General features: G+C 33.9%; 2 protein-coding genes, 1 long non-coding RNA gene and 1 pseudogene across 3 annotated transcripts in view; 1 reads left to right on the top strand and 3 right to left on the bottom strand.

Annotated features, from left to right (window-relative positions):
- Window positions 1-7,892, bottom strand: part of LOC143236330 (uncharacterized) — a 9,718-nt gene extending 1,826 nt beyond the window's left edge. The window contains exons 1-3 of the mRNA XM_076474603.1: window positions 7,889-7,892; window positions 7,166-7,692; window positions 4,648-4,836 (exon numbers count right to left, since the gene is read on the bottom strand). Of these exons, the coding sequence (XP_076330718.1) occupies window positions 4,648-4,836; window positions 7,166-7,692; window positions 7,889-7,892 (720 nt within the window). The remainder of the gene's footprint in view (window positions 1-4,647; window positions 4,837-7,165; window positions 7,693-7,888) is intronic.
- LOC143236951 (uncharacterized) lies at window positions 7,687-9,030 on the bottom strand. Its single transcript, XR_013019819.1, has 2 exons — window positions 8,893-9,030; window positions 7,687-8,103 (listed from the first exon to the last, which is right to left on the bottom strand). It is a non-coding gene; the product is annotated as an uncharacterized LOC143236951 (long non-coding RNA).
- A 47,954-nt stretch (window positions 9,031-56,984) lies between these two features.
- Window positions 56,985-126,774, top strand: LOC143239562 (uncharacterized). The gene is made up of 5 exons (XM_076480749.1): window positions 56,985-57,386; window positions 113,694-113,868; window positions 116,289-116,491; window positions 116,826-117,197; window positions 124,558-126,774. Exons 1-5 carry the CDS (start codon window positions 56,996-56,998, stop codon window positions 125,130-125,132), a joined length of 1,716 nt encoding a protein of 571 aa, XP_076336864.1. The 5' UTR covers window positions 56,985-56,995; the 3' UTR covers window positions 125,133-126,774.
- A 12,504-nt stretch (window positions 126,775-139,278) lies between these two features.
- The window catches only part of LOC143236329 (putative protein-lysine deacylase ABHD14B), an 8,346-nt pseudogene continuing 3,445 nt past the window's right edge, over window positions 139,279-144,179 (bottom strand).

Raw genomic sequence — 144,179 nt, 5'->3', positions numbered from 1 at the left:
AGGCGTGCGACTCGTAATCCGAGGGTCGCGGGTTCGCGCCCGCGTCGCACTAAACATGCTCGCCCTCCCAGCTGTGGGGGTGTATAATGTGACGGTCAATCCCACTATTCGTTGGTAAAAGAATAGCCCAAGAATTGGCGGTGGGTGGTGATGACTAGCTGCCTTCCAGCTAGTCTTACACTGCTAAATTAGGGACGGCTAGCACAGATAGCCCTCGAGTAGCTTTGTGCGAAATTCCCAAACAAACATTAGAAAATAAATTAGAAATAGGTAAAGCGTAAGTGAATTTAATTATTATTTAAATAGTTTCAACTGTATGAACAAGCTATCATTTTTAGTGATTTCTAGTGATCATTAATGTCAAATCATGGGATAGCTTTATTCTTGTTCAATTTTCAACTGATGAAATTTGCATATCTCGAGTTTTCCTGCTTGTATTATATTTCCCATGGATTTTATCTGAACTGTCCCGCTAAGTGCATGAACTTCTGATAAGCTTATCTTTGAAAACTAATAAAAATGTTCTGCAATGAATCAAATGGTGATATAATGTTTGTTTGTTTGTTTGTTTTTGAATTTCGCACAAAGCTACTCGAAGGCTATCTGTGCTAGCCATCCCTAATTTAGCAGTGTAAGACTAGATGGAAGGCAGCTAGTCATCACCACCCACCGCCAACTCTTGGGCTACTCTTTTACCAACGAATAGTGGGATTGACTGTCACATTATAACGCCCCCACGGCTGGAAGGGCGAGCATGTTTGGCGCGACAGAGATGCGAACCCGCGACCCTCAGATTACGGTGATATAATGAAAGATGAATATACAATGTTGAATAAAATATGTGCGTTTAATGAAACTTATAAATGAACATTCAGTTGGTATTAAATAGAAGTAATAAGAAAATGTCAGAAGATAAAACATAACTAAAACTACCTTATAGGAATCTTAGAGATATTTGCCTCCCGCACAAATAAACCCGTTATAGAGTTCAAAGTGGCGCCCTAATTTGGTCTTCCTTAATTGCTCCTGACAGATGTAGGAGTCGATAAGTGGCAAGTGCACTTCCCTCAGGACGTTCGAATAGCTTCCGTTTTCTTTTGAAAGATAAGTCATGTTTTAATATAAGAGTACAAATTAACCATATTAAAAGAAATTCAGAGGACAATTATTTGTTTTTCGTTTCTCTTCACTGTTGAAACAGCAATCACAGCTTAACCTAACAATTCAATATATTAAGTAAGCACTCGTGCAAGCTTCGTAGTTGATGAAGTTCCTCAGTAATCTTAAGAACAAAGCAACTCTTTATGACATTGCACTAGTTTAAACAACGAACGAGGGATTACCAGACAGAAACTTTGCCAACTGAAGGTCAAACTTCAGAAAACTGGAAAAGTAATTATCCACGTTTAACACAAATTTTTGGAAAGATGTAATTTCATAGTTTGTAACTAGCTGATTATGTGACACAAAACTATCTCACTGTATCTTTCTTCTTCTGGAATAAGATACTCGATATGATACTCCACATATATATACATTAGCCTCCCAGTAACATAATTGTATGTCTCCTCTCTGACACCATTATAAACCGAGTTTCGATACGAGTGATGGGTAGAGCACAGACAGCCCATTGTGTAGCTTTGTGCTTAATTCTAAACAAACATATATATTATTTTATTTCTACTACGCAAAAGTTCGCAAATAACTTGATATTCAAATATTAATTCTTATCATCCTTAGTTATTTATTGGGTGTTTAAAAACAAAACACCCAGAAATATATAATGACCTACCTGCCACCTGTCCACCGCGGAAATCGAACTCGGGTTCTAGTGTTTCAAAACGTTAAATTTACCGTTGACCTACTTGGGTATTCTTTAGTTCTAACTACAGTTTATTATTTTCTTATTTAAAGAATTATACGGTGTTTTTTTTTTAAACAGTGTTACATCAGTCTTATAAATAAATGCAAAAAGTTTACGAAAATAAAGATTTTTTTCAGTAGTTTTGTTTTTAAAATCTTTGATATATAATTTGGTTTAAATATCAAATGCTATGCTAGAAAACCGATTTAAAGATAGTTTTTAAATGACGTTTATGTTTTTCACATTCCTCGATGAGTCAGCGCTATGTTTACAGATCTACAACAACAAAAAAGGGCTCGATTCCCTGCAATCTATAGAGCACAGATAGTCTGTTGTGTAACTTTGCCCTAAGATCTAGTAACTGTTGCAACTGAGAAAAATTTGCAGTTTTACAATAAATATGCTTTAAGTTATTCAAAATACTATTTTGACACGAACTTATTTATTACTAGGTGCTTTAAATTACTAAAAAAACTTGTGTTAGTAGAGCAAGTGGATATTTTGGACGTATTTTTGTTTGAGAGGAGATTTAACCTAAATCTCAGACAAAAATTCTGTTTTTTCAAGTAATTGTATACTTAAACAAAGAAGAAGAAACTAGAACATTTCGTTAATGTTGTATTTAGAATTATAACTTAAGGACGACCTTTGACGTATTTTATGGGCTATATATCAAGGACATGATAAAAGAATAAATTTTTCTTCTTTCACTAAACCACATTCTTAAAACGCCACAAATCTCATTCGTATTGATACTTCTTGTTAAATATTTTCTGATTTGTTCTAAGTATATTAGCAAATACTTTTCTCTCAATAAAAAAGCCCAAAAAGGGAAGTGTTGTCAACAAAATAACAAAACATTATATGAATATTAACAAGCAACTTATCTAAACTTAGAAAAATAGTAAAAATGCACTGTTAATCAAATACTATTGGAAAATAATACGCATTAACGTATCTATCGATTTGCAAGACAAATCCGCTTTCTTTGTGTGTTTGTTTGTTTTTAAATTTCGCGCAAAGCTACACGAGGGCTATCTTCGCCAGCCATTAATAATTTAGCAGCATAAGACGAAAGGGAAGGCAGCTAGTCATCACCACCCACCTCCAATTCTTGGGCTACTCTTTCATCAACAAATAGTGGGATTGAGTGTTACAACCTCATGGCTGAAAGGGCGAACATGTTTAGTGTTATGGGGTTTCGAACCCGTACCCCTCAGGCTATGAAATGAGAGCCCTAATTACCTGACCATGCTGGGAAATCCGCTCTTCTAAGTCAACTGGAGTCTTGTGTTACGATTTCAATTCCCTCTAGTGGCACAGCGGTATGTCTGCGGACTTATACTACAGATTGCCCTTTGTGTAACTTTGTGCTTAATAATAAACACTAACTACGATTTAAATTCTTCCGAATAATAGATATTTTGTTACAAGACGGCCAACCATTTTAAACGTATACTTACTGTAGGCATTCTTGCCCCAACTAGTGACAACGCAATCTTGACCTATGAACTGGTCATCATAGAAGGGTAAGCAGATAGTGTCGATGTGGGGACCAAAATAGATTTCCCTCTCTAGTTTCAAGACGGCTAAGTCATTAAAGAGGTTCTTTCTTTCATGGTTATAACCAGGATGAATAATAATTTTTTCAACACCGTAGTCCTCATGACTCACGAACTCGTTTTTAATTTGTGTATCTCATTCGCCAAGTCGAACTATTAAGGGATATTCATTTTCTGCTCTAGTGAGTGAAAATAAAATAAATTAGAATCATTCAAAGTCTTATTGATCTCATGGAACGTTTTAGATGCTATCCAATGATAACTGTAAGATGTAACTGCTTAAAACGCAATATTGCTGCGTAAAATCTGAATTTCAACAAAAGCACTTACGTTAACGTTCGTATCTGGATTTCTTTTCGCCTGTTAACGCTTTGTATGAAAAGAAAATATTATAATATAGATGTTTAAAAGTTAGGAAATTTCAAAATAGTGCTGGTTTTTGGGGTATTCGTAAGAAAGCAAATGTTGAGTTAATAATCCGTGATGACGAGAACATCTACTTGTAGAGAAAATTATATATGTAAAAACGACTGGTATGAATAGAGAAAGCACCATGTAGAGAAGCGTTTCGACCTTCTTCGGTCATCGTGAAGTCGAAACGTTGTTCGCTCCTCTACATAGTACTTTCTCTATCCATACCAGTCGTTTTTACATAAATAAATACTGAGTTTATCTTTGAACCCCGAAACTCCGTTAAGCGTGTAGTCAAGCCTATATATTCACTTAAATAATTTGTATTAGAAGAAATTAAACATTTTTGTATTTGATAACTAAAGTGAATAAGGAGCTATTTAAATGTTCAGTGAGTATTAACATACTTTACTTACACATATCGATATACGCAATGAGCAACAGTTAACATATGGAATTTATCGATTAGGACAGCTACACGAAAACGTTCAAAGTACTGTATTACAAGGAAATTAAAGACAACCGAAAAGGCGAGTGTACTTTTTTTTTTAAATTTACATTTCAATGTTGTAAGACTATCTACTGGAACCTGTACAAGAAGAAACACACACTTAACCATGTTCTTTGTTCAGATATATTTCCAAACATCCATTACCCTTTCATTACTTTAATGATTAATAACTTAACAGTCCAAATACATATTTATCTGTGCATTCAATATTTTTAGGCAATATAAAGTAGAGAACTTTTACTTACAGATCACAGAGCCAATAAAGATTACAAATGTCTACAAAATTCAGTGAAACCTACCTGCCAAGGCCATTTCCCGAATTCTGCCAAACCTTTTCCATGTGCTGTTAATATACGCTTATTTAACCCATTGACATTTCTGAAACTACATTGGTGTACATATGGCTTTTCAGTTACTGTACTAGGTGTCTTGCAACACACGTGAAAAGCTCCACATCCAAAAGCACTTTTTGGGTTCAGTCGAGCATCCTAAAACAAAATGCATATTAAAGAATACACAGTACATAGTTTCACTTAGTTAATAGCAAGGCAGTAATAGAATTCTCAGTTGGTTGAAGGAGAAGCACAACGGTATAACTGAGGATTAATTTTACATTTTTAAAAACTTTAGCCCTTATTTGTACCATTTAAATAATAGAAGGTGTCTGGAACCGTGGGGGATTCGTAGCTTTTCTTAATCTAATAATCACGCCATATATTTTTGTTGTTGTTTCTGTTTTTTCCAATTCACATCTCACACCAATCATGCTACATCCAAACTGTTTTGTTTTTTGCATTAGACACTTAGTGAATGAAGGAAGGATCTATCTAGTTCTTTTTATGTTCAGGGTGACGGTTGTAATAAACACCTTCAACTCGTTCAAGTATGTCAGATAAAACTTTAAGAATGGATATTATAAGTTATGAAGGCTGACAGGGAGCTGTTAACTCTGGATTAAGTTTTTATTGAAGTCAAAAACAAAAATCACATATTCGTGCTTATAGCCTATATACGTTTGAAATATTAAAATTATTGTGGTATGAAATTAAAAGGCAGAGGGTTATTATCGTTTGCAAGGAAGCTCTATATAATTTAATTCGCATTTTTTTCCAAAAAAAAATGTTCTTTTTAAAATATTAAATGGAGTCAAATTCACTTTTCACCCAGCCCTTAATAGCTAAAGCTGACTAATAGCACTAAAACAATCGGTTTACGTTAGCAGTGATGGGCACAGCACACATAGCTTAATGTGTTTGCGATTTACTACAAACAAACAAATATGAGAAACATTTGATAACAAAATGTCTCTATTTCTTCTGCACAGTAATGCTTTTTTTAAAGCCAAATGGAGATATCACTAGCATAAGATGAAAAAAAATTATTACTACAGAAACAAGTTTAATAATTCTGCGAAATTGATAATATTCCCAGATAGTTCTAAATCTAAATTGTCCTGTTCGTTATTCTAAAGTAATCATTATTTATTTAAAATTCATAATATCGTTTGAAATTTTATATGTTTTGAAGAAGAATTATTGTAGCTTTACATAAATTTAAATCTTATTACAGAAATAGAATTATTTGCATTCACTCTAATTGGTACTCTATACACAAAGTCGATTAAAGGGTTAGGACAATTTTGAAATACAACACAGAAGAAAGACAACCAATCTGAGAAACACGCCGCCTATAGAGACTACTTTCAATCATATGGCGTGCATTCTCAGCTGGAAGCGTAAATTGTATGGTATCTCCATGCCTCAATCCCATAATTCTCAGATATTCAATCTCATACATTAATTTCTAGCCACCGATTAGGTCTTGATAAAGAGAACCTAATGTATATTTAGTAGTGTTTGTATAGTAGATTTTTCTATGCGTCTAATTCCATTTAAATTTCTATTAAGTGATAGAAGTTGTAACTATGCTATATATCTACTTAAGGTGCAATGCTAACCAGACTTCTGAAATTTTCCAAATTAATTAGTTTCAAAAACTAACCAACAAAAGACTAATTACTATTTCACAGAGAGCATCTCGAAGTACCCAGAACAGAGTATAAACTTCTTTTAATTCTTCGAGTTGTAAAGGGCTGAACAAAATGGAAAATATGGTTTTTGGTAGTTTTAACGTTTGATTTAACCGTTTTTTCTTCTTCCACGTTTGTGTTATCCAATGACTAGTCATTCAAATGAATAACATATTCAGGTTTTGGAAATTTTCAAATTTCAAGCTAGATATGGGAAGTGAAAAGAGCTTTGAAGGCAGTCAAAACTGGACCCATGGATTTACGTGAGATTTGAAATAAATTGATTATCAAAATATATCAACTATTAAAATTTCAAATTATAATATAGGTGTTCATAAATGGGCATCATGAGAAATTTGAGGATCAAACACTTAACCAAACGGGTTTACCTGAAAATTGATAAAATTATGTACGTTATGGTTCAAAATATAGTGTACAAAATTAGATTTATAATAATTATTTTCTGTGAATTATCAGTGATAATTTATTAATTATGAGATCGGTTTGAGAAACAAAATTGTGCATGTTTATCAAAAATTAATTTAAAATATATTCTTGTATTTTAGAGAAGTTGTTTAAAAATATCTTTTTATGAATCTTCTTAATGAGAACTTACAGAATATTCGTGCATGTAACTTTGCAGAAAAAACAAATGTTCACAAATTGTGATTAGGAATGTTTGTTTTACACCAATGATTTTATTGTGAATAATATAGTTACTCTTATTTTAAACAAAAACATGCTTATCCTCAAGTCATAACACGCGAAAATGATAAATAAAAACTTACTAAAAGTGGTTCACTACTTGGCACTAGTTTTTTTCTGGAGTCAATGATGCCTGAACCATCTGTGATAACATTACCGTCTTTACACAAGTAAAAGAGAACGCAACAGTCTTCATCAAAATCACTATTTCCTCCACTTTCAAATCCACCACCGTGTGTTTCATCGCCTCCATTACCTCCAATGGTTCCAGTTCCGTGTTCTTGGCCTCCACCTGTTCCAAGTACACTACTATGATCCTGACTATCTCCAAATCCATTCCCATTATCCACAGCAGATCCATATCTACTCCCATTGCCTCCACCAGTTCCCAAACCATCCCCATTATCCCCAAAAACTCCATATCCATCTCCATTGTCTCCACCAACTCCAAATCCACCACAATCTCCAACACCTTCAATGGCTCCAATATCGTCCCCATTAACCCCACCAATTCCATATTCACCACTATTATTTTTACCAGCTCCAAACTCTCCTCCATTACCTTTACCAGCTTCTCCGGCTCCATAACCACCTCCAACATCTACACTGGCTCAAACACTGTCTCCATTAACCCCCCGACTCCATATTCACCTCTGTTACCTCCGCCAGTTCCATATCTACCCCCACCATCTTCACCAGCTCCAAACTCTCCTCCACAAACTCCACAACCGCCACCTACACCGGCACCAAATCCACCTACATACCCACCTCCGTCACCTCCTAATCCACCGCCGTTGCTTATTAACCCATCTCATTGGCCTACATGTCCTGGTTTACCACCCCATCGACGTGATATTTCACCGGGTACTTCTTCAGTTTCTCTGGTGTCTTCTGCTTTCCGCCATTCAGGACCAGTTTTGTCACTATATTCTCCTCTCCACTTAGGTGACTCGTTTTTGTCTGTAGTTGACCAGACAATCGCAGCCAGGAATACCAGAACACACAAACAGTCAGTGATGAGCTACAGAAAGTGTATTAAAAACTAACTGAATTAAAACTTCCAAGACCATTTGACCGTTTATTTTAAACTTCATTTTGTTTTCTGAAGCTGCTATGATACAGATTGTCTTTACAGAAAGTTTATAATCAATCTTACGCACAACTTTGTATAATTTAATCCAGAGCAACACTATAATTTTTATAGCATCTTCTTGGCACTAAAAGCATAGGAATAGTATTGTAATAGGTAATCTTTAGAGTTAAAATAGTCCTATTCGAGGGCTATTTGCACTAGCCGTTCCTAATTTAGCAGCGCAAGACTAGAGGGAAGGAAACTAGTCATCACCACCCACCGCCAACTCTTGGACTACTATTTTACCAACGAATAGTGGAATTGACCGTCACATTATAACGCCACCACTGCTGAAAGGTCAAACATGTTTGGTGTGACGGGGATTTGAATCCGCGACTCTCAGATTACGAGTCGAGTGGCTTAACCACCTGGCCATGCCGGGCCTCCTTAAGGGAACAGACATGTTTAGAATTTTGGCAAATATGCTGTTTCAATTATCTGTAAATTTACTTGGAGGAATGGAAAATGTATTACATTATGATTAATCACTGTAAAGTCGTAGATAAACATATCTTTCATGTTTGTGGATAAAAGAAATAAGATTACACATTATCTAAATAAATTACTTTTCAAAAATAATATTTTTATACAAATTAAACTTTTATCCAAGCTCAAACGCAGAAAAAAGAATGGAAAACAAGTTATGAAACAAAATCTAAACTTATTTATCTGTTTTACCTTTTGCATCTCAAAGTCTTGATTGCAGCGAGAAACACAAATCGTACTATAGGTTAAGAAACGGTTCGTCTTTCCGATACCATAAGTTAAGAAAAGTTGCTACCCTTACTTGCTTAACTCTTGTTTTCACTTCTATTATCAAATCTTCAACTTATAATCCTAGTTCAGCCAATATAAACTAATCTCGTTCTATCACGTGGCACCTGAATCTCAGTGTATTTTCTGCCCAATAACCTGTTTAAAACGATTAAGGTGCCCCTAGGAAAAATAAAACATGAAAGCATTCACCCATACGAAAGAGCAAGGGGGGCTGAACGGATTTTCAAGGATAACTTATACCTAGCCTTTTGAAGTTAGTTTTTTTTATTACATACTTTATTGTTAGGTATAATAAAAAAATAATTTATAAACATGATCATGTGTTTTTTTTTTATTTTGGGGAACATACTATATGTTTCAGCTGAAGTCTTCAGGTGAGAAGACAGATCAATCTTCTGTTGAAACATAATGGATCTTTCCCACTATAAAACTACTTGTTGTTGTTGTTGTTGTTGTTTTGAATTAAGCACAAAGCTACACAATGGGCTATCTGTGCTCTGCCCACCACGGGTATCGAAACCCGGATTTTAGCGTGCAAGTCCGCAGACATACCGCTGAGCCACTGGGGGGCATAAAACTACTTAAATATGCTTTTAAACCATTTACTATCATAGTAGCGCAAATTGCTTCTGTAAATTATTATTGTCGTTAGAAAATTTAAGAAAACAAAATTTTGTATCAAATAAACACAGTAAAACAACTTATTTATAATTCTATCAAAGTTTGGGTAACTATGTTAATTTATTATCGATTGTTTACTAATTAGCTCTTATTTAAATATTAGATTTTTCAGGGGGATTTTTTAAGTAATTACTTTTAAGTCGCCAGATGATTTCAAATGCCGAATCACTGAAACTAAAATGATTTAACTAAGACAGGGGTTCGTTTCCCCTCGGTGGGCTCAGCAGATAGCCCGATGTGGCTTTGCTATAAGAAAACACACACACAAACTTAACTAAGAATTGGCTAAGTATATCAAGTATGTTTTCAACCATTTTGTTTATAAAGAGTTTACTAAAAAACCAAGAAAGCTTAAGAAAAAGGGTTAGAGTAGACGAAAAAAAATAACGTTGATGAAATAAACATTTACAATAGGACGTATTTTTTCGTCTACTCTAACCCTTTTTCTTAAGCTTTCTTGAACGAAAACATTGAGTAAGATAATAAACACGTGAAAGCAATGACTTAAACTCAATAGTTTCATATGTTTATTATCTTACTCAATTTTCATTTTGCTAGTTTCCTTTGAAAGTAAATTTATTTCTAAAACCTCTCACAAGGACTTTAGCCCGAAAATTAGAACGACATTTTATAATTAAATACTAATGTACTTAATAGTTGGGTTCGCCAATGTTTTCAAATAATTCACGCACCAAAAAAACTCCATTTGGAATTCATAAGAAAAAAAACAGACCATCCAAAGTATTGGTTATGATATATTATGTGCATATACACTAATAATACGCTAAACATGTTGCTAACATTTCTTGTATAATAATTAAAAAAGGCTAAAACAACATGTCGGGCCAGATAGTTAGGGAAATCGACTCGTAACCTGAGGGTCGCGGGTTCTGAACATCGTCCCACCAAGTGTGCTCGTCCTTTAAACCGTAGAAACGTTATAATACACAGTGAATTCCACTAGTTTTTGGTAAAATGAGTAACCCAAGAGTTGGAAGTGGGCGATGATGACTAGCTACGTTCCGTCTAGTTTTACACTGCTAAATTAGGGATTGCTAGCGCAGATACTCCTCGTGTAGCTTTGTGCGAAATTTAAAACACAAACTAAGAGAGCAACTTCTTTGTCTACTATCTACCTACAACAAGATTTCTTCAATTTACTTGACTGGCATTCGCTTTTGATATTTCGATAAATGACCCGGTATGGCCAGATGGATAAGGCACTCGACTCGTAATCCGATGGTCGTGGGTTCGAATACCCGTCATACCAAATATCTTCGCTCTTTCAGCCGTGGGGGCGTTATAATGTGACAGTCAATCCCACTATTTATTGATAAAAGAGTAGTCCAAGAGTTGGCGGTTGGTGGTGATGACTAGCTGCCTTTCCTATACTCTTACACTGGTAAATTAGGGATGGTTAGTGCAGAGAGCCCTCGAGTAGCTTTGCGCGAAATTTGACGTTTGACGGACTTTAAGAAATATCTACTTTTCTATCTCTTCTGTCGTAAATTCAAAATTACTATACGCTCTATAAAATGATTTTTTCGTAATAAAATTGTATTTTAAACAAATATCACAATGAATATTTAAAATTATTTTTCATTACAGACTTCAAACATATGTATTAACTTAATAAACAGCATAAAAGGGGTCATAAGATTTATGTTCAAAATCATTTATCTACTGAAATACATTGTGTGTTTGCTATCTGTTTGCTTCTGAGAATCTAAGGGTAAAAAACAACAACAAATGTTTGCAATAAAGAGTGGGCTTTCTAATAATATTTCACATGCTTTAAACAAGTAACAGAAAGCAGTGTTGTTAAACAGGGCTCAAGGTCATTCCTCTAACTTGTATAGGTAAAATTACCTAAATATTAGTGGGTATTCCCCCTGTTAAAATTCACCAGCTTTTATTTTTCCTCCTCGTGTATTTCTTACCTGCGAGGGAATCAGTATTTCTCTCATGTGAAGTGCATTAATAGCCTATAAACAACGAAAGAAAAAAAAACAAGTAAAAACCAAAATCCATATATTTGCCACATTTCTCGTAACTAAAGCGTTGAGTCCGCCGGCGCCTTAAATATGATAATCTTCTTTAAGAAAAATTAAAAGTTTTAGTATGTTTGATCACGCATCACTACGACACCATTATTCTCGAAAGCATGTTTTGTTTGCTAAATAAAAATTGCAATTAAAGGCAGATATTTGTATCGGCTACACATTGAACAAAGCGAAAGAAAGAAATTCAAAAATTCTAAACAGAACTCGGCTAGATCAAGAACTCACCACTACTTTTGTATCGTTCGAACTGCCTTAAAGCAGAATTTCTAAAATGTAATTTATTTATTTTTTTATTTGTGAATACGCATACAAATAGAAAGAGTTTCCATAAATGGAGTTAAGTATGGTCTGTTCTATTGAAAATATAGGTTAAAAAATTGTGATGCTCATAACAAAACGACCTGGCACGGACAGGTAGTTCGGTCGTTCGACTCATAATCTGACAGTAGTGAGTTCGAATCCCCATCACTCCAAACATGTTCGCTCTGGCCCGGCATGGCCAAGCGTGTGAAGGTGTTCGCCTCGTAATACGAGGGTCGCGGGTTCGAATCCCGGTCGCACCAAAACATGCTCGCCCTTTCAGTCGGGGGGTGTTATAATGTTACAGTCAATCCTACTATTCGTTGACAAAAGAGTAGCCCAAGAGTTGGCGGTTGGCGGTGATGACTAGCTGTCTTCCCTCTAGTTTTACACTGCTAAATTAGGGACGGCTAGCACAGATAGCCCTCGAGTAGCTTTGTGCGAAATTCCAAAACAAACAAACAAACAAGCTAAATTAGGAACGGCTAGCGCAGATAGCTGTCGTGTAGCTTTGCGCGAAATTCAAAACAAACAAAATAATTTTATTACGATTTTACTTTCACTTAGAAAACGGTTTTGTGGCAAACATTAAGGCTATAGACATAGTGACATTTGTTACGATCTTTCATCTTGTGTGCTTGTTCTTTTCCTGTTTCTGGCAGAATAACACGTCACATTCCATTTGTAAATCAATTCAGTCAAGTGTTTTAATTTTCCATTTCATTTCTGACCTGTTTATTCAAGTCGACTTCACAATTCAAATACTGTTTGCTTTTTGGTAATTCGACAAATGTTATAATTGAGTTCTCATTTTACAGAATATGTTTATCAGATTGATTTATAGATTTCGTTTGAATGCTAATCAACTTATTTCAAACTCACTAATTTAAATGTGAGTTTGAAACTGCTTATATAATGTACATTTTAAATAAAAACTTATTTACAAACAATTTTTTTCTAACTCAATTTATGAAATTCTTAATATTTCTGAAATCCTTTTTTTAAATATTTACACAGAAGACCATTAAATTTCTTAAAAGACTAAATATTCCACAGGATAAAAATATATCAAAGAAGTCCGAGTTATACAGCAACTAAAATCAAAATTAAACTAATATAAAGGAACACCTTTATACCAATACTAATTAATAACCTAACATTCACCAGCAACGCTCCCTACAATCCTGTACCCATTTATACTCTCGTCCTTAAGACATGTGTCAGGCAACGGTCACTTTCAAAGTCTCTCTTTCTTGACCTGAAGATGACCTAGGAAGGTCGAAACGTTGTTCTTTCCTTATCAATAAGTGTTAATACTTATACCAGCCGTTCTGAGATACATTGTTATTTCAAGTTGGTTTCTTGTCATCAAAAATTTTACAGGATAGTTTTATCCTTTATGTCGAGATCTTATATATTCTTTTTTACTAAATTCATTCTACGAAAAACTAATAATAACCCAAAAATTCTATACGTTGTATGTGTAGCTAAAATCCATCACCATTTACTTTGCTAGAAACAAATATAAAAGCTATGGTGCATATATTAGTACACTGTAGTCAATAACGACTTGTTTTCTCAAAGGCGTGAATCTTAAGCTTGAAAAAAATGAATTTACTCCAGGCTAGTAAAGTTATTCCGAGATGCTATTCATTTAAAATAATGTTTCTAAACTTTAATATATGTTGCTGATTTTCAGGTTTAAGTATCAAATTCACTTTTTATGGGAAAACAAACATGACGTCCATTTGTCTGATGTAGATATATTTTATTGTGGTTTACTAAGAAAATGTTGCACCTTGTGTTTCCTAAATTATGGCGTATGTTTGCTGTTTTGTTCAGTTTATTACAAAACTAATTGGGATCTTGGTAAAGTTAACATTTTATCAACAAATTCGTAGTTGTAGTGGTTTAAAGTATATATAAACACACCAACAACGCATTAGAACAAGTAAGTTAAATAGACTTCCACTTTATCCAATATTTATTTCCAAGCTGTTGATTTTTGACATCTTACTTCGACTATAAAAGTAGTGCAAAGTCTCAAACACAATTTCCTCTCCTTTGTACGTGCGACTGCGAACTCACTTGCCATAACATAATAATTATGGACTAAATTTTTTGTTTTTGAAATGTCAGTTTCTCGCTGATTATAGAAAGGAAGGGAAATCATTTGTTAAATAAAAGAAACGCAAATAATTTATCTTATCATTTTACACTGTAAGAGACAGAAAATATCTGTTCCTTAGTGTGTTTTGAAATTTGAAGATATGTAATGTACACGTGTTCGAATCTAAACATCAGTGTAATAAGTTGCGTTACTGCTTGTAGGTAGGAAAGAGCAAAATCACAAACATGAAGTTTGTTTTAGTACAGAAAGTGTTATATCTTTGGACGCTGTTTTATCAGACAGCACGGTAACGATGCCTATGTCGGGATAAGTCCGGTTTTCATTTTTTTTTTCTTTTTTCTTCCTTTACGTCAGCTGTAACTTATAAACAGTGTGCTCACTTTCAGTCTGCACACCAAAACACTTCACTTCTTCTTAAAATGTGTATTTTGAGCTCGGATCCGCAAATGATCCACAATAGGCTAGTTACAGCCCAAAATATAAGAAATGATACAGACTGTTTAATATTGTCCAATATATATTACTCAATAGATGGCGATACATGTGATCTTAATCGTAACAAAAATAAGGAAATTAGCAATAGAAAATAATAATACTAATGTATATATATATATACACATACAAGTCCAGAAATTAGCAATAGAAAGAAAATATAAAATTGTTTGATTGTAAGGATGGCAAAAGATTTCCATCACTAAACTTATGTATGCATCCGTGATGATAGTGGTTGAATGCAGGAATAGGAAATGCAACTTTTCCACGCGTCCGAAATACTCTCTACTTTCTAATCTTTCACCAACCATATAAACCAATAACAGTAGAATAAAAGCTACACCCTCCAGTGGAGCTGCGGTATATCTGCGGATTTACAACGCTAGGAACCTCTGGAGAGCACAGCACAAATAGCCAATTATGTAGCTTTGTGCTCAATTCAAAAATAACAACCGCTTAGAATACAGGTTTTATTACCAACTTGCATACTAGTAGTACGCAAGACAAATTTGATTACAAAAAAGCAAATTGGCAAGAATTTCAAAAAGTATTGGACAACATACTACCAGGCAAAATTAAACATACAGCGAACAACGAATCAGAAATTGATTCTTACAGTCAAATAATCATAAAGTGCCTGCTAAAAGCAGCTACGGACACGGTACCAAAACAACAATATACAACGACAAACAATGCATGGAAACCAACCAAACAACTATTAACAATAATAAAACAACGAAGACAATTAAGAATACTATACATGGCAACAAGAGAACAAGAAATAAAAACACAAATTAACAACATTATAAGTAAAATTAGAGCAGAAATTAAACAGCTAAAACAAGAAAAATGGGACAACTTCTGCTCCCAACTGAACGAACAAACCGACCCTAGTAAGTTCTGGCTACACTTAAAAAGATTCACAAATGAACCCACGACAAGAAAATACCCAACACTGGAATATAACAACACCTTAGCACAAACCAACAAAGAAAAAGCAGAACCCTTCAAACATCAATTACAAAACATATTTAAAACACATAATGACACGGACATGAACAACTATTACTATAATAAAATAAACAACCACGTAACAAATAACATAGAATTATATAAACCACACTTTCCAGTCAACATTATAAACAGCAACACTGATAATACATATGACTACAATACCCAACTACTCACAAAAAAATCAAACTAAATGAACCTGAACAAGCAATCAAAAATTCAAAAAACAAAGCACCGGGAAGTGATAGAATACAAACAATTCTTTTCAAAAAAGGCACTCCAAAATTATTTGACCACCTAGTAGCCATATTTAACTTATCTCTATACTTTAGATACATCCCAGTTTCTTGGAAGCAAGCTAACATTTTAATGTTCCACAAAGAAGGAAAACCAGCCAATAAACCAAACAGTTATCGACCGATCAGCCTGACCAGCTGACTAGGCAAAATTCTTGAAAGAATAATAAGCAATAAACTCTCCACAATTTTGGAAATTAATTCAAAATTATCAGAAGAATAAAACGGATTTAGAAAATATAGACAAACAACAGATCACTTAATTAGATTAACTGAAACAATAATAAACAGCTTTAATAAAAAATAATGCACTGTCGCCTGCTTCCTTGATATCGAGAAAGCATTCGACACTGTATGGCACAAGGGTCTTTGTTCCGTATGTATGAAATGGGACTACCGCATGAGATTATTCGCTGGTTATCCAACTTTTTGGAAAACAGAAAATGTAGAATAAACATAGAGGGAACTTTCTTGGAGTTTTTCACTCCAGAAGCTGGCGTCCCTCAAGGAGGGGTGGTTAGTCCTATTCTCTTCATCCTGTATGTAAATAATATGCCACTCAAAGACCCAAAACATGGATACGCGTCACAGTCCGCTGATGGTGTAGCAATTTGGAAAAGTGTCCCTACACCAGAAATAGCAGCCACTAATTTACAACCACAACTAAATAGATTATGTGAATATTGTGAAAAATATAGAATTAAAATTAATACAGCGAAGACACAATTAGTAATATTTTCAAAATCAACGAAACGTCAAAAAGTTCAACACCAAATCTACATGAACAGAAAGCTTCTCCAAACTGCTACATCTGCAAAATTTTTAGTGTTGACATATAATTTAAAACTTATATGGATAAAACATGTAAATCACATAAAAAACTAAAATTTGGCGAAGAATAAACTATGCTAGGAGTCTAACTGGCAAAAACTACGGAACAACACCAGAAAACATTATTAAAATATACAAGACAAACATTAGACCTGTAATAGACTATGCAGCTCCTGCATGGATCAATGTAAGTGTAAAACAAATACAAACTAAACTCCAAACACTACAGAATACACTAATTACATCAGCATATAGAATACCTAAAACCATATCCTCAGAGTTCATGCACAAATACTCAAATACACAAACAGTACAAGGTAGACTTCTACATAGTACAATAAAATATTTTGATAAAAATTGGCGAAAAAATGAGCTGTTATGAACTAGCCAGATATTGCATATATGATGAAGAGAGACCTAAACACCTCTTCCCGTTAAATTTATACATCAGATCATTAAGATAAAATCATTTAAAATAATAATAATAATAGTAATAATAAAATAGAGCTAAAATAAAACAGGCCACCTACGTTCTAGACTTATTTTAAAAAAAAGGAAGAACAATATAAATGGACATTGCCCTGAAAAGAACCAGACTAGAGTTATGATATTACTCCAGCCATTCAGTATTTACTCGAAATATATTAATAAGGCTACTCCAACAAAGTAATGGAAGGAGGAAGAGGTCTAGTGTACCTGACCCTCCTGGGTATACAAATATATATACCCAAACACCTAGAGAAATACAGTTTTTATTGATATTAAGATATAGAAAATTACAGGTCGTTGAGCATCAGAATTAATAGAGAAAGTTATTTTGATGGCTAGTGCTAACAGAATCTACAGTATTTAGTAACTGGTATAAATACATAAAATTAGAAATAACTTATTTATTTTACTGCTACGATATCAAAATATACTGGTGCACCGATGATTTATGTTTTTTCAAGTAAAAAATACTAAAACAATATCGTACTGAAAGATATTTATATTAATTATGCTAATCTTTACAAACTGACAGAAACAGAATGTTCAAAGAATGCATGTTTCTGCAGGACTGGTCATGTTTCACCTGGCGGGCATTATTTAAAACAAAAATATTTTAAGGAATAATACGGTGGTAGTGGAAGTTGACCTTGACATTTATATGTTATTTATTTATTGTGTTATATGTTTGTAGTTGTAACCAAGCGATACGAACTAAGGTTGAAATGAAAAATGTAATGTAACTTTTCTGCAACAAATGTCATTTCTTATTTATGTCAATTGCTGAAATTATCATATTCTACTACATAGTGTGGAATGTGATCGTAGTGAATAGCAAAGTGTAATTCTTCTATCAGACATCCACTTATCTATGTCAGGGCCCGGCATGGCCAGGTGGTAAAGGCACTTGACTCGTAATCCTAGGGTCACAGGTTCGAATCCCTGTCACAACAAACATGCTCGCCCTTTCAGCCGTGGCGGCGTTATAATGTGTCGGTCAATCCCACTATTCGTTAGTGAAAGAGTAGCCCAAGAGTTGGCGGTGGGTGGTGATGACTAGCTGCTTTCCTTCTAGTCTTAGACTGTTAAATTAGGAACAAAATTAACACATTCCGTCAGATCATTCTATGGTAAGAAACATATTGAACTCTTTTGGAACAAATCTATTATCTAATTTAAATAAATTAAAGAAATTAACACTTTCAGTTAGACAGCATAAATTAATGTTATGGAAAGAAACAATGTAACCTTTCTGTAATAAATATGCTTTTATTTGATGTGTTTTTTTCCTCATTATTATTAACTTCCTTTTTGTGTTAGAACCCGATTTTCATGTTTCTCCTATTACCCAGTCGTTGAAGACGAGATATAGTTAATTTAATTATGAAGTATTTTAGAAATCAATAGAAAAGTACTCGGCAGTTTATGTTTTGATGATTTAAGTAAAGACCTTGTGTCTGACTAAGATATTGGTGATTTAAATTGTTAAGAGTGGGTTTGTGGGAAACATAATATCACAGAGTAACGTTTGTTTCTTTAGAGAGACATGTTTTTTGTAGTTTCCTCTCCTTACAAATACTTTTCAATCGATTGCCGTTCCTTCATTACTCGGCAGATTGACTTGAAACTTGGTAGAGATAGAGTTTGATCTAACTTGTTTAGAGAATTCTATTTTTCTTTTATTTAGGCCTTTTTAAGAAATTAATTAGGTCAAAAGTCAAACTATCCAAATGCATATATTTTTTTGGACTCAGTATTTACGGCAATCAATATGAAAGTTGTCACACGTATAAATGTTAATGTTCTCAACACACTAATGTTAGATGGGCTTATTATGAGTCTTTTTTTTTTTTTAGGGGCTCAGAGCTCACAAAAAGATACAATTTAGGTGATTTTGATTAATTGACCAAATTACATTGGCTATGGTAAAATATACTTTTCTACACATTTACAAACAAAAACGGCGACCGTGCATAATTTTTATTAATTATCTGGGGCCTAAGATACCACAAAACACACATAATTTTAAGGTGTTTTTTTATAACACACATATACATATGACAATGTGGGATATAGTAATTTTTGGTCATCTTAAGGAGTCAAAAGGTTGTATAAGCCTATAATTTTAGGAGTTTTGGTCAATGGCTTGATTATATATTCAACATTTTACGTGCGATTTTGCATGAAGATCATTTTTGAAGGTACCAAACAGACATAGACAATTTTCGTCTTTTGCTCCCTTTTTCAGCGAAAAAAAATCACAGTTTTGGACTTTTATGAACTAGTCGTGTATGTGTTAACCGACTTACATAATAATTGGTACAAAGATACTTTTTACAGGTCCCAAGCAGTGATATAACCAGTTTTCGATTTTTTTGGTGTCAAAATTGGCCATGTTGGGATTTTGTAGCTGAAACACGTAGCATTCGCCCAAGATGTTAGCGTCTTGAGTTAAGTACATTTTTATCCCTGAGAAAAGTCAATTTGTTTTCAGAAAAAGTTTGAATTATCAGGTTCGTTATTTTGTGCTGTGTCTAATTTTTTATTCTACCTAATTTTTCAGTATCGCAAGCTTATTTAAAGCCCGAATCAAGCAATTGAGTTTGGTATTGACTGTTTGGAGTAGAAATCAGTTCTGGATTGCTGTAACAAGATAAAACAAAACTTCGTAATTTTAAACGACTGAAACATTTCGGTAAACCTTTGTTGACATTATATATATATATATATATATATACACGTATTCTGATGTAAAAGTTGATTTCGCTTACATTTTAAAATGGTATTACCTACGGTATAATGACACTTCATCTGTGGGTTCTCTGAAATGTTTATAAATTCAACAGACGTGAGTACGATAGAGTACCTGATGGCATTTTTAAAACTTATATTAAAAACTCACTGTAGATAAGTATAAGTATACTCTTGGTAAAGAGTAGCCCAAGAGTTGGCGGTGGGTGGTGATGACTAGCTGCCTTCCCTGTAGTCTTACACTGCTAACTTAGGGACGGCTAGCGCAGATAGCCCTCGAGTAGCTTTGTGTGAAATTCAAAAACAAACAAACAAACAGTACTAAAATACGCATGTTACTTCTATTATGTTAAGATAATAGCACTACCTTAAGAACTAAATATGAATGACCTCGTGTTTTTTTACCAGATACTTTATAATAAAATATGGAAAAAATAAGCACTATAGTCAATCTTGTAAACTATAAAATGTCAAGTTATTTTATTTATTTGTTTTTAAACTGAAATATACACAATTTATTACACCCACTGTTTTAGTGCTATAAGCTCTAAAATTCACTGATAATCCAGTTGCGGACTTTTTTTGTTTAGTTTGACAAAACAATTTGAATAATTTATTTGATATTAATGTACGTTTAGAAGTATTGTATATTTTGGATTAAAATCATCTGAACCGTTTTGTTTTCACACTTAAATTTCTGAAGTAATTTTTATGGTACGAATTTTGTATTAATGATTAATATTAAGATATTCGGTGCTAAAACGATAGTCCCTGAAAAACAAAGATTTTAACAACAACAACTAGAGAATAAAAAATATATATATATATCATCGATTTTTTTCTTACTTTCCTGATTTCATCGTAACTGAAACTGTTTTCACTTGCAAGTATGTCATGCAAATGCTCCCGGTGGCACAGCGGCATGTCTGAGGTCTGACGCCGCTAAAATCCGGGTTTCGATACTTGTGGTAGCCCGAGCAAGGGAGACACCCCATTGTGTAGCTTTGTGCTTAATTCAAAACAAAAATAACCAAACTTATGCAAACCTTTAAAACATAAATCAGTATTAATGAAGTGATTTGGCAAAATATCCTCTCAATTTGAACATTTTGCTTCTTAAATCACAAAAAAAAATTAAAAAAACATCGAAAAGGCAGAACACATAGACAAAAAAATTAATGGCATATTCACAGTTTCTAAACACTTATGAGTAATACCTTTATTTTGAAAAATGATACAAAGATAAAATATGTATTAATAGTTCGATACATAACATCGTCGATGGGTGGATTTATAAATTAATAGAAGGGAAACTGTATAGACAGTAGATAAATGTAGCTATAGAAATATATTAATGAATAAACATACGCAGGTAAATCATTCAAAGAAAAGAATGAATAATAAATTATACCAAGGGTTATGTTCTGGCTCCCTGGGGCTGTTACTGAAGAACGGCAATGTGGGGACATAAACTTCTGTTTAAACATGTATGTAACAGATAGATACGGGTGAGGACTAGCAGGATGATGAGTTCAATGTGGGTTTAAATTAGATATAATACATCGCAAATCAGAAGAACAATCTATAACTACATTCTTATAGAAGGAAGGGAACTACAACTGGGTTTTTAACTACAACTAGTATTTTTCCACGTTCCCATAATCTTCTAAATTGCAGCTCAAAGTCAGAGGTGTGAATAAACAGCGTTTACAACCATATTTTGTCTCCCAAAATTTATAAGAAATGCAACTGATATATTTTATAATGAATTGAATGGTGTAATGTGGACATATTAACACTGTTAATATCGAAGAATTACTACGCTTATTTAATACTTAAAATATAATTTTTACCTTAGGATTTACGTATTTTAATTAATATAAATGTGTAAATCATATTGTGCAAAGCATTGCGCTCCAATACACTCGCCGTGTGGTATTTCACACTTCACAATATCAATATCTAATATGAAACAAGAGCATATCTGTGAATTCAAGATTAGGCCAATCCTATCTGCAACTGAGAAAGTCAGTTTTTTTGCTTTCGTGACACTCATCACATGTAACGTAAATAGTTGTCATTGTGTGTTAACAACACGCACATCTATTAGAGCTCTGTGTTTAACGTAGCGTTTCAATAAAAAAACGAAACAACTACAAACCATGTTCGGCTCTCCTCATATGAAAATCGACACAAGTCGAAACGTAATTAAGGTTTGTTTGATTGTAATTAAGCACAAAATTCTTCCAACATCCAATACCACAAAGAGATTTGTTTTATGTGTTTGATTGCATTTAACGTACATATGCATTTGAGATACACTACATTCTGTATACCATAGAGAATCGAACCCAGATTTTAGCTTTGTAACTCTACACACTTAACGATGAGTCAGAGTGGAATTTTATTTGATAAAATAAAAATTATGAGACTAAATAATAACAGTAAATATAAAGTAATCAAAACACAAATATAAGCTCACTTGTTTATTTCATTCTTGAGCATAAAGCAACACAAAGGGCTGACTGTGATTTGCCCATCGCAGATATCGAAACTCGACTTTTAGCGTGGAAAAGATTTTAGACATAGCGCTGAGCCAAAGCAAAAATAAAATAAAAGCAGAAAAAAAACAACATACAGTGCGTATAGTATCAACAAGAGAACGAAAACATTAAATCCAGACAAGCATGTTTGTTTGTAGTTAGAACCAAAGCTACACTAGAGGCTACCTGTGCTCTGCCTACCACAAGTATCGAAACCTGGTTTCTATCGTTCTAAGTCCGCTAACATTCTGCTGTGCCACTGGTGGGAAATAATAGGTGGTGCCTAACAATAACGTGTCTTAATGCGCGTTGTTCACCAGTAGATTTTGATATCGGCCGCTAACCAGGTGGTTAGGGCGCTCGACTCGTAATCCGAGTGACGCGGGCTCGAATTCTTGTCACACCAAACATGCTCGTCCTTTCAGCCGTGGGGGCGTTACAATGTGACGGTCAGTCCTACTATTGGTTGGTAAAAGAGTAGCCCAAGACTTGGCGGTGAGTGGTGATGAGTAGCTGCCTTCCCTCTAGTCTTACACTGCTAAATTAAGTACGGCTAGCGCAGATAGCTTTCGTGTAACTTTGCGTGAAATTAAAAAAATAAACAAACCTTACATAATTTGAACGACTTGTGTTTGACATGATCGTGCACTCATTTTTGATACGCTCCCTAGTGGTACAGCGGCATGTCTGCGGACTCACACCGCTAAAAACCAAGTTTGGATACCCGTGATAAGGAAAGCACAGATAGCATTGTGTAGCTTTGTGCTTAATTCTAAACAAACAAATATTTTTGCTATAATCACGATCCATGTCCAGCTTTTTGAGAAGGACAAGCACAGGGAAAGCTAGAGAAATGTTAGACAAAAAAAGGTGCACTGGGCATATTATATTACTGCGATTATATGCCAACTTCAACTTAAATGCAAGCGATATACTATAGAATTCACTTGATAAGATCGGACTGTTTGTTTGTTTTCTGAATTTCGCGCAAAGCTACACAATGGCTATTTGCGCTAACCGTCTCTACTTTAGCAGTGCACGACAACTCATCACTATCCATCGCCAACTCTTTGGCTTCTCTTTCACCAACGAATAGTGGGATTGACCGTCACATTATAACCCCATACAACCTAAAAGGTGAGCATGATTGATGTGTGTGAGATTCGAACCCATGACCTTTAGATTAGAAATCGAGCGCCCTAACCATCTGGACATGCTGGGCCATAATGATTTATACATTGCCCTTACCCACAACTAACAGATACTTTATTGGAATTAAGGAAGAAACCAAATGAATACGTTTAAAACATAATGTGAACCAATATCTTACCCGAGGTTATAACAAATTTTACCACCTGTTCTAAATACACACTTAAACGTGAAAAAGAGGAGACGTTGTAAGTGTATATGATCAGCCAATTGAAGATAAATATCAATCAAATCTTACCGTGTAAGATTTGTTATAATGATTACATTTATTTCTAAATACGTATGTTACATTCAATCACAAGATTCGCCCTTTGATAGAAAAAAGTATTCATTTCACGATTTGGGGGGATGTGAAAATAATCATATATCGACCGAAATGTTACTTCAGTGTTTGTATGACTGGTGATTCGAACCCCTGCAGCGATCCCTCCGAACTGTAATTTGTTTAAATCGGTTTACATACAAACCAAGCAGTTGCTTCAATTGTTTTTTTTTTCTATTTCTTCTTTGTTTCTTTGGTATTTTAGGCTTCGTTGTTTGAAGCAATTCATTTCGATTTTTAATTATTTGGACAAGTTCAAATCGCTAAATGAAACTTTTCAATAAACGAATGCTGAGATTGAATATATTATATTAATAATATATAAAAGTATTTCACTATGTATACAACATTTTTAATTAAGAGGTACTGTGTATTGTACACCAATGATGTTTTGAATTGTTGTAAGTTTAGTAATGTTAACATAAAGTAAACTAAACTCTTTACTTTTAAAAAATCGTAATCCAGTTTTAGCTGTTACAGTCACGACAGAAAGTGTTTGTACCTCTGTGTCGTGAGTAGTTTTTTCCTCATAACTTAAAAAGAGTCACGATTAGGATAATGAAAGTAGGGTATGTTATAAATATTATACTAACACACATCTACATAATTTTTATGTAACTTCAACGACAAATAAACTGTTTATAAACAAATAACCAAACATTGGAGGGGCAGAAAGTGTTCGTGCGTCTACTTTAATGGTCAGTTGTGTAGCCTTTTAGGTGAATTACTTGGCGCAATCTTTCCTCATAGCTCTCCATGATCGTTTGACAGCACTCGACTGGTATTTTCTTCCATTGTTCTTTACAGTAGGCCTCCAACTCTTGCAAGTTTTTCGGATGACGCTGATGAGCCCTGGTCTTCAACTCATACCAAATGTTTTCAATAGGGTTGAGATCCGATGACTGCGGTGGCCACTTCAGAACGTTTATATGGTTCCTCTGCAACCAGGATTGCACATATTTCGATGTGTGCTTAGTGTCATTGTCCCCATAGTATGATTGAGCCACCTCCGTGTTTAATTGTAGGGTCGATGTTCTTTGGAAGATTTCGTTCCCCCTTCTTACGGAAAATATTGCGAACATCAATGTGACCGTAAAGCTCGATTTTAGTCTCGTCTGACCAAAGAATACTCATCCAATAGGTAAAGGGTTTATCTACATGCTTTCTTGCATACCTCAATCGTGTTTCTAAATAAACAGGCTTTAAATATGAAGTTCTATGAGGCCGGCATACTTTGAATCCAGAAGAGCGTAACATGTTCGTAACTGTAGAGGTGCTTACTTCAACCCCAGTTTCCCTTACCAGTTTCTGTACGTTATTACGTGTTAAACGAAAGTTCATACTAACTTCTGTGAGAACCTTCCTTTTGGTTCTCTCTGGAATTTTGGTGGGGCGTCCGGAATGAGGGAGGTTAGCAGTTGATCATGTAAGCTTAAACTTGGCAATTATGTTTTGAACAGTAGATTTCGGCACATTAAGTTGTGTAGCAATACTGGAAAGAGACACACGAGATTTGTATTTTACAATAATTCAGTTTTTTAAATCACTGGACAGTTGTTTCCTGTTCGCCATAATAACCAAGCAGATAATGACGGAGACGGCGCTAAATTGCCGGAAGTAAATTTTTTGCTGGCTAAATTCCAATAATTACGAACCCAGTGTCTAGTTCTGGAATGATATAATGTAGTTTATTCGGCAAACTAACAGTGGCCCCAAAATGCCATCAATATGAAGTACAGATGGTAAATTACAATAATGTAAATACCAAGGTACATTTCAGAAAGATGTGCTATTTTGAACTGCGTTTTCAATGCAGTTTTCATTGGAAACTCATATTCTGATTAATAAGTCATTATTACAAATTAGAAATAATCTGTTTATGAAAATATGCGTATATGTAAAAGAGGAAGCTCACCTAAATTCCACCCAAGGTAATACATAATAATAAAGAAAATCAAGATTAGCTTAGATTGAACATTTAATATACCGTTAAGAGTAAAGCTACAAATGAAAAGAAATATAACATAAAGACATAGTTTACACAGCAGAAACGAATTATCCCATGTGAAGTTTATTAACTTAAGTAAGGTCACTACCAGGCTAACTATCTTTTATCATGTTGTGGTTATAGCCAATATTACTTCAAAACAATGCGCCTGTTCTGGTGATTGGCAGCAAATGTGTCTATAACAGTATCAATATCGAGTTGTTTCGTGCTCCTGTAGTTTACTGATATGACAGCAAGGTTGCTGGTGCGGTTGTTACCACTGCTGTTGCGCAAGTATGTCTTGAGAAGCTTCAGACATGAGAAACTTCTCTCACAGACAGCTGAAGTAACAGGCAGGGTCACAGTGATGCATACAAGTTTGTGGAGATCCATGAAGGCATCCTTGTATGGCTCCAGCATGGTTGTAAGCTCCAATGGTGTGGATACTTCCTGCTCCTCTTCCTGGCAATTAGCTGGTTCAACTGGTGAACCTCCACCTTAGGCACTTCTAAATAGCCCAATGACAATTTCAAAATTCATTCTAGAGTTGTTTAGAAATATTATTTGGTCAGTTAACATGTAAGGTTATTATCTAATCATAAGTATAACATTAACTGGATTGTAATTCACAATTTTAAGTGTATGCCACAATCATCAGTACAATTTTGGATGGCTGATACACAATGCAAAATGATCAGCGGACACAACACCAGCTAAATGCTTCATAGTTTTGACCTATACACAATACACTTATACATGCATGCTATGTTTTACTTTTCAATAAAAGAAAAATGAAATTAATGGGTAAATACCAAAGAAATTACTTTGGTTTATCAAGTAAAATCCCTGATGATCTGTTGTAACTTAAAATCAACCTGTTTGTTTAATTCTCGTAAAAGCTCAAGATTGAATGTCATTACACAGGAAGCAGCAATACATCGCATGAGTTTCAGTGTATTCAGTACGTTGCTATGGGACGCATGACACATACTTCCGTCTTAATGAAGACGTTGAGTTCTACAGATCTATGTCTCTTTGATGTTAATTGTTAAGCAACAACGACGATTGTGTTTTCCATATTTTATGAATATATGTAGGTAACAATATTGTGGGTTGAGAGGGGCTTGGCTCATTTTTGGGGGCTTAACCTCCCCAAGCCCCCCATTGGCGCCGCCACTGCAAACTAAACAAAATTTTTACGGGAATATCAGTTTTCTCACACGTTCTGAAATGTACGAACACTTTTTGCTCCTCCTATTTTTGGTTATTTGTTTATAAACAGTTTATTTGTCGTTTAATTTACATAAAAATTTTTTACGGCAAATTAGATCCATTAAGTAAATATTTGTGATGCTTTCTGGTGTAAGCTGTAAGAAATGGTTATATAATGCAACATTAGCTTCAGTAGCTGTAAGAAATGGTTATATAATGCAACATTAGTTTCAGTAGCTGTAAGAAATGGTTATATAATGCAACATTAGCTTCAGTAGCTGTAAGAAATGGTTATATAATGCAACATTAGCTTCAGTAGCTGTAAGAAATGGTTATATAATGCAACATTAGCTTCAGTAGCTGTAAGAAATGGTTATATAATGCAACATTAGTTTCAGTAGCTGTAAGAAATGGTTATATAATGCAACATTAGCTTCAGTAGCTGTAAGAAATGGTTATATAATGCAACATTAGCTTCAGTAGCTGTAAGAAATGGTTATATAATGCAACATTAGTTTCAGTAGCTGTAAGAAATGGTTATATAATGCAACATCAGTTTCAGTAGCTGTAAGAAATGGTTATATAATGCAACATTAGCTTCAGTAGCTGTAAGAAATGGTTATATAATGCAACATTAGCTTCAGTAGCTGTAAGAAATGGTTATATAATGCAACATTAGCTTCAGTAGCTGTAAGAAATGGTTATATAATGCAACATTAGTTTCAGTAGCTGTAAGAAATGGTTATATAATGCAACATTAGCTTCAGTAGCTGTAAGAAATGGTTATATAATGCAACATTAGCTTCAGTAGCTGTAAGAAATGGTTATATAATGCAACATTAGCTTCAGTAGCTGTAAGAAATGGTTATATAATGCAACATTAGTTTCAGTAGCTGTAAGAAATGGTTATATAATGCAACATTAGCTTCAGTAGCTGTAAGAAATGGTTATATAATGCAACATTAGCTTCAGTAGCTGTAAGAAATGGTTATATAATGCAACATTAGCTTCAGTAGCTGTAAGAAATGGTTATATAATGCAACATTAGCTTCAGTAGCTGTAAGAAATGGTTATATAATGCAACATTAGCTTCAGTAGCTGTAAGAAATTGTTATATAATGCAACATTAGCTTCAGTAGCTGTAAGAAATGGTTATATAATGCAACATTAGCTTCAGTAGCTGTAAGAAATGGTTATATAATCCAACATTAGTTTCAGTAGCTGTAAGAAATGGTTATATAATGCAACATTAGCTTCAGTATGTGTAAGAAATGGTTATATAATGCAACATTAGCTTCAGTAGCTGTAAGAAATGGTTATATAATGCAACATTAGCTTCAGTAGCTGTAAGAAATGGTTATATAATGCAACATTAGCTTCAGTAGCTGTAAGAAATGGCTATATAATGCAACATTAGCTTCAGTAGCTGTAAGAAATGGTTATATAATGCAACATTAGGTTCAGTAGCTGTAAGAAATGGTTATATAATGCAACATTAGCTTCAGTAGCTGTAAGAAATGGTTATATAATGCAACATTAGCTTCAGTAGCTGTAAGAAATTGTTATATAATGCAACATTAGCTTCAGTAGCTGTAAGAAATGGTTATATAATGCAACATTAGCTTCAGTAGCTGTAAGAAATGGTTATATAATCCAACATTAGTTTCAGTAGCTGTAAGAAATGGTTATATAATCCAACATTAGCTTCAGTATGTGTAAGAAATGGTTATATAATGCAACATTAGTTTCAGTAGCTGTAAGAAATGGTTATATAATGCAACATTAGTTTCAGTAGCTGTAAGAAATGGTTATATAATGCAACATTAGCTTCAGTATCTGTAAGAAATGGTTATATAATGCAACATTAGCTTCAGTAGCTGTAAGAAATGGTTATATAGTGCAACATTAGTTTCAGTAGCTGTAAGAAATGGTTATATTATGCAACATTAGTTTCAGTAGCCAATTTCATTGTTTAGTGACGTCAGGTACAAATTACACAAATTTGCTTTTGATATACACATTGCTCCATTTCATTAGTTTCATTGAAATATCTGATAAGATAGATACAAAAAGTTCTGATGCTAATAAGTTAATAAGCTTTTCCGTTTTCATTTACGTAACAGTATTTATTAGCAACAATAAAACTGAAATAATTAGATTGTGTGAATTTTGGTAACCAATTTATAAATAAAAAAATTAATTAAGAGTTATCCTAATGGTTGTTTCATAGTTTTTATTATGCAAAGATAACCAATCACCGAACTAAAACATGCACCCTGAAAGGCACTGACAAAATGACATTGCTTATTGACTTTCAAGCCTTTAATGTCTTTTAAAGCTTTCAGTATACGTATACTGTTATGCACCTCTCACAGGCCAAAACAAAACAAAAACAGATCAAAAATTGTTTATGATTCATACCAAAAGTGATACTCAAAAATAAGTGAACATAAAGTTTCCATTAACGAAGTGATTTATCTTTATATTTTCTACACTGCATGTATACATGTAGTGTGTGTGTAATCTGGTAAATCAACAATATCTGTAATACCCATAAAATCGAGATAATTATTCTTTTTTATGCGTTATTTTCAAATTATTTATTAAAGTTTTTATTTCTATATTAAGCTTTAAATTGATAATTAATTGTTTTAAATTCAACCCCGTGAGGTGTTGTTTATGGTGAAACACTATGAGTAATGGCGGTTATAAAAAGACGATGAATTTAGTGATTACTGTTAGGCTTAACTGAAATTGACAATTTTGACATTTTAGTATTCCCTCAATATCATTCAGATGACGCTTCTCACAATTAACAATGCTTTTAAGTTCAAGTTTTCCAATTTTATAATGGCTCAGCCTAACTTTTATTCTGAATAAAAGTTTGCATGTAACATTGTAAGTAAGCATTAATCTCTTATTATTGTTTATGAAGTAGAATATTAACGTAATTAAAATTATAAATAGAGCATTCGTTAAGTTCTTCTTGATAAGAAGTGCTTAATCAAATATTAAATTCAACATATTTTTGTTTGTTTTTCAAATTTCGCGAAAAGCTACAGGAGGACTGTCTGCGCTAGCTCCCCTTATTTAGCAGTGTAAGACTAGAGAAAAGGCAGCAGGAAGTCATCACAACCCATCGTCAACTCTTGGGTTACTCTTATACCAACTAATAGAGGGATTGTCGGTCACCTTACAACTCTTCCATGACTGAAAAGGTAAGCATATTTTGTGTGATGAGTATTCAAACCCATGACCCACAGATTAGGAGTCGAGCGCTCTAACCGTTTGGTCATGCCGGACGAAGTTCAACATATAATTTTACTTTAAATATTTCTTAAACATTTGTTTTATTCTTATATTAGGAATTTGTGTTTTAAGGAAATATCTCTCTGGACTCTAGTGTTCTTGCTACTTGATAAGAACGTAGATTTACAGGCTATTACTAACTTTGACTTAATACTTTTGCACAATAATATAAATAGAATTATGTTTTAAAAATCACCAAGTTCATCAAAAGGGCTCAGCACTGCCAGGTGGTTAAGGCACTCGACTCGTAATCCGAGGGTCGCGGGTTTGAATTCCCCTCACACCAAATACACTCGCCCTTTCAGCCGTGGAGGCATTATAATATGACGGTCAATCCCACTATTCGTTGATAAAAGAGTAATTCAAGAGTTGGCGGTGGGTGGTGATGACTAGCTGCTTTCCTTCTAGTCTTACACTGCTAAATTAGGGACGGCTAGTGAAGATACTCCTCGTGTAGCTTTGCGTGAAATGTTAAAACAAACAAACAATCCATCATAAGATTTTAGTGCTTATGATAAAATAAAACTTTTTGTACTTCATTTTTTCAAACGAAATTCCAAAAGCTCGGAAGATATTCATTCTATTATAACTTTATACAAAACGTATATATATAGATTGAGACATGCGCACGTATATATAAATATATATATATACACACACACGCACACATACACATGTATACGCACGTACACTTTTAAAGTAAAATATGTATTTATGTATTTTAATTACGATTAGGTGAAAGAAATGTTAGAAGAAATATTAGAAAAATTAATAATAGGGGTGGTACAGTCTTGGTCAAAATGTTTGCATGTTTTGTAACTGGGCTACAGTAGTAGTTAGTGTAATAGTTGGCAGTTTTCCATGTCATTTCTACCTAGCAGTTCTCAGTAGAATATTTCACAATCAGGAAACTTTTCTGGTCAAGATAATCCTGCATAAAAAGTGAACTGTCATTCTGGAGCATAAAGTTATTGCTAAAACTTGCCCTAGTACATTGAATAAATATCATCTCTATGCGATGCTTGTAGAAAGCGCCATTAAGGATATTAAGAACAGTTTTTCAAGGTAATGAATAGCTGCCCAAACATGTACTGCACCATCTCTTGTGTTTTTTTTGTGGGAAAACAGTTTTCCATTATCTTTTATCCAGATGAATGACAAACATGAGCCCATCTATCAACTTTGACCAGCTGGAAACTGGACTTATCTAGACTGTTAGATGACTTGTTGTCTTTCCCAAGTAACACGGTCACAGCACTGAATTCTGGTTAATATTAGTTTGCAGATATTCCTTCTTGCAAAATAACCTTCATAATAATTGTTCTTTTAGACGTCGTGGAATGAATGTTTTCATCCTATTCTTGTCGTAAGGTGTTGCAAGACTTTTGTCGATCTTGAAATGTTAACCTGGTTCAAGCACGACCATCACAGGCAGTAGTTTTGGAGTCCCTTCCTGGGACAACATTCCTTGTAGTCAAATGATGTTTCCGGATTTTGTGAATATCTTACATTTCTGGCAATCTTCATTTGTTTTATGCCATTTTCTGGAAAGTTGAACAATTTTATTCTATATAACTTCTGGCACATGATGAGAGATGACTCTACACCAAGTAAAGAGAAATCGCCTGAACATGAGCAGGTCTGTTTTGAGAAAAGATTACAGCCAAAGAACACCCCATTTATACAAAACGTGGGTATGTATAATTTTAACGAACAGATGTTCAAAACAACTTAAACAGACTAGGATAACAATTTGTTACTTTCGCTACTTTCTCTGTTACAACTCGTGTATTTATTCAATAATTATTCCATATATGTAGACAATAACATAATATAGAATGGTATGCAAACATTTTGGCCAACATTGTGTATGCTACCCTACTATTCTCAACTTTCGTGAATATATTGCATTGATATTCATGTTATTCGTAAAACGATAATAGCCTTCTCTGAATGTTTATGTGCTACTTCATTTGTTTTGAAAATCGAAATATTCGTAACTGACTGGTTATCACTTTACGTAAAGTGAAACACCTGAAAACAAATGCTAGAAAATGGATGTACAACTTCTGCATAAAATGTGAACTAAGCTCCTCTGTCTTAATATGCAATTTTAGGAATATTATTAATTAATATTAGGTTTATTTTTATCTATTTCTTTTAATGCTACATCTAGTATCATTATTTTTATACATTTTGTTGTTCGGAGCTGCAAGTTATAGTCTTCACTCCCATGTCAATGTGGCTTTAAAAGAAATAGCTATAGTAGATAATTAAATCATGTTTTATTGCATACATTCTTGGAAATAAACTGACGTACGTGGTTGCTAAGTAACACGTTAAGGATACAACTCAGTTTCGCCCCCCCCCCTTTCCAGTGGCACAGCGGAACGTCTGTATACTCACACCACTAAAAATCGCGTTTCGATACCCGTGGCGGGCAGAGCACTGGTAGCTCATTGTATAGCTTTGTGATTAATTCTAAACAAACAAACAACTCAGTTTCTCAAATAGGTCGTCATGTTTAACACCACTTAAGTTGTTATAATAATAAACTGCCTGTGTTTCTTTCTCCCTCCATATATGCTAAATTGTGAAAAGCATAAAAGCGTTTAAATAAACAAATAAGCAAAATTACTGAGGTATGTATGTCTACGGACTTGTTCGCTAGAAACCAGATGCCGACACCTATGAATGGGCAGAGCATAAATAGCCCATTGTGCAGCTTTGTGCTTAACTTTATTCGACAACTTCATTTCTGACCAAAAACACAGAACTTTGTACTTTTAACAACTAATAACTTATGAAAAACATAAAAGCTTTTGCATATAAAAATAAGCAATATTACGGAGATAGGATACACGTCTTTGGTTCGACAGTTTTATTTCTGACCATTAAAATGAGTTTTTGAAATATTTATTTTGTTTCTTAATCATGGCTATTTATTATAAATGTAGTTGGCTTTCCTGCCTTCGAAAATACATTATTCAGTATTTATTACACAGTTTTTATTCGTTGACTCCGAGTTGGGATCTACTGATTTATTTACCCTTTTCTGGAATATATCTCAGTTTTGTGTGATTTTGTTTGCACATCTCAAAATCCCTTTTTATTTTTTGTTCATTGTCCACTTTCACTTTTTCATGAATCTTTTATTCAAATACCGAAAGCAATTTTCTTTGTTTATCTTAGCTTTAACCTAACGTCCCAACAGTGATTACTCTGTTTCTTTTTTATGTTTTATCTTTTTCAAAAATTTTACCCACCTTATATTCTTCGCCGCTTCTTGTAGAACACTTATCATTACTTTAATTGTTTTTTTTCTGTTTTTCAATCTATAAAAACTGACACAGTTCTCCAAGACAGTTCTGGGATTCCGCTCTATTTAGCTTTTCTTTATACGTGTGTTTTATTTTTGTTTTGCATTGAGCTTGGTCTAGCTGTCTCTTTTTTTTTTTTTTTTGCTTTTTCTCATTTTAGCGGAAAGCCACACTGCATTGGGCTACCTACTGTATCAAATACGGGGGGATCGAACCCCAAATTTTAGCGAAGTCCATTATCTTATCGCTGTCCTACTGAAGGTTCTCTTAGTAGCTAGTCTGCCGAGCTGCAGATCGAAAGGTCCAATTATTGAGTTGTTATACCGCTTTATTCGTTTTTCACTCTCAGTTCTGGGTGCATTATAAAACAGTCAGCTCAGTTATTTTCTATGAAGGATCGGACAAAGTCCTTGTGACATTGAGAGCTGCTGATTGACTGCTCTCGTTCTTGCTAGTAGTTTTATAATTAGTAACAGTTATGTCTGTATCATAGAGGTTTTCGAACTGCTTGTTGTCGCATAAAGTGCGTTTCGAAATAAAAATTTATATTTTCAATTCCACTTTCATACCTTGTTATTATTGCATACCTCAGTATTTACAGAGGTTAATAACACTTTGCAAGAACGATGTTCCAGGTCCTGCTCTCCTCTTTGGACTAATTTTTCACTTGTCAAGAACAATATTATGAATGACTACTTCACACCATTGTCTTCATTGTAAGAAGTTTGTGTAAAGGAAAGAGAGAGATTAATCTTGGATCATAACATCTTAACTTACTGATCCTTTCTTACTGTTTAATCACACCAGAGACACAAAGTTCGCTGGAGCTGCATCAAGAGAATTATATTTCAAATAACATTGTTGTTTTTCTAGTTTAGTTTTCCATTTTCATGTTTAAAATAACCTTTCTTTTCGAGATGAAGAAAAAATAATTGCCCTTACCTTTTAACGTTTGTCAACTTTAATTTCCTTTATTATCATTTTAATAACACAAAGCAAACATGTGCAGCTTCAGCATTGTGGTTGTTTGAGTCACAGTGTTCTCTTTCGCTACCATTGCCCTAATTTTTCCAACACAATGTTGCTACAGGTTGACTTGAAGTGTGATTTCACGGTACTTTGGTGACGTAAATGATTTGTTGTCCGAGTGTTTTAGCGAATGTGACTCCATGTTTTTGTCGACATATTGTATCCTTTTGTGCTAAATTGTCTTTTAATTATTCTATATGAGTACCCTTTTTTGAAAAGAACTGTTACTCAACTATCACTCTTGAATTATTTGAGGTGGCTTTACACCGCTGCGTTGTTGTAGATTCACAATGCACGGCATGTTACTCTATTATTTTACAATTATTATTTACAAGAAGTGCAATTAAGCCTACGAACTCTTTATATTTTCATTGTCATGTTTTCTCCGATTTTTGCTACGATTTTACAATGACTACATTCCTCTTTTTTACTTATTTACGTCACGATTCTTTTCTTTTTAATAATGATAAACTCTCTTACTTCCTATCTTTGAACCTAGAATTATTTTGTATCCTTTAATTTCCTACTTCTTGCTCTCTGTACTTCCTTTGAAATGAATTCCTCCAACTTCTCCCACTTATTGTTCATAAAGATATAATTTTAAGTTTTCCTTTTATTTCTACAAGCCATTAAATTACAGCACGTGTCACTAACTAAAAACGCATAATAGTGAAGGATCGTTTTAGAGGTTTCTTACTTGAAGAAACACGTGCGCCATCAACACTCGTGACATACCGAGTTTTCATCTGTGTATCGCTTTACCATCAAGTACAAGCGAAACTTTTGAGGTTTCAATTTTATATTTAGTTGCAGCACGTCTCATGACGGCACGTTTATCACTTGGTCGAAGCATTCATAATTTATTGATGAAAGTTGCTCAGTTATAATTTTTCGTCAAAATGCCTAAATATTTCTATTGATTTACTATATTTCGAAGAAAAGTTGAAATGTACAAACCCTGTAGCAGCGTTAATACACTGATCACAAAAATTAAATAATAATAAGGTTTGTTTAAATGTGTATATTTTTATATTTTTTTCAAATTCAGCATTTTTTTTGTAGAAGATTGCACTAATTTCACTTAGGAGTTACAAATTTTGCACCAATAATTCCTTATGTGATAGATCTCTATAAGAAATAACCAGAATTCTGCAAAACTAATGACCAGTTTTGATTAATTATGAAAGACAATTACTGTTGAGATAAACTAGCTTAACAAATTCATTTTTAGTGGTATTGGCTTTTGCAAAGAGTGAACACGATGTTAGAAACTAATTAACTGAAACTGAAGTTTGAAGAATCATCATATTTCTACGAGAGGATCACAGGTTGCCTTTATACCAACTTCAGAGCACTGAGCAACCTGGCTGAAGTTTACCCAGAATCATTTCACCTGAACTCTGTATTGTTCACTTATAAAAGCAGTTTATAGATATCTTTATGTAGTCGAAATGTGAGGGTCTGAAGATACGAAAGAGGCCATGAGATGGGTGTACAAACTTTTATGTGGTGGATAGAGGACCCTGACAAGAAAATTTGCGTGGATGAGACCCTAATGATTATTCTTCACCATTTTCCTGATGCTAACTGAGATGGGCTCGTGTATCAGCAGGATAACGTCCATCCTCACACCACCAGAATCACCCAGCAGTTTTTGTCAGAATGAAGGAACAGAGGTACTGGACTGGTTTACATCTAGTTGATAATGCTTGGATCTTCATAGGGAGAACAGGTAGTCACAGACAACCTGCTTGGATCTTCATAGAGAGAACAGGTAGTCACAGACAACCTGCTTGGATCTTCGTAGAGACAACCTGCGACTGTCTAGGACATCAGAGATATCCTCATCCAGAAGTGGACCGTTCTGTCTCAGTAAGCTGTCCTAAGTCATCAGCACTACATGGAAACAGGAGCAGAAGTCATGAACAATAAAAGGCGACTTACCAGCGGTTAACTTTGTTCGTCTTAATAGGTTACGTTTTCTTGCATATACTTATACAAACATATATTGGTAATTTTTCGTTAATTTGTCTTTTTTGTGTTTTCTTTTTGTTATTTGTAAATGAAATACTCAATTTTCTTGGTATCATTTAGCTGAGACAGTTACAATATGCAAGTTTGGTCAATATTGAACACCTGCAGTTTTTTCTTCAAAACTTGAAGAAATAAATCAAAATCTCATCATTCATTAATTTTTGTTTTGACCAGCGTTTGGTATTTTCAATCTCAAAAGTACGTAAGGTTCAAGCAAGACTGGCTGACTAGCCTCTAGCTGCTAGTAAGCTACCAAATCTTAGGTAACGACCTATCCTTATTTAAAAAGAATAAATTTAAAAGACGTTTTGTTGTGATAGGTGGTCAATACGCTAAAATGTAAATCTCGAAAACTTTGTAGCATTTCTAGTTGTTTCGTGAGAGGTTACATTGAAATCGTGTGGAGCGCTAAACAACAACATAAAATCGTCAGATTTCTATTTACTTAAATCAAGGAGTATTTAATATTGAAAGCGAAACAGTTCTATGTAATATTAAAATCCAATAAAGATTGTGCCTAAACTACACCTATCATATACTGTTACACGACAATAACGCTAGGCGAAGTTGATGAAACTAATTTATGTTTTAAAAATTATGTAGGCAGACATATTTAAAGGAAATTATATCATTAAACTATCAGAGGACACACTATTCGCCGGATGTTATACACTATTTTTTATTCAATGATAAAAAGAATATCGAAGAATCATAAAACATTGTTTTACTTCCTTAAACACGAAGCTGCAGAATGAGCTTATATCTGCTCTGCCCACATTAGGGATCGAATCCCGTTTTAGGTTCAGAAAACAACAGGGATATTCTGAAGTACGCCTACAGGATCGAAATGCTGTTTAAACAAAAAACAGATCAGATTTTGATTAGTTTAATGTTTATTTACAGCATACTGGAATACGTCATTTGTTATTTTGCTCTTGTAACTCTTCTATAAAATAAATTTTGATCCAATTTTATTGTATATCTAGAGAACCTCTGGATAAATATTAATAGGAAAGTGATGATGAGTCGCATAGTAACCTAAATAAAATCACAACATAAAAAGTAGTACCGCTGACGCCAAAGTTTTAAAACTTTTCGTTTTAAGAAACTATTTTTATTCAACAGCTAAACCCTCAGTGAGGTTTAACGACAAAGCCATAGGGTATTCGGGAAGTAGGATTGAAAGTTCTACAGAACCAAAACTAATGGAAATTAAAATTAATTAGATAAAATATATGTTATGAAAACATATCTATGTTAAAATGAAATGGGATTTGCTTGACCAATGAATATAAACTGTTTCATAATCATTTTTGTAGTGCCACTAAAGATATATTAATATAATAGCATTAATGCTTGCTTGTTATACTTGCGCATGCCAATGGGTCACTAAAGTGCTACAGCTGATAATTATCATTCCATTAACATAAAGAGATCTTTAGACAAATTTTGTGCAATCTAGAATAACAAAGATACAATATCTTTTTAAGAACAGTCTTTTAAAAGTGCTCGCAAATGAGAAAATGAGGACGTAAGTAGTATTTGAAATAGTATTTTAGTAAGTATACCGTTTTTACATTTTTAGAGCTTGAAAGAGCTAGCTAACGCCCCCCATCCAGTAGCTCAGCGGTATGTCTGCAAACTTACAAAGCTAAAAATCGGGTTTCGATACCTGTGGTGGGTAGAGCACAGACAGCCCATTGTGTAGCTTGGTACTTATTTCAAAACAACAACAACAACAGTTAGTTAACGAACAAGAGAGCCACAAATAACAGACAGCTGTCCCCAGATTGCAATGTATTTTGAAGTATTGAACTTTAAATAAACGAAATGCACTAACACTGTGACAAAGATTTTGAAAAATAAAACAGCATGAGCATTTAAATAATTTTATAGTGTGCGTCTTAACATCCAGTATAAAAGGTATGAAATATCTTACGCAATGACAATGCATTCATAAATTTATGCGTTGTTGATAATACTGGAGAATTAAACAATTATACAGGAGAATGGTTGTTAATGGGTGGTTTGAACAAAAAAAGATGTTTAATACTGTTGTTTAAATAAAAACATATCTTCACAGGAAGAATGTATTACACAATAAGGAGATTTTATTTTACCAGTAATGTTTCGAAGACTCAAAAAGACATTTTTTGCTACTCGGTTTTTCGTGCTACTTCGATAAAGTCGCTGAATTCCCCAACATTAAAACCAATTGTTTATGTCACATGTGGTACATAATTTTGTAGTTCTCCGTCAACTAACGTTATACAGTCATTATCCTAATAGTGTATTTTATCATAGAAAATCAAAGTAAATTGACCCGGCAGGGCCAGGTGGTTAAAGCACTCGACTCGTAATTCGAGGGCCGAGGGTTCGCATCCCTGTCACACCAATCATGCTCACCTTTTCAGCCGTGGGCGCTTTATAATGTGCGGTCAATCCCATTATTCTTTGGTAAAAGAGTAGTACAAGATTTGGCGGTGGGTGGTGATGACCAGTTGCCTTTCCTCTAGTCTTACACTGCTAAATTAGAGACGGCTAGCGCAAATAGCCCTCGTGTAGCTTTGTGTGAAATTCAAACCAACGTAAATTGCTTTTTATTTGTTCCCACAGTGGTCCAGTGACAAGTTTACGGACTTGTAACTATAAAGTTCGGGGTTGTATTCTCTACGGTGGACACAGCAGTTAGCACAATGTTGGTTTTGCCCTAAAAGAAGTTAACAAAGCTAACTTTATAGTTACAGCTGAGTGAGCACATAAGCGAATAAAGATCAGAGTTTTTGAACTAACTCAAAATGCCTACCTAAACAAGGCGTGTAAATACATGGAAATACCCTTAAAGCTTAGCCGGAAAGTATGTTATGCTTTGTTCAACTACAAATAGATCTCAAGTAGTTTTAAAACCCTCTAAGAATTGTTCTCAAGAGTTTATTATAATTTTGCTTTTCCTTCTATTTTCTCCCGGGGAACTACGAGATTGAAGACTATATGTATAAATTATATTTTGTTTTAGTTGTAACGTTTCCCTAACGTTTGTTTACATAGAGTATTGACTGAAATTTGCGACGTTTACATATTTTATACAACTCGTTGTTGTCGTTCGGGGCAACTAAGATTTTGAAAGCACTGCCTTTTTCAAATACTCACTAATAATTGATGCGCTTTCGCCATTTACCAACGTTACCTACGTCACTACTTTCATAGAAGCACGCACCGCGTGCCTCGTGATATTATTTCTAATGTTTGCTTTACTTGGGAAGTGTTTGATTTGCGCCGAACTATAAGGCTTTCAAAATGAATGGCAATGGAACAGTTTATCATAGGCAATCTGCTTAACAATTAAACTTTTAAGTTTTCGAGATGGAACGTACATTATAATTGTCCCCTTTATGTCAACTATATTAGTAGTAATCCATAGTACACGAATTATGACAGGTGAAACTTACACATCAGTTTTTAACATCACATGCAACAAATTAATGACTCAGCCGATACAACACGAACACAAAAATACGATAATTTTCTTTGAGGAAATTGTGTACCTAGCTAATGTTTTCCAGTAGAGCTAACTAATAGGATCCCCCCGCTGGTACAGCGGTCAGTCTGCATTATTACAACGCTAAAATCAGAAGTTCGATTCCCTTCGGTGGATTCAGCAAATATCCCGATGTGGCTCTGCTATAAGAAAACACACATAATATTATATTATTATAATATTACTACCCTACTCAATATTATAAGTATTCATATAATTGATACTTGAAACCGTCGGTACTTGATGAAATTCAATAATTACTGTATTGAAGAACAAAACAATTGTCCGTTACACAAATACATCATTTGTTCACGACCTCCTTGATGACGAGAAACCCACTTGAAATAAAAAATGTATCTCAAAACGGCTGGTATGGGTATTAACACTTTTATCGACAAGCAGAGAACAACGTGTCGACCTTCCTAGATCGTCTTCAGGTTAACAAAGAGCAAAACCTGATAATGCCTTTACTGGAGAAACCATGGTGATGAATATATGATTTATTTGTGAAATGTGAAATTGTCATTTGTGATAGTATTCAAATGTTCTTTGACGTTTCTGATATGGAAGTAGGCGAGCAGAAATGAAAAAAAAAATATAATACCTAATTTGATATAAAAGGAGTGAATATTTAGGAAACTTCCGTTATCTTTCTACTTCTCTGGTCGGACATTGCGACAGACTATCACTTTTAAGACACGAACAAGAAACCTTAGGGCTGATAATATCTTAATTAATCAAAATTTTGGGTTTCTAATGTTTAATCAGCATTATTGTAATAATGTGAAACTCTTAACTCTAAGTTTGCACTATCCTTAAATTCCTAGATTTTATAGTAGGAAGATCTGTTTACTGTTAATAATTAGTTTTATAATTATCAATAGTCCCTGCGCTGTTGCTTTTTACTTCTGAATAAACCTAAGGTTTACTTTAGAAAGAGGTTTTACAACTTTCGATTGCCTCTTCGGGATCAAACTAATCAGAACCTATAAATAATATTTACTAACACATACGCAGTCAAATGACTCATTAGTGCTAATCTAGTATCTGCTGTAGCAGCGATCAACACCTTCAGGATCACCGTTTTAAGTATTTTATAACATCATAACGATCTCATAGTACCACTAGGACCTGATCTAACCTCTATAAAAGTCAGTGTGTGTCACGTCACGCTTGATGTTTCTTGATTTTTAGAAATCGGAGGAATCATAAAAGCCAAAATGCATTTATCTGGATAGAATAGTTCGATTTCTGTCTGCCCATTACGAATAAGGGTGCAAGGGGGGCTGTGAGAATGGGTGACATGCAACCTTATAAGAGTAGTGAGTGTTGGTATAATATGCCTAAATTAAATACGCAGTGTGGGATTACCTAACCTCGGTCCAAGCGCATAAACTTTACCATGAAAATATCAATTCAATTTTAAACTTTAATGGTTTCTGAATTAAGCTAGAAAAACAAACATATCTCTTTAATTAACGCCCTTCCCCCCCGCTAGTACAGCGGTATGTCTCCAGATTTACAACGTTAAAATCAGGGATACGATTACTCTCGGTGGGCTCAGCAGATAGCCCGATGTCGCTTTGCTGAAAGATGAAAGAAAACACACAGACACTTTAATTAGCGGAGACTCTTAAGTTAATAAATCAACAATTTTTTTTAATTGTTTAGTTGTCTAAACATTTTATTTTATACTTTCAGTACGTAAACTAACAACATTATTAGATTATACTTTTGTTGCTTAGCGACATAACATGAAAAGGCATTGTTGAAACGTAGTGTTACGAAAACGCACTGGCTTTTCTATACATTAAAAATTATTAAGTTAACTGATTTTTATCAATAATCATTCTATGAATACACCACAATTTATTTCACGAATGATATTAATTTCGATTGGCTCACAAAGGAAATTACCGACAATGGTTGGATGCTTCGACTGCACTTTTCTTATTTATATGCAAAAACGGCTCGTTTGGGATGAGAAAATATTTTACATAGAAGGTCGAAACGTTGTTCGCTCTTCTATGTAAAATATTTTCTCAACCCAAACGAGCCGTTTTTGCATATAAATTTCTCAACAAGTGGGTTTCTCGACATCACTGATGCACTTTTCTTAAATTTTTTTAGTCGAGCTTCATATCGCAAAATTTTTTATTTCAGTTATCTATGAAATGTGAGTTTACTGAATACTATGAGTTTAGGTTGGCACTACTTGCCCCATCATTTTTTGACGATTTAAGTAGCTTATAAAGTATTATTATTAGTGGGTTCAAATGGCACTATCGATGTAATAAACTAATAAAAATACAAATATAACACAAATTGCCAGTAAAAGTCACTTACTGCATTCAGTTTACTTAGATTATGACATGGAACTGAGTAGATAATTCCAATACTATCTTATTATTATTGTTAATGGAGTAGTTGGATTCATGGACTAAGGTAAGTTGTACCATGGTAATGATTAGGTAATACTAACATTACCTTATTATTATGATAAATGGAGAAGTTGGATTCATGGGCTTAGTTAACTTGTATCATGGAACTGATTAGGTAATACTAACATTATCTTATTATTATGGTCAATGGAGTAGTTGGATTAATGGAATTAGTTAACTTGTACCATGGAACAGATTGTATAATACTAGCATTATCTTATTATTATAATCAATGGAATAGTTAGATTTATGGGCTTAGTTACCTTGTACTATGGAACTGATTGGACAATACTAAAATTATCTTAGTATTATAATCAATGAAGTAGTTGGATTCATGGACATAGTTAACTTGTACCATGGAACTGATTGGATAATACTAACATTATATTATTATTATAGTCATTGGAGTATGTCGATTCCTGGACTTAGTTAACTTGTACCATGGAAGTGATTGGATAATTCTAAGATTATCTTTTTATTTCTCTTAATTCTGTTTTTGGATACATGGGGTTGGTTAACTTGTACCATGGAAGTAATGAAGTAATAATAACATTACCTTTTTATTATTATCAATGGAGTAGTTGGATTTATAAGCTGAGTTATCTTGTACTATGGAACTGATTGAAAAATACTAACATTATCTTTGTATTATGGTCAATGGCGTATTTGGATTCAGGATTTGGTTAACTTGTACCATGGAACTGTTTGGATAATACTAATCTTATATTTTTATTATAGTTATTGGAGTAGTTGGATTCATGGGCTTGGTTAACTAGTACCATGGAAATGATTAGGTAATACTAACTTAACCTTGTAATTATGGTCAATGGAGTAGTTCGATTTATGTGCTTAGTTCACTTGCATCATTGAACTGATTGGATAATACTAGCATTATCTTATTATTATGGTTAAATGAGTAGTTGGATTTATAGACTTAGTTAACTTTTATCATGGAAATGAATAGGTAATACTAACATTATCTTATTATTATAGTCATTGGAGTAGTTGGATTCATGGACTTAGTTAACTTGTACCATGAAACTGACTGGATACTACTAACATTATCTTTTTATTATATTCATTGGAGTATGTCGATTCCTGGACTTAATTAACTTATACCATGGAGCAGATTGGATGATACTAACATTATCTTATTATTACAGTTAATTGAGTAGTTGGATTCATTGGCTTGATTAACTTGCACCATAGAAATGATTAGGTAATACTAACATTACCTTATTATTATGGTCAGTAGAGTAGTTGGATTTATGGGCTGAGTTAACTTGTACCATTGAAATGATTAGGTAATACTAACATTATCTTATTATTATAGTCAATGGAGTTGTTGGATTCATGGACTTAGTTCACTTTTATCATGGAACTGATTAGGTAATACTAACATTATCTTATTATTATAGTCAATGGAGTAGTTGGATTAATGGAATTAGTTAACTTGTACCATGGAACAGATTGTATAATACTAGCATTATCTTATTATTATAATCAATGGAATAGTTGGATTTATGGGCTTAGTTACCTTGTACTATGGAACTGATTGCCTTATTGCAATAACAGTATCCAGATACCATTATAAATCGGGCCAAGTTGAAAACTAGAGATATGATTTGATTAGTGGTCTTGTAAAATTATGTTAGTTAGATGCTGAGACTCTCTATAATGTGAAACTAAAGTGAACGTTGTCCAAGAAAAGCTAAAACATCGTTTATAATACATTCAGGTATATCTCTGTGAGTTATTTACTAGTTGCGATACGGATAACATTATTATTCTAAACAGTTAATATTTCATCAAAATATTCTGACTTAATAAAACCACATTCAAAGATTCCTAAACACGTTTAAGATGGATGATAGGTGGTGGTCGTTTTTATGATCCCGCACCTACTGAAAATTTCACGATGGTTCTACCATTTCTAGAGTGCTGAAAGAAAGTCGGCGTGGCTATCAATCATATGTAGTTTCGACATGCGCTAAGAATGCTCGTGCGGGCTACACTGTAATACAGGTATTGAATAGTTGTGGTGGAGTCACCCGCGTTTATGCGGGCGCGTCCTTTGATGGCCCAGGAGGTGATCAGCGCGTGGCAGATGTTAACATGTCCGTTATCTTCGCGCCATCATTGTGAGAATTGAATGTTGAAATGTCAGAGACAAATGATTGTGGTGCGTTTTCTGTGTTTATGTTTGTTTGTCTGTTTCGCCATTCACATGCTATAGTGAGTATTGCTGTTTCACTAATTAAAGTTAAACTTACTGTTATATCGTGAAACAGTAACAGCGAGATGTCTAAACCGGCAAACGTAGCTCACGACAAAAACAAAAAAGATTTTGTGAAATGTCATGAATGCGTGTTTTGCAATATTTGTAGAGAACGTGATATGGGCGTGGCTTTGTCAGCTGCTAGATGCATGATATGAATTAAACAGGAAATAAAAATATTGTTCAATGAACGATTTGCGACGTCATTCTAAAAATAAAAAACTTCGCTCTTTCTAACAATGAAAATATAAGTCCTGCGACATGGGTCTCTGGTGCTTTCAAAATATTTGTGTGACAAGTTACAAAATATTTATAAACTGTTGAAAATATGTTTGTTTTGAATTTCACTCAAAGCCACTCAAGGGCTATCTGCGCTAGCCGTCCCTAATTTAGCAGTGTAAGACTAGAGAGAAGGCAGCTAGTTATCACCACCCACTGCCAATTCTTGGGCTACTCTTTTACCAACGAATAGTGGGATTGACCGTTACATTATAACGCCCCCACTGCTGAAAGAGCGAGCATGTTTGGTGAGACGGGGATTCGAATCGGCGACTCTCCGATTATGAGTCGAACATCTTAACCCACCTGGCCGTTGAAAATATGTGAGAATTCAAACATTTGTACAGCAGTACCAAAATTATCGTTCTTTATAACTTTTGCTTTATTCAAAATTAAAGAGATTTTTAATGAAAATAAATGAACGACCTTAAACGTTAGAAAATATTTTATTAACTAATTGTATCACAATAGATTCATGGGTGTGTTACAAGAGTTGTTTCTCGAAATAATAATGAATAAACCTATACAAAGTATTTATAGTAATGCAAAGAATCAAAGTATACAAATATTTAGAGTATTGTATAGAGTTAAAAATATACAAAGTATTTAACATAATATATAGACTCACTCATGTATTGTTTAAAGTATTATAGAAATTTAATTAAGTTTGACATTTTTGAAATTCCAGAATAAAGACTAAATCTTATTGAAGGACTGAACTTATGCGTTAACCGTAAGATACAAATGTTAATGGTCTATTAATGAAAAAATATTTACAATAATAATGCTTCAAAAAATTATGTTTGCTTTGTTCACAATGCAATAAATTAATTTGTCTTAAAGTAAGGTATATGTATGTACGTGTGTGTTTTTCGTATAGCAAAGCCACAGCGGGGTATCTGCTGAGTCCACCGAGGGGATTCAAACCACTGATTTTAGCGTTGTAAATCTGTACACTTACCGCTGTACCAGCGGGGAACAAGTAAAGTACATAATGATTGTGTATATAGAACAGTGGCTTAAAAGTTATTACACCATTTTCAATGTTGTGGAGAGAAATTATCAGTAATACAATTGTTTGTGTAAGACACAAAATGTATAAGTGTTAAATTATTCTAACATAACACAGCTCGTAGACTGGTACCAACTTGAAAGGACCTCTTCTCATCTCACGTTTTATTTTCTTTCTTCTGGCATTCCGGTAACGATAGAATATTGTAATGACATGTTGCTCGAAATGATCTCGTGAAATACGATTTAATATCAATATATATATGTATAGTCTTTGAAATGTGTATAAGTAAATGAAAACTTATGTCACTTATTAATGTATTTACGTAGCAGAAGTAGAATAAATGGGTGTCTTTATGTGGTATTTTAAAATCTATTTATCGGCTAGTATCAGAGCAAATAACAGCAATAAAGAAGAAAGGGGATTGTTCTATAATAGATAGCTTAGTTTGGTTCCTCAAATAAATATAGATTAACGGCTTTGAAGGAATATGAATAAACAAGCAAAATGTTTACTATAACAAATAAACAAAAAACACACTTGGCGTATCTAAGCACACAAAATTACATTAACTTGTCTGCTTGTAAGAAAGTGTACCTGAATTCAACAAGTAAATTCGCTTTCTTTGTCTATTGGACATTGTCACCTCGTGACATTTGTACTGTTATAGCATTGACAGACTGTTAGCTTAAATTAAGTAGATGTCACAATTTGTGATAATATTTTATTCTGAATGTTATATATTACTGCAACACCCTAGACCCAGCAACGCCAGGTGATTATATTAAGGCTGTCGTTTCCTAATCTGGAGGTCATGGGTTCGAGTCCCTCTCACATCAAACATGCTTGCCCTTTCGGTCAATCCCACTATTCGTTGGTAAAAGAGTAGCCCAAGAGTTGGCGGTGGGTAGTGATGACTAGCTTCCCTCCCTCTAGTCTTCGACTATTAAATTAGGGGCGGCTAGCGCAGATAGCCCTCGTGTTGCTTTGCGCGAAATTCGAAAACGAGCAAACAAATAAAAACATGCAACATCCTCTTCAAACAAAATATAATACACCATTTACTGTAGAGATCAACTAATTGAAACAACTAAAATAAGTTAACCCTAATGGCTTTCGAGACCATTTGTTGCCAGTATTAGATCACGGAAATGAAATACCCGACGTTTTACAACCTTCCATACCACTACGCGTGATTCCATTCCAAGGGAAATTGTAAAATTATGGCTTATTTGTGTGTGTGTGTGCGATAAGGTTGAATAACCTGCGGCCCATGAAACTTTCAACCAGGTTTCGTATCTGTTTCTCTCATATACATGTGTCAAACGTAATTAGTTGACAGCCACATTCAAAAGAACATTTTCTACATTTATTTACTTGAAATTGTTTTCTTCATACGGTATCAAGGAAAACAAAGAAAAGTATTTTAAAGTGTTTGGAGAAGGTTTACAAAAAAAATGAAACGTTTATTGTAGGAAAATTTCAGCTTAACAGTCTGTGAAACCAAGCCTCTTACTAAAACATAGCGTTTGTTCTTTATCCTGTGTTTCATCTGTATCTCTTCTGTTTACTGTATGCAGGAAAAAAATGTTTTTTTAAATGTTTGAAATGAATTAATGCACACACATACACACTCACATATAAGTATAGGCGCCTATCTGGTTAATTATTTACTGAATGTAATTTTAGCACATACTGCCTAGTAGTTTTATTAATACTAAATGCAACTGAGATCCCTGCTTCCGTCCATATGTATATGCGTATACGTGAAACACACTTGTAGGTTTAATTAGGTAACATCCAACCATAAGAAATACGCTCGCGTACCTTATTATTATGTTCTTGAATAAATCCTGAACAGACTTTCTAAACAGTTATTGCTGCTAATCAAATCGCTTTATGTGGTACAAACACCACCCGGAACGAGGATTGCATCAGAGATCGCGTCCAGAAGTATGGACGCGCAGAGAAGGTAATCTCTTTTGGATCTGAATTTACATACTATGGCATGAATATACATATTTCATTCAGCGATTGGTGCAGTATTCAACTGATAAGCTAACATTTGTTGTAAAAGACAAGTGTTAAACTCTGGAAAAAAAAAAAAACGCCACTGATTGTTACAGTGTGTTAGATCAGCGATAAGAGATTTTGTAATATAGTACAATGCGTCATAAATATTTATTTCTGTATTTCTTTGCTACAGAAAAAATTTATACTATTATTACTAAGAGATACAGCGTAACAATGACACTGCTTAACCTTTTGTTGTTTTTTTGTCGCACCTTGAGTGCAGATGTACAATAACAAATGCACTGGTTTAGAGAAGCAAGTGTCAGTGGTGAAGCTACTGTGGTGTAGGTGCATTATATTCCACACATTTATTCTGTTTTTCTGTACTGTAGAATACACATTGTGTATCCTAACATTTGATACGTGTAGATTTATTATATATATGTTTTTATTTATATTATATATACTTACAATATTCACAAAAATGAGAGGATAATGAGTGTTCTGATGTGAATTTTCAAAATTTGAGAACAATAAAATACCGAGGGAGGTTTTGTACTGACCAAACTTATTTATTACAAATATCACAGGTGAACAATTACAGGTTAGTCGAAATTTTCATTTACAAGTAATAAAAGGAAAATTACCAAAAAGTTTAATATTTGGCTGCACAACTATTCAAGAAAAAATGTATTAAGACGAATAATTTAATAACATGAGTATTTATTTAGTTGTTAGGTTATCATCTTTTGTTTATGACTTCTTTGCACTTGTTTCCCATATTTCTGATGACAGTTTAAATAACTTACTGGGGTAGCACAGTCCGTTCTTAGCTAATGGTAGCACTGAACTCTTGGACAATTGCAGTTTGTCTATTTTTAACTCCTCCCCCTAGCAATACTCAAACATTCTCAGTGGGGTTTAGCTACAGTAATTTATTAGACCAGTCCAGTTCCTTCATTCTGGAGAAACTGCTGCGTGATGTCTGAGATAGGTTCATGTATCAACAGGATAATGCCCATCCTCACATTACCAGGAAAAGGGAGAACAATGGGTGTCAGGATCTTGCTCATGTATTAAATGCGTTATATATTGACATGATTATTGAAGTTGTATGATTCTTTAACAATGTATTATATTTAATGTATTGTTCGCAGTGCATGTGAATATGTAACATCTTAGTTAAAAATTGGCGTTATACAATTTTTAATTCTCTCAGGAGGGAAGTGTAACGAGTTTAGTGTTAAGTATTTATTTTAATATCGGTGTTTGTTTTAGCTAAATTTAGCTATATGTTTAGAAATGCATGTAACTTATATTATGAACTATGTTTTGCGAAATTCACGCCTTTTTCCTCAATTCGCAAAAGATTCTCGAGTGTAAGAATCAACAACGTTCTATATCTGTATGTAAACTATTAGTGATTGACAGTATTATTGCCAATTGAGCTTTCGAGAATCTCATTTAAAGTTTATAAATCGATCGACGCGTCGAAAGACAGATATATATATATATATATATTGCTGGTTTCCTACACAGTTAGTATACTATAAATCTCAGAAGCTATAATTGTGATTAATGCTTATTAATCGAAAAACTACATATACTTGATCAGGAACGTTTATAGCTTTCGAATGTTATAAACCATTTAACTTCGGACGTTAGTATTTAGCGCAGATATCCCTCGAGTTGTTTTGCGTAAAATTAAAAACAAACCAAACCAAACGTGAGTATTTCTACGAGAACATTAGATGTCTTCGTCGTAGAAAAGTCAGCTTGTGAACGCCGTAAGACCATGCAAGAATTATTTGTTTGTTTTGAATTTCGCGCAAAGCTACTCGATGGATATCTGCGCTAGCCGTTCCTAATTTAGCAGTGTAAGACTAGAGGGAAGGCAGCTAGTCATCACCATCCACCGCTAACTCTTGGGCTATTATTTTATCAACAAATAGTGGGATTGACCGTCACGTTATAACGCCCCCACGGCTGAAAGAGTAAGCATGTTCGGTGCGACCGGGATTCGAACCCGCGACCCTCGGATTACAAGTCGAATGCCTTAACGCGCTTGGCCATACCAGGCCTTCCAGCCAAGAATTGAGAGCTAGCTAGTTTACCCCTTTAGTGAACTGTAACTATATCAATTGAGAATTAATTCACTCATCGTGAACCATTCGATAAAATATTCAGTTTCAGACCAGATAGAAGTCTCAGTATTGTTTGTAAGTTTGTAAATGTTTTGTTTATAAATCGTTATTTTAGTAATTAGTTGTAATAACAATTATAAATTGTATAATTGTTTGTATATGAAAATGTATTTGTGTTAAGAAAGAAAACTTTGCATATCATTCTTGTTGGTAAATATGATAAGTTTGATACATATTGATATTCAATTAACTTCTAAATTAAAATTAAAATTTCCAGCTATTGGAACTTTTAAGAAGTAACACGATAAATCGGAAGCTCATCTGGGATAAATTATAATGTGTAACAAACAGTACACAAAGTTCATGTATAAAATTCCTTGCAGCTGTTAAGCTTTATAACAGTAAATTGTCTTGAAGCTATTGATGAATATTTAACTGAGTCAAAAAAGTAATTATTCTAAGGTATGTTTAGCCTAAAGTATTATTTTAGAGTTAAATTGAAAAAAAGTAATCAATTTTGAGCTAGTATTCTAAGCAGGGATTCCTTATTTTCACTGTACAGAAATCAACTTCATTAGTCTAAAAGAAACTATCGCCATTTTAAAATTTGAAATTGGACCTCAATATATCTGCTTTACGAGCTCATTACTAGAATAACTTTACACTGCTGAAATTGAGTTCATTATTTTCATAGAAAACGTTTATTGTTCCTAAGCGGTTTAATATCATTAACCAAGACTCAGTATTTTAAAATTAGAAATTTTGAATCTGTTGTCACTGAACTTTTTTACCAATTAAAACCCAGCTTTCCAAAAGAACTTTTTTTTACCAATTTGTTTAAACTGAATATCACCAGACTGGTATTAAACGTACCCAGATTGTATTTGAAAAGGTGTTCTCTCCTGAAACATCAAACTGATTTTAAATAATATTTTAGTTTCTGAAATTATTAGGCATAGTGTTCAGAGTACTCGACTCGTAATCCACGAGTTACATGTTCAAATTCTTGTCACCGAACATGAATGCCTTTTCAACCTCGTGGAGTGTTATAATTTGACGGTCAATTCCAATTATTAGTTTGCAGAAGAATAGCTCAAGAGGTGGGCGCCATATGGTATTGACTAGCTGCTTTTCCTGCTAAATAAGGAACGGCTAGCGCAGATAGCCCTCGAGTAGCTTTGTGCGTAATTAAAAACAAACAAGCAAACCTTAGACTATCCATCGTCATCCAAGAACAAAGCATCTCTTCCTTTGTGCTTATATTTGTTATTATTCATCTTATTTCGTTGAAACCGTTCTGTCCGTTACAAGTACAAAATTTTAGCTTTTTCGATTTTTTAGGCATTTCTGTAACGCACAAGGACTAACAGTTACAACAATGAAAGAAAACAGTTTCATATGCCCGTTAAATCAGCCTGTATTCTTTACAATACTTCAAAATGGTTCCCAAATTCTCACATCTCTTTCAAATTGGTAGTTGCGTTACATCTTTCCCTCTTTAACTTTGTAATTTTGTAACAAGTATACCATACAAAACTTTATACTAGTCTGAGCTTTCCATGTAGAGGAAAAATGGAAATTTTGTGGGGTGAAATGACGAAAACTCGTTAAATGTCTTGTGAATTTAGTGACATTACGTGAAGAATGACGTAGTTCAAAACTTGTCGCTAACCGCAAAGCTACAACAATGAGCTATCATTCTTGTGACTACCACAGGTATCGAAACCCGGTTTTGAGTGTTGTAAGCACACAGAATTACCGCTGAGACACTGGTATGTAAGAAGTTGACGATAGGTAAACCAAGACAAAAGTTTTGTTTACTTGTTTGGTGAAGCTATTATTGTTTTAATTGTTTGGTAAAGCCATTATTTGGTCTATTTTTGTACCTTCCTCTGTTGTTTGTAAATCGATAAGCCTCATTTATCTTTCTGGAAATGACTTCTTGTTTAGCGTTATACATCGAAGAAAATTTTCCGTCTGAAGTGCAAATATCTCAATATGGCATTCTGTGGCAATGTTTAAAAACTTGTGATCTTGTGTGCTGTATTTTAATATCAGTATAAATTAACTACGTTTAAACTCCTTTGCTGAGAATAATTTATAAGTATCAAAGAACATAATATAAAAATAGAAAAGATGATCACAAATGAAAAATAATACAATTGTATACATATTTAGGCACAATTCACGATAACGTAATAGCATCTTATCCTAGGCATCTGCCTATGTTGCCTATCCTTAAACGCCGGATATGAAGGTGGGTAATCAAATAAGAATAAGGTGGTTCGATGAGGCCTAATATTACTGGAGATGTGAGTTTTAAGCTTAATCTGGTGTGTCGTTCGTAATCTACTGAGAGTTAAAAGATTCATATTAAACTTTTAATTAAGAAAGTATTTGACTGAAAAAATAATCACTAATTCCAGAATCCGAAAATAAACCGAGCGACTTCGGAAAACGGAACCTTCTCCCTTTGGAACAAATGTGTGATGTTTATATTTGATATAACAGAAGTAACAAAATCTAGAGATATTTATTTACGTTAGAAAGTGTTATCATTGAAAAAACAAAATACTTTCAGTACTGACTGAAGGGTGGAGACCATTTTCAGTGAAGACAACAAACTTCAAATAAATGTTTATTTATTCCGCCCAACGTTTCGGTTTACACCTTTCATAGGGGTCGATGAACATCAAAGGTTAGAAAACTCATTTCTAAATAGAGTAACCGAAAATAAAGCTACAATAATAAAATAGATTGTTTTTTGTGTTTTGAATTTCGCGCAAAGCTACTCGAGGGCTATCTGAGCTAATACAATAGAATGGTGCATGGTGAAGCTCACTAAAAGTACTGTTGAACAGGTTGGGGTCGCTGATCATAGCAGTGAAACTTAAAAAAAAAACTCACTAAATAATAATGATTTTATTATGAGGACTAAACATTGAATATGTCAATGGAATGGCGTTTGGAGTGAATAAGAAATTATTTAAATCTTCTGTCAATAGATTTGTCACAAGAGTGTAAAATTTTGATCCAATAAGGTGTCTCGTTAATTATGCGTGTGTGTTGACGTAATGTTCATCGGTGGCTCCTTTGTTCTCGGGATTTGTAGTAGCACGAATGTGTTTTATAAAACGATCATGTATCGGGAAATTGTGTTCAGATCTGTAAGTAGCTGAACACTTGGTATGTGCCATTTCTTAACCGAATACTGGTCTGGTTATTCAGACCAAATTAAAGAAATGCTGTTTGATCTTAAAAACAGAGACGTATTGAGATGCTTGTTATATCCTAAAATTAGCAGTGTCAGTATCATATTGGACGTGACGATAGTTCACTCAGCATAAGTGTCAGATAAAAGAAACTATGACTGAGCAGAGCGTCTTTACCATAGATAAAAGTATAATATGAGTATCTATTATTATAGTCGAATCCACGGCTGCTCTGATTGATTGTGCTACAGCAAGAGTTGTAATAAAGATGGCTTTAAAATACGTACTGTTAACTAGAGTAATTGTGACACAGTTTAGAGTCGTAATACAGTTATCCATTATTACAGACTGATTGATAACTAGAGCACTAACTGAAGTATCCACATTTAAAGACGGACTGACATTCTCTCTGAGTGGCTGTGTCACAGCGATATTTGTAACATTATTACAGACTGATTGATAACTAGAGCACTAACTGAAGTATCCACATTTAAAGACGGACTGACATTCTCTCTGAGTGGCTGTGTCACAGCGAAATTTGTAACATTATTACTTTCGGAGTATGTGCGTGTTTTCTTACTGCAAAACTACATTGGGCTATCTGCTGTGTTCACCGAGAGGAATCAAACCCCTGATTTTAACGTTGTAAATCCGTAGACTTACCGCTGTCCCAGCGGGTGACCAAACGGAGTAACTGCCACCTTTAGTTGGTATACTATAGGTAAAAATTACCTATAAGTAATTTTTACCTATAGTATACTGAACGCAGCTATCAGTGACTATAACGCACTTATAGTTATGCGGGTTTTGTCTTTGATTCGTCCTTTTCGTTGTTTCAAAGAATATCATTAAGTATTGTTCTTTGTTTGTTATGAAGTTTGTGCAAAGCTACATGAAGGCTATTTTCGCTAGCTGTCCCTAATTATGCAGTGAGAGACTAGAGGGAAGGCGGCTAGTCATCATCATCTGCCGCCAACACTTGAGCTACTACTTTACCAACTAATGGTCAGATTGACTGTTACATTATAACACCCCACAGTTGAAAGGGTAAGGATGTTTGGCGGAACGGAAATTTTAATCCACGATCCGCAGATTCCAAGTCTAGCGCCCCTAACCACCTTGCGTATCATTAAGTACAGTAGTACGTAACAGTAGGAATCGTCATGAAGCAAAATAGTGGCAATAAAAATCCCCTTTTAAAACCACTTTTAAAATACCTTAATATTAATAATGGCTATTTCAAGTACTGGCTGAGCAAATCTAAGCTTATTGTACTTATAAAGTCGTCTAAATCATTTAATACGTGTTTACGGAGTGAATTAAAAGTCCACTATTTAAACAAATTTTCATCTAAGTTTACAAGTTACGTGTCCTGACAAGTTTATAGAAAAAGTAATAGAACTCTTCGGTTTGGGGTCCCAGTGACTACTTTCTTGTATCAAAAAAGCTGTTAGAGGATATATAATCAGGGGTTCGATTCCCCTCGGTGGGCTCAGCAGACAGCCCATTGTAGATTTGCTATAAAAAACACACACACAAACACACAGAGGATATATATATAATTATAATTAGATTAGAGGGTAGGTTGATAGAGAACCTAGTGAGTTATAAAATCGAATCGCATATACGCATGCTCCACGCTTAGAATTGCTGGCGTACAAAAATATATTTAATAAAAGGAAACAAACAAGTATAATAACAAAATCAAATTGTACAAGTACAGATAGAAATTGATATGTAAGTAAACCTGTAAGCTAACTTTAGTGATTTGTTTGTTTTGTTTTGGAATTTCGCACAAAGCTACTCGAGGGCTATCTGTGCTAGCCGTCCCTAATTTAGCAGTGTAAGAGTAAAGGGAAGGCAGCTAGTCATCACCACCCACCGCCAACTCTTGGGCTACTCTTTTACCAACGAATAGTGGGATTGACCGTCACATTATAACGCCCCCACTGCTGGGGAGGGCGAGCATGTTTGGCGCGACTCGGGCGCGAACCCGCGACCCTCAGATTACGAAGCGCACGCCTTAACGCGCTAGGCCATGCCAGGCCAACTTTCGTAATATACAAAGTTTTAATGCTACAAAATGTATTGACACAAGGAAGTAAAATCTAACCTGGTTTCCAAAACACTGTTATTATGTTAGTCTGAGCCAAAGTATGGAAACTTGTATGTTTGCTCTTTTAGTTTTCTTAGTTTTGACTTTCCTATTTCAATACGTTGTGTAAAATTAAAAATTTCTATGTTACTATAGCTGGCTATGTTACGTATATACCTATCCCTACTTGTCTTTATCAAATTTAATAATTATAATAAAGAGTACGTTAAAATTAAACCGTGTTGTAAAACAACCTTACTTTATAATATCTCGTGGTGAGCAGAGCACGGACGTACAACGCTAAAATTTGTGGTTTGATCCTCGCGGTAAATACAGCAGATAGTCCCATTTGGTTTTGTTCTAAACAGAAATTTTTAGGAAAGTTCACCTGACATTGCGCCTGGTGATTTCGTTACAAAGCCTGTCTACTTTTAAAATTTTAGCAATCTCTTATTATTTTACTCCAGCTTTTACCTACGAAAAAAATGTCTTAATGTGAAATGCATAACAAGGGATCACAGAGCGCGCGTAATATACAATAGAAATTAAACAATAAGTTACATACTTTTGTATTGTTGAAATGTGATATGATTTGCTACAATAAACGTGGAGTTATAAAATTTGACAACTGATATTGTTAGGATAATTTTATAAACACGTTACTATCACAATACAACACCAAATCAAACAGCAGAAAATACTTATGTTTATGTTTGTGTGTTTATTTTATTTCATATTCTACGGTTCTGCGAGTCGTGTCTATTACGTAAAATACATACGCAACGATATACGAAACGTCAGAGATTCCCACTGGGAGCAACAAGAAAATAGCACCACAAACGCAGTAAGTTACTAATTTGGCTAAATAAGTAAAACTGTTCTACGAATATCTTGTTTAAACTTTTGTGATACTTTCTTTCCGCGTGCGCGCGCGTGCTCTAAAAGATCGAGCGCCACGCGACTACTTGTATGACGATTACACTGGATGTCACACGCACCAGCATTCGTAACCAGGACCAGTAGTTTGATAAACTTTAATGTACGCTGTGAGCTTCGACACGTAAGATCATTCATAATTGCAGAAACTAGGACTATATATTTTAGTGCTATTCCTAAAGTACAACAATTAAAGTTTCTGTACGTTGAACTTATTAACACGTACAATTCGAATGATTTATATGTCTCTTTACAATTAAGAACTCGTAAAGACCTTCATATTATGACTGCTAGCAGTCCTGCTTCATCGGTAACTAATGGTGACAAAAGCCGTCTTCAGTTAAACTCTCAGCCCTTACCAGTTGGTCAAGTGCCCAACATCACCAGCGGCGTCAGTGAATCAGATACCTTAAGCCTGTGTTCTCCGTCCCTATTGGATCGTAAGTGCATTTTTTTTCGTGTTAGCCCACTCTTCACTATTGCAACCAATTTTTTCCATAAATGTTTTTGAAAATTTTAACCCTCACAGTTATTTGACTAACACAACAGGGAGTTAGTTATCACTTCTTTGTTGAATGTAAGAAAAAAAGGTTAAAAAAAGGAACGAACTTCAGTACTAAATATACTCTGTGAGAATTCATTCACTCAGTATTTACATGAATATGATAGTACTCTCTTTTGTATCTTCATGTAATTACTTTGCAGGGTATAAATGGATCTTCATCAAAATTGGTATGGCAGTTCATCGGGTTCATGAGGAGATACACACAAATATACGTTTTTGCATTTTGCGATTTTTATGGGCGTTTTTAACGTTTTTTACAACTACTTCGCTCCCTTGATAAATCTTCACAAAATTTGCTTCGAAGATTTATAGGGTTCATACGGAGATACATGCACATTTGTGGTTTCACATTTTGAGTTTTCCAGTTTTTATGGTCGATTTTTTTTGTTTAAAATTACATATGACGGAAGCAACTTGTTATGTCCTAAAATACATTTTATTAACTATGAATTTACATAACTTCTGTCGTCCAGGGTGCTGGGTACTCCAGCTAGTTGTAGTCTGACTCGAACAGTATCAACACATTTTAGGCACCTCTTGTAGTGGAGGTGGAAAAATTATACAATACTTTCACCATCGAACAGTCAAGTTAGCTTTAATTCACGTGTATGTTAATGATGTTGAACATATTATATCAATGTTGATTAATTGTGATGATTCTAGTGGTTTCGCACAAACCAACTGTGAAATTGAAGACAATAGAATGTTGTATCTTTTTTTCCCATTCATTTCTAAAAGACCCATTTCATTATTTGAAAGAAAAAAGTATCCCTCTTGTATTGAAGATGCTACACAGTCCATCTATTTCTATCAGTCGCAAGACACTCAGACAGTTAGTTAAACAGATACGGTACTCAAACGGTATAAATTATACCTCTGGTATTGAATATTCTACACAGATTATTTATTACCATCCATAGCAAGACATTCATATAGTAAAACAATTAATATACACCTCTAGTGTTAAAGATGATACGTAGACTTTTTCCATTGGTGGCAGGACAATCATATATTTAGTTAAACAGTTAAGTACTCTTACGGTATAAAAATGCAACGCAGACTATATATAAACCCACCGGTTTCACCACATTCATATAGATAATTAAAATTATCCTATTTAACTACACACTTTCTAGTATTATATTTTACATCAAATATGTTAAAGAAATTTTGTCTTATTGAACTTAAGATTAGGCTGTATCCTAAAACTAATAATGTTCAACACGAATAGTCATATAGGAAGTAAAAACCATTACTGCTTCTCTTTCTTAGTACTCAAATCGGTAAATTATTTTACTCACCAACATTAGTTATGAGAAACAAAAATATTAAAAATCTAATGAAATACATCCTTCGTTTTAAAGATTTTAAATACATGGTAATCAAGCCCAATAATTTAAAGATACGTAGGTAGAATGTGAAACTTTTAAATAAATGTAACTGATGTGAAAATTGTGAAACAAATCGTTTAACACTTAATTGCCAGAAACTGGAGTATTGGATAAAATTTACACATGTCTGTCTGAAAAGATGAAAGTGTCACAATTTATTTCTCTCCTGCTCCCTAGTGACACATCAGCACGGCGTCGGACTTACATCGGTAAAAATCGGGTTTCGATGCTCGTAATCGGCTTACCACAAACAGCTCATTGTGTAGCTTTGTGCTTAATACAAAAAGCAATAATTATTTCTAGCCCTTTCAATTTGAGAAATCGGATATTAGTTTTAACATACTATTTATCTAGGACATTAAGAGTTTTAACATACTATTTACTTTTTACATTAAGTATTTTAATATACTACTTACTTTTTACATTAAGAATTTTAATATACTATTTACTTTTTACATTAAAATTTTAACATACTTTTTACATTAAAAGTTTTAATATTCTATTTACTTTTTACATTAAAAGTTTTAACATACTATTTACTTTTTACATTAAAAGTTTTAACATACTATTTACTTTTTACATTAAAAGTTCTAACATACTATTTGATTTTTACATTAAGAGTTTTGACTATTTTCGACTTTAAACACCATCAGCTTCTAGACAATTAGTAACAAGTGATTGTGTCAGAATATTTCTAAATTATAATGATACAAAGGTCTTTAGGTACTAAACGACTTTAATCTGCAGAACACACATAATTTTGATAAATATATCAGAGATGTCAATATATCGACATTAGTTCTATACTAGAAGGCACAATATACAATAAAAACATCGTACCTAGTTGTTTCCAAGTTACCAGCAAGTGTCGACAGCGTATGTAGGTTGTTATTAGGCATGAGAAAATAAAGATAATTAGGCAGAATAGAAAATACAACATCAAAAGAATAATCTAATCGCGTGAAACAAAAAACAACAGTATTATTTCTTGTTTACAACAACAAAATTAATTTACAGTATTATTGTCTGTTTACAACAATATAGTTAAACTACAATACTGTTGGTTATTTACAACAATATCAATGGAGGCAAGGAAATACGATTAAAAACCTTTACTTTTTTTAAAAAAATTAACTCCATTTATGAAACTTTATGATGGGATGCCCAATGAAACTGGCAATTCATAATTTGTGAACATTTGTATGGGAATTTTTAACATTTTGTTTGGAAATATTCGGGTCAGGATCAGGGTGAAATAAGTTGAACATGTTTGGAATGCTCAGGTTAGTAGATGTATTGTTAAATTAATTTTATATCCTACAGCAATTAAACTATTAAACTGTCGTGAGCTGTCACATGAACACTTGTTTCAATATAACAACGTTTAAAACTGGACATACATAGGAATTCTGTAAAAGGAAAAGTATTCATTTCTTTTTTTAGTTTCAAAGATAATCTTTTCAGATAAGTGTTGCGAAATTAAATATTCATGAAACTGTTAAACTTCGTTATTTGATCGAGAAATGACGAAATAATCGTCAACGTAACGTTTATAAGATATTGGTTTGAATTCCTCAGGGCAGTTTTTCAACCGAAGATCGTTTGTGGTGACTCAGAAAAGCTTCAGATAGAATTGAAACAAGTGGGAATCCCATAGTCACACCATCAATTGTCGTATAATTTTTCATTTTCAATGCTTTTTTTTTTTTTTTTACAGCTTAGATAATTTAGGATCTGAACTATTCTATAATTTAGACTTAAACAAGATATTTCTTTTGACATTATTTTTCCGATGTCAGTGATTTTCTTATCCAATGGGATGTTTGTCAGTAAAGAAGCTACATTAAATATAATCATAAAACACTCACTAGGAAAATGTAGGTTCTATAAACTTCATAACAATTGAGAACGAGCTCAGAACTGAATTAAAATGTTGACGATTTGAGAACAGATACAAGAAATTTGGTTGCTTTGTAACAGTGCATTTGGATTACCGAAAGTTAATAGAGAGTTGTTGCTTGTAATTAGGCACAAAGCAACACAAAGGGCTATTTGTGCTCTACCCATCACGGGTATCGAAACGCGGTTTTTAGCATTTTAAGTCCGCAGAGATATCGCCGTGTCACTGGAAGACGTAAAATAGAGGGTCGAAATGTTGCATGATCATTTATGAATATTTGTGATATTTATCTGAAAAAAAGATTTGACGAGTTGGAAACTGTGAGGTACGATGTTTCTTGTGATTCATCTGTGACCGGTGAAACAACAGCTATAACAAGAAACACATGAGATTAGAGGAATTTAGAACCTAATTCCTCCATTTACTTCATCAGCAATCGAATGTGAGAATCATGTAATAAGAACTCGAATTAAAATCATGTTTACATATTTGATTGTGTTTTATTTACTTAATAACAAGTTTTTTATCATGTTTATCGTTAAGGTGTGTTTGTTTTCAATTTCGCATAAACCTAAACGAGGGCTATCTGCGCTAGCCATCCCTAATTTAGCAGTGTAAAACTAAAGGGAAGACAATTTATTACCACACATCGCCAACTCTGGGCTATTCTTTTACCAACGAATAATGGAACTGACCGTTACATTATAACGCCCCCATGGCTGAAAGGGCGTACATGTTTAGTATGACAGGGATTCGAACCCGCGACTCTTAGATTAGGAGTCGAGTGCCTTAACCACCAAGCCATACTGGACTCTTTAGCATTAAGCCTTGATTTATAATTAAATGTTTGATCCCATTATTTAGATATATTTAAGAAAACCTATTGCATTAAATCTTATTAGTTAATCAGTTTACAACCAAAACTAGTCAGTTTTGTTTAAATGATTTTAGGAAACGTTTTTTGCTGAGTGACATAGAATCCGATAGTCTATTATATTCTAATTTAACGATTTTAGTACATTTGTCGTGATGAGTTTCATCAGTTTTTTTCTACATGTATTCAAAATTAATATACACTCAAATAAATAAAAATAGTTTTTCGTTATTTAACTTACATACGTAACTCAAATTCCGCTAATCCTAGAACATTGTTCAGGTAGTACGAAGACTGGTCCATTTTCATCACGTGATAAGTGATACATCACAGATTTTATGAAGATAAAGTTTTCTGTGAGATATGACTGTCTCTTTTGTATACATTTGTATTTTCGATGTGTGTTTTTAGTATTCATCTTAACGCAAATACGACGTGAACGTTTTTCCAGATTTAGTTCAGTTTTGAAAGAAGTTCTGCATAGAGAGAAATTAGGATAAGCATACATAAACTGAAAAACACTTAACTTCTGTGTAAAAAGAAGTAACAAAACGGCGACAGCAGTTTCTAAAAATGTGGCCTTAACGTTATGGTTTATAAATCTTGTATAAGAAATTAATTATCTTAAATAAGGTTTTGAATATTTTTGAACCAATTATAAAAATGACAGCTGAAAGATAAAATTATTATGCAGTAAAGCAGAGGTTTTAAGTTATATATCGCAAGAAAAAATGGACTTGATGAAAACGTCTAACAAACGTCTAACTGCCTTACTATAGTAAAAGTTACACAAAATAATTTAATTAAACGGTTTGTAACAGTCGCACCGACCCACAGGTTATTGCAAACGAAATAATAAAGAAGACGATCCAATGTGTTTATAACCACAATTACCGTTTCATGAAAAAAAATCAGAGTTAAAAGTTAAAGATGGTTAATTTAAAGGAATTCTCACTGTGTTTTATAACGGGTCTTGAAGAACACGACAAAATACACCACATTTTATAACGGGTCATGAAGAACACAATGAAATACTTTAAAAGTTAAAACTATGTATTGATCAACTAACGTGAAGCAGTTAAATAAGAGTATATATAAAGTTTACGACCACTATTCCATGTCCCCCGCTGGTACAGCGGTAAGTCTACGGGTTTACAACGCTGAAATTAAGCGTTCGATTCCTCTTGGTGGGCTCAGCAGATAGTCCGATATGGCTTTACTATAACAAAACAAACACACACACACACACACACACACTATTCCACTGCTATAAAACCGCCATATTTCTTGCTTGCTCTTAAATACTTTGTTTGTTTGTGTGTTTTGAATTTTGCACAAAGTTACTCTCCAGGGCTATCTGTGCTAGCCGTCCCTAATTTAGCAGTGTAAGACTAGAGGGAAGGCAGCTAGTCATCACCACCCACTGTCAACTCTTGGGCTACTCTTTTACCAACGAATAGTGGGATTGGCCGTACTTTATAACGCCCCCACGGCTGGGAGGGTGAGCATCTTTGGCGCGACGGGGATGCGAACCCGCGACCCTCGGATTACGAGTCTCACGCCTTAACACTCTTAGCCATGCATGGCCTCTTTTAAATACACGTAACAGAGTATTATATTAATCATTACTATAGTCCTAATTGCTGGACCTTTTTGGGAGGATCTAATATAGCAGCGCGCAAGTTTTTAATTGACAGTTAATGTAACTAGACATTATTTATTTAATTACAGTTATGAAGACAAAAGCTGCTGATATGGTTTATTAACGTTTAAAAGCCAGGTGTCAGGAAGTGCACAGCAAATTGATATCACTCTGATGTGATAACAAGTTAATATTAATACATCTTTGATATCTTAAATCGAAACATGTATTTATTTACTGGTTTATAAGCTGTATGAAGAAGATTGTTTCTGATATTCGCGTGAAGCGACGCAAAGGATGTTTAAGTTAGTCTTTCCAGGCTATTCAAGGGATGTTTAAGTTAGTCTTTTCAGACTATTCAAAGGATGTTTAAGTTAGTCTTTCCAGGCTATTCAAGGGATGTTTAAGTTAGTCTTTTCAGACTATTCAAAGGATGTTTAAGTTAGTCTTTCCAGGCTATTCAAGGGATGTTTAAGTTAGTCTTTTCAGACTATTCAAAGGATGTTTAAGTTAGTCTTTCTAGTCTATTCAAGGGATGTTTAAGTTAGTTTTTCCAGGCTATTCAAGGGATGTTTAAGTTAGTCTTTCCAGGCTATTCAAGGGATGTTTAAGTTAGTCTTTTCAGACTATTCAAAGGATGTTTAAGTTAGTCTTTCCAGGCTATTCAAGGGATGTTTAAGTTAGTCTTTTCAGACTATTCAAAGGATGTTTAAGTTAGTCTTTCCAGGCTATTCAAGGGATGTTTAAGTTAGTCTTTCCAGGCTATTTAAAGGATTTTAAGTTAGTCTTTCCAAACAATTCAAGTGATGTTTAAGTTAGACTTTTCAAGCAATTCAAGGTATGTTTATTCCAGTCTTTCCAGGCTATTCAAGGGATGTTTATACTAGTATTTCCAAGCTATTCAAGGGATGTTTAAGTTAGACCTACCAAGCTATTCAAGAGATGTTTAATTTCGTCTTTCCAGGCTATTCAAGGGATGTTTACGCTAGTTTTTCCAAGCTACTCAAGGATGTTTAGGTTAGACTTTCCAAGGTATTCAAGAAATATTTAAGTTAGTCTTTTCAAACAATTCAAGTGATATTTAAGTTAGACTTTCCAAGCTTTCTTTCAGCTTTATTTAACTATAGTTTCGCTTTTAGCAGAATCAAGCTATCGCTCAGTTACTTAGTTACTTTGAGAAAGTAAACAGATAAACTTCAATCGTGTATTTTAAACACCTCTAATAATGGATAGCAGTGACGAATATTTTTCTTTACTGACTAGAATGGATGAGACCATTTCAAGATAATGAAACTGTTTATTACTATAATCACACAGTGAATTTATTATAGATTTATATGAAGTGTAAGTATAAATATAACCCAGTTTGTGTAGAGTTTTAACAGTTGTTTAACCATGTATAACTACACGAATAAACAGGAGTGTAACTGTTCGTTAAGCCTTTGTTTCAAAATAACTGTCTAGTTATTAAAATGGCTTATTCGCTCAGCATTGTGACTTAGATGTATTCAGAGTACACCATTTTATAAGCATCTCACGCAGTCTTAGCGAGATAGGAACTAATGACTATTTCAGTTGAACGCTTTAACAATATTACTTTAAGCGTTTCATTATTTTGAAAAATATATTTTATGTTGTTTATAAGAAGGTTATGTTTCTATGTTGAATGTCTAAGATGGTGGAAAGAGAAAGTTCCCTTGGATATGCTATTTGTGTAAATACAACTTATTTTTAGATTGGAGTTCGTCGTAGACTAGGTAAGACAAGCAATTTAAACAAATCTGCAGGTTACACGACCTATCATGACTTATTAGGCTTAAGAACCTTCTTCTTTCGTTATGTCGTTTGCGATTATTGTTTAAGGTTTTTGGTATCCATCTAAAGCTCGTTTATTGAAGACGTGACTATTAAGCGAATAAGGTGCTCTATTTTATATAAAGTAAGAGTTTTTTTAATCTGTCAGTCGATAGCCATTGACGAAGTGGAATACAGTTATAGTAAATATTCATTTAAATTTTGAGAGCAAGTTTTCTATCTTTAAGATTTTATTTCCAAATTTGTAGACAGCACAACTATAAAAGTATGTGCCGAATAATTGATTTCTGTTCAACTCTTTCTTAATAAGAACATTTCCAGAATTTTTTTAAACTGGCTTAGGATGTGCTATAAACGTGACATATTTAGCTGTTGAAACAACAAACTTAGAGCTTTTGTCACATTTCACACTTTCTCAAACTCTTCTTGCGCTCCAGTTAAAGCCTTATGAATTCCGTAATGTATCTGTAAAAATTAAATATTAAAATTACGAAGAGTATTTATAACAGACATAACAAAAAATCAATAATTATTTTACTTTTACATACCATTTTCTTGCAAAAAACCATAGTTTATCATGTCAAATTATTCATAAAATTTGTAATAACGAAGATGAAAGGTGAATAGCAAGATAAACCTATTAAAAACCAGTATCTATTAAAGGTGTATTTTACAGAAAAAAGAAAACTTTGCAGTCAAAACAACTACTCATATTGATTAATTTTGCAGGTTCACATTTTTTATAAAAAATATGTGCTAATAAATGAAACATAGAACTTGGTACAGGAAGAGCCCTTTCCGAGCGGCAATCCGAACGTTTTAGTTTTTACGTTTGCCGTTAGGAGAAGTACTGTGACGTAATAGTTGCTAAACAAACCGCCAATGCCATCGCGTTGAATGTAAATAAACATGGCCAGTGCATACAGAGAAACAGAGGTGGAGTCTGTTTTGACTTTGTGTTCTGAACAGTGTCGAGTAGCTCCATATCAATTCGAACCTACTCTGAACGAACCTAGAACAGTTACTTTTGACACAGATCTGACAAGTTCTAGTGATGAGGACAGTTCCACGAGCAAGAGTAGCGGAACTGTGAGTGATACTGATACGCCTAGGCCGGTTGCGAGTCGGTCATACCTCCAGTGGAAAAATGGTAAGCCTAAGTCATGACAACAAATATCGTCTGAATTATTTCACGTGCAATTTTAAGCATCTCGAAACCTGTCTCGTGCTTATAAATTGGCCTGGCATGGCCAAGCGTGTTAAGGCGTGCGACTCGTAATCTGAGGGTCGCGGGTTCGCATCCCCATCGCGCCAAACATGCTCGCCCTATCAGCCGTGGGGGCGTTATGATGTTAGGGTCAATCCCACTATTCGTTGGTAAAAGAGTAGCTCAAGAGTTGGCGGTGGGTGGTGATGACTAGCTGCTTTCCCTCTAGTCTTACACTGCTAAATTAGGGACGGCTAGCACAGATAGCCCTCGAGTAGCTTTGTGCGAAATTCCAAAACAAACAAAACAAACACAAGCTTATAAATTATTGGTATCACAGACTGGGTTTTATTTGTTATGGTAACTAATACTCGGCCCTTTCACAATCATTGTACCGGCTATTTATGACTCGTTCTAAAATGAATTTCAATTATACGTCATAATTCTGTCTATAAAGTCAAACTAGATGTAGCAGTCTGAATAGTTAATTTATCTTGAAATGTTAAATTTGAAAAATGGAATTCTTCAAACTTTTCCATATTTAAAACTGATACAAAAACATCTACAGAATAATCTAGCAGCTTTTAAACTTGGAATATACTCTATTTGGGATAGATTTGTCCACTGTCTAGACTAGGAAATCAAGGTTTCACTGACATTCAGGTGCCACAAATGCAAAACACGCTCATGAATGTGAAATGTGTATGTCTAGTTGCATTCTTCAAAAATTGTACTTTTTAAATTATTATATTATACTAGTTATTGTTTATTGTTTTATATTGCACACATACCTTTAAGTTTGTTCTTTTCGTGATGGCAAGGGATGGCTTCAGAGGGGTGGAACCTGTACGCTGCAGGCTGAGATCAGTCCTCAGCTCCACACGAGGAAAAATGGTGGGGACGATCCTGTCTATTGCTGATGGTTTTTCAGTCTCAACCTGCCTGGCTTGAAACCCACGGAATTCAAAACAGTGGGATCCGACACAAAACATGAGCGTTCAAAGTGACCTTGACAAAGCTTTGCATGGTGTGAAGGAGTCCAGTTCTTCCTATTGACCATCCGTACCCACTGTCACCACCTTGCCGGTTCCTACTCCTTGCACTGAAACGAAAAGAAGCTTTTGCCCGATGCCGAACCGGTTTTACAACCATAAGCAACTTAGTAAACCATTTTATCAAAAAACAAACAAAGTGTAGCAATATCAAAACAAAAAATAGTCTCACAAAGTATGTAATCCGAAAAAAGCACCGATAGATTTACATAAAACACCAGCACTGAAAGGAACACAATGGTCGGCGCGCAACGAAGCGCGTTTGGCAACTATTACGTCACAGTTGTAAAACGTCATGGAAACAGCAGAAGGACCGAGAAGAACTTGAGTTCGAGGACCCGCATATTTTGTTTCATTTTTTGCTCAAAAATTAAAGTGTTTAGAAATATGGCAACCACACAGGAATTATACCTAACCAAAGTACAGTTTCTAAGGTAATTATTAAATTTGTTGAAAATTCACCTCTAACGAATAATGATCGAAACAAAGATAGACGTTTGTAGAAGCAGTACTATTGTTTTACTAAGTTAATGATTTTTATGCTGTTGAAACGACTGAATAATCTGGTATAAAACTACAGTGTAGATTATAATATGAGTTGACAAGTTTAAGTAATACCATGGCCTAAATTTTAATATTGGTAAAATATTATTTACTGTCTGATTTATCTACAAGTAAATGGTGACAAACATTGTTAACAGCAATTTATAAAACAAATTTTTATATCTTAATAACGAAAGGTTTTCAGTTTAATGTGTATTTTTTATAGCAAAATCACATCGGGCTATTTGCTGAGCCCACCAATGGGAAGCGAACGTAGGATTTTAGAGTTGTAAATCCGTAGACATACCGTTGAACTAGCGGGAGACTTCAATTTAATAAAAACATTAGTAAAAGTTAAAAATAATGAAGTAAAGAAAGGAGAACCTGACAAAGGAAAATGAAGGCGTCAGATAGATATGGTTAGATCAACAAACAAACTACAATCCGATCGTTCAAATACCGACCAAATAAACTTATTGTTTGCCTTAGGATTTGTTTGAAACTCTTATTACGTTACTAATAATGCCGTTAAAATGTTACCGATGAACCTGCGAATAATGTGTAACTAAACACTTTAGTGCACCCAGAAGTTATCAGTGTGAAAATTAAAGAACACTTTGAAGAGTGAGAGGAAAACAACACACAAACAAATATATCACATTTTGAAGTGGGGGTCTGATCCTTGCCAGTTTTTCCCTAAACTTTATTACCATGTTCATAAGAACTCCAAATAATTACATTTTGACTGAGTGTTTCTTTTTTGGTGAGCAGATAAATTAAAATTTATCGTTTTTCATTAAAAAATAAAAACACATATCAACAAATGGAAAACTTCGTCACAATCGCATTAATTTCAACTGGTTATAATGTTATGAAATATCTTTGCTGAAGTCTCATGAGAGAAATATCCTGCTCTAATATATGTCAGCCATTATACGTAAAAGTTCAAACTTCAGTAAGTATGGCTTAACTTCAAAATATTCAAATTTGTAGTTTCAGTTGTCAATTGTCATATTTCGCTTGAACTACAGGGAAATCACGACAGTAAAGTAAGTCATCAAATATTCTGGTTTAGTTTCAAAGCGTTTTTTAAACCACCTGCTTATTTGCATTAATATTCTGTAAAATTATGTTTTTATAGCAAAGCCACAGAGGGCTATCTGTTGAGTCCACCGAGGGGAGTCGGACTTTGTAAATCAGTAGACCAGCGGGAGACATTCTATAAAATATTAATATGCTACTGAAAATACACTTTGTATGCCATTTTCGAAAGTAATATTCAAATAATAATAATCAAAACTAAGTTTAATAGAGCAAACATTAACATTAAATAGTGGCCAGGTGGATAAGGCATTTGATTTGTAATCTGAGGATCACGAGTTCGAATCCCCGTAGCACCAAACATGCTCGCCCTTTCAGCAGAATTGAAGGCGTTATAATGTGACGGTCAATCCCACTGTTCGTTGGTAAAACAGTTGCCCAAGAGTTGGCGGTGGGTGGTGATGGCTAGTTGCCTTCCCTCTAGTCTTACACTGCTAAATTAGAAACGGCTAGCGCAGATAGCTTTCGTGTAGTTTTGCGCAGAATTCAAACAAACATTAAACAGTAATTTTTATGGATATGTGTTTTCTTGAATCACACACACACACACACACACACACACATATATCTATCTATATATTTGCTTTTGAATTTATGTCAAAAAAAAATCGAGGGTTACATGTATCAGTCGTCCCTAATTTTCAGATTATAGACTAGAAGGAGAGAAGGTATTCAACAAAACCCATTCCCAGGTCTTGGGCTACTTCTGCATGATTTGAAACCGGGTTTCGATACTCTTGGAGAGCTGAGCACAGATAGTCCATCGTGTAGCATCGCGCTTAATTCCAAATAGTCAGTCAATCAATAAATGAAAACCACTCTTATAGAAACCCCAAACAAAAGAGCGTGCTTTTGCAGCAACGAAACGCGAACCACGAAATCTAGGAATCACTTTCCAAGCTTGCTGGTTGAACACGGACATCAATATTAGAGATTTTTATAACATTATGGTCATCCTTTTTTTTTAACCTATAATCAATAGTGGTCAATCCCAATATTTGTTGGAAAAAGAGTAGCCAAAGAGTTGGCGGTGGGTGGTGGTGACTAGCCGCCTTCCCTCTAATCTTACACTGCTAAATTAGGGACGGCTAACGCAGGTAGCCCTCGTGTGGCTTTGCGCGAAATTCAAAACAAACCACAAAAACAATCAATAGCTTTTTCTTTTGAATCTTGATAGAAAAGAAAAGAAAAAGTTCAGTTTAATTTGTGACAGTACTCGTTGGATTTAGTATTTTCGTTGTTACCACAGGCCTGCGATGACTTTGCTGTCCTGAAGTTTCTACATATTCTCTAGTAATTCCCGTACGCTGAATCCGGAAAAAATAGATCAATTTTACTCCATAACGTTTTTCATAAAACTTCATATGTACCTTTACATAAATGAATCATTTTCGTTGAAATCGGATTATATTTTGTTATGCTTAAAATGTTGACAAGCACTGGGTGTAGAATTCTCTAGACCAATCACAATGTGAGATTCTTATCGATTGTTCCCAAACATAACAAACATGATAATAAAAAATGTTGATTTTAGTAAACGAAATAATAAATTGATCTAAATAAGAGCTTTCTATACTTCACTATTTGTAAATAAAATCCTTACATAATAGAAAAAAATTGATATTATTTTCGAAATCTGTGTAGCTAAGTTATGGAAAATCCGTTATTAAAACCTAAACAACTTTTATGAAGTTTAGATTCGTAGGCCTGTAAATTCAATTGTAAAGACAAAATACCGTGTAGGAAGTTATTTTTTAAAAAATACTTGTTTACGAAGTTGAAGACTGTTGATAGATAGTTTATGGCTTTTTTTTTTTCACAACATGTCGAATAAGGTTTCTTTCTTGACAAGTGATGTAAGAAATTGTTTAAATACATATATATGAAACATAAAATTAAATTTTAGAAATTTGAGGGGTGAAATACGTGACATCTAAAGCGACATTTCGATAGAAACCTTTCATATCGACTTCAAAGTATTGTTCAATTTGCTTACCAAACACAACGTTCAGTATATGAACTGGTTTTAATATAATTTCTTGGTTGTGCCTTGTTTCCATTACGTGACCTTCTTACGAAGTTTGACACACGCTTGGTTAATCACAGTATTGCAAATATGGCTTCACTTGAGAAAACTTCTTGATGACGAGAAACTCACTTGAAATAAGTATGTATCTTAGAACGGCTGGTATGGGTATTAACACCAATGATACCCATACCAGCCATTCTATTTGTTTGTTTGTTTTTGAATTTCGCACAAAGCTACTCGAGAGCTATCTATGCTAGCCGTCCCTAATTTAGCAGTGTAAGACTAGAGGGAAGGCAGCTAGTCATCACCACCCACCGCCAACTCTTGGGCTACTCTTTTACCAGCCTCAGGGCCAAGCGTGGCCTAGTGGTTGGCATTCACTTAAAGTTAGCTTTCATGAAGCTTTGCTACTCTTTTACCAACGAATAGTGGGATTGCCCGTAACATTATAATGCCCCCACGGCTGAAAGGGCGAGCATGTTTGGCGCCACGGGGATGCGAACCCGCGACCCTCAGATTACGAGTCGGACGTCTTAACGCGCTTGGCCATGCCGGGCCTCCAATCGTTCTGATATACATTTTCAGAAAATATTGTTCCTAACTAAGCATACCCACCTGGTATACTCTCTTTATATAGAACTGTATGTTGTTCACCTCAAGGTTGGCGTGAGGGTTATTCGTACTCTGCTCACCTATTACAAGTCCTCAGCCTCACCGCACAGCTCCAAACGGACTATTTTAGCAAAACAATTAATGAATTTACAATTTTAAGAAATAGTAACATAAATAGAGAAAGCGAAATTCTCTTCATTACAGTGAGCTGGTGTGTCTTTAATTGCAAACTTTAGAGAGAAAAATAGAATAAAAGGGAAAATATCCTAAAATAACTCCATAAAATAGCGAAACCTCAAGTCGGTATATGTTTGATTAAATATGTCGCCGGTATATCATAAAGCTTCAGGGCCAAGTGTGGCTTAGTTATTGGCATTCACTTAAAGTTAGCTTTCATGAAGCTTTGCGCAAAATTCACAAGAACAAATCTATTTAATTGCCTATGTGTGCCAATTTGGTTTGGTTTATTTTGAATTTCGCGCAAAGCTACACGAGGGTTCTCTGCGCTAGCTGTCCCTAATTTAGTAGTGTAAGACTAGAGGAAAGGCAGCTAGTCATCACCACCCACCTTCTTCAACTCTTAGGCTACTCTTTTAACAATGAATAGTGGGACTGATCGTAACATTATAACGCCCCCATGGCTGAAAGGGCGGGCATATCTAGTGTGACGGGGATTCGAACCCGCTACCCTCAGATTACGAGTCGAGTGCCTTAACCACCTGGCCATGCCCGGGCCGTCTATATCGTGGAAGTACATACGAAAGTTTTCTAACGCTATCTCATCTAGTTTGGAATTATAACATTTAAACCACAACTAAACGCTTTTAAACTTTTCAACTTTGGTACCAGTTATGGCTATATTTCCTAAATGTTTATATTATTATAATAAGACGTTCACTAATAAAAAAGTGTACATTTAGAAGTATGTTACTCGTAAGTTCATCTAACACTGATTCTTATGCCTTATGTTATGGCGTGAAGTCTGGAGCAGATTTGTAGAAATATGAACATGTGTTCGCGTGATATAGAACAAAATGCGCTTATGTATATGTATTTAAAGTTCTACCAATGTTCCTTCCACATATTTCTCTATGAGTGTAAAGTATGTTTACTATGGCCAATTTTTGTGATCCCTTGTGTTATATGCACTAGCAACAATCATACATACATACTTAAACCCAATTATTATTTAACAGATTCTATACAATCCGATTGCACTCGGTATAATAATAATACATATTATATTTAGAATACATTTTTCTCCCTTAAATAAAGACACGTCTGTTTTATTGGGTAAACAATTGGTTAAATTAAATGTCGAGCAGAATATTTACATTTATCTTGCCTGCTGAATGTAATTAGAATTATTATATAACATATTATCAGCGTCTCATAAGAAAGAAATGTTGTCCAGTGGAATGTCTGCGGACTTAAACGGTAGAAGCCAGTTTTCTATATCTGTGGTTGGCAGAGTACAGATAGCCCATTGTACAGCTTTGTACTTAATTACAAACAAACTACAGGAAAAGAGCACCATGTGGTCGTTACTTCTGTAAATATTACTATCACCTTAGGGTTAATTTTTCACCTTATCGCAGATACCTTGCGCCAAAATTTATGTTTAATTGTTATAGAATTATAACATTTAAAATTTAAACAGTGAATATTTGATTTGTACTGTGTTATTTGTCTTGTTAATTGTACTATGTTATTTGTGTTATTAATTGCACTGTGGTATTTGTGTTATTAACACAATTGAGTTATTTATGTTATTACTCGTACTGTGTTATTTGTGTTATTAACTGCACTGTGGTATTTGTGTTATTAATTATACTGTGTTATTTGTCTTGTTAATTGTACTATGTTATTTGTGTTATTAATTGCACTGTGGTATTTGTGTTATTAACTGTATTGTGTTATTAATTGCCCTGTGGTATTTGTGTTATTAACTGTATTGTGTTATTTATGTTATTACTTGTACTGTGTTATTTGTGTTATTAATTATATTGTGTTATTTGTGTTGTTAATTGTGCTGTGTTATTTGTGTTATTAATTGTACTGCGTTATTTGTGTTATTAATTGCACAGTGGTATTTGTGTTATAAATTGTACTGTGTTGTTTAATCAGATGATTACCTTCAGGTTCCCGTATATTTCCCTTTTTAATTTAAATTGGTATGAACAAATAAGGAAACAAACAGTCGTCCCAAGCGTGCAACAGAACTACCATCAACAACTGATGTTTCACTTATGATAAAACTGTCCTTCATAAAAACAGGTAAAACTGTATCAGTCGTCACAATTGTTTGATTAATTCAGAAGGAAAATGTCTTGCGATACACCACCCTTGTTAAAATGAAGTAACTATAGAGTTAAAAGAAGGCTCGGCATGGCACACGACTTGTGATCCGAGGATCGCGAGTTCGAATTCCCGTCACACCAAACATGCTCGCCTCTTCAGATGTGGGGGCGTTATAAAGTTACGGTCAATCCCACTATTCGTTGGTAAAAGAGTAGCCCAAGAGTTGACGGTGGGTGGTGACGATAAGCTGCCTTCTCTCTAGACTTACACTGCCAAATTAGGAACGGCTAGCGTAGATAGCCGTTTGGCTATAAATTCGCACAGGTGCACGAGCATTGCATCCCGTTTGTGTACTTCTCACAGTACACCTTTTCGATTTTTATTACGCACAAAGCTACACAAAGGGCTATCTAGGCTCTCCTCCACCACGGACAACGAATTGAGGTTTCTAGCGAACATAAGTCCACAGATATGCCACTTTGGGCACCACAGACAACGCCAGAAAAACACATGAGTTTTTATAACAAAGTTATTCTAAGAGCTACACCCACAAGTTTTTCTTTAATAAAGATCAGAGTTATTTCAACCTAATTTAACAGGTATACTTTTCCTCTGTGGAAATAAATTGAAATCTGAACTTATGAGGCTTTATCGTATCATACATATGACAGATTGTACTCTTGACTTTATGGGCGATAAAAGATACCTGGAAAGGTTGATATTTGTTTGTTTGTAATTTTTGTGATTAGAACACATTTACACGTACTTTAAACGTTATATTTCGTGGGAAAATGCAATAAATAAGTAATATCGTGACTTATCATTAAATCCCAGATAGTTAAATCACAGTATTTTTCATATTTTCCTGTAAATTAACAGAAGCCAAATATGAATAATTAATAAATTTCCTGACGCTGCTGTACATAAAATAACACATCATTACTGGAAGAACTTGAAACCATTGGTTTGGTTTATTGGCCATTTCCATAGCTTTAACTCGTTAAAGTACTTGCAACTGTGCCAGTATGAAACTGACAGAAATAATTGTTGTTTTTAGATTAGTCTATGACTAGCAAGGCATATGAATGTCTACTTATTCGTTTAAAATTTGCATTTTTTTGCACCAAACTCTTGGAATTAGTCAGGTGAAACAAGGTGTTTTTGATTACACACAAAACAACTTCTGATTTTAACATTCTACATTTACCGTCTGAAATACCAATCATAAAATAAATCTCTCAGTGAAATTCGAATCCGGAAAAAATGCTTATTTGGAACTGAAACAGTTGTAACATATTGGATGAATTGCGCAGAATCATTATTGATTAAAATCTGATATTTTTATTTCATTTTCGAATTTTGTTGTTGGTTTTCTTTTCTTTAACGCTGTGCTACAGAATAGCTGGGCTATTTTCGATCTGTCCATCGCTGGAAATCGAACACCGAATTTTAAAATTGGACATTTGTAAAGATATCACCGACTCAGCGGGAAATATTTTAAGACGAAAACAATGAATAAACGTTGCGTAGCGTCTAATGATTTTGACAAATTAGTTGGACCAAAAGCAAAAAAATAACACCATATGTTTACATTCTGGCTTCCTCGTTTTCATTCTGGTTTATATCTGTGCAACGAAACTCGCTCAATACTCGACCTTATCAGGACGACTGGACCACTGTACCCAGTTCGTAGCTGAAATGTTATTCAAAGGCCACCATGATATATTAAACCACCTATGTCCTTCTAATGCTATGTTACCAATCATATTACAGATTAGAATATTTCAACTATCGTTATAGTTTCAGCAGCATATAGCTAGTAATGTACAACAGATACAGTTAGCATATTCGTTGTTGGAGACAGTTTGACATTTTGCTTGAACTATTCCTTCATATAGTATTTTACTGCGTTATTATTTAATGATATAACAAGATAGCAAGACTACAAGACTAGTGCATCATTACACATCAACACAGTCACTACTTTCCCATGCTATAGTCTTTCTCAGATAAGTTTGTGCAGACTCCATATAGTTTTTGAGCTTGTATTTTTTTTTGTTCTCCCATACATAGGCTTTATGTGGGCGAGAGTGTCATTGGGCAATTATTGTGTATGAACCGTATAATGATACGGTTAACGTTAATCTTAAGTTACTTTTTCTGTTTCTGTTCGTCGTAAGCAAATTAAAAAAAAAAGTACATTTCGATTCCAAATATTTTCTTTAACAAAAGAAACAGTTAAATAAGCCAAGAAAATATTATTCTTGCTTCTATAAGACAAAAACTAACGAAGTTATCATGTCATTATAAGAAAGTGTAGTAAAAATATAATTAATTTGTCACATCAGGGAAGCTTTACTTGAGGTACCACCTTTAATCTGTCACATAAGAAAGCTTTACTTGAACATTTACAATTATTAATCTGTCATATAAGAAAAGCTTTAATAGAACTTTTACAATAATTAATCTGTCACATCAGGGAAGATTTACTTGAGGTATCACCTTTAATCTGTCACATAAGAAAAGCTTTACTTGATCTCTTACAATAATTAATCTGTCACATCAGGGAATCTTTACTTGAGGTATCACCTTTAATCTGTCACATAGGAAAAGCTTTACTTGATCTCTTACAATAATTAATCTGTCACATCAGGGAAGCTTTACTTGAGGTATCACCTTTAATCTGTCACATAAGAAAAGCTTTACTTGATTTCTTACAATAATTAATCTGTCACATTAGGGAAGCTTTACTTGAGGTATCACCTTTAATCTGTCACATAAGAAAAGCTTTACTTGATCTCTTACAATAATTAATCTGTCACATTAGGGAAGCTTTACTTGAGGTACCACCTTTAATCTGTCACATAAGAAAAGCTTTACTTGATATTTTACAATAATTAATTTGCCATATCAGGGAAGCTTTACTTGATATTTTACAATAATTAATCTGTCACATCAGGGAAGCTTTTCTTTAACATTTATCCAATTTAGTTTTTCACATTATTTATACATAAAAACTTTCTGTCTCCAAATTTCTTCTCAATATCAGCTTCTCTAACATTTTCTATTATTTCAACTTGATTTTATATCCCTTAACTATTTTAAATTCTTATATCACTATTCTAGCCAATAAATGTCGTCATACTGCAACTAAAATTACATCTGTAATTTATCTTCATCTGTCTGTGATTTAATTCTAATTCTCTCATCTTCATTTTTTCCATTTCTGGTATTAACAAAATGTGTTACATAATTACACGACTATAACCTGTAACGGATTTATCGTTATACGTTTATTTTAATACCTACGCTTATTTCAGTTTGATGCATGTGATGTATGTTGTTCGATGCGTATTGCGCAAGTTCCGCCTGTTTTCTAAAATCTATAGAAGATTTTGGGAGGAAGAATCAACAATATTTATTTCATGAAAACGCTAGCGTATTTTCGAACATTGCTGAACATTCGAAAGTCTAGCCTTGAACTATATAAACTAACGCGCCAAGAGAAAGAATATTTGTTGGTTAGCTACAGTCAGTGTACAATAACACTAAGAAGTTATAATTCTGGCTAATCCTTATTAATTGGAAAACTACAGAATTTGATCAGGAACATTTATAGGTCTCGGACATTACAAACCGTGTAACTTCAGCGAATTAAGTTTCGACGTTAGTATTTCTATAAAGACATTAAATATCTTTGTCGGTAAAAAGTCAACTTGTAATGGGGGTGTGGCCAGCCAAGAATAGAGAGTGATAGCTAAAGTGAGGTGTGACAATATTAACTCACAATTAATTTGCTTGTCTTGGTCCTGGACCATTGATAAAATATTAAGTTTCAGGCCAGATAGAAGACTGAACATTGTCTGTTAATTTATAAAATATTTGTATAGAAATAATTATTTGTAATAACCGTTATTATAAATTGTATTGTTGTTTGTATATTAAAATATATTTGTGTTAAAAAATATAAAATTGTGTGTATTGATCTTGTTGGTAAATATCATATATTTAATACATATCAACATTTAATTTGCTTCTGAATTAAAATTTCCGAGTATTTGAGCGCAGATAGCTTAGTTGCTTTGCGCCATAAAACACCAAACTAACTATTGAAATCTTAATACCTAGTGTATGTGACATAATAAATCGGACACTAGTCCGAAATAATGTGTAATATGTTACAAACTTTCCTCATTTATTCCATTACAACATCCGTAAACACTCATATACTTTAACTACGGCTTCCTTTACTTCTGCATTTAATTTGGTCCAGCATGGCCAGGTGTTTAGGGCGCTCAACTCGTAATCTGAAGGTCTCGGTTTTGAATCCTCGTCATACCAAACATGCGCGCCCTTTTAGCCGGTTGGGGGGAATTGTAATGTGACGGTGAATCCCACTATTCGTTGGTAAAAGAGTAGCCCAAGAGTTGGCGGTGGGTGATGATGACTAGCCGCCCTCTCTCTAGTCTTGCACTGCTAAATTAGGGACAACTAACGCAGATAGCCATCGTGTAGCTTTACGCAAAATTTAAGCAAATAATCAAACAAATAATTCGTTATCTGATGCTTTATTCTGACATCTTTCATCGTTTTTATTTCTTATCTGTTAATAGCGTTACTCGGTTGTGATTAAAGCTCAAAATGCTAATTCTTTCCCTCATTTATCTTCTTTTAAAAGAAACATACTTTTTAGCGTTTGTAATTTAACTGGAACATTTACTCCACCGTATCGTGTATTCTAACCCTTGCACGTTTGTAAAACTCAAATTATAAAAGCATTTACATTATTATATCTATGCTATTATTGCCTACTATGATAATTTACTCAAACTTTACTAAGTTTAGTGTTATTTGAACTTAAATTCTAATAACATTTCGATTCAGTAAATTTAGAAATAACTTATTCCAAAAGCATTATTTTTATAGATCATTATCAGTACTTTAACTACTACAAACTTTAACATTATTAAATTATTTAGATTCAAAACTTTGTGGTGTAATTAATTTCTGTATTACACCTATCGTACTTTGCATTCGATCTGTTATGTCTTGGTAGATAAATTTATTTCAGACAATTTTTCTTCATCGTTATTGACAAGAAAAACAAGATTTACAATACACTTTTGCGACCTATATTTGGGAACATAACGTAAACCACATATACGTTCTTTTTTTAATTTCGCGCTAAGCTACACGAGGGCTATCTGCGCCAGCTGTCCCTAATTTAGCAGTGTAAGGCTAGAGGGAAGGCAGCTACTCATCACCACCCACCGCCAGCTCTTTGGCTATTCTTTTACCAACAAATAGTGGGATTGCCCGTCACTTATAACGCTCCCAAGGCTGAAAAGGCGAGAATGTTTGGTGCGATGGGGATTCGAACCCGCGATCCTCGGATTACGAGTCAAACGCTTTAACCCACCTAGCCATGTCGGGCCTGTAAACCATCTATGGAGATTCACTAAAGAGAATAAACAGGTGTCGTGAAAGTAGACATTTGAGATTAAAACGATTGTTTTACAAAACATGAAAATAGATAAAAATATACATAATACGTTGACTTGTTTCTGTTACATGAAGACTGGAGTAAGAAAATTGCTGATTTAAAACCAAAAATATTTAAGTTTTACTAAAATATTTTGCACCATTTTCTACTAATTTTAAGATACTATGATATATATATATGTCAGTAGATAAAATCCTGCAGCAATCCTGTGAGAGAAATCTTACAGTTTTATATTCAGCGAACACCTGATGTCCTTACAGGTACGTGAAACCAATATGTTTCCTACTGTACATTTGTAACTGAGATATCTTGTAAACTCGTAAAATAGGACATTTGTAATTTGCGATTTTAATAATATTTTGATATTATTTCTTTTCACTTTTTTTTTACTCTTTACAAAACTCACAAAAAAAACAAAGCCATGCATTTGAAAAGAACACCGTTGATTTAATTATTGGTTTCATAAACAAACTCTGTCAAGATAAGCTGCTTTAATATCACCAAATAACAGGGATTTATTTCTGATAGTAAAAAAATACACACGAGGATCATATAAGTCGTCTACCACTTTGGGTTGTAATCGCAAACTGTTTTTGTTTGGTTTACATGGAATTTCACGCAAAGCTACACGAAGGCTTGAGGGAAGGCAGATAATCATCACTACCCATCGTTAACTCTTAAGCTACTCTTTTACTGACGAATAGTAGAATTTACCATCATATTATAACGTCCACACGAATGAAAGGTCGAGCAAATTTGGTGAGAAGGGGAATTCGAACCCACCACCCGTAGATTGCGAGTCAAGCGTTGTGACCACCTGGTCATAACGAGTCGCAAATGTTTGGAGAACCATTCAACACAAAAAAATAATTCAAATATAAAACCTAAAAAGTAACTAGAAAAGAAAATCCTTCATTTATTATGAGGTTCCTGTATGATAAATATGGTTCGTGGTTTGCCCTCACCAACTTCACTAGAATGCCCGAAAGAACTGTTTATTTGAACAGAAGCCAGTTCAAGTCGATATAGGACCGACCTGGCCAGATGGTTAAGGCCCTCGACTCGTGATCTGAGGGTCGTGAGTTGAGTTCGAATCTCTGTCACACCAAACATGCTCGCCATTTCAGCCGTGTGGGCGTTACAGTGTTACGGTCAATTCCACTATTCGTTGGTAAAAGAGTAGCCCAAGAGTTGGCGGTGGGTGGTGATAACTAGCTGCCTTCCCTCTAGTCTTATACTGCTAAATTAGGGATGGCTAGCACAGATAGCCCTCGTGTAGCTCTGTGCGAAATTCAAAAACAAACACGTCGATATGTTCAGTCAATCCACCTTTAAAATATCTGAACATTCATTATTCATTACATAGATGCAAAGAAAATTTATTTGTTTATCTTAGGCGAAATAAGGAAATTCCCTAAAAATGATTTTCCACTCTGGCCTCGAATCATTGAGTTTCGTAGTGCCGTTGTCAAGTCAGTATTGTTATGTTTTTTATGATAATCTCCACCTATCAGCTAAAACACACACACACACGTGCATTTGTACATATAAAAGTGTGTATGTCAATATATGTCTATGAATCCAAGTTCGCAGCCACCATTTATTAGGAGGTACAAATTTTAGCACGCACGTTTGACATCTTTACATTGTAGGAAGTTTACAAAAATCAGTTATTTGCTTTTGTTAGTAGCATAGAGAGTGGCATGGTAGGACAGGTAGCGAATATAATAAAAATTTATAAATAAAAAAAAATATATTATTGGTTTACTCTTACAAGAAAATGGGTACAGCCACGTGGTAATATGTTTTAATATAGCAGATATTTTTTTCAATTGTTGGCAATTTTGCCAGAAGACAGTATCTAGAATTACTTTCCGGAATAAAGCATAATTTTCACTTTACGCAAATAGTTAACATATTTGCTATCTACGTTGGCTGTCTATAATTTTGACTGGAGAAAAGGTTAGTAATCAAAAGCATTTACCACCAGTTATTGAGTTACTCTATTCGAATAGTATAAGTCACATTATAATTTGACTGTCACCTTTTTTTTCGTAACGTATCGATGCACTTAAAGAGTGAAGTCTATTTTTATCACTATTATTTATTCTGTTTTGTGGTAACAATACAAGAACCGTTGATCTTCGGATCCGGGACAGTTTGGGCAGGTGTCCTTAAGTTGAGATATTTAACAAAGAAATATCCTACCTGCTAATATAAGTAAATCTCTCTGAGATTGAGATGTGAGATTTTTTGCTATCGTATCACACAAATAGAAGAATATCTATTGCAATTTATTTGAATTCATTTGGCGCAATAACTTGTATGAATTAACATGATGTAGCATGGTTCGTGTATGTTCTTTTTCTTCAATTTTAATTCGATTTTTAATCATAAATTGAAGGTAAGATTAATTTTTGCAAATTTTTATATTGATTTAGTTCATTTTATTACTGCATGATGTTTAGCAAAAATATTGATAAAAAGTCTGTCTTCTATGAACTCGAACAGAAGTAAATAATCAACTTCAACACCAGTTGTTTTATGATTACTTGAAGAATTATGTGTTTATTAAACTTTATCGTTCACTTCCTAAAAAAGTCAGATAAGAATCAAAACTGACTGATTCCCATTGTTTGTTTGTTTTGAGTTTCGCGCAAAGCTACACGAGCGCTATCTGAGCTAGCCGTCCTCAGAGAGAAGGCAACTAGTCATCACAACCCACCGCCAACTCTTGGGCTACTCTTTTATCAGTGAATTGTGTGATTGACCGTTACATTATAACACCCCCATGGCTGAATGGGTGAGCATGTTTGGTGTGACAGAGATTCGAACCCGCGACCCTCAGATTACGAGTCGAGTGTTTTATCTGCCTAGCCATGCCGGGCCCAAATTTAAAAGTAACTGTGGCTTAAATTAAAAACCAGTGTGTAACTGACAAATGGCGTTGTAAATAAACAATAATTTTATAAAAAAATATCTTAACTGTTCTTACTATATTCGTAATTATTATAAGAAGTTTCGTGTTGTCTCAAATAGCAGTAGTGTCTTGACCAAAATATTTGGATATTTTGTAGCAAATAAGATTACTATTATTAAGATGGAATACTAATACACTTAATGTTGTCAAACTTAGAAATGTATGTTATATAAAACATCTACACGTGTCATTTGTATAATGAGACAAGTTCTGTGTGTATCATGAACGATTTATTAGAATAACAAACTATTTTTTTCAGACACCTGCAGAAGATGTGTAATTCAGCATTTTACTTGTCACAAAAAAACTACCAAAACATATATAATGTCAGATATTAGCATCAAATTATTATAAATAGTGCAGGTAACCTATTGTTAGTTCGTACTAAACATTCAGTACTTGATGGTCCATCTTGTATTATTATAACCTTCGCAAGGCAAGGCAATGTAGTATGCTGTCTATGAGGTTACTGATGTAATCCATCGTGGTTTCATCCCAACTTTTCACTAGAAGGCGTTAAAACTCAGCTATAGTAGTTGCCATAGGGTGGGTCGTAATTGGCAAATTTACAGCTCAATTTTGCCCGACAGTTCTCAATGGTATTACAGGCTGGAGACTTTTCTGACCATGGCAGTTTTGTGAAATTCTCCTGGTCGAAATAATCCTGTACAATACATTCACTGTGGACAGTGACGTTATCATTCTTGAATACAAAGTTATTGCCAAATCTTGACCTATCATAGGATAGAAATATCGTCTCTGTGTGATGCTTGTAGGAGGCGTCATTAATGTTTCTCTAGAGGATATGAAGAACAGTTTTCCGTCAGGATGAATAGCTGTTCAAACATGTACTGCACCACCTATTTTGTGTTTCCTGTGCGAAATACAGTCTTTCCTCATCTGTTTTACAGACAAACGGCGCACACGAATCCTATCGTCAACTTTAATAAGCCAGAAACAGAACTCATATAAAAATATGGCATGTTGTTTGTATCTGTAACTTTCTTGCCCAGGTAACACAGTGAAGGCTGAGAATTCTAGTTAAGATTATTTTGCATATATTCCTTCTTGCAAAATAACTTTGTCTCTGGCCAGTCGTCAGTCTGCTATTCATTGTTCTTCTGGATACTTGGAATGAATGTCTTCATAGCATTCTGTCGAAAGATGTTACAAGACTTTATTCGACCTAAACGTGTTAACCTGATTCTAGCACGGCTATACTGAGCAGTAATGTTTCGTTGTCGACTAGTTGCCTTTCCTGGAACAATGTTTCCTGTAGTCCGATGAGGTTTCAGGGATACCCTACTGTTATGGTTTGGTGTAAGACTAGAGGGAAGGCAGCTAGTCATCACCACCCACCGCCAACTCTTGGGCTACTCTTTTATCAGTGAATAGTGGGATTGACCGTCATATTATAACACCCCCACGGCTGAAAGGGCAAGCATGTTTGGTGTGACGAGGATTCGAACCCGCGACCTTCGGATTATGAGTCTAGAGCCTTAACCACCTGGCCTAGACTGGCCCGTACCCGAAATGAACATGATATTTTACTTTGACGAAAGCATTGGATTTAGTTTATAAAGCCATTTTCTGGTTGTGCTTAGTGGATTTGTTCCCCCGCTGGGACAGCGATAAGTCTACAGTTCCCTTGGTGGACACGGCAGATAGCCCGATGTGGCTTTCCTATAAGAAAAGACTCACTTAGAGGTTTTAAAACAACTTATTAGTGTTTTTAAAAGGAGTTAAAAAAATCAAAATACTGACATCTAACATGACTTTTTGTTAATGAGTTTCAGCTGTAAGGATAATTAATATCACGCGCTGTAAATGTTTTATAATGCTGTCAAGTTTAGCAGAAACTGATAATAAAACCACATTACTATAAAACAACCATAAAAAATTATAACATGGAAAGCAAAATGCATTAATCTATAAGAAATCCTGTATCATCTGACTACCAAACACGCAATTCTGATATTACGGATCGAAGTTTTCTCCAACTATATCATTATTTATTTATGAGAAAGCAATAGGAAAATTTTACTTCATGTATTTATGTACTCTGTTCTACTATTTTGTAACAAAAAATTATAGAAAAAAGGCTGGTTAATCAACACCCAATAAGTCTTATTACTCATAAGAAATTGTTATTAATTAAATATTAAGTGATAATTTGTCGTACTGATCATATGCTAACATACAAAAATAACGTTTGCAGTAAATTCCATTGTTTGTTCAGTTATTACGTTAGAAGGCCCGGAATGGCCAGGTGGTTAAGGTACTCGACGCGTAATCCGAGGGTCGCGGGTTCGAATCCTCGTGACACCAAACATGCTCACCATTTCAGCCATGGGGGTGTTATAATGAGACCGTCAATCCTACTGTTCGTTGGTAAAAGAGTAGCTTAAGAGGTGGTGATGACTAGCTACCTTCCCTCTAATCTCACAATGCAAGATTAGGGACGGCTAGCGCAGATAGCCCTCGTGTACGTTTGCGCGAAATTCAAAATAAACCAAACCAATTACCTTACGAAGAATTGGTAATATCAGTGTAAATTGGAGGAACACAGTAGAGCTCATACCACGCAGCAATAATCATATTCAACTCTCAGGAATTACTAAAACGAGTTCATATGTCCTTTGTTATTAACAGACACAGGCTATTTTTGGTAGAACAATAAGAAATACTATTTTACGTAAGTTGGCGAAATTTCATCAAAGTTAGTGTTCTTTTGTTTTTACGGGATTTAGGGCAAAAATAGTGTCAAAAATCGGTTCCCATGTTAACACATAGGGATTTTTTAAAATTATTTTCATTCCTTTCTGGGATCGTGACCTTCCAAACACTAATTACTTATAAGTTATGTGATATTCCAAATATGTACAACTTTCGTTGAAATACACTCAGTCGTTTACGAGATGTCTTAATGACCCACTCACAGGGGTGAAGACAGAACTTCCCTCCCACCAAGGGTGGCGGAAGTAACAATAAGGTTCAAACTTGTATGATTATTTAGATTCCAAATTTAACTATTTGTGAACGAGTGGTTATAAGATTCAACTGAAAGTATTAGGATTTTCAACCGCTAAAATAGCATTATTTTAACTCGCACGAGTGGAACGTTTTTAACAGACGCTACATATCAATAACACAATCAGAACGTTCTACAAAACAGCCAATCAGAGCCCTATAACCCGATAATGTATTTCTTGCGGATCCAAATTTTTGTCACCAAGCATGATCCTTTTTTGATCCGTGGAGGTGTTATAATTTGATGATTGGTCCCACTATTGCTTGTAAAAGGGTAGCCCAAGAGTTAGCGATGGGTGGTGTTCACTAGTTGACTTCCTTCCAGTCTATCTTTGCTGAATTACGGATAGCTAGCGCAAATAGTTTTGGAGTAGTTTTATGCGAACTTAAAAAAAAAAGCTTTATTAGGACGTTGTAGAGGATAAAAATTTTCAAATGTAAAAGCCCCCTAATGGTACAGCGGTATGTCTACGGACTTACGACGTTGGAAACCAGCTAATGATACCTTTGGTGGACAGAGCACAGATAGCTCACCGTGTACTTTTGTGCTTAGCTTCAAACAAACAGACAAGGCATACTAATTACATAAGTGATAATTCTCCTCTGTAATATTGTAGATTAACATATCATCAAAACAAAATACCTTCATACATGTAGACCCACACATATAATACCAACATATGAATGGTGGGATGAAGATTTGAACCCGTGCCTCTCAGATTGCGGGGATGTATTCAGACTTCCTCATAACTGCGTACAAATCATCCATGATCTTCTGTCAAAAGCCAAACGCATCATATTCCTAGACAACACATTCGAACCACCGTTGAACTCCAATTTCAATGGAGCAACTGAATAAGAATAGTAACACATTCTCCCTGGATTGGATAACAACCCATCACATTCTGGTTCCGCCTTCTAACGTATACATTTTTTATTTCTGTGTTTCTTGATTTATTTATCCTTAATATATTCGTCATAGACGAATTTTCATAATAATGTTGGTGTTTGGCTTTAGTAGCCATTCACAAAAGCTCTTGATCTTATGAAAACTACAGTAGTCTCCAGCCCAGGGGTGAAACGGGCAGGCAACCATAGAAAGAAGGGTAGCTAAAGCCTTTTAGATTTTATAGTGTTATAGACTAAGTACATTTCTCCACACACAGAATAGAGGTTTCCATTCTTCTCATGCTAAATGATGTAAAATTGTTGTGGTCCATTTTACTTGTTGTTGAACTCATCTAGCATAAACTTAGGGTGGAATATCTGAAGGCCTCCAGTATTGTCACCATAAACTTAGGGTGGAATATCTGAAGGCCTCCAGTATTGTGACCCAAGACTTTACAACGAATTTCTTGATGCTCATTTCTCGGAACCTCTCGCGGTCGACCACAGAATCTTTCTTTCGGAAGGACATATTTCTTCAGTTATTTACACGACTGCTTGTATTCTTATAAATCACGTTTTTCTTTTAAAGCCAAATGACTTCCTCAGTGTCACTTCTAGTCTGGGTTTGAATTCCCTTTATCACCTCCACACCTCCGATACTTGCAGTGAGTTCATGAGATGTTCAGATTACCCCTTATTTGTCACTGTCATTGTCAATTTTCTCTAATTCGCTAGCTCTCACATTACTACTTACTCGTCTCTCTACTTCTAATTTGCAAATATTCCATTGATTTCAATTTTGTCTAGATCTTAAATAGATTTTTCTAAAACTTGAGTACTTTGTGTAAGTTAAGAATTAGATAGATTCATTTGGTTAAGCAATTCCACTACTTTTTAAATGTGTACATACAAACCACTTAACTCTGATATTTCAGTTTTTTCTGATTAGCCAAGATATCTAGCACTTTTATTGGTATTACCTTTATTTTTAAACTGCGGACACTTGACAACATGGACAGTTAAGAAAGAAAGGTAATACCAATAAAAATGCTAGATATGTTAACTAATCAGAAGAAACTGAAACATCAGAGTTAAGTGGTTTGTATGTACACATTTAAGAAGTAGTGTGACAGTTCTTAACGATATGCTTATTAAGCATAATGTTGTAAGTACTTGGGCCCGGCATGGCCAAGTGTGTTAATGCGTGCGCACTTAACACTGGCTCCATACAATCAGTGATAAATTTTTAGTAAAAATGCTTAATCAGAAAATTTGATTTCTTGTGTACTTGTAATGTGTACAAAGAGGTCGCCAAATTTGGCCCGGCATGGCCATGTGGCTGAGGCACTCGTAATCTGAGGGTCGCGGGTTCGCATCCCCTTCGCACCAAAATATGCTCGCCCCTTTTGGCCGTGAATCCCACTATTTGTTGGTAAAAGAGTAGCCCAAGAGTTGGCGGTGGGTGGTGATGACTAGCTGCCTTCCCTCTAGTCCTACACTGCTAAATTAGGGACGGCTAGCACAGATAGCCCTCGAGTAGCTTTGCGCGAAATTCAGAAAACAAACAAACTTAAGTATTTAATTAAACAATTGTCAAATACTAACAACTTTTCTTTCAGACATTTATCTCAGATTATTCATATGCCAAGTCAATTTCCTAACAGTTAATTCTAATCTCCCTATGAGTAAATGTTAAGCTTTTTTTAATATAGCTGATAGTGCTGGTACTTCTTCTCTGGATTTTAATTTTTAAATAATTTCTTTAATTAACATAAATTATTTGATAATTAGTACATTATTGTTTAATTCTGAAAGTTCGTGCCTCTTGTTACTTCTAAAACTTGAATGTAAACTTACACCTTTTCCATGCGAAGAACAGTTTATCAGTTCGAAATAAATACTACCTCGTAGTTTTATCATTTTAACTTCATGATTGGATTAATTACATCAAGCTTAAGACGTTTAATATACAGGGTTATTTCACCTTTAATATTAAAGAACCAATTACTAAATGTCGCTTTTGTAGAACAATCGTGGTGCAATTATTTTCCTTTCACATAACTCAGATACGCTGTCCTGAACGCCTGCAAGTATTATGAATACAATATAACACAGGCACTGAATATATTAGGTAATCCAGAGATAATTGTCATTTTTGAACTGCGAAGTTTGAGAAAGTATGAAACAGTTTTGTAAAACATGCTTTAATCAAAGTAAGCACCATTTGCTTCAACACATTTTGCCAAAGTGTAACGACGCTGTTTATGCCCCTGTTGTAGAAATCATAGCTTCTTTGGTCAGTGAACTCCCTGAAAGCTTTTTCTGCAGCTGCCTGGTTTAGAAAGCGTTTATTGTTCAAAAAGTTTTCAAAGTGCTTGAAAAAAATGAAAATCTGTAGGGTAAAGGTCTGAGGAATAAGGTGGACGAGGCAGAACTTTGATTCTCAATTCGTCCAGTTTTTTTTAGCATCATCCTTGACAGGTCTCATAACGCCAATTTTGTTCATTTTGAGTCAGCTCATGTGTAGCCAACTTATCCAACTGGTTCGTCTTTTCAGATGCACTCAGGTGGTTAGCAATGCTTGATTTGCTTGTGCCTAACTTTTCTGCAAGCTCACGTACTGTTGTGTGATGATCTGTCTCAATTGCTTCCCTTAATGTGTTTTCATCTAAGGATGGCTTCCTTCCACGACTTTCATCTCCAAGTCGAAACCCTTTGAACCAACGCTGATCTGTACGTTAAGTAACAGATCCATGGCTGAATGCCTAGTTGATGTTCCGTGTAGTTTCGGGAACTTTTCTTCCAAGTTTGAAGTCGTAGATGAAAATTAGAAGAACGTCTTTGTCTATACTGCTTCGGGGGTTGCAAAATTTATTCTGAGTAGAGTTACAACAGCAGAAAATTAAGATACCTTGTAAGCGACAAACGTTGGATTAACCTTACCAACGAACGATAAGTTACTCAGCATTCAACTTCTAAATGTCTTTGTGAGAATTTCGACATTTAGTTCTGGACAACCTCCTACTCCATAATTTGTGTCACGTACTTTGATTAGCCCTTTAATGCATTTCTTAATATTGTTTCAGTCATCTCTAAATAGCTATGTAAGGATTTTCAGATTTTGTTGTTATTGCAAAAGAATGATTTATTATTACTGGTAACTAATCTATCTTATATAATATATATAAAATAACAAACATATATCAGTTGCTTTTTAGAGTATTTTTATGAAACTTTCGTAAAGTAGTTTCAACATTTGTGGTCTTTACGTCTTTTCGTGTATATAACATCTAAATTTGATCGCTACGGGCACGTATTACAGTAAACTAGTATAAAAACCTGTCAAAAATGATGCGAAACCAAATTCTACCAAATCTGAGTCTTCCAATATCTGTTTTCAATTTTATGGCCCATAGACAGACATAAGAAAAATAAATGGCCTTCAGGAAACCAATATCTCCTTCACCTGAAATGTCTCCTCCCACCATTCATTGATGAAAATTGTTTTCTTATCACATTAATTGTATTATTACAATAATTATTTAAAACCACATTTCTTTGAAATAGATCATCAGCGTTCAAAATTTCTCTTCATAATAAACGACAGTTCACGTTGAATTACACAGCGAAGCTCGTGCTCGGCATGTGCTACCACTGGTCGCGGCTCCCAAGCGGCTCAGCGATAGGTGTGTCCAGACTTATAACGCTAGAAAAGGGGTTTCGATACCCGTGGTGAGCAAAAAACAGACAATCCATTGTATAGATTTGGGCTTAAATTCAAACAAACTAATTTCTAATTCTTGAATTTTGCTTGATTGTATAACAATAAATAATAAAATATACAGAAAAGTTAAGAAACTTAATACTTCCATCCGAAACCTTATATTCTTCATAATTTTAGATTTCTACCATCCCACTTTTCCTATTCAACGTGACCCAAAATGGCCAAATGTTTAGGAGCACTTTATTCACAATCGTGGGGGCGTTATAATGTAACGATCAATCTCCCTATTCGTTTGTAAAAGAGTAATCCAAGAGTTTACGGTAGGTGGTGATGACTAGCTGAGTTTCCTCTAGTCTTACACTGCTAAATTAGGGACAACTAGCTGATAATTTTTTTCTGTAGCTTTGCGTGAAACTCGTGAATATTCCTATTCGACGTCAAAGTTAATCCTAATTCAAAATAACGGTAATATGATCACAGAAATTCTTTTTAATTGAAATACCTAATTTGTAACACGAAATACTCACAGGCATATTTAACAGAAGGTTTAAAATTTTTATACCTTTTTAACTAAGATAGAACTGGCTTAGAATAGTTCTCATACTAGAGCAAGCAGAACGCCAGCGATAGCATACAAAGAAAATGGCGCCAAAATGTTCATTTTTGCTCTGTCTTTAGTCTTTAGAACCGTAACTTTTAGTTAAGTAAAACCTTTGCTTTCTAGTAATTATAAATAACACAAAAGTAAATGTGAAAGAGAATTTATTAAGATTTTTGAAAGCAGAATGTTCTATGGGGCGTGACATGTGACCTTCAGTTTGTTACTCATATCTCCATAAAGAAAGAAGCTATCTGGCAATTTAGCTCGCTTATATGCATAGCTTAACTGGGAAATTCCATAGAAAGAAAACAAAAAGTTACAAGGCCATATAGGAGTAGCAGAAAATGTAGAAATGGGCAGTTTGTACTGAAGGAGTGTCATTTGATACAGAAAATGAAGTGTGAACATTTATTTGTAATTTCAGGTCCCCTAGTGAATAAGCAGTAAGTATGAAAGCTTATAACTCTCATTACGTAGCTTTGAGCATAGCAACAAAACAAATGAACTAATTAATAAAAAAAACTTATATAATATTAAAAATTGAGCCATAAGCTACGTTTTATGCCAAATTTATTTACATACTTAATAATAAAGTACTTTAATTAAATTTTCAATGTAACTCTGTAAAGTGGTCGTGACCTGTCCAGTTTGACCCATCCACGCTGAGAGGGGTAATCTTTTGATCATGTACTTCTTAGGTTTCGTTTAATGAATTCATTACGGTAGCTTGATGGCTTAATGATATATCATTTATTTCTATAATTATCTTTGATTATATACCTTTCTTGTTAAACTCTTTTTTTTTAGACCGTCTATGGTAGAGATATCAAGTGATAAAGTAACGATATCAAGTAAGAATATACTAAAATACTTTGTTTGGCATTAGTTAATCCTCTTGTTAAAATACTTTGTTTGGCATTAGTTGATCCTCTTGTTAAAATACTTTGTTTGGCATTAGTTAGTCCTCTTATTAAAATACTTTGTTTTTACATTAGTTAATCCTCTTGTTAAAATACTTTGATTGGCATTAGTTAATCCTCTTGTTAAAACACTTTGTTTGGCATTAGTTAATCCTCTTGTTAAAACACTTTGTTTGGCATTAGTTAATCCTCTTGTTTGCCTATTTCTATCTGGAACTGTCTTTAATTTCAGTTAATTCTGTAAGAAATCATTTACTTCTACACAATATTATATATTAATAACTGCTTATATGTTGGTATTAATCCTGTTTGTGTTACTCGTAACACTAACATTATGAAAATTCCACTTGTGTAAAAAATGTTTTTTCTCTCTTTTTGAATTCACATTTGTTTCTCGATTGCTTAACAAAACTAAACATTCACCAGTTTGTTCTTGTTTGACAAATCTACAATAAAATGATATAAATATTTTATTCAAACCTAAGCAAACATACTGAAAAAAACCTTCAGACAACATTTCTCGATATATTGACCATCAGCATTTTTAACCATTTCTAAGCGAGATTTGAATTATTTTAACAATGATATAAACATCACAGTTTCAAAGGCGGTTTCGTACAGAACCTGTATAAGCACAGGAACCAAAGTTTCGCGGTTAAATTTTTCATCAACAGACAAAGTGCCTAAAATCTCTTCGAAGCAAGAACTAAGGCACCAACGTTTTCAACTGGGATAAGATCTGGAAAATTTCCAGGCCAGCAGCCGAATTCATCCTTACGAAAGAAATCAAGTCCTTCTTCAACAATCAGGCCGCGAGTTTCATTCACTTTCAGGCATCCGAACAGATCGTGCAAGAACTTCAATTGTTCATACGTCCCTTGACGGTTTTCTCTCTGTTGCAAAATAAGAGAAAAGACCACGATTCCTGAAATACTCGCCATTTCATAATGGTCCTTGCACTTTCACGTCAAATACCATTACTTTTGAAGTGAAGCACAAAATAAATCCGCTGCACATTGGTTGTTGTGGTGCAAGCAAAACATCCTAGACTTCACGTGTGCCCAAACTCTAACGTTTAGAGAATTTGGTTTACGAAGTGAATAAACGAAAAACTCTTCAGAAGGATTTGGTTGTTTCTTGAATTTCGCGCAAAGCTATACGAGGGCTATCTGCGCTAGCTGTCCCTAATTTAGTAGTACAAAACCAGAGGGAGGACAGCTAGTCATCACCACCCACCACCAACTCTTGGGATACTCTTTTACAAACGAATAGTAGGATTTACCGTAACGTTATAACGTCCCCACGGCTGAAAGGGCAAGTATTTTTGGTGTGACGGAGATTTGAACCTTAGGATTACGAGTCGGGTGCCTTAATCACCTGGCCATATGGGACCTCGTCAAAAGGAACCAAATGCAGTCGGTACAGTCAAACAACAAATTGTAGAAATCCACCCGTTGTTCACTGTTCGTTGCAGAACAAATGGAACTGGCTCTCGCTTAAACGGTTTAAACTTATCGAAGCTCTTCAGACAGTAATGTGATGCACGTAGATGTGACGAATGACTGGGATTTATTTATTTTTTCGAATGATTTGAAAACACTTGCATGTTCTGTCATGAACCAATCGCGTCGAAGGAGCTAAAAGTTGTCGCTTTCTTCCATTAGTCTGTTTCAATTTATCTTCAAAGTTTCTTTTTATATTAGATCATAGTTTCACCAACTCTGGACATTTTTTCAATAGTTTGCAAAATTTCTGCCACGAGTTTCATTAACATTGGATTCTTCAAATTTACCACTGCAATTTGACGATCGGTAACTTTGAAATTTCTCAAAACGACCGCCACTAGTTTGTATGCAAGCCCGAATGCAGCAGAACCAACTTGAATTTGAACTCGATTCAACATCATGATAACTTACTGTAGTGAATTTGCTATTATATATTTATTTTAATGTTCATATTTGTTTTAGCTAACAATATATTCAGAAATGCATGTAGATTATGCTATTAAATGTATATTGCGAATGTCCTTCCTGTTGTCTAAATTTATAGAAGATTCTCGAATGTAAGAACCAGTAATATATGTATTACAATGTTGCCAACTGAACTTTCGAGAATCTCGCCTTAACGTTTATAAAAGGTAGCCAACGCAACGCGAAGAGACAATTATTTGTTGTTGGTTTGCTACAGTTAATATACTATAAACTTCAGAAGCTATAAACACTTATTAATCCGGAAGCCATAGATACTTGACCAGGAACGTTCATAGATTTCGAACATTACAAACCGCTTAACTTCAGTGAATTAACTTCACACGGACATTAATATTTCTTCGAGAACTTTGCATATTTTTGTATGTGAAAAACTTACATGTGAACACCAAGAGATTAGATTGTTAAGTAAACAATACCAGTATCAACATAGAATTAAGTCTTTCGTTCATTTCCATACCACATAGAAGAGTTAATATTGTTTGTAAGACTTTGGTGTATAAAGGATTATTTGTAATAACTATTTATAATAACCGTTATTGTAAATTATATTATTAATTGTATATTTAAATACTTTGGAGTTAAGAAAATTTGTTTGTATTAATCTTGTTGGCAAATATCATAACTTTAATACATATCGACCTTCAATTAACTTCTAAATTAAAATAAAAATATCAGGTTATTTCAAATTATAATACGTAACTTAATAAATCGGAAACTCGTCCGGTATAAACTATAGTACGTGACATTACGATGCGATAAAAACAATGGTGATGATAGGTTAATTGCGTGGTAGGGACGTTTTGTACACGGAATTATCACTCGTATCGATTTTTACAAATATCTTTGGACTTACAAACGTTTCTCGTGTTTGGGAGAAAAAAACACACAACATTCTTTTTACAGCACCTTCATTCGTGTTTGTTCTCTCTTTACTTTTATGATTCCAGTTCTAATAACCAGATCATTATCATTATCATCAAGCGAAAGATTTAAAATTTAACCTTCTTAGCCATTTAACTATCTCACAGTTGCTCTTAACTTTATATTGCATCTTTTTGTAAGTTTGTTTGTTCAATTGAGTTTAATTCGTGAGATAATGTCCGGCGTAGCCAGGTGGGTTAAGGTGTTCGAATCGTAATCTGAATTGCGAGGGTTCGATTCCTCGTCGCACCAAACATGTCGCTCTTTCAGCCGTGGGGGCGTTATAAAGTTACTCTCAATCTCACTATTTGTTGGTAAAAGAGTAGCCCAAGAGTTGGCGGTGATTAGCTGCCTCTAGTCTCACACTGCTAAATTAGGGACGGTTAGCGCAGATAGCCCTCGTATAGTTTTGCGCGAATTTCAAAATTCATAAACAAACTATCGTCAGACAAGTTGTCAAATTTGTATGACTTACTTTAGTTACTTTTTTTAATCTATTGTCGTGTATTAATTGTGAACTTTTATCATAAATTTCTCATGATATGGAATTTACTGAACTCATTTGTTTTATTACCCTCTAGGAACCTATCCATAATTTAGTTAGTTTCTTTGGGTTTTCCTTTTTTTACAGTGGAATATATAACAATACTTTGTATTCTAGCTTAGTTTTGTTAACTTTTGCTTATTTACTTTTGACTGCTCTAGGTAAGTGATTATTTGATATCATTCTATTATATAGCAATTTTGTTCTATAGTCCTCGTATATTGCATAATTAATTTACATTCGAGCCAGTATTTCCTGCATTGGCAACATACATATTTGCCATGTCATAAAGAGAAAAGACTCTCGTGAGGAGCTTCGATCTTCTATGAGGTAATCACAACAATGAAGTATGCTCATTCTGTGTTTGCTTGTCAACCTTGTAGTATTATACTAACATGTCTGATGAAACTTTGGTGAATCTTTCTAACAATCTGTTATGAGCTAGACAGGAAATAGTTATCACTATTTTTTTGCTTTTAATAATTCACTTTTTCTTTGATTAATGTTGAAATGAAGTTTGTGTCTCTAGTTGTCAGTAAATAGTATGGTATACTGACTTGAACTTCAGTTTGGATTACAAATGTTCTTGCTTTAGTTTCTGTTTTTTGGTCAGGTAAACATTTTGCTTTTAGAAATGTGGTTAAACACATACACATGTATAACACCTTCTTTGTGAACTGTTGAATTTATTGTATCTTCTACAAATAATGACTTCAGTAGCCTTCGTGTGTCCCCCGCTGGTACAGCAGTAAGTCTACGGATTTACAACGCTAAAATCAGGAGTTCGATTCCCCTCGGTGGACTTAGCAACTAGCTCAATGTGGCTTTGCTATAAGAAAACACACACACAACACAAGCCTTTATTTAATGTATTATCTGTTTGTCTCTTAATATACAATCCAAATCTATTTCACCTCGTGCATAGTTCTTATTAAAACATTTACTGCTGCTACTTTTATCAACTACCATTACTTTCTTAGACAACACTATATTACTCTTATTTCTATTTAAAACCTTCCTCTATTGTCGTACTTTCTCTCACTACAACTGATACTAACCGCTAGGGGTCGCTTTCTTGCTGCTGTTTTGTTTCACTTACTACCACAAGTCGTTTGATTCTATTATAAGACATATCTACCGCCAGTGTGAGTGTGTCATGTATCACTCTGAAGAATGTCAGTACTGCTGCATGTTTGACTTCTCTTCCGTAACCCCACTACTTTCCTTAATGCAGGTATTTGCAGTCTGTCTACATGACTGAGTCAGAATGACATTGTCATTAATTTTGACCTTAGCAGATGAGACTGGATGTATATTCCTTCGAAGCTCAATAACTCCATTTCTACGCATAGCTTACCTTTGATAATGGATATGTCAGTATCATATTTTCTTAGAAAATCGTGATCGAATATACTGTCTCTTTCTAAGTCTGTGTTAAAACTTTAAATCTCAAACTTCTAGCTCTGTTATAGACATTAAGATAATTTTAAAAAATCTTTCAATACACAATCTAACAACGTTGGATTTTCTTTTGTTAAATCGTAACATAGTAGAGAAGACGCAATGTCTTGACATTCTATACTCTTGGTCTTCACATTAGCTACTGGTGAAATTCTATTTACTCGATCTATTAATCAATACTGTAGGAAGTACTCTTTGTTTCTTTTCATATTTCAGGCTGGAATTACGTTTCCCTGTCTCCTTTACTTGCTTTCCCACTGTCTTTATGAACTTTTTAAAAACGTTTTAGTCTTAGACATTTTGCATAAACTTTTTATTTACGGTGCTTTCGATGTGGCCAGTTTGTCCACAGTTCAAGTATTCTACTTCCTTTGTTTGCTGTCCTAAAACACTCTCAAGTAGTGTGACCTTTCATACTGTATTTGAAACGTTTAACATTTTATGTTTTACTCTGCTGTGTTACTCTCGGGTTTCCATTTTGTCAGTTTGTCTCTTGTTTATTTTATTTACAGAGATAATCTGGAAATGCTTGGGATTCATATAGTTGTTTTTCTCTAAGCCTTCTTCTTATTTGTTTGTTTTTCTAATTTCGCGCAAAGCTACTCGAGAGCCATCTGCTCTAGCCGTCTATAATTTAGCAGTGTAAGACTAGAGGGAAGGCAGCTAGTCATCACCATCCACCGCCAACTTTTAGTCTACTATTTTACCAACGAATAGTGGAATTGACCGTCACATTATAACGACCAAACGGCTAAAAGGGGCGAGCATGTTTTATGCTTTTTTCTTGTAGCTACTTCTGTTACATATAATACTGTTGGGCATGACGTATTTGCTTCATTTATGTTGAATTTTATTATTTTACTAACAAACATTTTTATTTTATTTTTCAATGTATCTTGTATTTTTGATTCATTTGGGTGTCCATAAGCTCATCTTATCCTAGTACCCATAATGTAAGCCTGAATATTCAAAGGTATTTACCTTTTAATGTCTCTTAACACGTTTGCTTCATTAGTGATTAGCGTTTCACGTCTTCTACAATGTTTTAGAAGACTATTTTCAAAGGGTTAGAATCTGGGATTAGCCTAACTTCATCGTATGCCCTAGTAAATCTTTAAGCCTCACCTCAAGTTCTTAGCCTGAATATATTTGATTAGTAAATCTATCCAGCCTGAAATGAGTGCTACTTCGTCAATTGTATTCAAAAAAACTTTGGCTATCTTCTAAATGTTTAGTATAAAATAAAGGATTAACATTCGTAAAACGGGTAACACCATGCTGCCTTGTAGGAGAAAGGGAAACAGTTGCTGCCGCCTATGTTCATCACTAACTTTGTTTTAACTCATGCTTCCTTGTCTTCCGTAATTTCTACTTCAACTGTAGCCACGCTTAAATACTTACTTTCACACCCTTATATCTACCCATTTCTATATTAAGGTTTTGGTTAATCTAACGTACTAGAAACTGTGGAAATTTTATAATCGGTACTGTCGATGAAAAATATATTTTGTTACAAACTGCATTTATTTAAAAACATACCAGGAATGAAGGGAGAGGCATTTGCACACAGATCACCAGCTTGAGAAAATGTAAGTGAAAATAAGAAATTAGTCAAAAGCCTTGTTTTTTTAATGAAAATATAAGAGTTGTTAACTTTTATACCTCTAGTTCGTTAATCCATCTATTTTTGCTAATACCTCCAGTCACCTCAGGAGAAAATTACTCCAAAAACATCACATCGCTTCGTGATAGATGTTATACATTGAAGTAAGTATCTGTTACATTTCTTCCGCCGGATATACATGCTTTGAACAAACAGTTCAAACTTGGACTCATTCGTCCATAGCACTCTTTTTCCAATCACCAGCAGTCCAGGCTTTGCACTTTTAGAAAATTTCAGTCTCTTGGCAATAAAGGTTTTTTAAACTGCTACATGACCAAATATGCCATTCTATTTGAGTTTGTTTGATACTATATATCTTGACACTTTTGTTCTAATTTGGAACATTGTCGTTTATCTCATACTTGAGGTCAGTGGTAGTCTTTCTTCTGTCTGGAAGGTTGACTTGAGGTCAGTGGTAGTCTTTCTTCTGTCTGGAAGGCTGCATAAATACAGATATTTAACATTGGTGTCGTTGAATTTAGGTATTTTGCTCTTTCGTATTTTAAAATTTTCGTTCTCGGTCTCACGATTTAAGATGAGCTTGACAGTGTTTAAGGTGAATTTCAAGTCTGAAGCAGTTTGTCGGAGAGCCCAACCAGTATTATGTAATGCTTATATACGAACAGTCTACTCTACTGACAATTCTCTACGCTTTTTGAGCGGTGAAAGTTTCTCCAACATTCAAAATCAAAAACTCTCTAGGAACACCTGTAATAAATCCAGGTAATTCTATAAATCAATATATTTTGGTGTAATTTATGAACTAGTAGTAATTACAGCGCAACTGCATGATTCTGAGCATTATGATTTACGAAAAAATGTAAATCATTGTAGCTATCCGGTGTTATGCTACACCATAAAACATGTGTTGAATAATGTTTCATTGCGTACAGTTCAAGACCAGTTTCTTCCAGAACAAACCATGAATCATCACCAGATGTTGAACCTCTTGACTACTGTGGTAATTATAATGCAGTAGCAAACATCGTATAAACAATACGTTACCAAAATAATTTTTGGATGCCAGTTCCTCTACTTGAAGGTTTCATTATTTATGCAGATCAGAATTAGTTCTCCTAGCTGTGTTTGTGTTTTGTTTTGACACAAAGCTGCACAGTGCAATGGAATATCTGTACTATGTATTCCACACATAATTTTTTTTGTTTTGTTTTAGTGCAAAGCCATACAATAGGCTATTTGCACTCTGTCCAGCACGGGGAACTGAATTCTTAGATTTTAGCACTGTAAGTCTCTAAACTTACCATTAACCCACTGGGGGACTTCCATAACTATAGAAATAATAACAAAAGAAAAACCTACTTTATAAATAATAGAACAAAATGTTTTGCCGTCATTACAACAATAAATTGATTAAGCCAGAAGATGCAGATGATTCTATTGTTGTTCGGAAGAAGGAGCAATGTGTTTAAGTTCTCAAAATATCTAATCCGTTCTCACACAACTAGACATAGAAAATGAAATATTCTGAAAACATCATCATACTGTAAAGAACCTCTTTCGAGTTGCTATCATATCATATTTCACTAATTATATTAACTTCACATATTATATATTTTTACATATCATATTTTACTAATTATATTAACTTCACATATTATATATTTTTACATATCATATTTCACTAATTATATTAACTTCACATATTATATATTTTTACATATCATATTTCACTAATTATATTAACTTCACATATTATATATTTTTACATATCATATTTCACTAATTATATTAACTTCACATATTATATATTTTTAACATATAAAAGTATAGTATTTTGCTCTAATAGAATGTTTCTTATCGTATTTCTTAAAGGAGAGAATTCAAACAAGATGTCCATTTTTATCACATTGAGATTAGAAGGTGAAATAAACGAGATATAAATACAAACAACAAAATGTAATGACTGTTGAACTAAATTAATTGAAACTAACTTTTTGTGCTATTGAACTGAGTAAAATATTGTACAATAAGGAAAGTTTCTTTGATAAGTAGTCCAAGGCTGAATTGGACAATGGTCAGAATATTGAAACTATTTCCAGAGGAAAGTGTATTAGTGTTCTCCCTATATAAGCATACAGCAGAAGTGCAACATCAAAAAGTGATTTATCAAATTTAAACGAGAAACTCTATGTTTTTTAATTCTGACGTTTAAATAGCCCAAAATAGTTGTGTGTATTGGCCCCAGAATTACTTGATATTTGAATACTGAAAAATGTGAGTTTTCTTCGTCTAGAATCTCAAGAGGATAAAATAAATGAAAGTCGTTTTACCACATTTTACTTCGAATGTCTAGTAGTGGCAGGAACTAGTGTTACAGTTGTAGTGGGCCAGTGGAACTGCTAACATTCAGAGAGTAGATGGTAGAATAGAGTCAAAATGTGAATAAAAAATAACTCTGTAGATTTGATGTGTACTGGAGAAAACTGAAAAAAAAAAAAAGCTGTGTGTCGAGCAAAAAGAGGATTGCTAATGATGTAACGAACAACATGGGACTTTATAATTAACAAAAGAGTTGATGTAAAACTCTCTACCAAAACTCAAGCAAGAAACTGAAGCAAAAGTAATCAGTTATCTATTACTCAGACCATGCTAGAAATGTCAAGAATAAAAGAGAAACAGTACAGTTAAGAACATTTACAGAATAAACAATTATATCTTACAAGGCTACTCTTCAGTATTTCCTGAAGAATCGTGGAGAACTGGACAAGAAACAGACAAAACCACTTTGGAACCAGAACTTTAGTCGATAACGGCACTGATTCAATAATCGCTAGATTATTGAGACATTATTGTGTAAGAGATGATAATTCCAAAATTTATTAATAATTGAATTCTCAGCAGTGAATCCTAACCGGATGTATCAATATTTACATACCTGTTTTCTCAGTGAAAGAATTTCAGGTTTTATGAAGGGAATAATACATGTTTTATGTGCTGTTATATTGTTCCTTTACACTTAAAGCTAAAAAATTGTATATTGTACCATGTACATTGTACATGGTAGTGTTCTTGGATTGCATAATATTTATTTACAATCATAATCATAACGTGTTTTGCTTTTTCCTTTTACTTCGTATGTATCAACGATGCATTTCTATCAAGGTAAAGGTAAGGCTGACCTCTGGTGTTTTAGGAACAGCAGAATGTTTAGAAAAGATCCAAGAAACCACAGGCTAGAAAACTTTCACTTTAATCTTGCAGTAACTTTACCAGGTAAAGCAACACAATCGGAATGAAAACGCACAATTAGCTATTTGGAAACAAAATATAGCCAGAAAGAATTTCATCTTAAATATAAAACTCCAAGTCAAAATGATAGACCAACTGACTTCTGATTGGTAGAAAATTTTGTTTAAAGTGTACATTAAAGTTTTCACAGCCTGGTTACAAAAATTTTCTGTCCTAAAACTTCGCTTAGAAATATTGATAAAATTATTGCTGTTGTTAAGTAATATTTCTATTGTATATATCACTTGTGGGACTTGCACTCTTTTCACACCTAACTGTTCTTGGCACCCAGGCTTCATCAGATCTCACTTACGACCTATGCTTTCTACCGTTTACAGTTATCGTTACAAAAACTTACAGTTGCTATGACACTCAACTTTTTTCCTTTCACTACCATTTTATTGTTATACAGACATAATGTAGGTTCAGTGGGAAGAAAATAATAAAAATACTGCAAACTCTGGTTCTTACAGGAGTAGCCAAAGCACGTCGGCTACTATTAATGCAATAACTTCGTATTTCTGACCTTAAGCATTTATTAACCTCAAAACTTCGTTTCCTTTCGAGAGGGTCTGGCATGGCCAGGTGGTTAAGGCCTCGTAATCCGAGGGTCGCGGGTTCGAATCACCATCGCACCAAACATACTCACCCTTTCAGCCGTGGGAGCGTTATAATGTTACGGTCAATCTCACTATTCGTTGGTAAAAGAGTAGCCCAAGAGTTGGCGGTGGGTGGTGATGATTAGCAGTGTAAGATTAGAGGGAAGGCAGCTAGTCATCACCACCCACCGCCAACTCTTGGGCTACTCTTTTACCAACGAATAGCAAAGCTACTCGAGGGCTATCTGCGCGAAATTCAAAAACAAATAAACAAACATCCTTTCGAGAGCAAGACCAGCATAACTGAAGACAACTACAAAGCCATAGCATGCTTATAGTGTACTAAAATAATAAGAAAATGTTCAGCAAACTTAGTGCTACTCAAAAGTTTCAATCTGCTTAGAAATATTCAATTATATGTAAAACAGTGGATACAACAAATTTATATTTGGTCTGATATGAAACACTCTTTCTGAATTTCACTTACTTCAGATAATTTCACTCATTAGTATTTGTAGCGATACAACAGGTTGAACCATGTTTTCTTGCACGATCAGCATGAGTTAAGCCATTACTCTTATCTCTTCCATGAAAATACACTATCTGTTGGATGTTTCAATGTTGAAACTGAAAACTTCTCTTACAATTACCCTTTTGCAATGAGAAGGTCAAAGTGCAAATATCAAGGACCTTTGAAATAGTTGTATTCAAAACTGAAGTACACCGCTTTTTATGAATGTAAAGGAATAAACTTAAAATCAAAACGTAGATAAAAATACATATTTAAATATACATTTTTGTGAGAATTGTACCGTTGTTTTGCCCACCATATATCTTTATCACCCCTCTTTGAAGTCCTGTGTTGTACAGGAATTTATCAATGCAATATAGATATTACTAAATCAAAGTTTAATTTTCTATAGCATTCCATCTTTATTTATGAACACATAAACTAGAAAGTGAGATCCACTTACCACGTTCACCTGTCACATCCTATCACTCACAAACTACCAATAATTCTCTCTATTTCACGTTTTCTATTATTTCATTTGTACTCAATTGAACGACAGTTTTAATTTACCGAATGACCTGTAATACTAGGCTGTTTTCAATACAAAGTTATAGTAGTTTACACGATTGAAGACTGTTTTTGCAGAGTTAAGATCAGGTGTCTAATGGAATTATTTTAACGCCCTTTAGTCTGAGTTAAAGAGCTAGGAAACTTATAATAGTTATAGAACATTGTTTGCTTTGTAAATGTTATTATTCTGTGTTCTGATGTACATTCTTCAAATAAATCGAAATGACTTAATGTATTACTACCAGCATTACAAAAAATAGGCTTAAAGTTCATCAGCAGGTAGTCATAAAAAATAAAAGACCAAAGATAAGTATTAAATTTATTGCTTTTATGTATAATTTCACTTATTGTTATAAAAGTAACTAAAAATTAGAAACGTATTAAGTTAGATAACATTGGATTAGGTACAATAATGATAATAATAAAATTTCTCAATGAATATTTTGCTCGTGAGTAGCCCATACGTCATGTCATTTAATACTGTAGCTTTAACCATGCATTCGCCATGTCCCATGCAGAACAGCGGCATGCCTTCTGACTAACAACGCTAGAAACCTTGTTTTAATACACGTGGTAGTCAGAGCACAGGTAACCAACCCACTATGGAGCTTTGTGCTTCCCTTGGTGGACTCAGCAGATAGCCGCATGTGACTTTGCTATAAGAAAAAAACACACACACACAGCTTTGTGCTTAATTACAAACAAACATTCGCCATTAGGCACTGTTCAAATTGTGATAAAACAATAACATTGAGAAGAAACAGGTATATATATATAAATATATATTGTTAAGAGTCATGAGCTCTTTATTATAAACAACTGAATTTATTGTTACAACTTGCAGTCATTTTAGAAAGAAAAAAATGATAGTTTAGATTATTTTGTAACTTTTGTAAAGATTACAAGGTGAGTGAAATTGAAAATGTTAGTACAGAGTTAGCGTAAAGAACATCACAGATAAAATATACTTTTACTGAAAGAAAAGTTTGATACGTATTTGAGAGGTTATAAAAATGAAATTATAAAACTGTAAGATGAATATAAGTATTTAAAAATCTTAACATGAAAATCACTCGGACCATTTAACACTGGCTCCATACAATCAGTGATAAATTTTTAGTAAAAATACTTAATCAGAAAATTTGATTTCTTGTGTACTTGTAATGTGTACAAAAAGGTCGCCAAATTTAGCCCGGCATGGCCATATGGCTAAGGCACTCGACTCGACTCGTAATCTGAGGGTCATGGGTTCGAATTCCGGTCACTCCAAACATTATCGCCCTTTCAGCCGTGGGGTATTGTAATGTGACGGTCAATCTCTCTATTCATTGGTAAAAGAGTAGCTCAAGAGTTGGCGGCGAGTGGTGATGACTAGCTGCCTTCCCTCTAGTCTTACACTGATAAATTAGGGGCGGCTAACGCAGTCAGTCCTCGTATAGCTTTGCGCGAAATTCAAAACAAACAAAGTCGCCAAATTTCGTAAAGATGCACGAGTACGTTTAGATTTACAGTGTATATTTTCATAGTTTCGTGGTTGTTACAAATACAAGATTGAACTCGCGTCCATAGGCCTAACATACAGTCACGTTATTCATAGTGTGTCGAAAATAACAAAATCTACTAAGCCTTAATAAAATCAGTTGCTCACAACGTCTGTTAAATAAATCTTTATTTTTATTTCATATTGTGTAACTGCTACGTCTTTAACCTTGTAACTCACGCGGGTTGTGCACTGTGCACTACACACTTCAGATACTGATAGCGATCAGTTACTTATTATTCTTTTAAATGTGCATTCTTAGAGTCAAACTATAACTATTTCTCAACATGAGCGTAATGAAAAAAATGGTTGAGAGTACTTCAATACCTCTGACGTTTCTGTACGACAGACATCAGAATAATGCTGAATTTCTCGGAAAAAGGCCTAATTTTTATCTTGTATAACTAAAAATAATAATCTTCCTGCCATTTTCTTGGTTGTAAATATTTTAATGTTGGCCTAATGAATAAAATAGGTAAAAAGATAAAACTAAGAAGGTCTATAACATTAACTCAGCTGTCCTGTTATACAGACTAATAGATACAGAGGTAGCAAAACACAAAAAAAGGAATAAAGCTATAAATGTAAAAAGAAGAATTATAATTGCTTCCTTATATTGGAAAAGTATTTCACATTCGTTATAACTGTCTCTGTTTTGAATTTGTTTAATAAAATTTTCAAAATGCTTTAGTAAGTCTTTATAGAATACAAGTAAGATATGTGTGTGTGTTTTACAGCATAAACATTCTTAGTTCTTCGTTTCATCGCTGGTTGTTAACCTTTTAATTTTAACCTTAATGTTAACAGTGTGTCTTTAAATGATATACTCCTTCAAAAGTAAAAAAAAATCAGAAACTTCAGTTTTTTGTGAAAATAAGGAAAATATATCAGCATGTAAATAGCAACACACAGTATGAAAATGTTGCCCCAAGTAACGTAGCAGTATGTCAGTTGGCTTATAATGCTAAAGACCGGGTTTCGATACACGTGATGGACAAAGTAGAAACAGCCTACTGTGTAGCTTTCTGTTTAACAACAAACAAAACAGACAATGTTTGAAAGTAATACTTCTTTTGAAGTTTGAGTTGCTGCAAATGCTCAACTTTATTTATTTATAGACTTCCAAAAAATAGTTTGGCCAAGTTAATTGTCTTAATTAGTCTACCTTGAAATAGGTATTGAAATATTATGCACCTAATACAACTGCTTTGTAAATGAACCAGTTTTTGAGGAAGAGATGGCGAAAAAATCCAAAGATGTTACAAGTTGTTTAATCTAATCTGTATTGTGTATAAACACACACAAACCTAGAGAGAGAAAATTTTATTGTTTTTCAGATTCAGTAACAAAGACTATTAACAATGGTTCAACAGGTTATTGTTATCGATTTTTTGTGCTGATAAACAAATCCCTAAATTGTGGATATGTGTTACAATACATCGAAGATAAATCTTAAATGGTGAACTAGCATACGATACGAAACAACTTTGTGTTGGTAAAAAGCATAATTAAGAAACTTAAGGAAAATCAGATTTTGGAGCTTGATCGTATTTTAAAACTGGCCACTTTTTCAGGGTAGAGAAGTGGGCATTACGAAATTGCTGCAACTACCCTATTGAATGATTATGTAGTAGTACCATAGAGTAGAGTTCAAAACATTAATTAATTCGTCCTAAAAAGAACAGTATCTTACGTGTTTAAATATTTCAGTAGCATTATTCTAATAAAAAATCTGAACACAATACTTCTTTTAAATAATTTATTTTCTCACAATAGATATTTTTACAATCTGATCTACGTAAAAAGGCACATCTTTTAAGAATGTATTTACAAAAAAAAACGTTTTATAACAAAATCATGAAGGAACATATCATTAATATCTTTATGAAATCTAGATTTACACAGGAGTTTTCGTTCTGACACATGTCGACAGTAATGACATAATATATATAACAGTGCCTACACACAGATGAATATGGTCCTTGCAGTGCCTTTTCATTGTAAGTCCATTAGGTAGTTCTAATAAATCAAAATATTTTTCTTTTTAATTTCGTCTACAATAAATACAGACTCAGTGGCTACTAAAGTTATGACTAGGATCTAGGTTGTCAATGTATAACTGTTTTTCTGCATGGTCAGGTAGTTTATCACTGACAAACACATCTCCAAATGTTTTTCTCGTATACAAATCCTGCGAGAGTATTGCATAAATTTCTAATGCATTTATATCTTCTTACGTATCTGTTATGATGTTTCTAGATTGATCAATTTATAAAACTGACTGAAGTTTTGTATATGCTAGAACATTTATAGTGTTAGGTAAAGCACTACGAAACGTATTCCAATTCGTAAATTTCCTTGTTTCATCAAGTTAAAGCTAGAACAGGTGTAAGATCAAAGTCAAAGAATATTCTCTCTGGTATTCCTTATACCCTGTACCAATTATTGGTCTTAAAATTGTTTTCCATTTTTACTAAATAATGTTTCATAGCTTCGTGCATGCAGCTAAGCTTCAAAATCTTGCTGTAAAAGTCGATTAAGAATCTGTTTCCCATTCACGTTGACTGCCATGAAATTGGTATTTGAATTTTTGAAATGTATGAATTTTTTCCTCCGACACCCATTAAACGTATCGTTATCAACGCATCCTGTAACAAACATGTAGGTATTTGACCTAAAAAAGCATAATCAACTGATGATTTTGAGTTTTCCTGGTGAAATAAAAACGATGTACAAGTTACATATTTGAAAAAAATATATTTAGGTCCTCCTTTCTGAAATGCTTTAGTATATGACAGAACTACTGATTGGCTACTGTTATACAATTTTGAATCCCAGTTCATCATTTGAATACAAAATGAATCTCTACTTTGTACGAGCCAGAGTTTTAAACTTATACCATTAAACAAGAACATGTTCTTTAAAAAAATGTCTAAATTTAAACGACCAATCATGTCGACTGTTTGATTACCACATATATCTACACACCAGTCTTTGATTCTATCGTTCTCACCATCATTAAAATCAAGATCGCTAAAATTAAATGCTGTATTTTTTAATCACATAAATGATGTCAAATGACTTCTCTTAGCATATTCTAACATTATAACTTACTAAAGTTTCTATGTAGTTCTTATGCGCATAAAGGTTGTGAGAACAAAATTAGTAATCATTTAGGTGTACATCTACTTGAGAGAACAGAGAATGAAGTAACAAATTTACAGGTGCTAAGGTATCTTCATTCTTTTTAATCCCATTAGGCTTGATAATCTTTGTCTTAACATGAAGATATGATTAAACTGTATCTAAATATCTATCTTCTTATTCTATAGAACATTCTGTAGGTCCTCTGTTGGTCACTGAAGACAATGGATATTATTCATTCCACTGACTTTCTTCAATCACTGTTTGAGTGGGAAGGAGAACAAATAAGTTAGTTCAGATTTTGCCCACTGGTAGGACTTCTCTTGTGATAAAAGAGTCATGATTACTTATTGAAAAGTCTGAAATAGATGTTCTTTGTCACTTAGTTTTACATATTTTGAACATGGGACCTTCATGTTTCTTTTTTATTATGTAGAATTTCTCTTGCCAGATTCTGAGCTTCTGAGTTTATATCTGATTTAGCTGCCTGTTTTCCTAAGGCTATGCTCCATTTGTCGGAAACTGTATAACAGAACGCAGTAGGTGGTTTAAAACGTTTCACAATCCGTATTCCAGTTGTCATTGAGTACTATTATAGTAAGATAAACTGTTTCCCACTTGATAACCATAATATGGGTAATAGACGTCTGGTTCTTGGTTGTAAGGAACTCTCATCACTGCGAAGCTGGAGGTTATAATCACTCTTCCTTGTTCAAATGAGATAGGTCAGCCAATGTCGTCCTCTATATCTATTTCTGTAGTCTGAAAATCTTGTTCAGGCACAGGTCTGTATAGTGGACTTGTAAATGTTTAGTGGTCATGTCTTCATCTTGACCTTCAATTAAACAATTCGTGCCAGTGGTACATACACATCACCAACAACACTTGGTTCCACAATATCTGAGTAAACATAAACTGAATAAAGTCCATCATACATGTTAACAGTATATAGTGTTATAGTGGGCTTTCTTATCGTGTGATTGTTATTAAATCCAATTATAACTGATAGTACAGAATTGAGTGTTATAGAGGCTTCATTATTTACGTTCACGCTTGCTTGTCAGATGAATGAATCATAAATAAATTGTCAGTTTTACAAAGTGTATCTTCCACTTGGTTTAAGATTCTAGTTAAATATTCAGATTATTTATAATGATCTGCTCTAATATAATTTATTATGGTAGCAGAGTAAGATTCTGAAAAGTATGATATCCATCCAGTACCATCAGCACGTTATGCCAGTTATGTGGATATTGTAATTCAAATAAGGCCACTTCCCAGGAACCTTCAAGATTAATAGATCTCGGGAAATAAGTGATATAGTTTGTCAAAGTGTTATTAGCATAGTAATTCATAAAACAGTTACTAGGTAACGTCACATAGAACTGATCCATGTTGAATAACGAGAAATAGAGTAATGCATAATATGTTATGAAGACAAGCGATTCAGATCTGTTTGAAGAATCCAGCTATTCAATTTATCAGGATATCCTTTTCATTTTACAAAATATTGTTTGTTTTTGTCCCTTTCTCCTTCACTTAATATTTAATTATCAGCACAAACGTCATCGGGACACTCTATAACTTTTCTAGTTCACATTCATAACATGTTCATTCAATTTTTCTCCCAGACATTCTTGCAGTTTACAAATTGGTAGACTTCCCTCTATTCTTTGACAAGTCGCAAATATTTTGTATGCACATCCAGATGTATAACCTTTCCTAAATTGACGCTTTATTTTACTAATACGTATTTGATCGCCTATTTTGAAGTAAAATTTTTCTTTAGTGGGTGCTTTGTAAAGCGTTTTCTTCACTGTAAACTGATCAGAGTGATTAACATCTATTGATCTTATTTTAATACTACGATTGGTTATAGTCACTGACCAGATGTTTCAATACAGTTTTTAAAGTTCCACGATGAGTAAAGTGGCGCTATATTTTAGTGGTAAGAGTTTTATTAAATCTTTCTACTATAATTGCTTTTGTTTCGTTATGTGTGGAAAAAAGTGAATGGTTTGTTTCTTGACATATGGTTAAAACAGATTTATTCGTAAACTCTGTTCCAGCATCGGTTTGAAGTTTACAAAAGTTTCGACCATGTTTTAAAATTTGAAATATTTTATAAGTTTTATAAGTGTTGCACTTTTCTTATTCAGGGGTGGAACAACTCATGCATATTTAAAGAAAAAACACGTAGGTACTCGTGAGTAAATACTTAAACTGATTGTTATATTGACTCACGCTAGAGAGTTCTACCAAATCAATTATACTGATTGTTATATTGACTCACGTTAGAGAGATGTACCAAATCAGTTAAACTGATTGTTATATTGACTCACGTTAGAGAGATCTACCAAATCAGTTGAACTGATTGTTATATTGACTCACGTTAGAGAGATCTGCCAAATCAGTTAAACTGATTGTTATATTGACTCACGTTAGAGAGATCTACTAAATCAGGTAAACTGATTGTTGTATTGACTCACGTTAGAGAGATCTACCAAATCAGGTAAACTGACTGTTATATTGACTCGCGTTAGAGAGATCTATCAAATCAGTTATACTGATTGTTGTATTGACTCACGTTAGAGAGATCTACCAAATCAGTCTGCCATTATTCATCGATCCCTAAAACGACAATTCGATTTCTTGAAAACTTACAATTTTCGTGCTCGTGCAAAGTGTTTGCATCCTGTCAACTTGGTTTGGTTTGTTTTGAATTTCACGCAAAGCCACTCGAGGGCTATCTGCGCTAGCCGTCCCTAATTTTGCAGTGTAAGACTGGAGTGATGGCAGCTAGTCATCACCACCCAGCGCCAACTTTTGGGCTACTCTTTTACCAACGAATAGTGGGATTGACTCTCACATTATAACGCCCTCACGGCTGAAAGGGCAAGCATGTTTGGTGCGACGGGGATTCGAGCCCGTAACCTACAGATTACGAGTCGAATGCCTTAATCCACCTAGCCCCTGTCAACTTAACCAGTCTTTAAACATGTTTTAGACTTACGAACTTAGCTAGTGCTTTTACATATCTAAATAAAGGCTGCATTCTGCCAAATCTAGCTGAATGTGCAGGGTTATAATAGGTAAATTGTAGAGTTTTATTAGACATTATTTTCTGCGTCGTTCTCTTTTATTTAATTTTTACCATCAAATTTGTCTCTAACTTGGCCTTTACCACAAACGATGTTAATTCTTAGACGACTCAAGACATCACTAAGCTTTAAAAGGCTGACAACGTCCTATGATGACAATCAAGACACGAATGAATAATGCAATAAGATTATTTTCAATGGCCTCATTCAGATACAGTACGTTTAGGTCTTTTAACACTTGTGTCATGTTTCATATACTTCCATCCCATCCCTCTACATTTCAAACAACTTCTTAAGGAATATTCGTGTTGGTGATAGTTCTGCAAAGTTTTTCCGGTGTGTATAATTAAAATTATTTCATTTTCGTAGCAGGTCGATTATGTTTGGAAGGAATCTTCCACTAATCACTATTTCTCCACGATCACTCCACGTTAGATCTCCTCTGGAACGTATCGAATTTGTTAACTTTCATCTCTTTTTTTTTTAAATTTCTGAGGAACACTGACGACAATATGTAAATAATTTCATTTTAATTTTAACGGGTTTCATGGCTTGTAAGTGAGAGGTTTGATGAAGTTGCCGCACTTGGTTTATCGCCTTTGCTCTATAATCTAAGGGTAATGTATCATTTTGCATCACTAAAGGGTAATTTATCATTTTGTATGACTGACTTAATATCACTATCTGTAGAGTTTAATATTTTATTTACTGACCTTTAATAAACCTTGGTTTGATAAAAAGAATGTACCACTTCTTCATGAACTAGAACCATTCGTGTTGCCATATTTTTATATTCCAGCAATTTTTCGAATAGCCTGTCCTGTCAAAGCACTAAATAACGGAAGTATTGGTATTACAAAAATGGTAAAACCTTCCTTTCTATATTAGCAACTTTCTTTTCTGTTTAACAGGTGTTTTCTTGTCAACCAAGTCTCTCAATAATGACTAGTATCACATTTAGTTTTAATGTCATTTTTAGCTCCAGGAATTATTCATTTAACGTGTTTAGATGTAGCTTTAGGTAATGCACGGATGCATTCTTATTGTATATTTCTAAGTGTCATGATGAATAAATGGAAAAAGGATTGTGTGTGCATACAAACTGTTTATATACACACCCAATTATATATAATATCAGCTTTCTCTACACTATGTCTTCAGTGATCAGCAGAGGACCTATCGAATTTTCTGTTACATTTTCATGTAGGTACATTCTTAACAGATGTTTCTTTTTTATGTAAACCAGACTACAAAATTTTTATTGTGAGAAAATGAGTTATTAAAAAGAATTATAGTCTCCATATTTTCTATTATAATAATGTTTCTGAAATTCTTAATTACTTGAGTAAGTTTGAATTAACGTACTGTTTTTTTTAGAACGAATTAATTAATAAATTTTTGTTGTAAATTCTATATCGTGGTATTAATACGTGATCACTCAATATTGCAGGTAGGAATACTGCCTTGTTGGCAAAATTTGGTACTATGACATTACGACCACTTGTAAAGGCAGCCTAGTAACGGGTCCATGACGACGTGCCTTCTGATGACAAAAGTTGGAACTATAATTTGTCATTATTGATGATATCACCCCTCTTCCCCTCCCTAACTTCTGTTTTCACGTATAATGGCGGCAAGTCAACTTCTACCACTCAGCTGTATTTCTCAACCAGTTTTATTCAAAGTTATGCACTAAATATCAGTTGTTATTCCATATTTGTTTTCCAAAACAGTTGATAAAGCATCAAATGTTCGCCCGAGGCTCGTTTTTTCGTGTATTATAAATTAATAATTATAATTTTATACAGTAACTGCTTTGTACTGCTCTGTGTATTAAAATCATTGTATATCACAAAATAAACATGCTAAATCGAAAATAATCTGTAAAACTATGCTTCTTGTTTGTACTGCAGTGAACGTGTATAGGTTACATATATATAATTTTGCTGGATACACTACACTAGCGACATTTAGTCTGACATTTTTTGTTTTGTAGATATTGCTAATAATTACAGAATGTAGTTGATATGATTGTAATAAAGAAAATAAGACCTAGTCACACTACTTGTTCTATCAATCTCTGAATACAAATGTGTTATGTTTATCACATATTAATAAATACGTCACACTAACTAAACTGTCTGTATGTAAGTCGTACAAAAGTGTATTGTCTTATCTATTAATTATTTAGTCAAACTGTCCAGCCTTATCTATTAATTATTTGGTCATCCCTGTCCACTTGAAAAACTACTAGGTTTCACGAACTCACTGATTGTCTTACGCAAAAAGAAATGTAATTCTTAAAAATTTGAAATAATAAATTCAGTTTGTTTACTAGCTTTAATCTTACATTGTGTCTTACTGGTATTGTTTAATAAATACCTCCGTATTTCGATGTTGTCATGTGCCTGAGCACATGGTGTGCAAATGAACCAACAGATTTATTCATCCAATTGTTTTTTTTAATTGACACTGCGCATCACCAACTAATCTTAATGATAAGTCAGGTTAAAAACTTAGAATTTAAGTTTCAATATCCTCGTTCATAAAAACAACGTGAAGAACACGCCATGCACCCAATTTTTTTTTGCTTTTATTTTAAAGTGGTAAGAGCATAATTGCATTTTGTGAATAGTTAATAGTTTTACGCAAGTGTTTAAAAAATTTAGAATTACTTCAAAAAGTAGTACGAATTAACACGACAGGACCATAAACATATAAACATAACGTAAACCAGTTATATATTAATACTAGATTCACCTTTTGTACTTACAGAATCCAAACAGATATGTTCTGGCTGTGATCAACCGATCTTGGACAGATTTATCCTGAAAGTGCTCGACAGGACTTGGCACACCAACTGTCTCAAATGTGCAGAGTGTCAGATACTCCTGACGACTAAGTGCTTTTATCGGCACGGACAAGTGCTATGTAAAGATGATTTTTTCAGGTATGCATTTTGTTAAGCTAGTGCTCAGTAAATCCATTGTTTGCTTTAGCGTACTTAGTAATGCCAGTGATTATTCTAACCTTTAAGGTAATATGGTAAATGATATATAAAGACGTTATAAAAGTATAGCCTGTTATGGTATAAAGTTCACTCAAACATTAATAGTATGTTTTTATTCAGATTTTGCTGATAAGTGAACTGTAAAATATATCCTGAGGCAAATATTTCTGGTTTTAAAATAACTACGCGAAGTTGTTATTTGCTTTGAAAATTTGCAACTCTGTTAAATAATCATTATTACATTGAAATCAGTGCTAGAAATTCACGTGAAACAGTTGTTATATAAACGTGCTTACTTCTGTGTATGTATATGGATTGTATCTATTAATACAACACAATCAGTATTTATTACAATATACAGACAAAATCATTTCTTCTCCTACAATAACACCAAATAGGATTTTGTTTTTAAATTTATCGAAAAATTTCCTTTTTTTTCGCAATTATTTCTGAGTAAAGTTGAAACGAATAAATTACAGGAAATATTTTTACCAAGAAAAGCACTCCCTTCGTTTTCTTTTCATTAAAGAAAGTTTTTAATAATTATTTTTAAACTCAAGAGTTACATAAAGGTTACCCGCTCATTAGACATCACAAGAATCGAGCTTCGAAATTTAACAGTGTAAGTCCTTAAATTTGTTGAGCTTTTCAAAATGATAACTATGTGGTGAAAATATGAAATACTTTTCTCAGTGGTAACTCTGCGAAAAATATGACGGTTTATAAAGCGAAAAATCGTGTCTCGACACCCATAACGTGCAGAGTATCGGTGCCCACAATGTATCTTTTTTAGTTGAGCAACAAGCAAACAAAAAAATTTATTAGTGAATGTCATTTTAGGTAAGGAAATGCGCAAGTAAAAGGTTGACTGGAACCGGTTATTCATAAGAACGTACACCAATACGTGTAACGCCATTAAAAGAACTGTTTACATTAGGCAGTGTTTCGAACTCTCGCTCTTACTCAGACGCAACGATCACTTTTGTCTACTGGGAAAACGTGTGTAGTGCATGTTTGAAGGTTTTTTTTTTTATCACAAACAAGCCTCCATTATTGAAATATTACACAGTAATGTTTTTAAGAAGTGAACTCAGATAAGATCGTTATTTGTGTCATCACAATAACAAATACATCTTATTTATGCAAGCCACCTATAGAGATATTGATCTATTACATTCGCACGTACATTCCGGAATGATAAATAAACACATTAACAAAACTTCGTACGAGATGTGATTTAGACAAAAAAATATTCATTGTTAAATAAAACAATACCCTAGATCGCTATAGGGTAATTGTGATTTAAACAAACGTTAGTCATTTTTAGATAATTCAGTACCAGAGCTCGCTAGAAGGTAACTGTTATTTAAAAAAAATAGTCGTTTTAAAATAAAACAATGCCATAGGTTGTATCTCAGTTGTGATTTATATAAAAAATAGTCATTTTAAAATAAAACAGTACCATAGATCGCTAGACGGTAATTGTAATTTAAACAAATATTGATCATTTTAAAATTAAACAGTACCCTAAATTGCTACAGGGTAATTATGATAAGTCTAAAAAATGATCTTTGTTTGCTCCTAACGGAATTTTAAAGCCATTTTTCGACTTTAGGGCTTTAGTCTAGACATCACAAACTATAGGGCATTAACCGACAACAAGAGCTGAATTAGGCCCCATTTTCAGTTTTGCGTACGTTATTAAAATGACAATCAGTTTCATTTTTTAATTAAACATAGCCATGTTGGCAGCGGATGCTGCAGTTTTGAATTAGAGACGGTCCTTCCTGAACCTTGAAGTCTCTAACTAGATTGTTTACCTTATTTGCTGCATAAATTTTCGTTTAAGTTTCATATATCATACCTGCAAATGTATCTCAAATTACAGTGAATATTCATTGTTGTCAGTACATTCTGGAAAAAACTAAACGAATGTCAGCTCTCCAAATGCCAACGCTTCCCACGTTCTCTGTTTGTTTGTGATTTTGTTCACTCAAATGTTCAAAAACTGTAAAAACACGACATTAAGCTATTGATTTTTCCTTTTTTTCTTCACAGCTGATAATCAGATAGGATGATTGGTCTAATTATAATTATTATCATTAGGTCAAAAGTTAAGGTCCTAGTAGGTTAATTGTTCAATATGGACTCGTGTTCTTCATATTAATATTTATCATAATCAAGACGAATTACATTTATTTTCAAAATATCAAATATAATATCAAATCATCCTTAAATAGTCCGGAAATAATAAGTAAACATTAACTTCGAAATAATGCTGATGTTTTACCAAGACTGTCAGATACGTAATTTGGTTACATGTTTAAATGTTAGTGTGAAAATATCTTTGTTTCCAACAGACGTTATGGTACAAAGTGTGCTAGTTGTGCCCAAGGGATCTCTCCTTCACAGATTGTCAGAAGAGCCCGAGAGAACGTCTACCATATTCATTGTTTCTCCTGTATCCTCTGTAAGGAGCGTCTCAACACCGGTGATCTCTTTTATCTGATGGAAGACAAAAGACTGGTCTGCAAGAGCGATTATGAAGCTCTAAAAATTCGTGGTATGTGCCAAGAACAAACGGTCATCTTGTTTTACCAACTTTTGTTTAATAGACATATTTTATTCCTTGTTGAATACTTCAATTAAGTACAAGATGGTTGAAGTCTACGTTTCGTTAAAGCTCTTCTAGAGACATGAGGTTAATTCGTTATTAATAAACTAAGGTAATAAATCAGTAATTGTTTGTAGAATAAAGTGCCATTTTATTTTATACCATTTACGATAAATATGTCTCGAAATATTGTTTTAAGACACTACTTCATTTCAATAGATTTAGTCTCAAATAGTTGTTATAGCTTGTCTTTCTTTTTCTTCCTCTTCTGATTCCAACTCAGACGGAACAACCAAGAGACCTAGGACAACTATCACAGCCAAACAGCTGGACATGTTAAAAAAAGCGTATAGAAAGAATTCTAAGCCTGCCCGTCATGTCCGAGAGCAGCTTAGTCAGGACACAGGACTGGACATGAGGGTGGTGCAAGTATGGTTCCAGAACCGAAGAGCTAAAGAGAAACGGCTGAAGAAAGATGCTGGTAAGACGCGTTGGTTCGAGTACTTCCAGTGCACTACCAAAATAAAGACACAGGCGCCCTCTGCTGGCTCAACTCCAACCACAGCATCACCTGGGTCTTCTTCTAGTAATGATGGATTAGGATGGAAAATAATGGAGAGTAGTAGCAGTGATCCAGACAAGGATGTTTGCAGAGGTATAGATAGATAGTTACTTTTTATTAAAAAAACAAACCTATTTTACAAGCTCGACACCAAACAACCAGTTTTTACAAAGAAATAAAAACATATTCATCCATTACATTATCACTATTATCCGTAACATCTTTAAATAAATAATTATTATATTCTACTACATACTTAAAGTGGATGATGTTTTAAAGTTACGATTTTCTTTAACTTCAACAACCTCAGAAGTAATAGTTATAAAATGTATTATTTTGAATATTTTTATTACAACATTCAAGCTTTTGTATTGTAAGTTTAAATTCGGTCATAATCTAGTGTATATATTACTATTGTATATTGTACAATAATTATTAAAAATATATACATATCACACACTCCTCCCCACTAGTACAGCGGTAATTCTACGGATTTACAACCCTAAAATGAGGAGTTCGATTCTCCTCGGTGGGCTCAGCAGATCGCCCCATGTGGCTTTGCTATAAGAAAACACACGATAACACAAGAAAGGAAAAAAATAATAACTCAAACAAAAAGAAGAAATTTCCCAGTATTTTGATCTTTAATAAACCATCGACATATTTTATTTCAAGTTTTTAAAAATAATTCTAATTCGTCGTTTTGTTCGGCCCAAAATTTCCTAGTATTTTAATCTTTAATAAATCATCGACATTTTTGAATCCAAGTTTTTAAAAATAATTCTAATTCATCGTTTTGTTCGGCCCAAAATTTCCCAGTATTTTAATCTTTAATAAATCATCGACATTTTTGAATTCAAGTTTTTAAAAATAATTCTAATTCATCGTTTTGTTCGGTCCAAATTTTTCCAGTATTTTGATCTTTAATAAACCATCGACATTTTTGAATCCAAGTTTTTAAAAATAATTCTTATTCATCGTTTTGTTCGGCCCAAAATTTTCCAGTATTTTGATCTTTAATAAACCATCGACATTTTTGAATCCAAGTTTTTAAAAATAATTCTAATTCATCGTTTTGTTCGGCCCAAAATTTTCCAGTATTTTGATATTTAGTAAGCCATCGATATTTTTTATTCCAAGTTTTTAAAAATAATTCTAATTCATTGTTTTGTTCGGCCCAAAATTTTCCAGTATTTTAATCTTTAATAAACCATCGACATTTTTGAATCCAAGTTTTTAAAAATAATTCTAATTCATCGTTTTGTTCGGTCCAAAATTTTCCAGTATTTTAATCTTTAATAAACCATCGACATTTTTGAATCCAAGTTTTTAAAAATAATTCTAATTCATCGTTTTGTTCGGCCCAAAATTTTCCAGTATTTTGATATTTAATAAGCCATCGACATTTTTGAATCCAAATTTTTAAAAATAATTTAACTTCATCATTTTGTTCGGCGCACTTTTTTCTCTAATAAGAATCGTAACTTAAATCTGTTAACGAAATTACGTATTAGTTTCTATTAATCACTTTTTAAAACAAGGAGCATGCTGATATTTTGTATTTCACACCAACAACTATATATAATACTATTTCCTAATATAATGATGGAATTGCACATATCGATTAATTTAGTTATTTTAACTTTTATAAGAACATAAATACTGATAATCGAACGATTCACAGTTCTTCCCAAAATTGCTGAACGTGACTTAAAAATTGTCTAATAATAGTTCATTTGCAATACATCTAAAATACATTTGCCAGTTGTTACATATCATAATATTACAATACGAACATTTATTTAGTCACATTTATTCGCTTTAATTATAGTGGATTAGGTAGTGTTCACTGTATATCCACGCGTCTTTTTATAGCCCGCCCTAAAATAACATAATATATTGTATTCCTACACGTTATGGTAATTGGGGATTATAGTTATTCTGAAACAGATAGATACATAAAACAACAAATTTCGTCTTCAAGGAATGTAATGTAATCAGTGAAAAAATATTTTGAACTCGTTTGAATAAGTGAAACAATTAAACCAATTCTATAAAAGAAACTACGGTGGTACACAGTAGAGCGCAAACCTCCGGGCTCGGCATGGCCAGGTGGTTAAGGTGCTCGACTCGTAATCTGAGGGTCGCGGGTTCGAATCCCCGTCGCATGAATCATGCTCGCCCTTTCAGCTGTGAAGGCATTATAATGTGACGGTCAATTCCACTATTTGTTGGTAAAATAGTAGCCCAAGAGTCTTTTTTGTTTTTGAATCTCATACAAAGCTACACGAGGGCTATCTGCTCTAGCCGTTCCTAATTTAGCAGTGTAAGACTAGAGGGAAGGCATCTAGTCATCACCACCCACAGCCAACTCTTGGGCCACTCTTTTACTAACGAATAGTGAGGTTGGTTGCACTTTATAACGCCCTCACGGCTGAAAGGGCGAGCATGTTTCGTGTGACCTGCATTCGAACTCGCGGCCTTCAGATTACTAGTCGAACGCCTTAACCCACCTGGCCATGCCGGGCCACCTTGTAGTCTTACACTGCTAAATTAGGGACAGCTATCGCAGATAGTCCTCGTGTAGCTTTGCCCAAAATTCAAAACAAACCAAACCACGTTTCGTTATCTATTATGTAAATTACACTTAAAGCAAGAAAGCCATATAACATTGTTCTCTTCATTGTTTTAAAGACAAGTTAAACTGACATTGCGGCTAAAACACAAATTCCATTGTACTGTTTCCTTACACAAAATAGAAAGAAAACCTCTTATATGAAATATTATAACTAAAGTGTTTGGTCTTTTCTTACCCTGAGTGAACTCATGTGATTTTCATCCATATTCTTCGAAACGCCTGTGTTCCATTTGCTTAGCTTCCCCTCTCTTATCCTTGTAACAAGGCCACACTACGAATTATATCACACGAAATCAGGATTTATCTTAGCCTACGCAATTTGATGCAAATTGCGTTAGTTGTTTAAACTACCAAAACATCATTCAGGTGAGTACAATTATAAAACTACCGTCTTATTTTAATGGAATTGAACCTATATCAATGTATAATACCATATACTCCGCTATAAAGACAGTGACCCAAGACTTGTAGACGTGCACTGTTAGATTAATTGACTTCATGTTACCAGAACTTAAACATAGACAGATGCGAAAGGATTGCGTTGTAGATAACATGAGCAAACAGAACAATAGATTATTAAATTCAGATATATTTTTGTTTCGAAAAATATGTGGGTTTTGTTGTACAGCAGAACGAAGTTTTGCTTACATTACGAATACCCCTTGAAAGTGCGCTTCTTTTGACTCAGAACCCCAGATAGATACATAATCAACATATTGTGTTTATTATTTACTCCTAATATGAATTAACATAAAAGAAGAATTTAATGAGCGGCATTTCTCTGTATTCTTTTCTGCTTGAAAATTTTGAAATTAATTTAAAACCCTCTAAGACTACCATTGACAATAATGGGTCCTTTCGATTCTCTCTGGCTTCTTTTTATGATATATACTGTACACTAAGTTAAAATACAGGGTAAGAAGATCTTTGGGAAGCACATTTATCAGCAGTTATACTGAGCAACTGCAGAAATAACTTTATTCTGGGTTAGATTTGAGTTGTGTAATCAATATTAATAAAAATTTATGCGTAAATGCAAGGAAGAGTATTGTTTGTTTTTGGATTACACGCAAAGCTACACGAGGGCTATTTGTGCAAGCAGTCTTTGCTTTAGCAGTATAAGACTAGAAGGAAAGCAGCCAGTCATCACCACCCACCGCCAACTCTTTGGTTACTCTTTTTCCACGGCTGAAAGAGCGAGCATGCCTGGTGTGAGAGGGATTCGAACCCGTGATCCTCAGATTAAAGTCGAGTGTTCAAACCACCTGGCGGTCCCAAACCACCCACAGTCTGTTGTCTAGCAACTTGGGCATGCGTTGTGTTTTATTTTATTTCTTTAGCTCTACGTTACAGGATATATATTTTTTTTATGATTATCATCTATTTAAAAGCGTTGTAACTGAGATAAAACAGTCAGTATGTATCCGGATTGTTTGCACAGAAACGGAATTGTGCTGAGTAAGAAAGTTTGCACCCCTTAAAATTGCAGCTTATATATGAGAAAGACATCTTGCTAAAGCAGTTCATCTATAGAATAAAATTACCAAGAATACCTACTTTCTTTATAACGCATTACAGTAAGTGTATTAGTAATTTAAACTATAAAATATAAGTCTGAAATTTTCTACATAAAGTTAATGATATTTCATTCATTTTCAAACAATCCTGAAACTGTGACATAATCCACACTTTAGAAATGTACTTTTAACAGGTAAACTGAGAATATGATGAATTGTTTCCTGATATAGACAAAATTAAGTCGACAGATCCCAGCGTATATATAGACGTCAGGTAATTCTGTGTAGTTTGTAGAAGCTCCATAATTTCTGTTTATCTTACATACATGTTGTTCTTCCTATTAATTTGTACATTATAACACTACACATCTTTGAAATACAACCGTATCCAGTCTTCTTTACGGTACCACAAACCAACGCTGCGTGGCATTACTAACATCACTGTTTGAAGAATGTTTATACCTTCAGATCAGCACTTGGCGTAGTTTAACCTACACAGAAGAAACAGTGCGACTTCTTAGCATGATCACTCTCATACCACATTATTTTCTTCAATTTCAAACTTATTAACGATTTGAGCAAACGAGAAAATTTGTGGATTTGGTAAGGGAAATAATGGATATTGTTCATTCTTTTTAATCGTTATAATATCTACCGTTAGAAGCAATTACCAGATTCGTTACATTTGTGAGTAGGTTGTCGTCATTTTTGACAATAACAGTGTCATCAAATTCAGCTATATTAGGCCTAACATATCGTTCTGTTGAAGTTGCTGTAATTAAGTTGTTATTTTTTTTAAATTAGATATCCAATAAGACAACGACGTGACAGTGTTCTAACAACTATCTGTCAAACAGGCAGTATTGTGGTCAGTAAGAGTTTGGTTCAACGAGTGTGTAGTAACAATCTATGGCGCCAAGCGATGCAGCCGTACCGTGGGAGGATAAGTTAGTTAATTATCATTTTCACAAGGCTTGGCGTAATAGTTACACTCTTACGCGGATAGAAAGTTCTGAGAGAAAAAAAAATGTTCGTAATAATAATGTTAGTGCTAATTTTATGTTTATACAGCACAGTGTACTGTGTTTTACAAAGAGACCATAATCGATCTGTTGAAAAAAAACCTAAATACAGAAACAATACATTAATCTCAATCATTCAACAAAAGTTGGATATTATTTTACAATACCATTCAAAAGTAAAAACCATGATATAAAATATGGCGTTTCTGTAAAAATCGCATAAAAAATGTTTTACATTCGTTGTTTCTCCATCGGAGCGTAATGAAACTATTGGTATTAGATACTAAACACTAATATTAGGTTTCCTGACAAAGTATTTCTAATTATGTTATATTATGTCTTTCCATTGCTAACATTATCTTCATCATCATATTATACGTGTTTTCCCATTGATAATACTATCTTTATCATCATATTATACGTGTTTCCCATTGATAATACTATCTTCATCATCATATTATACGTGTTTTCCCATTGATAATACTATCTTCATCATCATGTTATACGTGTTTTCCCATTGATAATACTATCTTCATCATCATATTATACGTGTTTTTCACATTGATAATACTATCTTCATCATCATATTATACGTGTTTTCCCATTGATAATACTATCTTTTATCATCATATTATACGTGTTTTCCCATTAATAATACTATCTTCATCATCATATTATACGTGTTTTCACATTGATAATACTATCTTCATCATCATATTATACGTGTTTTCTCATCGATAATACTATCTTCATCATCATATTATACGTGTTTTCACATTGATAATACTATCTTCATCATCATATTATACGTGTTTTCACATTGATAATACTATCTTCATCATCATATTATACGTGTTTTCTCATCGATAATACTATCTTCATCATCATATTATACGTGTTTTCTCATCGATAATACTATCTTCATCATCATATTATACGTGTTTTCACATTGATAATACTATCTTCATCATCATATTATACGTGTTTTCTCATTGATAATACTATCTTCATCATCATATTATACGTGTTTTCTCATCGATAATACTATCTTCATCATCATATTATACGTGTTTTCACATTGATAATACTATCTTCATCATCATATTATACGTGTTTTCTCATCGATAATACTATCTTCATCATCATATTATACGTGTTTTCACATTGATAATACTATCTTCATCATCATATTATACGTGTTTTCTCATCGATAATACCATCTTCATCATCATATTATACGTGTTTTCTCATCGATAATACCATCTTCATCATCATATTATACGTGTTTTCCCATTGATAATACTATCTTTTATCATCATATTATACGTGTTTTCACATTGATAATACTATCTTCATCATCATATTATACGTGTTTTCTCATTGATAATACTATCTTCATCATCATATTATACGTGTTTTCTCATTGATAATACTATCTTCATCATCATATTATACGTGTTTTCACATTGATAATAGTATCTTCATCATCATATTATACGTGTTTTCACATTGATAATACTATCTTAATCATCATATTATACGTGTTTTCTCATCGATAATACTATCTTCATCATCATATTATACGTGTTTTCACATTGATAATACTATCTTCATCATCATATTATACGTGTTTTCCCATTGATAATACTATCTTTTATCATCATATTATACGTGTTTTCCCATTGATAATACTATCTTCATCATCATATTATACCTGTTTTCACATTGATAATACTATCTTCATCATCATGTTATACGTGTTTTCCCATTGATAATACTATCTTCATCATCATATTATACGTGTTTTTCACATTGATAATACTATCTTCATCATCATATTATACGTGTTTTCACATTGATAATACTATCTTCATCATCATATTATACATATTTTCTCATTGATAATACAATATTTATCATCATGTTATGTATGTTCTTCTACCGAAGATACTATTTTTGTAACCATATCATGTTTTCTGACAAACGACACTATATTTATTATCATGTTAAACATGTTTTCCAATTAGTGACATCATCTTTATTGTAACACTTCTCAACCCTCTCTGTCTTCAAGAGTTCAAAGTTCAATTATGCTGAAAGTAGGTATGACGTAAGACCGCTATGTTGTCAGTCTTTAAACTCGTTCTCACTGTACTAATCACCATTTATTGGTTTTAATTATATTTTTACATGTTAATTTTTTTATGATTCTTCATGTAACACTAATAGATCGTTACTTTTACATCAAGTGGCCATGATAACTTTCTATCATCCAGGTGATCCAAATGACGTCTTGGAGACACACATATTTCAGTCATCTTTCTTCCCAGTACTTGACCGTGAACAAGATTCGAATCCTGATCCGTGTGAATCTTACACTGGAACCAGCGTTCTCGATGAAATTTATAGTAGACCACTAAATTCAAGTCAAAGTCAAACTTACCACTATGATAACACATTTGACGTGGTAAGTCACGGAGCAGATCGTTCGAGTCATGCCATTATGAAAACGTTTAACGAATCGACGAAAGTAAATCATAGCAGATCCTCTGATGCAAGAGAGAAGAAGTTATGTCATGCTACCAGTCAGTCTCATACTGTTCCAGCTCATGACGGAGCTCAATCAGACAATGAGATCGAAAATGTACTAAAAAGTCTGGCTTACGTCAAATCTCCGATTCCATGCTTACCGAAGAAGAGAGATGGACAGAAGTCTCACGAATATTACCCCGAAATATTAACTTCTGCGGTATTAACCACCGAAACTATTTGTCCGGGCATTGAACAAAACTACCTTGAGCCTTCCTCTAGTCCAGATTCATGGCTTCACGAAATAGAGGACCAGCTGTAAAATGATGGCAAACTTTGATTTGTTTTTTAATGATACAATACTCGCTTTTTAATCAGAGAAGAAGTGACTAATATTCTTTATCCTTTTCGATGATCCTACTAAGGTTTGAATAAAGTTTTAAAAAAAATCCTGACTAATGGTTACTGAATATTGAATAGATAAGTAATTTCATAGAAAAGATTTCTTTGTTTGTTATAGAATTAAGCACAAACCTACACAATGGGCTATCTGTGCTTGAGGAGGGAGAGCTGGAGAGCTCATAGGAAATAAATGATGGTCATTAATCAGGCTAAACATAACTATAGGAACTTTATTTATAAAACATCTATCAATTAAAGATAAAAAAAGAGTGTTTGTGTCCTGGCATGGTCAGGTGGTTAAGGTACTCGAGTCTTAATCCGAGAGTCGCGGTTTTGAATCCCAGTCATACCAAACATGCTCGCCCTTTCAGCCGTGAGAGCGTTATAATATTACGGTCAATCCCACTATTTGTTGATAAAAGAGGAGCCCAAGAGCTGGCGTTGGGTGGCGATGACTAGCTACCTTTCATCTAGTCTTAAAGTGCTAAATTAGGGACGGCTAGCGCAGATAGCCCTCGTATAGCTTTGCGCGAAATTCAAAACATACTAAGACTGTTGTTGTGGTGTGTGTAGTCGTTCAACAGTTTATGACAACAAATTTACAATTAAATTTCAATCCTCTGTTTAAAACTTAGAAAATACTTTTTATTAAATCCTTTTAACTAACCTTTCTCCAAACTTAAAATATTTACAATCGCAACAAATAGGTGACGATTTCATTTGAGTATATAATATTTCTAATTCACCCCAAGTATGTTAGCCAAAGATGCAAATCTTAGTTGTTCTGGATGTAAGCAAGATTTCCAGGTCTTCCTTTACTAGATGCTTGTTCCCCGCTGGTTCAGAGTAAATCTACGGAGTTACAACGGTTCGATTCCCCTTGGTGGACTCAGCAGATAGCCCCATGTAGGTTTGCTATAAGAAAAACACACACATACCAGATGCCATCCAGTGACACAATAGAATGTCTGCAGACTCTCACTCCGAGAAACCTGATTTCCATAGCCGTTGTGGGCAGAACAAAGATAGCCCATTGTGTAGCTTTTTGCTTAATTCTGCGAAATCAGGCAGTCACTACCAGCTTCTTTACCTTTTATTTTCTTCTTAAGTACGTACACGTGATATTGCTAATTTTCACAAATAACGTGTCAATAACAATTTACTTGCGAAAGTTTTTGTGTGGTTTTTAATTTCGCACAAAGCTACTCAAGGGCTATCTATGCTGGCTATCACATTATAACACCCCCACGACGGGGATGAGAACCCGCGACTCTCAGATTACGAGTCGCACGCCTAAACACGCTTGGCCATGCCGGGTCCTTGCGAAAGCTAAACTATTTGTTTTTGACTTTTTAACGAAAACATTATTTCAATATAGGGAGTGAGAAATCAGAGTGAAATAAAAAAGAAGACAATTCACACACACACAGGGTAAATAAACTTCATTTTTCCACAGGTTTAAACTTTTACAATTATTACCTAAAATACTGTTTATTTATTGATCCATTTTTTTAACGTTAGAACAAATAATTTTTGGAAATCGAGGTCTTCGAATTGCGCGAATTGAGACACTTGCCAAATTTAAGACTTTTGACATGACTCAGAATTAAACTAAAGAGTTACATTCTGTAACAAGCTTTTCAGACGTCTCTAAAGCAATATTTTTACCATTTCAGCTCGCATACGTTTAGTCTATTTACCTTAATATAAAATCATTATGACCAAACATGGACAATATTTTCATTGCAAAAAATAGTTACTTTCGATCAGTCACAACCTCATTTATCGGTATATTCAACTCGTCAGTATTCACGTAAAGACGTTTTAATATTTCTAGTTGCTTTTAGATTTCAAATTACTCAACAAAAATAACATCCGTGTATCAGAGGTATGGAAGTGAAATAACTATATATACTTCTCAGTGTCATAGTCTGTTTTTCACTGTGTGTAGTAATGCCTATTTTAAAGACGTCATTTTAAATAAAACATGAATTATTGATTGTTATTCGATCGAGCAGAAAATGTTCCTGTTAAGAAAAAATAGATGTCAAAATAATGTTGTCCAGAGTTTTTCTGTGATTTGTTTTAGCGCAGATAGCCCTCGTGTAGCTTTGCGCGAAATTCAAAACAAACAAACTGTTTTGTTTACTGCAAAATTATTTTTGATTTATTTGTATATTAAACACAAAGCTATACAATGGATTATCTATGTTGTACCCACCGAGGTTATTTAAACCTGATTCAGTTATAAATCAGGCTAGCGCAGATAGCCGTCCCTAATTTAGCAGTGTAAGACTAGAGGGAATGCACCTAGTCATCATCACTCACCGCCAACTCTTGGGCCACTCTTTTAACAACGAACAGTGGGATTGACTGTCACATTATAACACCCCCACGGCTGAAAGGGCGAGCATGTTTGGTGCGACCTGGATTCGAACCCGCGACCCTCGGATTACAAGTCGAACGCCTAAACACACTCGGCCATGCCGAGCATGTTTTTATAAAACACCTGTACAGAAAAGCTCCAAATTATTTTCAGTGTGTTTTTTGTTTTAAAAAATATTGAACTTTAACACAGTTTATTATTATGTTTCTATCTTTACTCTTGATTAATATATTTTCTCTAATTCTACGTCATATGATAATTTCTAAAATAAATTAATGGTCAAGGTAAATTGTCTTAAATTTAAGAGAAAACAGCTCTAAAAAGTATGGCTCACACATTATATATTTATTAGCATATAATTAATAATCAAAACAAGTTTTAATAAAGGGTACTTAACAATAAATTAAATGTACACGATGCAGGTTATTCATGTTAAAGGAATGTTCCAATATTTTGTCCAAATAAAAGTTTAGTATTCAGCACAAATACTTCATATTTTGTTTTAGTCTAATACGTTTTTTCCAGCATTTTATTATTCATGAAGAGCAAATTGAAAATAACTTTAGTAATTTCACTTATGCTTGGGTCTTTATATGTTGATAATCATAGAATTTTACTCTCTAAGGAAAATACATCTTAAACATAAACCAAATCACTATTGAATATTGGGGACTTGATATTCTCAAATATTAAGAAAAAGATTTCCTTAAATTTAAAGCATTAAATGGGGTTCGTCTTTCTACTTTCTGTTTCATTAAATATTCAAAGAAGTTTAAATGTTACCTTAATGATACATAAAACTATCTATACAACTATTCTAATGGAAAGATCCAAAGAGGTCAGTTAAACTTCATATGTTCCAACACAGTTACAAAGTACTTATTATAAAGAGGATATTCAAAATCTATCAAAATATTTTTGTACAAGTGGTTAAATGTTTTAACAAAACACTTTATAAAGAAGCTACATTAATCCATTTGTAACAAACCTGCCACAAGTTTCAAATGACCATAATTGTATCTGAGTCGCTTTTATATAATAAAGGTGACATTAAAGTTTCATAATTCCATCAATAAAAGGAGTGTTAAGATGTTAGGCGTAAGAAACATCAGTTGGTATTAAGAGAGGTGAAAAAAATTGCTGGCTTTTGACTAGTCACCAAGAGACTAAGTTTCACAACACAAAATCGTTAGAAAAACCATTGCAGGGATCGATCGTCTAGCAGCTGTGAAGTTTATGGAACATCCTAGGATTATGAGACTTTATATTGTTATTATCCAATATAAAGCTAAAAGACGTATTCGTTGTGATTTTTGAGAAGGGGGTACAAATTATAGGTGTTTAGCAGAAAATGAAGGACAGATATGTGAAAGAGAGAGAAAGCGAATAAACCGTGAAAGGGGAAGGAAGAAAGTAAAATTCTACCGCTAAGAAACAAGTTTTGTAAGTTATTGTTTTTAGTAATAAACATAAATTTGCCATGTTTAGTTTAATATGAGTCAGTTTCTGAGAGAAGTAAGTAAAATCTTAATAATTTGAAGGGTTTGATTGTTTTTTGAATTTCGCGCAAAGTTACACGAGAGCTATCTGCTCTAGCCTTCTCTAATTTAGTAGTGTAAGACTAGCCAATTCTTGGGTTACTCTTTTACCAACGAATAGTGGGATTGACCCTCATTTTATAAGATTCTCACGGTTGAAATAACGAGCATGTTTGGTGTGACAGGGATTCGAACACGCGACTTTGATATTACGAGTCGATCGTCCTAATCAAAGTTTAAGGGAAAGCAAAGAATGAGAACAGCACAATCATAATAAAGTGGTGTGTGACAGTGGTAAGTTTGTTTGTTTGTTTTGGAATTTCGCACAAAGCTACTCGAGAGCTATCTGTGCTAGCCGTTCCTAATTTAGCAGTGTAAGACTAGAGGGAAGGCAGCTAGTCATCACCACCCACCGCCAACTCTTGGGCTACTCTTTTACCAACGAATAGTGGGATTGACCGTCACATTATAACGCCCCCACGGCTGGGATGGCAAGCATGTTTGGCGCGACTCGGGCGCGAACCCGCGACTTTCAGATTACGAAGCGCACGCCTTAACGCGCTAGGCCATGCCAGGCCCTGACAGTGGTAAGTCTTCGGAGTTACAATGCTGAAATAACAGGTTCGATTCCACTTGATGGACACAGCAGATATTCGATGTACCTTTTCTATAAGCAAGTACATGCACACAGACACGTGAAGGATTTACGATCCTGTATCAATTTTAATATCAATGTTTCTTTAAGATAAATTTATATATAGAAATGTTCATAACTCGTGTTTTCCGGTCATTCCTTCATCACTGCAAGGATGAACTAAGCTAAAGGTATTTCTTACAAAACTTAATATTTGCATTTCCATGATTTTTATTTTACTTTTTTAAAGGACATCCATACCTATCTACAACTTGCCAAGGACAGAGAATGAATGGCTAAACTGAAAACATTATTGGATTTGGCACTTGATGTTCACCCTTAAAATAGTTTTTTGATTGGTTGTCCATTGTTTTCATTCTATTCGGGTGCTACTGCTCCAATTATTCCTTATTTGTTATATTACAAAATGTACTTTTTATGATTTTTTATAACTGGTATTTTTTATTAATTCTTACGTAACACAGGTTTGCGAATTAGAACTTTATAAAAGCTGTTTTCGTTTTAATAACGGATGTTTCGTAATTTAGCTACGCAGATTTCGAAAATAATATTCATTTTGTCTCTCATGTAAGGATTATTTACAAATCATAAAAGAAAAAACTTTTATTATTTCGTTTACTCACAATGAACATTTTTTTATTATTATGTTTGGGTCACAGACCAATCGGCTACGCGAGCGTCTTATCGATTGTCAATATTTTAAGCATTACAAAGTGTGACCCAATTTTAATGAAAGTAATTCACTTGTCTAAACATACATATGGCATATTATGAAAAATCTGTACGCGACGAAGAAAATTGGTGGCATTGTTGGATTCAGCGTACAAGAATTACTGTAAAACGTGAATATTTCAATACAATAAAATCATCGCAGGGCTGCGTAATTCGTGAATGTTTTAAACACATATACTTACATAGAGTGATAACAAGTATCGATTAGTGATCAGAATTTAACTTTTTCTTTAGATCATTACCAGCTTCTCTGTGTTCTTCATTCTGCTATCATCCATCACGCAGATTTTAGGTACGATACCTTCCTTAAAGGAACAATATGATGAAGATGTCAATGAAGAAATTCCGCTACACAAAGAAAACAAAAACCTGGGTATGATTGAAATCACATGTGTGGTTTGGTTTAGTATAGAATATATCTTAAGATTATTTTCTGCACCAAACAAGGGGAAGTTTTTAAAAAGTATACTAAACATCGTTGACCTCCTAGTTATTACTCCTTTCATCGTGTCTTCAATTCTTCTAACTACAAATATTGTCCCTAAAGATTTTGAAAACATTCACGAAATTATCCTAATCTTCCGTGTGGCAAGGGTTATGAGAATTTTAAAACTGGCTCGACATTCGAGAGGCTTGCAAAGTTTGGAATATACAATGAAGAAAAGTATCCAAGAGTTCTTGTTGCTCATCTTATCCCTTGTAATTTCCATGGCTTTTTTTCTAGTCTCGCTTATTTTGCAGAGAAAGACGAACCTGAAACACTTTACACCAGCATTCCCTCTGCCTTTTGGTGGGCTTGTGTTACCATGACGACTGTTGGTTTTGGAGACATGGTTCCCGTTACTTTACCTGGCAAAGTGATTGGGAGTGTCTGCTGTATTGCTGGTGTAGTGGTTGTTGGGATGCCTGTACCAATCATTGTCAACAACTTTGCAGAGTTTTACACAAAACAGAAGATAGTCCAAAGAGCCCTGGTGAGAAAAAAAATAATCGAAGAGGCCGAAAGAGCAAACACGTTACCGGCACCGTCTTCATGTTCTTCGCTCTCGTTTTCGTCACCAGGAATTCTTTTCCGCAAGATAAAATCCAGATTCACTAGCAAGGTGAGCTCTTTGTTTTGTTTTTCGTCATTTCACTCTTGTCATGTAGTTGAGGTTTTGAAGGCGTAGACATTGCAGTAAATGTATATCAGCACATGCAGTGGAAAATTTTCTAGCAAGTAAATACAATAAGTCTTAGTTAAAATATGTATGGGAGGATTTTAACAAATCATATTACCAAAACACATAAAGCACTCAGTAACTAATCAATTACAGATTAGAATGACATTTACAATTTTCATAATGTTTTTTTCGTCCATGCAGTTCAAACCATCAAATAAACATGAACCTCTTATATGTTACCTAAAATGTCGATAAAAACTAACACATACACTATAGGCCGTGTTTGTTGTCAAGCGCAAAGTTACAAATTGGGCTATTTTAACCTTCAAATTTACCGCTCAATGACCGAAGAGCCAGTAATGGAACTGTATGAAATCGATATCTGGGGACATCGATTTTGAATAATGTCCACTAAAAGAAAGCCGTCCATGTCCTCGATTAGGCCTCTTTTCATGACAAATTCTGTATTTATATGCAGTACAAAGTAAGAAGAAGATTGATTTGATTGTAATGAGAGTATACTCTGACCTGTTCTGGTGGTTACAACGCTCGAACTTTCAGTCAAAGGAGGATATTATGATGTAATAGTCAATCCCAGTTTTCACTGGTAAGAATAGCCCAAGAGTAAGCAGTGGGTGTTGTTGACTAGCTGGTTTTCCTTCAGTCTGACACTACTGAATAAAGGATAGCTCTCGAACAGCTTTGCACGAAGGTCCAAAACTAAAATACTTTGACCTTTGTACCTACCCTCTTGATTCATAACTTACCTCTGGTGCAATTCCACTAATAATCGTGAATATTTTCGACAAAGTTTTGCGGTATGTCATGTACCTTTTGAAAATTTGTTTCACCAGTCTCCTAACACAAAATTACACCAATGTTTTCATGGTTAACAGAGTACACATACTCTTTGCAGGGTGTCGTGACGTGCTGCATTTGCCTTGAATAGATATATTCATAGAGTCTTCAACAACTGGATCTCTAATCCTGGATATTTCGTTGAAGCAACTTGTATAGTTTATTCATAGAGAGAGATCCTTTTTGATTCTTTTGCCTACCGTTGCCTGGGTCATGTAGACAGCTTTTGTCATTGTCCTTTGTATTTGTGAATTCTTGCCTGTTAAAAGGCGCTATAATTTTCTTCTCATGTCTGAGGTATGACTTTTATTAGGAATCTCTTTCTTGTTAGTTCTAGACTACCAAGTTGATCCATATTATTTTGTTTCATAATGCCATTAAATAGCGTACATAGCCCCAATCTGTACTTTGTTCACCACAAGCTATCAAACCCCAGAATATGGCTTTATAAGTCCAGGAACTTACTTCTGACGACACCATGGTTCCTTTCTTCGAAATTGTAAGTCCCCAGTCTATCATTTTAACGTATTAATAATTTACATTCGAAATAACTATTACTTATTGTTCTCAAAAGGAATCAGATTTAGAACAGCATCACACTACTACGTATCACCAAACAATGACAAATTATAGTTTCATATATACCATTCTATCGCAATTTTGTATCGGCTGTTTGTCATATGACTTGCTGATTTTTGTATCCAGCATCAGATTCTTTATATATTATCGCTTAATTTTCAATCTTGAATATGCAGACGTTGTAGAAGGCAAAGAGATGAACAAAGAAGACAATATATGGAACAGGTACTCAGCTGCGAGAATTTGCTACTTTAAAAGTTGTTTCATAAATTGTTGCACCAACTGTCTAATTATTAATGGAGTGTGTTAGAGTATAGATTACCATACCATATGATTTTGATCCTACTATTTAACTCTCTAATTATTAATGGAATATGTAAGAGTATAGATTACCATACCATATGATTTTGATCCTACTATTTAACTCTCTAATTATTAATGGAATATGTAAGAGTATAGATTACCATACCATATGATTTTATCCTACTGTCTAACTCTCTAATTATCAATGGAGTATGTTAAAGTATAGATTACCATACCATAATATTTTATCCTAATGATTAAGATAAGATTGAGAGAAAAAAAGAATTTAAGTATTCCAAAAGAAAGTTTTGCCACAATACCAGTGTTATCTTCCCGAAAGCTCACCATCACTAGAAAAAATAGTGTAATAGGAGAGAAAGGAAAATCTTTTTTCTATATAAGGAAGTCATGAAATAACTGCGTAAAAAGATGCTACACTTTTGATAAAGCGTTTTGAGAAATTTCCATGTAGTGTACCATCTTCGTTACTATCTTTATAGACACAAGTTTTACTATCTGGTTAATCTTACGGCATTGAGATCTTTAACAGAATAACAACCATAAAGAGTTCAGGAATTTGACCATCCTGCTAAAAGAGATCTATAGTGAAGGGATTTTAACGTTTTGTCAACATGACGAGGGGCGTGATTATCATTTTGATGTGAGACCTTCTCATCACATGAAACATTACACCGTATTCTCATGCTGCTCTACCGTTTGTCAATATGTAATTGTGGATTATCGTTACAAATGTCTCCACAGTTCAGCTAAGCCTTTTAATTAACTTTCTCAGTTTTTATATAAGCCTATTCAGCGTAAAACATGTTAATTGTGAAATCCAAACCTTTGTTGTGAATATTCCATTGATCCATTTTTCTCTATCCCATCAAACAAAATGTCTTTCATCCTTACTAGATAATTCGATATAGAATGCACCTGCTAAAAGTACACGTTTCTAACTTTGGTCATCTCGTTGTGTGTGTTTAAATGTTCAGTTAAAATATTTCATCCTGTCACCTGTTGTCAGTGGTCGTTTTGTAGTGGCTATACACCCATTTGGATTACTTCGTACTAAATGTGTATCTTACTGTTGTCAATATTACCTTCATCCTTGTATTTCAGTGTGGATTAAACTGTCAACAGTTCCACGAAAAGCTTGCTATTTCTCTGTGTCAACCACATTGTAATTATCCTGTTAAAGACCGCCCTTCAGTTTCTGTTAAAGTTTGATCTCTACTGTCTACTGGTTCGTTATCAAGTGAAACTATCTTTCCTTCTATTTTATAACACACTACAATTGTAATCTGCTTTTTGTGAGATTATACAGGGTGTTCGGAAAGTCACTGTGCAGTTTTGAAAACAGCGATAACAGCATTCATTCAGTCCATTTCAAGCCAGCAACTGATAGCGGTGTTTAGAAACAAAATAAGAAGGATCCAAGCCTGTATTGATGCCAACGGGGGTCACTTTTAACATTGTTTATAATTGTCATTCATATTTACCTCCTGTATTCTATATTGAAACATGTCTGCTAATAAATATATAAGTGCACAGTGACTTTCCGAACACCCTGTATTTCTAATAAATATTGTGCTGTGTGTTGTCGTTGTTTCTGTTTTGTCTCAGATATTTCTATAAATCTCTAAATTTTATGTAAATTTGTAACTCCCGAGCGAGCCTAGCATGGTCAGGTGGTTAAAGCACTCGACTCGTACCCTGAAGATCGTGGGTTCGAATCCCCATCACACCAAACATGCTTGCCCTTTCAGTCGTGGGGACGTTATAATGTTACGGTCAATCCCACTATTCGTTGGTAAAAGAGTAATCGAAGAGTTGGCGGTGGGTGGTGATGAGTAGCTGCCTTTTCTCTAGTCTTACACTGCTAAATTAGGGATGGCTAGCGCAGATAGTCCTCTTGTAGCTTTGCGTAAAATTCGAAACAAACCAAAGCTACCCTGTGACTTGACAACGAACACATTTTTGGCTATTTCTGTTTTCAGATTTCATCATTATTACGTATATTATATATAGATAGTATATAAATATATTTAATACTTCCCATTTTTGTGACGTTTATGAATTATAATGAAGATTCTGGTAAAACGAAACAACGATGTTATCGTTTAGACAAAATCTGTGAAAAACAAAACAGTTTTGGTAACGTCGTACAGTGTTTTATAATTACATATTTGTTCATCTTCTTAGTAACCAGAAACTTCCATCAAATGAAGTCATCATCATAAATAATGTTTAACCTACATTCTCGTCGACTGTCAAACTTCTTGTTTTGTTTTGTTTTACTTTAGATATGTGACAATTTGTCAAATGTATTTTGTAGCTATATTGAAACCAAAGTTACAATTATGGACACGTCAAGTAACAAGGAAAGATTAAATTCTCCAAAGAAATCAGAGAAAAAGAATATTATTGTTTTGAAATTACTCTTATACTTTTATGTAATAATTTGAATATTTTAAGATGCAAAGAATTATTTATTCTTAAAATTGTGTAATGTACGTACAATAAAGAAATCAAATTTTGATGTTTTTGTGCATATTTATCACTTTTTAACCACGTTAAATCCAAGTTAAACAGTGCTACAAGTTATATGTCTCGTCTTTCAAACATTATGTACACTTACAAACATAATGACCGACAAGAGCCAGCTGAACTGTAGCGTAACCAAACGTCTTGTCTTTACTCCACTAACGAGTTAAAAGTTACCAAAAATGAATAACCCAACATCTTGTCCAGTAGCCGTAATAGACAACTTACAGAGATAGTTTGATTTTAGTCGTAGTAAAGTGAGAAAGAACAATTATTTTCAGTATTTATTTTGTTGATCCAAACTCCGGAAGAACTTGGTACTTACCAGAATTATACGAAAAGCGCTCTCTGAGAGTACTGCTAATCGCCTGTAAGTTAGTCACTTCTTGGCCACTAGGTTATAAAAGAGAACACTTCTTAGCTACTACTTTACAAGAGAGAACAATTTTTGGATACTAGGTTACAAGATAGAAAATAGAATGGATATATACTTTCGAGTCTCATACCAGAAAACTTTTAAAGTGGTGGTGGTGGTGAAAGAGAACCTGGTATTCTTTTTTTATAATTTAATACATGATTTACCATGTATGGCTTACAGAACGCTATGGTGTACTTTTTGACAGTCAGTATTTTTTAGGGTGACATATACAGTTGTTAACAATAGCAGGATGAAGTTAGAAAGAAGAGGTAAATTATTGTATTTTACACAAAGCTACTTGAGAGTTATCTGCACTAAATGCCTCTAATTTAGAAATGATAGACTAGAGGAAAGACACTTAGTCAACTTACCGCCAACTCTTAGGCTTCTCTTTTATCAATAAATAGTGGAATTAAAAGGGTGAAAGGGCGAAATGTTTGACCATAGGGTTCGAACCCCTGACCTGCATATTGTGAGTGGAGACTCCTAACCATATCACCATGGCATGCTTAGAATAGTAAGGAAGGATACTTTGCCTCCTCCAAGTTTCATTAAAGCATAGGAACAGTTGGCTTTAGTTGCATTCAACCTCTCTTAGATTGGTGAGAACATTATCACTCTCATAGGTTGGATCATAGGTTATCATCCATTTAATGGATGGAACAAGTCAAAATGAACAAATCAACATCCAAACAGTTTGGCCTGAGACACATAATTATGCCATATCTCTAGAGGGAGAAGTCTCATCTGAAATAACTTTATCAGCAAAGGGAATTTCAGGAGTTTACGAAATACTGAAATAAGGTAAAAACACACAGAATGTTGTACAGATATCGATGTCTAAACACAAACAAAATAGTGAAATGCACAGCTGAAGAATAACTCGCTTCCATTAATAACACAACCATTTTTCGTAATATCGTCCTTCCAGTAGCAGCATGATTGCAAATAAGAAGGGGTGATCCCTGACAGTTTAAACATAAAGGTTCACAATTACTGCTATCATAGTTATTATTTCCGTAGCACAGGTTAAAGCTACGTAATATAAAGTATTCTAATAACCACATTAATGGTAGATTATTTGAAGTGGGTTTTTAAAAACCTGACTTAATGTTTTCAGAATAATTGGAAGAAAACAGACTGAGAATAATGGTGCTGGTTGGTGTGCATCAGTTTATCTAACACCCTGGTCCTGTGGGTTGGAAAGACGTTTCTCAGTTTTATACCTAAAAAAACGAGCTTTGATGTTTCAATAACAACAATGTCTATTGATGACAGTTTTTCAACACATTTAGGGAGTTCCCCTAAGTCCTATTGGATAAATAATGATATCATTTTACCCAATAAGGATTGAAGTTTTGTCCAACAAAGAAGAAGAATCTGAAACTGTGAAACAGATCGTAAACAAGATAAGACAGTATTCATAAAAATGAGATATAATTTGGTGCCGACTGACTCACCCACCATGGAGTCTTACAAGCTGACATGCTACACTGTCGTATTTAAAAAAATGCAGCAACATTGGGATATAATGATCTCTATACGCAAAAACCAATTCTAGACATAACGTCCTCAACATCCATTAAAGACATTTGACGTTGACACTCAGTAGACCAACCAACTGATTTTTAGGAAGTCACTTTCCGTCTGAACGAATTAAAGTTTTAAGTGGTGTGTTGTAGTGACCCAGTTATCATTCTACTATCAGGACCCTTTTAAGCTATATGCAACTAATAATTAACTCTAAATAATTTGCTTACTACGCTATTTGAGCTCTACTGGTAATAATTATGTAAAGAATGAATAAAATTAAAATATTAGATATTTTTTTCTAATGACACTGATATAAGTGTGAGTGTTACCTCTAGAACAGTACAATACGTATGGCCTCAGTCGATGTTTTGTTGTCCCAAACCCACTGCTTAGATGGAATAACCAAACGAAAACGCTAGAAGGCTTGAGGAGATTGCACCCAAATTCAAATCATTTGACAAAAGTTCGTGACAGCTTCTTTAGTCGTAAATAGGGAAGTGGTATCAATATATAACATGTTCAGTGAAGTAAGTACTACACATCTCAGCCAATGATGTTAGATAGCATCCTGACAAATACAACATAATCTTGTTCATCGTGTCAGCTTTCAAAGACAAGACCTGTTGGACAGAGTTTCATAATTCAGACAAACTGAGATCCCAGACATGCAGAAAATGTGAGGAAATAAGAAATGGGAGGAAAATCACTCTCAATCATGTCTCGACCAGCTAGGTGTCCAGACACAAACATTTTAAGAGGCTGTATATACCAATATGAAACTGGAAAGTTCAAGCAGCAACCTGGGAATTTAGCTGATTTATGTGGTATAACAGTTTGAAGTAACAATTAACAAAGATACATTAATGGACTTATGTTATCGTAAGAACAAAATGTACTGATAAGTCTAAAACAACTATAAAATTAGTACATTATAGAACGTATCTACTTTTTGTTTGTATTTATTGTAAGAGTGACAAGCTGGGCATTTAAATGCGACTATTCATTCTTTTTTACTCATCAGTGTGAATCACCTGCACATTTCCAAATTATTTCCACTGCTGTATGTCCCACAAGCAGTATAACAGTATACATAGTAATAAAATTTATTATTATCACTGATTGGATAGGTTTTTAGCACATTTTTTTCTCAACATCATTCATGTAGAATCTGCAAGTCAAGTGCAAAAAAGAAAAAAAACGTTCTTACTACATAAAACTACTTTAAAACATGAATTCCAATGTATTTCTTAATATCCTGTTGTTGTTTTTATCTTTGTTACAATCCACAGCCAAGAATTGACAAATCGTGAGATATATTTCAAATACGTATAATGTCTTTTTGGCTTCTGCTGGCTTTGTTTCATTGAGTCTCAAGTGCAAGCTTGTTAGCATAACGAAGGAAATTGTAAAGAAGTTTATGCCAAAGCCCAGGGCTAGTTAGATAAGCCGGATGGTTTCCTCTAGGGATCTCAACTCCTTGACTTCTGGGTAACAAGCATAACAGAGCGGAATTTTTCCCACGATCATACTCTCCAAACACCATCAACGTAGGAGTCTAAAATATGATAAAAACTATTGGTAAGTTTCTAGAAGACTAACAATAAATACCAGACGTGTGTGGAGAGGGAGATAATCTTGATTTACAGAAGACTAACAATAAACACTAGACGTGTGTGTAGAGAGAGGGGGAGATAATCTTGATTTACAGAAGACTAACAATAAACACTAGACGTGTGTGTAGAGAGAGGGGGAGATAATCTTGATTTCCAGAAGACTAACAATAAACACTAGACGTGTGTGTAGAGAGAGGGGGAGATAATCTTGATTTACAGAAGACTAACAATAAACACTAGACGTGTGTGTAGAGAGAGGGGGAGATAATCTTGATTTACAGAAGACTAACAATAAACACTAGACGTGTGTGTAGAGAGAGGGGGAGATAATCTTGATTTCCAGAAGACTAACAATAAACACTAGACGTGTGTAGAGAGAGGGGAGATAATCTTGATTTACAGAAGACTAACAATAAACACTAGACGTGTGTGTAGAGAGAGGGGGAGATAATCTTGATTTCCAGAAGACTAACAATAAACACTAGACGTGTGTGTAGAGAGAGAGGGAGATAATCTTGATTTCCATATCTTCTTTTACATGATTATTAGATACTACATTCTACTTTCAGATAGACATGGTTTACATGAAGAAGAAATAGTAACATTTTGAAGACAGATCTAAAAGTTTATTATTTTTATTTATTACTCGCTATAAAATATATTAAATAATAAGATACCCTCCTCTCATGGCTTAGCTGGAAGTCTCACAATTTAAAAAGATAAAATTCGGGTTTTGATACTAGCGATGAATAGCTCATTGTGTAGCTTTGTACACAATAACATACAAAAAATATTAAAATATATAGGAGAATAGCTTTACTTTATCACAACTGACAAAAACTGAAATATTCAGCCTTTTCAAATATGTTTTAAATAATAAGATAAATTCAATAAATAAATAAATTATTTGTCTTTCTCAATACTTTAACTGATAAAATTTCCAATGAACATTACAAACACAATTTAAATTCTCTGTAAAATACCACGTGGCGTTTTTAATAATAAATATATTATATGGCTGAATATCAAACGTATAAACCTGATTTTGAAGGATTGAATGTATTGATGACACTGGTGCTCTTTGTTTCTTAATATAACTTAATATATAACTCAACAGATAAAAGTCAATCATAAAATTTGATCAATTTCAACGTAGAATAAGAAATAACGTTTTCATTTTAAAATGTTTAGAATGTTGAAAGTGCACCTCGCAGAAAAACTAATTAGAAATTTACCCAAAATTTCTCGACTTATTTAAAATATCGAAAATCTAATCTTGATTAATGTATCTGTTTTGATACATACAAAATTTCTCGACTTATTTAAAATATCGAAAATCTAATCTTGATTAATGTATCTGTTTTGATTGCTTGTGTGTTTTTAAATAGTCGTGAACTACCTGAAATACAGTTTACTAGTGTATAAATATAACTGGTACAACATTTCTTTTAAAATCGTCACATAACCATAACTTGAACTTGACTACTTCAGCAAAATAAAATGACTTGTAGGGGTATTTGTTTAGGTTTATAATTATTTTAGGAGAATAAATAGTAAAGTTTACTTCGTGTACGTAACTCAACTGAACACAAGACTCGATAAATGATGAAATGCACATGAACAAGTAAACATATTCAGTTATATCTAAATCGCGAGTGTAAGTTCAGTAATTGTGGGTTAATTTAGGTAACTGTATTTTACTGAAAATTTCAAGATCAAAAGTACGTTGATAAAATGTTTCTTAAATTTAGTGAAATGTGCTTATCAAGTATCTTACGTTTGAGAAGGTTTCTACCCCACACACTTTATCAGTTATATGTTTCGTTTCATGTTGACATTTAAATTGCTTACCTTAAGACAACTTAAGTCATGAGGGGGAAGTGAAAAGTAATCCTTTAGGCTTTCACATACACTGTCAAGGGACATTTCTTTTGACTGACCATTACCACAAGGTTGTCTTTCAAGAATGCTTGTAGCCCCGGGTGCAACTGGAACATATCCACCCATGTCCGTTGAATGTTTTCCAGGTACGGAAGAGCAAAAGCTCCACTCATACTAGGACTGACCACCACAGGACGTATCAAGTTCAAGGCTTTAACTACGTTGTTAATGAACTCGCCGCGGTCAGAGATGCGTGCCCTCTTGCTGTTACCGAAACCTGTTACACAAATATTCAAACATAAATGTGCAGTAAATAATATATATACAAAGAAAGATCGCACCGCGTAGACTGCAGGTTAAAGGTCACAAGGATTAAACTTTTGCATAACACATTTATGTCGAAAATAAGAAATACAATTGTAGATTTACACAATTGATAGATCATTAAACATGTTCGTTTAAAAACGTTCAATTCCTAAGAATAAAACATGCTAGTTAATTACATACTTAACATGATAGCCTATTGCACTACACAAGAAATACACAACTGTGTTTGAAACTCTATTCACAACTGGTCAGGGTCCAAAGTGGCCAGGTGGTTGAAGCGCTTGACTCGCATCTGAGGGTCGCGAGTTTAAATCCCCGTCACACCTAACATGCTTGCCCATTCAGTCGTAAATCCAATATTTATTGGTAAAGGGACCAAGAGTTGGCGGTGGGTGATGTTAACTCTCTGCATTTCCTCTAGTCTTACACTGCTAAATTAGGGACGGCTAGCGTAGATAGCACTCGTGTAGCTTTGTGTGAAATTTAAAAAACAAACAAAGAATTTATTTTATGATAAAGGTCTTGACTACCTATCTCTTCATTCAGTGATGAACTGACACCTATATACAAATATTGTAATGTTAAATTAGCAATAAACTGGAGTCTATATCAAAATATTGTAATCTTAAGTTAGCAATGAACTGGAGTCTATATCAAAATATTGTAATGTTAAATTAGCAATGAACTGGAGTCCATATCAAAATATTGTAATGTTAAGTTAGTATTGTTTGTTTTGAAGTTATGCACAAAGCAACACAATGGACTATCTCTGCTCTGCTCTGCCACGAGTATCGAAACACGGATTCTAGCTTTATAAATCTGCAGGTGTGCCGCTGTGTCATTGGGGGGGGGGGAAGCTACGTGAATAATGAACTCACGCCTACCTCTATGTGTTGTAATGTTAAGTTAGTAATGAATTGACGCCTACCTCTATGTGTTGTAATGTTAAGTTAGTAATGAACTGACGCCTACCTCTAAATGTTGTAATGTTAAGTTAGTAATGAACTGACGCCTACCTCTAAATGTTGTAATGCTAAGTTAGTAATGAACTGACGCCTACCTCTATGTGTTGTAATGTTAAGTTAGTAATGAATTGACGCCTACCTCTAAATGTTGTAATGCTAAGTTAGTAATGAACTGACACCTACCTCTAAATGTTGTAATGTTAAGTTAGTAATGAACTGACACCTACCTCTAAATGTTGTAATGTTAAGTTAGTAATGAACTGACGCCTACCTCTAAATGTTGTAATGTTAAGTTAGTAATGAATTGACGCCTACCTCTAAATGTTGTAATGCTAAGTTAGTAATGAACTGACACCTACCTCTAAATGTTGTAATGTTAAGTTAGTAATGAACTGACACCTACCTCTAAATGTTGTAATGTTAAGTTAGTAATGAACTGACGCCTACCTCTAAATGTTGTAATGTTAAGTTAGTAATGAACTGACGCCTACCTCTAAATGTTGTAATGTTAAGTTAGTAATGAACTGACACCTACCTCTAACTTTTGTAAAATTAAGCTAGTAATGAACTGATGCCTTCCTCTAAATGTTGTAATGTTAAGTTAGTAATGAACTGACGCCTACATCTAAATCTTGTAATGTTAAGTTAGTAATGAACTGACACCTATCTCTAAATGTTGTAATGTTAAGTTAGTAATGAACTGACGCCTACCTTTAAATGTTGTAATGTTAAGTTAGTAATGAACTGACGCCTACCTCTAAATCTTGTAATGTTAAGTTAGTAATGAACTGACGCCTACCTCTAAATGTTGTAATGTTAAGTTAGTAATGAACTGACGCCTATCTCTAAATGTTGTAATGTTAAGTTAGTAATAAACTGACGCCTACCTCTAAATGTTGTAATGTTAAGTTAGTAATGAATTGACGCCTACCTCTAAATGTTGTAATGTTAAGTTAGTAATGAACTGACGCCTACCTCTAAATGTTGTAATGATAAGTTAGTAATGAACTGACGCCTACCTCTAAATGTTGTAATGTTAAGTTAGTAATGAACTGACGCCTACCTCTAAATGTTGTAATGTTAAGTTAGTAATGAACTGGCGCCTACCTCTAAATGTTGTAATGTTAAGTTAGTAATGAACTGACGCCTACCTCTAAATGTTGTAATGTTAAGTTAGTAATGAACTGACGCCTATCTCTAAATGTTGTAATGTTAAGTTAGTAATAAACTGACGCCTACCTCTAAATGTTGTAATGTTAAGTTAGTAATGAACTGACGCCTACCTCTAAATGTTGTAATGTTAAGTCAGTAATGAACTGACGCCTACCTCTAAATGTTGTAATGTTAAGTTAGTAATGAACTGACGCCTACCTCTAAATGTTGTAATGTTAAGTTAGTAATGAACTGACGCCTACCTCTAAATGTTGTAATGTTAAGTTAGTAATGAACTGACGCCTACCTCTAAATGT

This window comes from Tachypleus tridentatus, chromosome 13 (assembly GCF_004210375.1).
Source record: "Tachypleus tridentatus isolate NWPU-2018 chromosome 13, ASM421037v1, whole genome shotgun sequence".
Taxonomy (NCBI): domain Eukaryota; kingdom Metazoa; phylum Arthropoda; class Merostomata; order Xiphosura; family Limulidae; genus Tachypleus; species Tachypleus tridentatus.
This window is presented reverse-complemented; position numbering and strand designations above follow the sequence as displayed.

What these genes read in the sequence shown, in the direction of transcription:
- LOC143239562 (XM_076480749.1), top strand. Translation starts at nt 56,996, where the DNA reads ATGTCACACGCACCAGCATTCGTAACCAGGACCAGTAGTTTGATAAAC. An exon ending in TGTAAAGATGATTTTTTCAG is followed by an intron (nt 113,869 to 116,288) that starts GTATGCATTTTG and finishes TGTTTCCAACAG; the next exon opens with ACGTTATGGTACAAAGTGTG. An exon ending in TGAAGCTCTAAAAATTCGTG is followed by an intron (nt 116,492 to 116,825) that starts GTATGTGCCAAG and finishes ATTCCAACTCAG; the next exon opens with ACGGAACAACCAAGAGACCT.